This window comes from Labeo rohita, chromosome 10 (genome assembly GCF_022985175.1).
Source record: "Labeo rohita strain BAU-BD-2019 chromosome 10, IGBB_LRoh.1.0, whole genome shotgun sequence".
Taxonomy (NCBI): Eukaryota; Metazoa; Chordata; class Actinopteri; order Cypriniformes; family Cyprinidae; genus Labeo; species Labeo rohita.
The window spans coordinates 17,096,644-17,231,078 of NC_066878.1; the positions used below are offsets into that span (position 1 = coordinate 17,096,644).

A 134,435-nucleotide genomic window follows, 5' to 3' on the forward strand; every position below is an offset into this window, starting at 1 on the left:
TTGTTGGCAATTATATCAATGAAAATTGATGAAATATGCATCTTTCTCTGGACAAAATATGGAGTCATGTGACATGTGCACATGTCCTGAAAGAGGAAACAAAATAGACCCCTATGGGTCATGTGAACACTTTTCTTGCAATTTTATTTGTTAGTATTAGTTAGGCTGTGTTGCCTGGAGGCAACACGGTACCATAGAGGGTTAAGTTAATACAGCCACAAAAACAAAATAACAAAGAGCATTTTCTTCAAAATGCCAAACCGAACACAATTTTCTTCTTTTAACATACAGCATACTGACACAGTGAGTGATGTAGGCTGACAAATACAGTTGAAGTCAAAAGTTTACATACACCTTGCAGAATCTGCAAAATGTTAATTATTTAAAAAAAAGGGGATCATACAAAATGTATGTTATTTTTTATTTAGTACTGACCTGAAAAAGATATTTCACATAAGATATTTAACATATAGTCCACAAAAAAATGACCCTGTTTACATACACTTTGATTCTACTGTTTTTTTTTGTTTTTTTTGTTTTTTTTGTGGTAGTTGTTTATGAGTCCCTTGTTTGTTCATGAGTCCTGAACAGTTAAACTGCCTGTTGTTCTTCAAAAAAAAAAAAAAAAAAAAAAAAAACTTTAGGTTCCACAAATTCTTTGGTTTTTCAGCATTTTTGTGTATTTAAACCCTTTCCAACAATGACTGTGTGATTTTAAGATTCATCTTTTCACACTGAGGACAACTGAGGGACTCATATGCAACTATTACAGAAGGTCAAAACGCTCAATGATGCTTCAGAAGGAAACACAATGCATTAAGAGCCAGGGGTGTAAACTGTTGAATAGAATTAAGATGTGTACATTTTTCTTATTTTGCCTAAATATCATATTTTTTTTGACATTTAGCACTGCCCTTCAGAAGCTACAGAAGATACTTACAAGTTTCCAGAAGACAAAATAAGTTAAATTTACCCTGATCTTTAAATTAAAAATGTTTTCTGCCCCTGGTTCTTAATGCATTGTGTTTCCTTCTGAAGCATTGGTGAGCGTTGACCCTTCTTTAATAGTTGCATACGAGTCCCTCAGTTGTCTTCAGTGTAAAAAATGGATCTCAAAATCACACAAAAATGCTGAAAAAAGAATTTGTGGGACCTGAAGGATTTTTCTGAAGAACAGCAGGCAGTTTAACTGTTCAAGACAAACAGTGGACTCATGAAAAACTATCACTAAACAAATAAAAAAATAAAATAAAATAAAAAAATACAGCTGTGAATCATTCAGGTAAGAATCAAGTGTATGTAAACTTTTGAACCGAGTCATTTTTACAAATTCAGCTATTATTTTCTCTTGTGGACTATTAACATCTTTGTGAAATACCTTATTCAGGTCAGTGCTAAAATAACATACATTTTGTATGACCCCTCCTATTTTGGTCAAATAACTAACATTTTACAGATTCTGCAAGGTGTATGTAAACTTTTGACTTCAGCTGTGTGTGTAAAGAGCGAAGTATGGAAATTTAATAATTAAAATGTATAAATCTCTTTTACAGCATGATACAAGTGTATCCCATCAGATATTCCAAAGTTCTACACACTTGCAGTCTTCACACCAACTTTAAATTTAGCAAAATACAGGAAATATGTATAATATGTAAAAAAAAAAAAAAAAAAAAAGGAAAGAAAAGAAAAGAAAAGAAAAGAAAAGAAAAAAAGATCAAATGTTAAATGATGTTGATTGGATCATTTCCTTTTTATATTTCATATAAAACATTATATATAGGCCAAAGGCAAATTAAATTTATAAATACATTTTTTTTTTTTAAAAGAGTATATGTGGTTGGAAACAGACATTAAAATGTAAATGTAAAATTAATTTGTGCAATCCAGAAAGCAACCATCATAAATGCGATATATGCAAGACTTGCTGGAACTTAATCAAAATTTTTTCCTGTATACTTTTGGGTTACATTTTATTTTACAGTAGTGTACTTACAGTGTACTTACCCAAGAAAGTAGGCCTACTGAGGAGTATAAGGCAACTACATGAGTTAAGGTAAAGTTTAGGGGTAGGTTCAGGGTTAGTACCTAGTTATTATAAGTTATTGTAATTGGTATTATAAAAGAAAGTGCCATCCAGTTTTGTATCACTAGGATCGCAGTTAATCGGTGCACTGTCACATCGTCACCACAAGGTGTCGCTGCAAACTAAGCGACAATCTTTAATCAACAAACATCTAGAGGAGCTAAATGCATACAAAACACTAGTTTAATATCTCTAGACGATATCTGTATTATATTATGTTACATTATATTTAATTTTTTTTTTATAGATAATGAAATTAACAAATATGTATTTATTTATTTATTTTCTTGATTTATTATATCTCAGTATTATATGTCTGGAAAAAGAAGACACCTGCACTTCACTTATGTTTATGGTTTTGCCTTTATTCTCATTCACTGCAAATAAAACATAAACAAAAATACACACTTATCTATATACAAAACAACATCGATGGTCAAAGAAAAAGAAAAGAACCAAAGCTGGCTTTATAAAAGTCGAACTTTTAGGCTGATCGACATTCGACTATAACTTTTTTGTCGGGGAGTGATTATTGTGAAATTAATGTCAAAATAAATTTCTTTTAAATTATATGTCTTGATATATGACTTAAGTTTGTGATATACCTCGGACATGTTCTTGATAGATGTGAATACTAAACATAAAAATGTTTGTTAATCATGCATTGAAGCTTCATGTTGTTACCTGCTTCTTTAGGTCCTTTTCACCTGAGGATCAGAATGAGCGCGCGCCGGGCAGGCACATCTGCAATGACGTCATGTCGAACCTCCCCGTCTCTTTCGTGCGGCCAGTGTTTGAGTTTGAGTGCTGGCTCCAATCCGGCTTCAGTATTAAAGGCTGCAAGTCTGTGATCAGCTCCGCTGTCCCGTATGCGCACCGGTCCAATGTGCGTTACTGTTATTATTCATCTCTGGTGAATCAAAGAGCACGAGACCAAACAATAAGCCATCACACACGCTGGAAACTCAACAGGTTAAACATGAGCTGAGTTACACAAACTTATTCAACAACTTTTTCATATTTTGGAGATGAGTGCATGGAGGTTTTTTTTCTCCCCCTGCCTTTTTCATTGCATTGCTGATGAAGTGAGTTCATGAAGAGAGCTTTTTTGTGCTGTACAAGGACACAACTACATTTGTTGGCATGAGAGGTAGAGAATGGCTTGAAGCGAAACGAGAGATTTGCTGAAGAATGCACTGAAGTGGAATCAAATGAAGATTTCTACTGTCTGCATGTGTTCTACAATAAAAGATGAAGACGGTAACTATCATTTCTTACGGTCTTTCAGACAGGAAGGATAGTCTGGGCATTCCCAGTGGAGTTTGCACAGGCGATATCAATGCATGTCAATATAACGGAGTCTGTTTTTAATAGTAAACCTTTGTGACGGCTTTACCTCAGACGACAGCATTAATGAAAGACACCAGATAAAAAAAGAAAAAGAGCCCCTTGGTGCACATTTGTAGTCTTCTCATTGGTCTTGTGTGTTTTTATTTCAGCGGTCAGTGTAATAGTGTTGGGCAGTTGCCAGCTGTCTGGGTCAGACACGTTTTAGACTCGAGCTGCTGTCTGGAAGAAGCCGTTTTATTAAACTCATGAATGTTCGTCTGCACAGTTGCCGCTTCAGCTTCTGCTGCGATAGTAAGAAACACATGCAAAACGAGCTGACATATAGGATATATCTGTTGGAACTGGACGACTCTAGAGAAAAGCCGGCAATTGATTTGATGTTCATCCGGTGAGTTACTACTGGACGTGCTTTTACTGTCACATAGAGCTGTATGCATTGAGTCTAGCAACTGCTTCATAGAGAAATAGATAGATAGCCTCATGTTGCTCCAAAGCTGTATGACTTTCTTCTGTGGAACGTGATGTTTTGGGAAAATGCCTGATTGTTTTTTTTGCCCATACAGTGGAGTTAGTTGTCACCAAAGCTGTTTGCTTACCAGTTTTCTTGGAGAAATTCATACAGGTGGGTTAGTAAATGATGACAGAAGGGTGTTTTTTGAGTGAACCATCTCTTTAATTCACACGCATTGCAGCGTGCAGTATCAAACCAAGTCTCATTTTGTGTCAGGTGTCATTTTGTACTTTTATTTAACAAGTCAATCGCATATACTACTCAAAAGCATTTTGATTTCAAACGTTAGTGTATTGCATTCTGCACCTGTGGTTACTCTAATAGAACACCTGTGTGAACTTGACGAGAACTGACTTTACACATCCACCAAAAACCATCTTGAGACCAGCTGGTAGTGTTGCAAAACTGCAAATGCAAAACTGTAATGTCTCAGAATGGTTACGCTTGTTCTGAGAGAAGCTGCAGCTGCATTTGAATGCAGGTGACAGTTTATTTCACGCTTTGTACCTGAAACAAATGCTTGTTGACTGCACACCAAGAATCTGGAAGAGTTGTAATTGGCTGGTGAAACTTCAGTCTGATCCGCCACCAGTCGGGTTATTCGCAACAGGTTTTTGCAGCATGGTTTCATGCCTCGAGTCGGAAACAGGCAGGGCAGCTAATAGTCAAGTGCAGGTGTGAAAATGATAACCTGAAGTTACGGCATCCCTCTCAACACCTATGAGCTCACCGTTATGTGTGTGCGTGTGTGATCAAACCTGTTCGAGTCCAGATGTTACAGCCATGGAATTGCAATTTTCTCCCGATGTTTGATAAGACAAAGCGTGCTTAGTGCTTGCGGTTAAAAAGCTGTGTTCAGTCAATATCCATTTTAAGATCACAAACTGGCAATTTTCCACTGACAAGTTTTTTCCCCCTCTACTTTCATTCATTTCCAGGCAAACAAATGGATCGTTTGGGACAAGCTCCTAATATAGATCTGCTGTTTTGGAATAACATGAAGAGAATTCGTATGGATTCTTGCCCTGCTCATGGCTGACAAAGGTGCAGGATCCGGTCACCTTTAGGAAGACTTTTAAACCTTGGATTAAGTGTGGACTGAGATTCAAATGTGTCGAGGATGCTTGTCACGGATATGTTATGGTGCGAAGCTGGATTGATCGTATCGCTTTAATCCACTTGTAGCCTCCCCCAACCCCCCTACCCCCACCCCATGTCAGATCTTCCCTAAATTATGGAAATTTTTTGGAAGACGCTGACTTGGATATTTAGCCTGGTCTTGGCCGCTGCTGAAGCTCAGATCCTTTCATATAACTCTCAAGGTAGGTTTAATAATGTGTGGATAAGAACATATAGTGATGACTAGCTAACAGCTGATGTCATAGCAGCTCTGCAAATTCACCAGCAGCAAGTCATAACTCATTTCTGCTTACAATGATGTCATTAAGACACTTTCAGCTCTACCCAGAGGAAACTTTTTATGGCTCAATTATGTTTCATGTAAGTGTCAAGTTCATCTCAGATGATTCTTCTTAGGAGAAATAAACAAATGAACAAATGAGACAGCTAATGGCATACTGTCAGAGCACAGAGCAATAAAATAACTGTGGGTAGCGTTGAGGAGAAATGATAGCGTTCATTTTGAGATCTCAGGCTTTTGTTTCTGAAAGACCTAAGCACAGTGTGAGACATTTTTGAGATCTCTCCTGAAACTCTGTAGGTGAAAATCAGAGCAGCAGACTTGCTGATGTCTATGCCTATGAGAAGCAATTGAGACATTAAAGATCTCATTGTTTTCTTTACTATATCTCAGCTGTTTCTCCATTAGTTCGACTAGATAGAGAGAAAATTTAGATTTTTCCTTGCATCTTCTGCTTCTGATTTTTCAGAAGTAATCTCATGTGTTTCCATTGGAGTTCCGAAAGAGTTCTCAAGAATGTCTCAAACTGTGCTCAGATTTACCAGTCTAGTGGAAAAATGTATTGCTCTTGCAGGAGATGGAGTTCTCAGTTATGCTTCATTTGGTATCACCATTGTTCCTCCTGAAAAATCTTTGGAAAACTACTGACTTTTAACTAATCAAATCAGTCTATGTTTTGAGACATTGTTGATCTACTTTCAAATGACAAGAGAAGATGTATTTGACATGACCACGAGAGAAATCTGAGAAGTCTAACACAAAAGTCTTAGTTTCCTCCCTTTGAATGACACTTCTCACTGCTGTAAAGGAGAAACAACTGAGGCATTAGAGAGATCCCTGCAATCGAATGTCAGAGATTTACTATGGAAGCCTGTTTCTGCCACTGAAAGTTTATATCTCAAAATTGTGAGTTTATATCTTGCAATTCTGAATTTATAACATGCAATTGCAAGTTGTTAAGTCAGAATTGTGAAACATAAACTTGAAATTCTGAGAACATATCAGTCTTTTTTCCCACCTCAAAACTGGACTTTGTAACTCCCAATTACAAGTTTATATCTCACGACTTTGATGAAATCGTAATTCGAGAAAAATGGCAGCATTGCTAGATAGATATGTCGCAATTTTGACTTTATAACTCGCAATTTTGAATATATAACTCGCAATTGTGAGTTTATATGTCACAATTCTGAGAAAAAAAGTCAGAATTGTGAGTTTATATCATGCAGTCCTGAGAAAAAAAAGTCACAATAACCTTTTTTTGACGGAAACAGGATTCTGTAATTTACTATATGAACATACTAGTTAAAAAAAGATTACAAAATATCTCTTTAATATCTCAATTGTTTCTCGTAGACATTACTGAGACTAAATTAAGAGAAGATTGATTTTTTTTGCTTGCGTCTTTGAATTTTCTCCTGTGGAAACAACAACAGTAAAAGAGCCTTCAACAATGTCTCAAAGTTTCCTCAGATTTGCCAGTCTGGTGGAATATGTTATTGCTCTTGCATAGCATTAGAAGACCAGATTCTCAGTCATGCTTTCTTTGAAGTATCACCTTTGTTGCCCCTGAAAACCTTAAAGGGGTCCTATTATGTTCTTTTTCCAAGTGTTGATTTTGTTTTGGGGGTGTACTCGAACATGCTCTCATGCTTGGCGGTTCGAAAAACGCATTATTTTTAACATAATTTATATTATTACAATACCTTTCTCCCAGCCTGGCACAAATAGCTCGATTAGTTCCAGGTTTAATGAAGGCCCGCCTTCCGACAAACAAAATGTGTTATGATTGGTTAGCTATCCCAGTGCGTTGTGATTGGCGAACAGCTTAGACGGTGTTTCAGTACTGCAACGCGTTACGGCTCCGACGCGGCAACCGGAGTAGATCGCGGCTTCAGCATGTGTTTTGACCCCCTGTACTGCACGTCTGCGGCGCGTTACAGCTCTGAAGCGGCCACTCTAGTCAATGCTTGAGTTTAAACCTGCCGCACTGCGGCTTGTTGAAGTGGTTCTCCGCGCTGCATCGCTAAAGTTAGGCTAATCCCCCACCTCGTCCCTACCCACCCCCCAACAATTCGAATTTCTGTAGGCGGGATTTAATTTAATGATATTCTAATGGACCGCGTTGTGACATCATTGCATGCGAAAAACAAAGGCCGTTTGTTGTAGTTCTTGGAAAGAGATTTTTTAAAACCGAAATATCTCCCTTAGCAATGGACTTTGAGATTTGTAACTCAACTTTAAGAGAAATTTGCTAAAGAGTTCATATTGAGACTTATGAAATCAATTTGCTCGCTTTAAATGTCTCTGCTGTGAATGAGACATCTGCAATCAAATGTCAGAAATGTAAAAATAAACTCAACATTTCTCAAATTCGACCAAGACCAAATTATTTTAGCTCTGCATTCAACAATAATTTGTCTATTTTTATTTTTCAAAGGATTTTTAAGAGAGACGTCAGAAAGAAATGCAACTGAAACTCTTCAAAGCTGTGAAAGAGCAATCTCTGAGTAATTAAACATTCCTCTGAGCACAACTGCCACTTAAAGTGCTGAAATTGCTTGGTGATTTTTGGTTTCCCATGATTACCCTCTCCTTTGTTTTACTCACTGTTATCTGCTTTACTTTATTCCCAAAACACAAAGCGGAATTCCTGTCCACGCTGGAGCACTATCAACTAACAGTACCGGTGCGGGTGAATGAGAGGGGCCAGTTCATGAGTTACACTGTGAAGCATTACAGGCCCGGTCGGCGGCGACGTGGGCTGGACCAGGCTGAGCTGGACCACACTGAGACCAGGCTTTTTTACAAACTCTCAGCCTACGGCAAGCACTTTCACCTGAACCTGACACTCAACCCCAACCTGGTTTCTAAACATTTCACAGTAGAGTACTGGGGTAAAGACGGACTAGACTGGCAGCATTCGGCGGTCGATAACTGCCACTATGTTGGATACCTACTGGATCAATATAGCACTACAAAAGTGGCATTGAGCAACTGCAAAGGCTTGGTAAGTACAACCAATCTTCATGCTTTTGGGTGTATGAGACGGTAAGTAACATTTGCTATCTTCAGATGTAGCAAAAGAGCCTTCTGATTTGTCCGGAATTTGTAATATTTGTAGCAAGCTGTTTTTCTCCAAAATACATCAGGAAAAAGCACACTGTTTTCTGCATAAAAGAACAGATTGGAAATTGCACATTCACGCAGGGATATAAAAGCATGCTGGCCAGTGACATGTGGAATATGCATTGCATTTTATTGCCCACATATCTAAAGATCTTCAGCTGAAGTGTTTACTTCCTCAAAGGGCCACATATTTGCTGACTTAGCCTTCTTGATGTGACTGATACACTGTCCTTACTCTGGATGATTATTTCTAAACCACGTGGATTTTTGAGGAGATGTGCTATTACTTTTAGCAGTCAAACTTATAATCTTCGCCTGGCAAAGAAATAGATGAAGAAGGGACCCGAGCTGTATCTATGAACCAGAATGTCGTGGAGACTTGGGTGGGCTCTTTTGAATTGGGATAGTGAGCTACCATCCAGAATACAGCATTTAGAATACATAGCAAAATACCTCAATAAATGCATAGCAAAAATCTAGTTAAAGCCGAAGTTTGTAACTAGGGCCCTATCAATTTTTTTTTTAAAAAATTCCATTTTTTTGCCAAATTCCATTTTTTTCCATTTAATTTTTTCTGGATTCTGTGTGTTTTAATGGTTCAGTTAAATTTTAATAATCAAAAAGCAAGTCTAATTCATTGAAATCACAAAACATTTAACAGCAATTTAAGTTTAACAAAAATAAACCTTTTTTTCTTAAATTTAGTTTTATTTTGACCAAACTCTGTTTTCCATTATTATTTTTTTGATTCCATTTTAATGGTAGAATTAAATTTAAATCTCTAAATAATTAATTTTATTAAAAATAACTAATTTATTATTATTTTCTTTCTTTTTTTTTCAGAAAAACTTGTGTATTTACATTTTTTTTCTGGTAAATATTCCGTAAAAATATTGTTTTAAGAATTCTAATATTAGTAGTGCTATCATTATATTAAGTAATATATTTCTGTCACAATTTCTTCAAGTTAAACCAAACTTTTATTTTGCTGGGTTGCTGGTAATACCTTTAAGTTTCTGTTTTGTAAATTATATGATGGTAGTTTTGTTTTTTCTCAAAAGAAATGGTAAAATGTGCATAAAGTGACTCTCAAAGCAGTTGTAGAGATTATATCCATGTGTTCAAGTACGTGTGTAGTAAACGAAAAAGCGCATTTGTGCCCTTCATTCACACAGAGACACGCAGAACATGCAGGATTCATATTTATAAAGTATTTTGTAGCTTAATATTCTCAGACACTAGTTCTTATCGCATTTTGATTTAAGTGTGCTGACCTACTTTTGATTTATTCATCGAAAATTTGGCAAATTCCATGATATTCCACGTTAAACAGTAAATTCCATTTTTGGATTCCTCGATTCCGTCCGCATTTTCTGCATCACAGAAATCATAGGGCCCTACACTACCATCACCAAATGGAATACCAAAAGTTCAGGTGTCCTGAACACACTGCCATTGGCTGCTCAAACAGATAGCCCCGCCCCCAACTCAAGTGATTGGTTGAGTCAGTGTTGCTATGCTGGGAAGATCAAACAAGCAGAGCAATGTTTTGATAACGCCACAGTGTTTACGGTGTTTTTGGGGAAATAAACCAACTATTCGCTTAGCGCATGTTAAGCTCAGATAAGTGAAAGGATTTCAACAATGAAAAATCAATGTCTTTCTCAGCAGTATGACTGCAGAGCTTTAGGCCAGCGTCCAGAATGAGTCAGCATGTCTACATCACATTAATAAAGCTTAGGCAGCTTCAAGAAACTTATGCCTAATGTGTGACTAACACGAGAGAGAGAGTTTAAAGCACCTCGTCTGTTTTGCTGCCAGAGTTTCTTATCTATGTCCCTGTCTCTGTGTACACGGCTGCTTTTGCTCACTCTTAAAGTGACTGCTGAGTGACAGCAAAATATTAGCTTAGCTGTCTCTCCGCATTGGGCTCGAATCCCTCCTGCACCTGCAAACCCGTTGCCAGCTGATTCCTATCTCACACTGAGCATTTCATCTGGTGGGGACTTTGATGTTGCTTAACTAAAGCACACTCCACACGGTTGCTGTGAAACGTGGCTTCCTGTGATGCAATGTGATTATCGAAATGTTAGATCACGGCCCTGACTAGTTTAAACTAGTGTGACCCTGCAAATTACCTTGACAACTCACTGCTGTAGCTTTAAATGCTTTTAATGATACACAGTTTGGCATGTTGAGGCAATAATCAAACACTTTTAAACGTCTCTGTCATGTAGAATGTAGAAATTCTGTAATTGTGTATGTATACAATTATAATTACAATTATTATTAAAAAATGTGTTTGTATAGTCAGGTGTGGTCTGAAACAATATTGGACCCCATTGACTTTCATTGTATGGACAGACATAAAAAGCACTAATTCATTTTTCAAAATATCACAAAAGAAACAAACTCATTCAGGTTTGGAACAAAGTGAATGAATTGTGAGCTATTCCTTGAAATAGCTTTAGCGTAGTTACATTTAACTACTTTTCCAAATGCTGTCGTTTAAGTGCTTTAAACTATGAGTAGTTGTATCTTGGCAGGCTTCAGTTTTAAAGCAGCATCCCCATCAGTGGAAGCTAGATTGCAGTCGTGCATGTTGAGTCTTTAACTTGAGACTGAGAGGAAAATTCCCAAGAGATCCAGCCCTGTGCAATTACCTTAAACTGGGGTGTTCATGTGGGAGGACAGGCCTCGATATTGGATTCCACCCTGGTATCAGCAGCACCCTCACATAAATCTATGAGAATTTAGAGTGGCTCTGCTGGTCCTGAGGCATTTCCTGCAGCCACTGTGTCTGCGTGCAAATGCAAAACCTTCCCTCTAAACCGCCATGCAGACCTATAGTTTCAGGAGTTCAGTAAATAGCAAGCATGTAGAGATCTTTACCTGGAGTTCTCAGTTGGATATTGCAAGCGATAACAGAATGATGACTTTTAAAAAGTTTCAATACAACTTAGGTTTGCTCAGCATCATTTGTGACATGGTGTTACCAGAGCGAATCATTTCTTGTTCCTTAATTTGTAAAAACCATATCAATGGCATGTGTTTGGCTGGCGAATGACCTACATGATTAAAATAAGGAATTTAACAGTTGTTGCTCTTGAGAGAAGCTTTTGAGTTTTCCCAGTTCAGAATATAGAGAATGTAGTTCAGTTCAACAAGTTTATTTAAACCGCACTCTCTAGTCTCGCATAATATCTCATTTGGTTGCATAAATCCTTTTAATTAAAAAATTCAGTTGTGATTTGCACTCAAAAATCAGACATTTTTATTTTACTTTACATGTAGGGCTGGGCGATATGGCCAATATATATATATATATTTTTCATATCAGTCGATATTCTTAATTATCATGATAAATGTAAAAAAAAAAAAAAAAAAATTCTTTCAAGTTTAAAGGCAGATTTTTGCTACAGTGTGAAAGTTGTAAAAACCAGACAGTACTCAGAACTCAAAACTCAGGACTCAACCCCGCAACCATTCGGTTACAAGCCTGACTCCCTAACCATTAGACCACGGCTGCCCCCAAAACCTACGACCAACTGAGCTAGCCGGGTGGCGGCACTGTAAATTTGTCTGCCCTTACAAAAATTAACCATGGTTTTATTATATTAAATGTGTTTTTAAAAGTTTTCTTTTGGTGTATTAATTACTATTTGTATAACCACATAGTTAAAGTATGGTTGGTGTAGAAAAGCCATGGTTAATTTGTGGTTACCATGGCTTTTTAGCTTTATTTGTAGTAAACCATGGTTAATTTTCATGATGTCTGATGTCTGATATCATCTAAGTTTGATCTTTCCCAATGGCTGGGCTCAAATGGAAGTAAAAACGATGCTTTTACAAACTTAATGTTCCACCTCTGCCATTAAACCAACCAGATAACCAAACACAAAAGCTTCAGGCAGTAGTCCACAAGACATTTCAAAGAGCTCTGCTTTATCAAGTCTGTAATATCAGGCTTTTCCCCACAATCCTCCTTTAGTCAGAATAAAGAACGAGACAGTTGTAATGATGCTAAAATGTTATATTATGATTGTTGCGGCCAAAAGTACTGGCTCACCATACTTCATAAATTGAGATCTCTGCGTTGCCTCAGTCATTTTATTGAAACCAAAAATGGAAAAACAATCCTTTGAATGCCTCAGCAGTTTTCGCCGTGCATCACGCAGCATACGGCTTATATCAACTGCGCTTTTGTTTTTGCGTGTGCAGCGTTGGCTATTTCTTTGTAAAGATTTAATTGGTCTCATTGTGGAGTTTTACAGACTTGGAGAACATGCCAGAGTTTTTTTTTCTTCTTCTTTTTCTATAAACACATTTCTGAGGCTCTTTTTGAATTTATGTTAAATTGGGGGTGTTCAAGGGCGCAGGTCTGTGTGCTTTGGTTCCTGTCCCAGTAATTACAGTGTTGTTCTTTATGTAATTGGTGGTTTTTGAATGATTTATCTCATTGATTTGTATTGTGGCGTGTTTTCGCATTTGCTCGCAATGCGGAATGATATGAATTACTTGAAATAATATGAGTAATAGTTATCTGCGTTCTGGTATGTATTTTAACATCATGAATATATTTGTAGAGATGATAAGCATGTGATACGGCCTTTAAAATGCATGAATTTACAACCTCGTCCTTGACATTGCAGATGGAATATTTCAAACCTGTACGTTTTTTTTGTGTAACCTATCATTTTCTCTTTTCTTATCAAGCATGGTGTCATAACCACAGAGGACGAGCAATATTTAATAGAGCCATTAAAAAACATATCCAGAAATTTCAGTGATGTCAACCACGAAGGACAACCACATGTTATTTATAAAAAGACTTCCATTCCTTCTCTGCAAAAGCCAAGCGAGGAGTTCAGCTGTGGTGTTTCAGGTTGGTAAACCTCCATTTGGCCACAATGTGACATAAACAGCTATAGATAGCAGTTTAGGAAATGATGGTCAGTGGTTCAGGTTTGGCTGGAAGTTCTTGCAAACAGCCTCGGCATAAACGTTGAGTCAAGATCTACTCTAAAGTTTAGCTGAACCTCAACTGAACTGCTAATATATCGCTTTTTCTTTTCTCCAGACCTCACAATAAACAGGACACCCAGCTACGACACGAATCCTGGAACAAACTCACCTTACCCGGTCCTGGACAGCGACAGCTCGACGAGTGGCCACCGCCAGCGGCGTTCTGTCAGTTCTGAACGCTTTGTGGAGACCCTCGTTGTGGCGGACAAAATGATGGTCGGCTACCACGGTCGCAAAGACATCGAGCACTACATCTTGTCCGTGATGAATATTGTAAGTTTGGTCCTGCTTTTCTCAAGCGTGCGATGTGTTTTTAATTCATTTTTAAAGGTACGACCAGAAGAACCTGAACAGCATTTGGCTGACTTTGTGTCTTTTCTTCTTTTCTGGAGGTCAGGTTGCCAAACTTTACCGGGATGCCAGTCTTGGAAACGTTGTGAACATTATTGTAACCCGACTAATTGTTCTGACAGAAGATCAGGTGAGTGTTTAAATGTGCTAGGTGTTGCAGAAGTTGAACTCTGTATTTGTTTACTCAACCTTCTTCTTTGAGAAGAAGATAGTTTGGAGAACATTCATCTGTGCTCTTTTGGACTCCATTGGCTTTCATTGTATGAACAAAAAACAACGAGACTTTTCATTTATGTGTTCCACAGAAGAAAGAAGGTCATACAGGTTTGGAATGACATGAGGATGAGTAAACAATGACAGTTTTCATTTTTGGGTGAACCATCCATTTAATGGGGTAATTGTTCTGCAAGAATAAACAGTTTATAGTGTACAGCTGCATTTTGTTTTTTCTAAAGGTCGTTGTATTTCAGTAGTACGTCTTAAGATGAGACTAGTGTGGTATTTTTCCCTAGTCTCACGCACATGCACGCTATTCGTCGTTCTTGTCTTTCGTCTGCATTAACATTAAACGAGTGTGAGCTCGGAGTATTTTTAGAAGCTTAGAAACACACCTCGCAGTAGTCTTCTGTTTTATTGCCCTGAAAAAGACAGATGGAATCATGAATCGTCTGACCACTTTTAAAGATAAAAGTTATTCGAACAGATATGCCTAGACATTGTCCCTGAGGGAAACTTTATAAAAGATTTTACGTTAATGTCTTTAATGAGAGAGCCAGGGCGTTTGTCTTTGTTTTTTTTTGTTCTTGGAAGAGTCAAATAACTCTTCTCAGACTGGGAAACCAACCAAAAGATCCAACTAGCTCTAAGATGATGTCATAAGAGCTACAATTCACATTGTACCAGCCAAATAATATATAATATATTAAATAAAATACATAAACTTAACAAGCTAAAGCGCCCTTTATTAAATTGTGACTTTTGCTGTGGATCCGACTTTGTTGCATTGATACGTCGCGTTGGTGTTTTCTGTTGCAGCCCAACTTGGAGATAAACCACCATGCAGACAAATCTCTAGACAGCTTCTGTAAATGGCAGAAATCCATTCTTTCTCATCAGGGAGATGGAAACAGTATCCCAGAGAATGGGATCGCCCATCACGACAATGCTGTTCTCATTACAAGGTTGGTTACTATTATTTCCATCTGATTTTAGGACTGGAGGTTGTGGTTAGGATTGTGTCTGTTTGAAAGGAATGTTGTTTCAGGGCCAAGATGTTGATTCAGGAACACATCCCACTTGGTCACCAACCAACACGTTCTCACTCTCAACTCGTCAAATATTGACGCTTGGTCAGGATCCCTTTATCGTCATTTTTTAACGCACAGGTTACCCCTTTCGTGTCACTTTTCGACATGCAGGGTCTCCCATTGTTTTCAGTTGTTTGCCCTAATTTAATGGTTTGCATGCATAAAAATAGAAATAATTGTATATATGGAGCTAACCCCACCGCTGAAGAAATAAAACATGTAACAGGCAAATATAAGTACAGTCACAGGTATTTATTGCAAAAACTGACCATAAACAAGCAGTACACAAGCATTACAAACAAGTCGTGTTGCATTCCGAGTGTTCTGAAGCCATACAATATCTTTATGCAAAGAAGTATAACACAAGGTTTTAATCACTGAAAATGATCCTGCTCCGTTAACGCGCTCACATTCAAAAAGAATGCATCTCTTTCAAAAGTAATGCATTAAAATATTGTGTTACTCCTAAAAAAGTAACTAATATCTTTATAGAAAGTAATGCGTTACACTACGTTTGCATTACTTTTTAAATCTGGACAGGGCTTCCTTTTGGTTTTTAATATAAAAAGTTCTATTTTTGGCAAATGTAAAATCCCTTTCACACCAAGAGCCTCAGACTGAAGGAAAAGTAAATTTCCGTCTGTACAGTAGAATGCAGAAGAAGAAAGTTCAACACTCTTCAGCAATAACAAATAGAACAAATGTTAGTTTATCCTGAGTAATTGGTACTCTGGTAATTGGAGTATTTGGTTAATAAAATGGAATTAAATACATAAAGGATATTTATATTTTTTTCCATTTAATTATTGCAGGTTTCCGTCATATTCTGAGTTGTGTTTCACTGTTTTTATTCATTTTGACAAATACTGAGTCTGTTTTTTTGTGAGTGAGATGAATTAATGCATGATTCTAGAACTAAAGTAACATCTTACTCCCGATTTCTCTCAACATGGGGACAGGGGAGCTTTCAATCAATGAATGGGAAAAAAGTAACTAGCGTTACTTATTTGGAAAAGTAATGTTTATTGTAATTTAAAAAGTAATGTGTTACTTTACTAGTTACTTGAAAAAAGTAATCTGATTTATGGATGCTCATTTTAACCGTTAACCGACAGAAAGAATTTTGGCTGATTAATACAGTTAAATGGTTTAAAAAGTCATTATATTTTTTTTTTTTTTTCAGTAATTTATCAAAATATTTTAAAACATTTGCTGGATGGTTAAAATAAAATAAATTGCATTTTTGAGAGAAAAAATTATAAATTGCATAGGCCTATAACATTAAGTCGCATTTTATTATTATATTCAGAAATAGACCTGATGCCGACGCGAAATGTTTACAGACACTACAAAAATATGCTAGGCCATTTTAGTTCCCCTCACTCCACAAAAAATCCTTTAAATTTAACAGTATTCAGAAAAGAACAAGAATAAAAAATATAAAAAATTATCATGTAAACCTGGTTTTGTACTTCACTGGCATTCCAATATCCACATAAAACAAATTGTTTGTCATCACGGCAGTACATTGATAACGATTAAGCAGTGTGATTTTTCCATATGTTTGGCTGACTGTATTTTCTTACGATAATGGAAAGTCTGCATTTTGAAGTTAGCAATGCTTAACTGTGTGTGCGCGTGCGCTGCCGGCGCAATCACTTGATTTTTTTTTTCCCTTCTAACAGTGGAAACGACTCCTTCTTGTCATACAGATAATCAAAACTGTAAATGGTTTGCTTTTATTTGTGTAAATTCACAGTAAAAACAAATCTTTGTGCTTTAAAATAGGATGCTGCTTCCAGTCGTCTTCCTTTCGTGCAGCACAAAAGTGAACCAAAACTCTGCATACTAGCTACTTGTTGCACATTTTTTTCTTTCGTTTTGTTAACATATTTTTCGTATATATTTTTCGATATATAAATATCGCATTATTTGCAATGTGTTTCCCCTAACACTGCTCCCAAATATTAGCATGATGCAATCGGTCACGAAACACACAAGAGCCAATGGCATTTCACAACCAAAGCTGATGTAACGCCTCTTCTGGTGGCATTTTTTTTAATTCACACACAGACTGCAGCACACAGGATGAGCTTTATGGCGAACAGAGACAGCAATCACGTCTGTTCCTCTCAGAAATCAATCGTTTTGCCTCTGAAGACTTGAAATACTAATATTTTTTGAATAAATTATGACTGTAGTTGTATTTGCCTGTTATATCCTGTGTTTTATTGACAGATGGCTAGGTTTAGGGGCAGGGGTTGGGTTACATGCTCATAAATATGTAGTAAAATAGTGTAATGTGAATAAAACTGTTGTGACTGTTTACATTGAAACATCACACCCCAACATATATCCAATAATGGCAAAATGATTACCCAATATATAATTTGATCATGACATCAAAATTCCCAGTGCCTTCTGCGTCAGCATATTGACGCCAAGGGTTTCTTATTTAAAGCAAAAATGATGCTAAGGGGGGGTACCCTGTGCATCAAAAAGTGACGCCAAAGGTCCTAACCAAGCACCAATATGTGACGAGTTGGGAGTGAGAATGTGTTGCACCAACGTTGCACCCACACTTAATTTGTTCAAAATCATAGTTGATGACAACTTTTTCAGAACCAATTCTCACTATTAACTAGCATGCACATTGCTAGCAGGTTGAGTCTTTATTAGTACTTATAAAGCACAAATTAATGCCTTCTTCTGCATGACCATATTTTAGAACCCTTAAGAAGCACAAATTAGGAGTTTATTGAGGCAAAAGTTATACTTAATAGTGAGAACCAATACTTAGTTGCCATTCTGTAACCTAATTGTCTGAAAAAGTGCAAATACTTAATTTTCTCACCTCACTTGATAAAATTGCATGTTCTATTCAGTTTGACTTTAGCGTTAGTTAACTAGTTAAGAACCAGAAGTTCTGGAAGTTCACTTCCAGAAAAAAAATTTACTGATAATTTACTCACCCCCCTTGTTATCCAAGATGTTCATGTCTTTCTTTCTTCATTTGTAAAGAAATTATGTTTTTTGAGGAAAACATTTCAGAATTTTTCTCCATGTAGTGTACTTGGTGCCACAATGGTGCCTGTGAGTTTAAACTTTCAAGTTTAAATGCAGCTTCAAATTGCTCTTAACAATTCCAGCCAAGGAAGAAGGGTCTTATCTAGTGAAATGATTGTTTAATTTATATGAAATTTACAATTTTTTTAACCTCAGATGCTGGTCTTGTGTAGCTCTATGTGAACTCTGTGTGTTCCGGGTCAATACAGTTAGGGCGGGGCTGCTCAACCCTGTTCCAGACAGGTGTGTTTGATCTGGGTTGGAACTAAACTCTGCAGGAAGGTAGATCTCCAGGAACAGGGTTGGGCACCCCTGAATTTGGGTATGTTGAAAAACTCCCATCTCATTTTCTCCTCCAACTTTCAATTTTCTCCTCCAACTCCAATTATCTCCTCCATCCTACATCGCTGCAGAAGTACCGACTCAGTGTTTACAAAGTGAATGCGCAAGGAGGGTCAAACACCCTTTACAAAAAAAGGTAAAACAGCAATGTAGAACGATTGTGAAGTTGAAGGAGAAAATGAGATGGGAGTGTTCCGACATACTGTCATGAACCGGAATATACAGTTCATGCAGAGCTAGTCGAGACGAGAGTTTGAGGTTAAAAAGTACATACACTATACATTTTTTTAGAAATTAACCAATAATTTCGCTAGATAAGACCCTTCTTTCTCGACTGGGATCGTTTAGAGCCCTTTGAAGCTGCGTTTAAATGGCATTTTGGATATTTAAAGTCCACTATATGGAGAGAAATCCTGAAATGTTTTCTTTAAAAAACATAATTTCTTTAAGACTGAAGAAAGAAAGATATGAACATCTCGGATGACAAGGGGGTGAGTAAATTCAATCAATTCAATTTTTGTTCTGGAAGTGAACTTCTCCTTTAAATACACACCCTTCTTGCCTTAATTCATTATATTTATCCAGTAGCCAGTAGTTTGTTTCAGTAATTACTTTGTGGGCGATCAGTCAGCTAAATTGCGGACAGCTCTGTGATTTCAACATTTTTTACTAGCTTCCTCAGTTTAGCTTGAATTAGAGAAGAAAGGCTCGTTTTAGGGTTGGTTGACATTTTGGCATTTAAGTTTGACAGTTAGTACTGGAAACGTACTGTACATTGGGTGGGTCATTTACAACTGAGACGAAACTGGTTATTAATGTCATTGTTAATTGGTGTTCACTGTTGCATGACCGTGCGGTTTGGACAGGTGCGAGCCTTGACACTGTCAGCCGATATTGTAGACGTCACTGCTTGAGCGCTATTTCTGTTTATGCACATAAAATTTGTTTAACTTAGTGTTTTTGCTAAACATGTGGAGCCCAAACAACATTTCGAATTGACTGAAACGGGTGGTGCGTCTGCCACTAGCCTACAGAAAGTTTCATTTCAAGTTTATTTCTTCAGGACAGACACAAATCTGCAGAAGTAAGCCAGGCGGTAAACAACTAGCCGTTGTCCTGCTAATTTCTGGCAGACTGGTTTTGAGTCTGGGAAACAAACGCTGCTAGTTTGCGGCTATAAATGGGTTTCATTCTGAATTAAGTGCAGCTTTAAACTTTAGTCAGAGAATTTTCCTTTCAGAAAGAGAGGAAACCTTTGTATAATGCTAAATTTGTTGGAGGAATTGACATTTCATATTTCAGTTAAATATAAATGACTCCAAAGCTCATATTGTATTTTTTGGATCCACAGCTGTTGTTTTAAGAGTTCTGTTCTGATTGTTTGAGGCTTTACTCAAGAAACGAACAATAGTTTAAGTCAAACGGTGGATGGCTATTATATCCAAAGCCAAAAAATGTTCATTAGATCTGAAGTCGGTGTGTGGAACCTGTATATAGAGACAGAAGCAGATTTTTTAGCATCTCCAACTCTATTTATTTTGTAGTCTAAACAGAAAAACCACATATTTACAAACTTTAAAGAAATAAATAATTGAATGTATGTATTTATTTATTTTAACTATTTCTCATCACTCTGGACTCAGTCTTCGTGGAGTTGACTGTTTGACATTTACTTTTGTGACATTTATGTGACATTTACTTACACTATTTACATACTCAGTGAGTCACTTACTTGGACAAAGCAGAATAGTATATTCATAAATATGCTTGTGAGCAAAATGTCATGATGAGCAAAGCTAATATTTCAGTTTTCTGTCCTCTTTCCACATTGTAAGAAACTCATTTGACATACGCTGATATGAAAACACAATATGAAAATCAAATCTGATTCATCTGCAGTATGAACAAAGCCTTATTTACATGAAGGTTGATATGCTGATTAGCATTGTGCATTTAGCGTATTGTTGAGTACTCCAGGAGGAAGGTGCCCCTGCAGCGCTGCGATTTTATGACCATTTATACTAGCAGTGCTTAATTTGGAGACATTTATGTGAGGTGATTTCATATATGACTAATGATAGCCTGAAGGAGAGCTTAACAATCGGAGTGATGTTTCCTTGAAAGCCTGTTCAAGTAAACTCGCCAGCATACCGTGCAACGTAATGTCTTACTCATTAGCTCTCTAGCTGATTATGATTGTTTGCTTATTTTTGGTGAAAGTCAGTGCTAATTAGTCATGCTTTTGACATTGTTTGATGTCATGCATTGACTTTTACTAAATTTGGTAACACTTTATTTTGCAGTGTCACTGTTACACATGTTAAATGTTATGTTATGCACATATGAATAATTTTACATGCAACCTTAATTCTTACTCTAACCCTATAGTAATTGCATGTTATTAATTAATATTACTAATACTTGAACATATAATTACACTGTAACAAGGACACATTAAAATAAAGCATAACCTAAAATTGTCATAGTGACTGAAGTTTGCTGCAAAGTACTTGCACTGTACTGTGTTTACTAGAAATTTCAAAAGCTGCAATATTTTCAGAATCAGAATCAGAAAGGGCTTTTTTGTGAATTGTCTTGGTGAGAGGAGCAGACATACATATAATGCACATAAATGAAATATAACACTAAAAATTAGGGCTGCCCCCTAATAGTCAACTAACCGTTAGTCGAGAAGAAGAGGCTTGGTCGACCAAAATTTTATTGGCATTTAGTCGCTGAAAAAATTAATCTATAGGAAGTGGCACGGTCACAAAGTCTGTGACGGACAGATCGTTAACGGCTGGTCTATGTGGTAATACAATAGATCGAGCAGGACATCCAAATGCTCACCTATCATTCCACGACCTCAAATATTGCTTATCATCTAAAATATGTAAGTAATAGCAAGTTTACATGGGCGCTCAATCTAATGTTAACCTAGAAAATTTTGCGCTATTCAAGTGTCTGTGCGGAGTGAGGAAGCTGAATGACAGATGAAGGTGCCGGTATGGTCACTTGCCCCATCAATTTTGATCATTCAGATAAAAGTAATACATCTTTTGAATCTGTAAAAACTGCATGTTTATTTGTGTGCATTCACAATAACAACGAAACGTTGCGCTTTTGTAAAATAATGAAAGCAAACAGGATGCGACTTCGAAACTCAGTGTATAGGTCTTACAGACATGAAAAATATATCTATAGAGAGTGAAATGTCTACTTTCAAATGAACCACTTCAAATAGAAAAATATTCTCAGATTCTCAGTATCGACGACTTCTCTTTGCCGAAAACAAAGAAAGCACTAGTTTATTAATAGATTATTAAAACGTTAATGCAGTCTCCTTGCTGTTTTTCCCAGACACATTCATAATTATTATATCTGCCGGTGCGCTGTGGGCTTAAGCGCTTATTAGGCAATTAAAGGCTCATTATTATGATTTATATGGTTTATTCATAAAAGTGCGACTAATAGTTGACTAATGCTTAAAATGAACAACTACTAGTCGACCAGAAAAATCTTTAGTCGAGGGCAGCCCTACTAAAAATAAAGAAAATAGACAGAGAAAAGTGCATTGTTGTTGTGCAATATTTAGTTAATTGGAATTAAAACTAAGTTTTGTTGGTGTAATTTAAACTATAACCTATTTACACTTTTGCGTTCTGTGAAAACCACATGACCACTGACGTCACTGAAGTTCAGTTTGGGATTGTTCCCAGCATGCTTTGTTTTGGACTTAATGAGTAGAGTAAAAAATGATAAAATAAGAAGTTATTTTATGTGCTTTTGAGCATTTAGTATCACTTTTACCATTTCTGTAATACCATGTCTTTAATTAACGCAGAAATAATTAATTATAGTAAACTCCATACTCCAACTATTGTTTTTGAAAAATATAAATGATTCCAACTTTTGTAATTGTAATAAAATTTGTAGCTATTTTCGCAAAAATTCTAGTCAAATTTCACTATGTAGTTTTCAAAGTTTTCTAAAATTGTGTCAGTTTCATTAATTTATTATGTTTACTAGTAGTAGTTTACTTAATTTGTCAGAAGTATTCATTTCGATAGTTTATAAAGTTTACTAAAATTGCGGATAAAAATGAGAAGATAATGAAACAGAAACTCGTTTTGATTGACAAAATGATATTTAGTCGACTAAAATTAGACTAAAACTAAAAACAATTCAGATTACTAAAATATGACTAAAACTAAATGGCATTTTAGTCAAAAGACTGTGACTAAGACTAAATCATAATTTGCTGTCAAATTTAACACTGTGTTGTAGTTGGAGTGTTACGTTTACTGAATTGGATACAGCTATGTGATTCTGGTAAATTTAACAGCGTAACAGAAAAAGGACATCACTCATCGATCATTGTTAAAAATTGCTTTCACTTTAGCAGAGGTCACATGGACAGTTTTCTGAGGTCAGCTGTCTCTCTCATTGGGTGACTCAGAGATGTAAACATTTAGACAGAAGCTCTCGAGTGATGGCTTTTGCCACATTTGCTGCAGTACCTCCACTGGTACATGAGGAAGAAACATTAGCAGGATAAAGACTAAAGACATCCTGACGGACGGTCCATCCTGACCTCTTCAGCAATGTTTTTCCAGTCCTAGACTTTTGGCCAGAGCGTGATGGGGGGATGCAATATTGCTTCTTTGGAACACGATCCATTGCGAGAGCTGAGGGAAATTAAAGTAACTAAATCAAAATAAATCGATGTCCAAATGAGGTCAGCTTCTCGACACGAGTTCATGAGACAGTACCTAATGCTGGTGGGTTTGCTCTGCTTGGGGAGTCATGGGACGGGGAGAGAGCGACTGAAATTGAATTTGCATTGTCGTTGGTTTTTTAATACATTAAAAGCCTGTCTTCAAGGCAGAGACATTGTTCATCATTCCGCGTGTATGCCATTCTTTTTTATTATTATTGAATTACAGTACAGTATATACATCAATTAGACATCAAGTGAAACACACACACACATCTTCCATCTAATTTACTCTGATGTTTAATATGTATTTAGTTTGAACTTACAGATTAAACGTAGTAATATATTAGTTTTACATACAGATTTAGCAATTTGATGCCATGGTTAGTTGTGGTTCCTTAAGGGATTTATCAATATTAATATTTTTCGTAACACTAACGATTTGAGAAATATTCTGGGTTCAGTACAAACTCAGTCAACAGAATTTGTGGCGTAAAATTGATTATCCCCTGTTTTCTTTATTTTTGAAAAAAAAAAAAAAATTCTTGCAGTACAATGGAAGTAAAGGAGGTTTAAATTTATGGGTAAATTCACTTACATCAATCTTATATTAATTCTTTTGTTAAAATGTGTGTATTATTTAAGCTGTAACTATTTTATGGTCATTTTAAAGGGATATCCCTTTAAGGTTTTAGGTGTTATATTACAGTTGCAACAAAGTTGGAGAGTTGGATATAATTTGGATATAAAGTGTAAACAGAAAACAGATTTAATATTATGCTGTTTCACTTTTTCGCCTACGTCCTACATCATCCGCTGGAACGCCACTCTCTCATGAATGCATGTACAACAATTAGTGGAAGCTAGAGATTATGGTTTATAAATGTTTAAATATAAATAGATTTCTTACACAAATGCATCGATTCACTTCAGTAGGCCTTTATTAGCCCCCCGAGGCCTTTTATGATGGATGGATGCACTTTATTGGACTTCAAAATCTCAGCAGCCATCCACTGCCATTATAAAGCTTGGAAGAGCCAGGACATTTTTTAATATAACTCTGATTGTATTCGTCTGAAAGGGGAAAGTCATATACACTTAGGATGGCTTGAGGATGAGTAAATCATGAGGCAATTTTCATTATGAATTGTTCCTTTAAGAACTACAACAAATAGCTCTTTCAGACTACAGACGTTCTTTTTCTGGATATTGTAAAGTCATAATGTCACTCATTAAAAAAGGGGATGAGGCCTGGTTGAGGCTGTGGTAGAGACCATAGACTGTAAAAAAAACTGTACTTACAGCTGAGCAGATGAAACTGGTGGTTATGGTAAGGGGCGTGGCCTTTCCAGAACACGCTTTAAGCGGTTCACCAATCACAACTTAGGGGGCCAGCTAACCAATCACAGCACATTTTTTATATTTCAGAAGGAGGGGCTTCGTCGAGACAGGAACTCAACTGGCTGTTTGAGAGACAGGTTGGGAAGAGAGGTGCTGCAATAATGTAAAATGGGTTAAAAAATGTGTGAAATATGAAATTTCCAAAAACAAAAAATTGTAGTATTTGGAGCAAACCTATTACACCCCAAAACCAATCAAGACTTTGTAAAAGGGCATAATAGGACCCCTTTAATAAGAGGTTGTTTTTATTGTGGCTATTCAGTTGAAACAGTGAGTATTTTAACACTTACCAGCTGGTTTCATTGACTTCCTTTGTAAGTGCCTGACAAAAGTGCTTTTTTTTAAAGAAATAAAATAAAATATTTTTATGGTAATCAACATTATGCCACAAGTGCTGTACATTGGGCTTAACAGGTATTGAACCTTGAACATTATTTTAAAATTTAACAAATAGCTTTTGTAAAACAGGCATAATACCTTAATTCACACACCTTGTTAAAGGGAACTCACATCTCATGGCAAAAACGTACCAGTAAGTACATATCACTGCAGTTTCCAAAAGAAATAAACACAAGAGGCAGTAAAGCTCCATTTAGACACCTTTTATCTCTTTTCACACAAAGTATGATTTACAGAGTTTCGATTAATAAAGTGTAATTTTAACACAACTACAGAATTTTGTTATGACTTGATTTGAAGATTTGACAAGATTTGAAAACTTTGCTTTCGAATGTTAGCATCACATATCCAGCTTCAAATCTCCACACAAGGAAGATTCAAATGGCACGTTTGTGTCAACAAATACATTATCAGGTAGGTTTAGGGTTGGGTTTGGTGTAGGGCATATTTCCAACACGATAGAGCATTAACTTTTAGCGACAGTTTACTTTAAAATGTACTTTATTCAGAAATATCCACATTGTTTTATGCATATTTTGGACTATGGGGGATGCCAGTTATTTCAGTGACGTGAAATGGTTGCAGTCTGTGAACTGCTGGTGCTACCTGTTGATGTTTTTACCACAACTCAGAAATTAAAATACTGATATAATACTGGATATGAGCGTAGGCTTAAACTCTTTCAGTAGCTGCAGTCTACTAAAAGCCTCAAAGGCATCAGGGCTAAAGTGGAGAGAACAAAACACATGTCTTTAGGAAGTTTTATTCATCCACAGGCATCTTCCAGTTCTTTTCTCCTCTTCTTATCATTAGGAAAGCAGTGAAGACTTACATCGCTTCTCTTTTTGTCCTTTGACTGAAAATTACAACCAAAAGCCGCACAATGTGGTCATCGTATCAGTATTTTATTGTTGTGTTGTGTTGCAGTCAAAATAGCAACGGGTAGCGCCAATAGCTCGCTGAGTGCAAACATTTCACGTCATCAAAATAATAGCGCCCCCCCATAGTCCAAAATATGTATAACACTATGTGGATTTTTTAAATAACGTAAATGGGTTTTCTACTACATATTTCAGTAAGAGACATAATTTACATTATAATAAGCCATACAAGTCTTAAAGGAGAAGTCCACTTCCAGAACAAAAATTTACAAATAATGTACTCATCCCCTTGTCATCCAAGATGTTCATGTCCTTCTTTCTTCAGTCGTAAAGAAATTGTGTTTTTTAAAGAAAACATTTCAGGATTTTTCTCCATATAATGGACTGCTGTGGTGCCCCGAGTTTGAACTTCCAAAATGCAGTTTAAATGCGGCTTCAAACGATCCCAAATGTGGTTGTAAATGATCCCAGCCGAGGAAGAAGGGTCTTATCTAGCGGAAAAATCTTTATTTTTAATTTAAAAAATACAATTTAAATACTTTTTATTCTCAAACGCTCATCTTATCTTGCTCTCCCTGAAAAATCATTTTAAAATCATCCTACATCGCTGCAGAAGTACCGACCCAGTCTTTGCAAAATGAACATGCAAAGAAGATCAAACACCCTTAACAAAAAAGGTAAAACAGCGATATAGGACAATGAGATGGGAGTTTTTTGACATACCCTAACTGTCATGAACCGGACAAAATGAAGTTGAGTCTGAGTAAGACAAGACGAGTGTTTGAAATTAAAAAGTATATAAATTGTATTATTTTTATGAAAATAACCGATCGTTTCGCTAGTAAAGACCCTTCTACCTCGTCTGGGATTGTTTACAACCGCATTTGGGATCGTTTGAAGCCCCCCATTTGGGATCGTTTGAAGCTGCATTTAAACTATGTTTTGGAAGTTCAAACTCAGTGCATCATAGAAGTCCACTATATGGAGAAAATGCTGAAATGTTTTCCTCAAATAACATAATTTCTTAACAACTGAAAAAAGAAAGACATGAACATCTTGGATGACAAGGGGGTAAGTATGTTATCTGTAAATCTTATGGAAGTGGACTTCTCCTTTAATACCCGGGGTTCCCTTTAAAGAACTTATGATGATAAATTTGTTGAATTCTGAGCCATATCTAGAGACCATAATATCATTAAGACTCGCGGGTGCTGTGTTTTGATTAACCACCTAACAACGCCCTTGCAACATCACAGCTACACAGCAAGAGACACTCGGAACACCTTAGTAATTACATACCAACACATAAAAACACTCATAACCCTGGCATCATGACAAGTTTTGCATAGGCAAGCACCGCTCACATTTTCTTAAGAATGTTTTACATGAGTGCGATCTTACAATGAGTTTACATTTTTTCTCATTTGTATAAATTGTATAAGCAGCAACTTACGTGCTTATAAACTGTGCAAAGCAGCACAAAGAAACCCTTGTTTTGATTATTTATTTTTTAGCTGCAATATTCCAGTATGATTTTCCAGATTCAAAGATCTTTTGGCTCTTTTGACCCTTTTCAGCTGCCACAGTAAACAGAGCGCATGGATATCTTCAGATCGACACCAAAATAGAAGGCCGATAGGAACTTTCCAACTACCAGTCTGACTGAATACGTGCATAACGTCTGCGCCGTTCCCCTCAAGCCCCTGACGCAAAACACAAAGCTTCTGAGATAGTTTAATATGATTCAGATCAGGCACTGTGTCTTTCCTCTGTGCTGTAGACAATGTCAAACAAAGCCTGGCTGCCTGCCTTTGGCCAGACTCAGCAGCCCAAACTGCTTGTGATATTTTTCAGGAGGTGTTAAATGCCCCATTTGGGGAATAAGAAAATATTTGGCATTCTTTCATATAGGCCTGCCGTCGAAAATGTCCGCCGACTGACGACAAGTCCCACTGGGGAAAAAGAAAGAGTTTGGGTTACAAAATAAACAACAACAAAAAAAGAAAGCTGAGGCGAGTAGCACGAACCGACAGTAAGTTATAGTGGATGCTGTCAATAGATTTTGATTATAATCCAGTAGTTTGAAGTATTAAACTTGCTTAAAGGAGGTAAAAGTAGTAGCCTGTAAATATTAGACTCTGAACTTTTCTGTACCTCAAACATAAGAGCATGGCGAAATCAAGAACAGATAAAATGTAATTCTTAATGTTAATGTAAGATTATGTGTTATGGACTTAGTCCACATTAGTATGTGATATTGAGCTGTGCTAATATGTGCGATTTTTTTTTTACATGGTAGATGATAAAATTAGAAAAAAGAGGTAAGATATGAGCCATATCATAATTGGATCATTTTGTTTACCAAACTACGTATCATTTCATTTACATACATGTCATTTAACTCTGATTAGGCTATTAGTAGACTGTTAGGTTAGGGTTCATGGAATAAGATGACATGTACTTGCAAACTTGACAGCTGACTAGTAATACTCTAATGACTGGCAGTTGACATGCAGTTGCAAAGTTACTTGTAGTTGTAGAATGTTTAAAGTGGACTATTAAAATAAAGTGTTACTCTATTCAAACTCACTAGCTAGTGAGTTTTGCACAAGCAAACGCCATTCATGTTTTCTTTAAAAGTTACCGCATGGAGTCCTGATTAATTCCTGTCATATATAAAGACCTCACTTTCGATTTCTTTTCTGTTTTAGGTATGACATCTGTACCTATAAGAACAAACCCTGCGGTACTCTTGGTAAGTACCTGAATTGTATCCTAAGACGAACTATACTTTGATTTAAAGGGGTAGTTCACCCGAAAATGAAAATTCTGTCATCATTTTCTCACCTTTGAAGAAATTTGTTTATCTTCGGAACACAAATTAAGATATTAACCAAAATCTGAGAAATTTCTGTCCCTTCATTGAAAGTCTATTCACCCAAAATGTTGACGCTTCAAAACATTGATAAAGAGATCGTAAAATAAATCTATGTGAAGTGAGTGGTTTAAAGGAGACGTTCACTTCCAGAACAAACATTTACAGGTAATGTACTCACCCCCTTGATGTTCATCTCTTTCTTTCTTCAGTTGTAAAGAAATTATGTTTCTTGAGGAAAACATTTCAGGATTTCTCTCTATATAGTGGACTTCAATGGTGCCCCCCAGTTTGAATATCCAAAATGCCATTTAAATGCAGCTTAAAAGGGCTCTAAACAATCCCAGCCGAAGAAGAAGGATCTTATCTAGCGAAACGATTGGTTATTTTCTAAAAAAAAAAAAAAAAAAAAAAAAAAAAAAAGAGAATTTATATACATTTTAACCTCAAACGCTTACCTTGTCTAGGTCTATCTGAACTTTTTTCTGGTTCAAGTGTTAGGGTATGTCGCAAAACTCCTATCTCATATTCTTCTCCAGCTATAAATCATTGTCCTGAATCATTGCAAAAGGTACCGACCCAGTGTTTAGAAAATAACAAATCGTTTCACTAGATATAACCCTTATTCCTCAGCTGGATCATTTAGAGCCCTTTGAAGCTGCATTTTGGATATTCAAAATCGGGGGCACCATTAAAGTCCACTATAAGGTGAAATGTTTTCCTCCAAAAACATAATTTCTTTACGACTGAAGAAAGAAACACTCTTGGATGACAAGGGGGTAAGTACATTATCTGTAAATTTTTGTTCTGGAAGTGAACTTCTCCTTTAATCCAAGTGTTTTAAAAAGACAAAAGCCTAAATTAAATCTGTTCATTATATAACGTGATTATAACATTTCAGAAGTCTCAAATCAAATAGATAGAATAGTTTTGGGTAAACAGACTTTTAGTGGTGGGACAGATCTTACAGATTAGTTCAAATTCAAAATAAAAATTGCCTGATAATTTACTCAACCCCATGTCATCCAAGATGCTCATGTCTTTCTTTCTTCGGTCAAACAAAAAATGAAGGTTTCTGAAGGAAACATTTCAGGATTTTTCTCCTTATAGTGGACTTCAATGGGGATCAATGGGTTGAAGGTCCAAATTACAGTTTCAAATGACTCTATATGATCCCAGCCGAGGAATAAGGGTCTTATCTAGCGAAACGATCGTTTTTTAACCACAAATGCTCATCTTGCACTAGCTTTGCAATGTATCTGTGACTTCACATGTTGTGTTATCAAGTTGGAAAGGTCACGTGTGGTTTGTTCTTTGTCAAAATCATCCAACATCGTTGTTTTACCTTTTTTTGTAAAATCTGTTTTACTTTATTTGCACATTCGCTTTGTAAACACTGGGTCGGTACTTCCACCTGCATAGTCGAGCTAGATGAGCAGTTGTGGTATATGCAAGTATATACATTTTTTTTTTTTTTTAGAAAATAAACAATCGTTTCACTAGATAAGACCCTTATTCCTCGGCTGGGATTGTGAAGAGTCCTTTAAAGCTGCACTGAAACTGCAATTTGGACCTTCAACCCATTGGCCACCATTGAAGTCCACTATATGGAGAAAAAATCCTGGAACGTTTCCCTCAAAAACCTTAATTTCTTTTCAACTGAAGAAAGAAAGACACGAACATCTGGGATGACATGGGGGTGAGTAAATTATCAGAAAAATTTCATTCTGGAGGTGAACTAATCCTTTAAAAATATCTTCATTTGTGTTTTGAAAATGAACAAGTTTCGTATGGGTTTGCAACGACATGAAGCTGCGTAAATGATGACAGAATTTTCATTTTGGGCTGAACTAATCCTTTAAACGCACGCCACTAAATGGCAAATGCTACATGCTTCGTTTTCCTCTTGTACCAAATAATTTAGTGAGATTATTGAGAAAGACTTTGCTGCCCTGTCTTTATTAGAGCCGCCTGGCTCACGTTGAGCTCAAACATGGCTCAAAGCCTGCCTGCCTCTACAGACGCCGCTGTCTCTTGTTTCATTTCCAAACATTCCCACTCCTGTCTGCTACGGGACGGAGGTGTTTACCCCTCCCCTGGGCTAGCCAAAAAAGTAAAGGAGTGAAGAAAATTAGACTATACAATATATAACAGAGAACAACAGATAAAAGAAGAATTAATATGTTTAAAGAAGTCGGGATAACTGAGGAGAAAGCAAACACTGGGGTTTTTTCCCCCTTAAATGGTCTGCAGGCAGTGTCAAAGCCTCGTCTTATCTCAACCAGCCCCCTCCAGGGCTGAACCGTATATCTTAGAAGTAATATTGTGACTCCAGGGGTGGTTTGACAGATTGACCGCATTCGTCACATTCCCCGGGTCCCTTTAATTGCCCTGGCATCTGCTCTGCTTCCTTGCTGCCCCCCTCCTCTTTCTCCACCTCCATCTCCACTTCAACACCCCCCGCTCACCCAGAGGCATCATCGTGATCTCGGGTCAACGTGTTGCCCTCTGGGGGTCACCGGGTAATCGCAGAGCAGGGATAATACCAACGCGACCCTCGGCTTAGGAAAACAAGCCCCACCAATGAGCTGTCGACTCAGCCTGGGCCCACTCTTCCATCCTGTATCGCTTTCTTTTTTTACCCTTCTTGCCTCCAGTCGGTGTCTTATTAGTCTTTGATTTGCATGTCCGCTCTTGTTTGGGCCTCTGGATAAGGAAGATAAAGAGGCCAGAAGTGCTTTGTTGGAGCAATGGTTCCCAAGCAGACACAAGCTTCTATTCCATATTCTTGTGCAATATCCTTAATATTATTTTGCCCACAGGGAGGTCAGGTTTATACCTTTCCAATACACTTCTGTTATATTATTAACTTTAAAGCAGCAGTTCACCCTCATAACATTCCAAATCTGTATTACTGCCTTTTTTCTGTGGATCATGGGTCAATGACGTGAATTTATTTATTTATTTATTTATTTATGTCTATTAATTTGTTCCGAAATGCAATTAATACATCTCTTTAATAATGAGCATGACTTTAGTTTCAGAATTAAAATTTGTTTTATATTTCAGGAGAGGCATAAAGTCAAAAATGTCAAGGTGATAGTTCTAATATTAAAATGTAAAAGAAAGCCCCATTAAAAGAATTAAATTCTTAGGTAGTCTGAGAGAATCTTTTATTAAAATTACTTTAACGAAAATGCCTATTAATAAATAAAAATGCCATGTGGTGCAACCAGCAATGTCATGCGGTGCAACCTACATGCAGAAAATAATAACATAAACAAATAATGCCTGCAGACTTTTAAAATATCAGACAATTTGACCTTTTTTAAATGTATTATTTAAGGTAATGTTAGTTCAGGTTTTAAAATGTCATGTGGTGCAACTCTCAAAACTTCATGATACTTGTATATTAATTCATTATATTTGTAAAAATACTTTTGCTTTGAAAAACAGTAATTAAAAGCTTTTTTGAAAATGGCACATGCTCACGTATTGTAATGTGTAAGAAAAATGTTATTAATATTTTCTTGATGGTTACACCACATCAAGTTTAAACTTTTTTTTCTTTTTACTAGAAGCGTTTCTAGCGTTCCAATGCAAATACAAAGAATGCATTTCTAAGAAAAGAAATTTTCTATTACCAAATTATTTTTTGGTAGCACTTTACTTAAAGCCTTTATGTATAATGCATTATAAAGGGTTTTTAAAGGGTATAATGCATTCTAATTAAGCTTTAATGCATTCTAATCTTGTCATAAATAATTATAACCGAACTTAAAATGCATAGTATACCAGAGAATTGATTTAACTGTGGTTACAATTATTCATGAGATTTTACAATGCATTATAAGGTGCGTTACAAGACATTGATTTATGCATTTAATGCAGAAAATGCAATTAATGCATTTAAACTGCTTGTATAATGCATTATACATAAAGACTGTAAGTAAAGTTTTAAAAACTAATTAAAAATCAAGTTAAAAAAATTGACAAGTTCTTAGAAATGCACTCTTTGTATTTACGCTTTCAATAAAGTGTTACATATTTTTTACATTTTCTTTATTGTGGGCACCCTAAAATAGCCAAGCTGCTATTTTCCATATACAATGAAAACATGGTCTTTAAATTTATGACACCTTAAAAGGACAAAAAAGCACCAGAAGAGTATCATAAACTCATATGTGTCGTATAAGAAGAAAAGACCAGAATTGGAATGATTCAGTGATAATCTTCCACTGTAGCTCTCAAATCTCCATTGGATCTTACATGTCTTGTAAGTAAATGTGACACAACAGGACATTCTTCAAAATATTTAAATTTACTTGTTCTTTTGTGGTATGTATTTAATAGTATTGACCCCCACATTTAGGGACTTCTAAGCTGATCCAAGACTCAATTAAAAACTGAGGTCTGTGCATTTGTGTTTGCACAGATAAACTACCCACCACATGTCTGATCCAACCAGACCAGAACAGGCTTCTTGGATCTTAGATGGTCCTGCACGCATCTAGCTTTAGGGTTTTGTGTTCTGCTCCCACCAATCACCAACAGATGTAATCTGGTGAGAATTTTTCTGCTCTCCCAGGCTGGATAGAAGGGAAAAAAGAACTAAGAGACACCTGGATTTTGCAAAAGCCCCTTTCCTCACTTCATAGCTTCAAGGGAACCCCCTCCCCTTAACAGAAGCAGCTGGCTTTGAGACTGTGAAGACTCAATCTTTGCTCCATCTTCTTCTTTGTCAGGAAGGAACATCTGATATTTTTGTAATACATATTCAATTACGCCTTTGTTTTTAGGAAATTAAAAGAGTGAAATGTTGGTTTGTTAGCTATCTTATTGCTTCAGAAAACGTGGAATATATAGCACAAGTGGTACAGTACACCGTAAAAAAAAAAACAAAAAAAAAAAACTGCTACAATAGGCAACAAAGTGCTATATTAATAAAGGACATTTCTGTATAGATAACTGTTAAGGTGTTATACCTGTATTTTGAATTTTGCACTTCATTATATTTTAATTTATAGTTAATGCCTATAAAATTATGCACTGGCAGAAAATTACCAGTACATTTTGCATTTTGTTTTGGTACTTTTGTGCTCACTTTTTTGCATTAAAAATAATGCTAAAAAGCCCCATTTATTGTAAATGCAAAAAAAAGAGCAACCATTTTCTCGTTTTATCCAGAAAATCAGAAAAATATTTTTATGCTTTATGAGTGTTGTTTGCTTTACTGTCTATGAAGGGTGTTCAAAGTCAGTCAGTTCTTATCTTACATTTCATTCATCATACTTCCTATGTAGTCAGTGTACAGAAAGATTTGTGAAAGTTTTGTGAGATTCAAAGTGCTCTATGTCAGTGCTGCCACACTGAGGTGGTTTGCAACAAAAGTTGCTACATAAAAAGAGAGAGTAGATTTAATGTTTCCTTCAATCCATACCAATTAAATAACAGGCCTGTTTATTTATGGCAAGGAAAATGACAGTGCAACGTAAGGCTTAAAAAAGTACAAACCTCTCCGAAAGCCTAGTCCCTGTAGGCCGGGGACCAAATCGCTGTCAGCAGTAAATTTTAGCTTATTTGGGTTTTGCATTAATACCCAAAAATTGTCAAGTAAATCTCATTTGGAACAAAACAAACACAACAGGATTAGAAAAACAATGATTTCTTTTGCTCCTTTTGCAACTCTGAAACCTTGAATAATAAAAACATCTATATTTTAGGGGCACAAAGTGATGTGTTTTCTTGAATTCCGAGCTCTGGCTTGAATTACTAGGTGGTCCCTTGTTACCAGATGTAGAAATTTATAAATCTAACCCCCTTGTCTAGACATTTTCCAGCTACAACATCAGTTGTTTTTTTATTTAATCGTCTAGCCGTCAGTGTTGACCCACCCCCTGGTGATTTAAAAAAACTTTCGCATAAACTTTTCACCAGCTCCAAGTTCAGTGGTGTCGAGGTTAATGTGAAGAATCTCATTTTATGGTGGTGACTCAGTGTAGCACTTCTATACCTTGACCTGACCTCGTGTCTGTGTGTTTTTTGTGTGTGTGTGTGTGTGCGGTCAGGTTTGGCGTCCGTAGCTGGAATGTGTGAGCCAGAGAGGAGCTGTAGTATTAATGAAGATATAGGCCTTGGTTCAGCCTTCACTATTGCACATGAGATCGGACACAAGTGAGTACATTTTCTCTTTTCTGTTTATCTCTCTGTTCCTGTCTGGTCTTTTGGATGAATGTGAACATTCATGTTATAGACATGTATGATAATATATTTGAATTGTTTTTAATTAGTGGTGTCTGCTAAGTCCGGGATCACTATAACAATTGCTTACTAAGTAATTGAACCTTAAATTGAACCCCATTTGCGAATAAGCACTGTTTCCATTCAATGAGTCAAAGAGAACAAAATTTTCACTTCCTGATAAACTGGCACTAAATATCACTAAGAAAAGTCAGAGATTCCACTGAATATAATCTTTTTCATAGATAATAAATGACTGTGCCTCAGAGTGAGCAGATGAAACAAAAATGTGGTCATTTGTTTTTGAAGGTGGATGCCTGCTGTTTGATAGCACAGTCATGTAAGGCAGTTCTGGGAGATGATTATAGCGAGCGTAAAAACTTATGTGCAATTTTTACTTTTTCAGTTTGGCGTTTCCATCACTCGTTTTTGATGCGATACTTTAAAATGCGCATTAAAACAGGGTGATGGAAGCATAGCTATTGTTTACTCACCCTCATGTTATTTTAAACCTGATGAGATTCTTTCTTCTGCTAAATACAAAAGAAGATATTTTTAAGAATGTGAGTAACCAAACACCTGATGGTAGCCATTAATGTCCATAGCATGGAGGAAAAAAAAAAATTATGGAAGTCAATGACTGTATATTCAGTGACCAAGCGATGACAGAATTGTCATTTTTGACTAAACTATCCATTTAAATTGTCTTCTTACAGTGAGTTTATATACATTTTTGGCACTTATATTCAGAATCAAATACCTAGGACAGGAAAAAAGTGAGAAAAAGATGTTGCAAGCCTGATTCAAACTCACTTTTCCTGTATGAGCACCATGACTCAATGTTTTAATATCATAATGAAGAAAAAGCCTCTTTAAAAAATGAAATTTTTATTGCTCAAGAAAATCTTCTTTTAATAAAATTGTTTATTTGATTTTTTTTTTGCCAAATAAAGGTCATGTGGTGCAGCCAACATGCAGATACATGGAGACCCCTCATGACCAAGTGTCAAAGTCAAATCTCTTAAAATATCAGAAACTTACAAGTTTAAATAAGTACAATTTGTAATGAAATTTTTATGAAAATGTTAATATATATATATATATATATATATACATATATATATATATATATATATATTGTGTGGTGTGTCTTACCATATTATTTTAATGTATTATCTTAATTATGAACACACTGGTTTGTAGTGCAAACAGTTTTACCGTTTACTGCACTTTGATATTCTTCTCGTTATTTCCCTATGGCGGATTATGAACCGGATGTCTAACACATTACCAGAAAACAGCTTACTTCCTCCCTGAAAAATAAGGTGGATACAATTGAGGTCAAAAGTTTACATTAGAACTTCAGAATCAGCAAAATGTTTAAAAAAAAAAAAAAAACATAAAATAAAATAAGAGGGATCAGTTAAACTGTCCGCTGTTCTTCAGAAAAGTCCTTCAGGTCCTACAAATTCTTTGATTTTCCAGCATTTTTGTGTATTTGAACCCTTTCCAACAATGACTGTGTAATTTGAGATCCATGTTTTCACACTGAGGACAACTGATATGTAACTATTACAGAAGATTTAAACAATCACTGATGCTGCAGAAGGAAACACAATGCATTAAAAGCCAGGGGTGAAAACTTTTGAACAGAATGGAGATGTGTACATTTTTCTTATTTTGCCTAAATATCTTTTTTTTTTTCATGTAGTACTGCCCTTCAGAGGCTACAGAATATAGTTACATGTTTACCAGAAGACCAAAAAAGTGAAATTTACCTTGATCTTCAAATTCAAGAAAGTTTTTACCCCCCCCAGCTCTTAATGCACTTCTGAAGCACTGTTTGAAAGTTCTGTAATAGCTGCATATGAGTCCCTAAGTTGTCCTCAGTGTGAAAAGATGGATCTCAAAATCATACAATTTTCTCTTGTGAAAATCTCTTTTATGTGAAATATCCTATTCAAGTCAGTACTACATAAACAATAACATGCATTTTGTACGATCCCTCATAATTTTGGTAAAATAATTAACATTTGCCATATTCTGAAAGCTTTTGAACTCAACTGTGTGTTTATATATTTTTTTCTTGATCTTATTTGACACCTGTTTTAGAGAATTTAGTGGCTAAATTGGATTGCGGGTAGCAAGTCAAATACATCATGCAAAAGTGGTGCAACTGTTCAGTGAATTCACCCCTGAATGTTTAATGAGATGGTCAGGACTCTATTAAAGCCCTTGTGGTTGAAAAATTGCTCAGTATTCTACATGTGACGCTTTCACATCTCATAGTGTATGTGTGTCTGGATTGGTTTTATTGTGGCCATTACTACGTATATTCCTCCAGCCAAAATGCAAAGCGTGAACCGCATACACACACATCTTTATGCAAATGACAGTCTGGACAAATGAACCCTATCCTGAAAGCTTAGAAAAATAACCATGATCTATTGGTCTATGTAGCTTTTCGGCTAAGTTCAGCGAGATGGCAATTTCCTCTATTATGTCTTGCGTCTGCTTCTGTTGTGGAGCAGTTGTAAAAATAGCCCCGGCTTCTTGTGGGGAAGGTTTCTCCCGTGCTGATTTATATTGAGAGTAGAGTTGAAATGTCATAAATGTGCGCCTTAGAAAAACACAGAGGAATTGTGTGATGTGGTGGGGGGTATGTTATATGCATTAGGCGCTGATTTTGGATAGACCCCGGCCGACAACGAAAGCTTCGAGGTCTCGCCGTAAGGTGATCTGACTTTTTCATACAATATCCAGACAGATATGTAAGGGAACAAAATTTGCACGGCTCAAATGATGTATTTGTGGAGTTGCCGGCAAGGAATGTGGCTGAATGCTTCAGCAGTCTTGTACGCCGATGGCCCGTGAGCAGATGAAAGCAGTTTGGAGGAAGGGGGAAAGGCAGGCCAGGTTCATTAAGAGATGACTGCCTGATTGAGGTCTGCTCAAACGTGTAATTATTGATTGACAGGCCTGGATCAGGGTGGTGATTACAACTTTCACGTTCCTTCGGAGCTCCAGACTGCCTCTGGCCTTTGACCCATCTGTCCTCTTCTCACAGCTGTTACCGAGCCAGAGAGAGCCTTTCTTTACAGCTTAGCTGAAGGAGACGTCCTCCGCTCCTGATCTTTCAGCGCTGCCCGAGCTTGTTTGCTTGTGTGCGGGGTGGGCGATGTGATTGACATGATCCATCAAAGCTCATGATCTGACGCTTGTCTCACAGTTTCGGCATGAACCACGATGGGATCGGGAACTCCTGCGGGACCAAAGGTCACGAGACAGCCAAGCTGATGGCCGCCCATATCACAGCCAACACCAACCCCTTCTCCTGGTCGGCCTGCAGCAAGGACTATATCACCAGCTTTTTGGAGTAAGTGAAAAGAGCATTTAAATGTAATCATATATATTCAATTATTCAATCTCATTTGTTGGTCTAATTAACAGTGAGGAAGTCCTACAAAAACCAGAGTCCAGAATCACTACTTATCAACCAGACAACTTTTAACCAGCCTGAAAACATCATGTAACAGTGTGAAAAGCACAGTGAATCCCATTTGTAACATTGGTAGAATCAAATGCAAAATTTAATTTAAATTTAAATCTATTCACTTAAGTTTTGGAGAACAAGGTTTAAAGGAGAAGTCCACTTCCAGAACAAAAATGTACATATAATGTACTCACCCCCTTGTCATCAAAGATGTTCATGTCTTTCTTTCTTCAGTCGTAAAGAAATTATGTTTTTTGAGGAAAACATTTCAGGATTTTTCTCCATATAATGGACTGATGTGGTGCCCCAATTTTGAACTTCCAAAATGCAGTTTAAATGTAACTTCAAATGATCCTAAATGTGGTTGTAAACAACATTGCTTATCTAGCGAAACGATCGGTTATTTTCATAAAAATAATACAATTTATATACTTTTTAATGTCAAACGCTCGTCTTGTATTACTCTGCCTGAACTCTGTTTTTTTCCGGTTCATAACAGTTGTTGAAATGCTGAATGCTGGAAAAACTCTCATATTATGTTGTCCCTCAACTTCAAAATCGTCCTAGATCGCTGTTTTACCATTTTTGTTAAGGGTGTTTGATCTTCTTTGCATGTTCACGTTGCAAAGACTGGGTCAGAGCTTCTGCAGTGATGTAGGATGATTTTGAAATGATTTTTGAAGTTTAAAAAGAAAATGCGATTAGAGTTTTTCGACATATCCTAACTGTCTTGAGTCAGAATACACAGAGTTCAGGCAGAGCGAGACAAGACAAGCATTTGAGATTAAAAAGTATTAAATTGTATTTTTTAAATAAAAATAACTGATTGTTTCGCTAGATAAGACCCTTCTTCCTCGGCTGGGATCATTTACAACCGCATTTGGGATTGTTTGAAGCCACATTTAAACTGCATTTTGGAAGTTCAAACTCGGGGCACCATATCAGTCCATTATATGGAGAAAAATCCTGAAATGTTTTCCTCAAAAAGCATAATTTCTTTACAACTGAAGAAAGAAAGACATGAACATCTTGGATGACAAGGGGGTGAGAACATTATCTGTACATTTTTGTTCTGTTTCTTGATTGGAAACAGTATTACTCATTAAAACATGCAGAACTTAAAAAATATTTTTTTCTATTAAGATATTTATATTGTTAAGGAAAAATGACTGGAAAAAGTGTGAAGAATTCAAAAAACATGAAGTGTTTGTCATGTTCTGACCATGAAGAATAGTTTAAAGCCACAATTAACCGTCTGGTTTTTACTTTCAAGTTGTAGCAAAAATCTGCCTTTAAACTTGAAAGGAGTTAAAATTTGACATTTATGGTGATAATTATCAATATCGACTGATATGAAAACAAATTATCGTGATATTTTTTTGCCCATATCACCCAGCCCTATTTGAAAGTGACTTCTGTGAGAGCATTGCTTCATAAATCATTATACTGAAAAAGGGCTTATCTTATTTAGTATTTGTTTATTGTTTCTAGTCAAAATATCTAAAAAAATTCAGAAATCAAGATGCGTTTACTAGATAAGCAAAATTACAGATATTTATAAAGATATTTAGTCTTGTTTCCTGGGGTGAAAAAAAAAAAAAAACTAAATTAAGTGAAGGTAAGGAAATTACTCTTGAGGCAAGATTATTTTTCTTATCCCACTTTACTTGTTTTAAGCAAAATTCACTTAAATTAAATTCTTTCTTCCTAAAAGAATTTCTAACGTTTAACTATCTTTCAAAAATTTAAAGATTATCTCAACACTGGCAAATGTAGAGGCTAATATCTCCTAAAAAGTGCTCATTATAGCGTCCTGGTGTATTGTAAATATGACTTTTCTTCCAAAAGGATTGATAAAAACCTGCGCACCATGACTTCAGAATCTTGTGTAGCAGCAGTCCAGGCTGATTGGCCTTGTCCCAAATGAGGCCCTTAGTACTTTGAGAAAGGGGGCGTCTGTGAGCACCCTTCTGAAATTTAAATTGCCAAACGGAAAATTTTAACTAACTTGATTAAATCTGGAGTGTGCAGTTAGAGGATTACTTTTATGATTTTACTCTCTATTTTACTACCGATGCGTAATGCCCCTTAACAATTCACTACATTTTTTCAAAACCACACAAACATGCTGGGTTTAAAAAAGACTCTGTTCATGGCTAGATGAGAATGTGGAAGTTGATCTGTAGTAGGCAGTCATAGGCCTAGTCTGTGAATTGTTAGCCTAACGTAAGACGAAAGAAAATAATAGCGGTTGCCATGGCTGTCAAAAAGTTTTCCTGTTGAATGACCTCATGGAAGAAGATTAACATCACAGCCATCGCTGGCATCAGAAGCTTTATCATCGTGTGCCAACTTCCCACACAAACACAAAGAAACGCTGCTCTGTTGGTTTGGGATGAACTCCCTGTTGTATAATCACACCGTGTCATCTGTGACCATTTCGGATTGAGGTTGAATACTAACCTTCCTTTTTTGGATTTGCTTAGCGCCGAGCAATTCATCAATAATGGACCTTCTCTGAAATCTCAGGTTGATGTAATCTTTGGCAGTAAAACAGCTCTGCTATGATAATGCTAGTCTATTACCGCAACATCCCCATCTAGCAGATTCTGGATGTGTGGACGAATCTGTCCTCGCCAGAAACCGGTGTTTGGCTGTAGATTTAGACTTATTTTAGTGCGCTTGTTTGTACGTGTACAGTAGGAACTTTCCGTAAAGAATGCAGCTTTTGGAAAAAAGCCTTGTGTTTACAGCAGTCATTATTACTGTGAATCTCATGTATGGGACAGGCAAATTCATTGGCAGGTAAGCTCATTTTTTTTGCATTGAGGAGTCAGTTACAAAATCTACAATAACCATAAACATAGCAAGTGATAAACATTTCTCAAACATTAGTAAAAAAATACGGAGTTTTGTGTATGTATTTCAAAACAACATGCATTTGTTATTATGTCAAGCATCGGCTACCTTGTTTTCAGAAAGTTAAAGTGGGTCATGGGATGCAAAACTCAGTTTTACATGTTGTTTGAACATAAATGCGTGTGTACACAACTACCCTATAAGAAATATACCCTTTTTCAAATCAAGCCATTCTCAGTTTCTTGACAAACGCCGCTCCCACGTTAGTTGATTGACATGACCATCTTACCTTAGACCCGCCCTGATTGAGCTGTGAACAGTTCGACTCCAACCGCCATTGTTTTGACTCCGGTGCAGGGGAAGACAACGTCTCCGATTGAGGTGTTCTGTTGTTGGATGTAATAATGATCAACATCTGAGCCGCTGAAGACGCGGAAGATTAACGATTAACGAAGATTAACGTACTTTCATTTTAGAAGGAAATGTGCCCGGCCATCTACATAAATGCGTCTATGTTTGCGTGAATCATTCATGATGCAGCTTCACCTACAGCAGAAGTGAGTATAAGGGTTTTTTATGCATCTTTGCAAATCGCCTTTCTTAATAATGTGCTAGTTAGCAAGTTTTGCGGCTAAAGTAAACAGGTCATCTCGTCACCCCACAGAAGAGAGGGGCAGGGTGAGCAGAGCTCATTAGCATTTAAAAGAACATACAATGGAATAGCTCGCTCTGAACAGGGCTGATTTTGACAAGGAAAAAAGGGTGTTTTTTACACGACCACTATGAAATTTTAACTAAGGTATGTTGTAGACTTCTCATTAAGACCCTAAAGAATCATATCAGCTTGTGGAAAATGGGCATCCGATGACCCCTTTAAGTAAGGGATAATCAACGGTTTGCCGTGCATTAAAGGATTTTAAATGCCCTCCGCGAAGTACGTTTAAAATGTATTATTATTTGTCATGTGTTGAATTTAACTTTTTAAAAAGACGCTGCATCACGACTGTTGCGGCATCCAAATGAATTTTGCATGCTAAAAGTCTAGTGTGACCGTGTCTTTATTCCATGGTCTGTCAGAACACTGGATTCTGATTGGCTGACAGGTATGCAGTAAAACTGCACAGGTAGTTACAAGTCAGTTTAATCACTGTTCTATATCAATCCGCTGCTTTAATTGATGCACACTAACCAACGCACATCACACACACACAGACACACACACACACACACACAGAGAGGTCGAAGATCGCATTATGCTGCACGCATACATAAACTTGTTGTCATCGCTTCCCCGTGATTTTGATTAATAAAATAGCCTATATACTAGATCGTTACTTTATATTTCTCAGAAACGAGGTGGTAAAATCACTGTTTCTGAATTATTCTTAATTTGTTGTTTGCAGAGAGAGACGCGCAGCAGGCAGGTAACACGCACACACAATTGTCATCTCTCTCTGTCTTCTCTCTCTCTCTCTCTGTCTCTCTCTCTCGATTGATAATTAGTTGAAATAAATGCTAAAATTCATTCAAATAAATGATCTTACCGCACTATTTCGTCTGTATGTCAGATTTTAACTGGGCAGAATGCTAGAGCTGCATGCCGTAACTGAAGAAAATAACCGTCATTTTTACACATTCGGTCAAATATTATGCTTCAAAGAGCAATACTAGTTTTAACTTGTCTAAAACTTGGCAAATGACCGAGCTGGATAATCAACAGCTTGTCGTGCATTAAAGGATTTTAAATGCGCTTCTGCGGGCAGTTCTATGCACGTCGGGCAGTTCTGTGTCGTATAAGTTCATGTTGTGCGTTTAAGATCCTTTAATGCATGGCAAACCATTGATTATCCCTTTCTTACTGCATACCTGCCAGCCAATCAGAATACAGTATTCAGACAGACCATGGAATAATATCACTTAACTTACATTTTAGACACACGGATGGTTATTTTGTCCATTTTTACTCCGCCAAAAAAAATTATTCCAAATAAAGCAAAAGCAGCATCAGTTGTTGTTGTTGAACCAGAAAAACTGGCACAAACTGAAGACACAAATTGTGAAGCATCTCTGTGCTTTACACTGAATACCAGCACTCTTGGAACATTGCTTGTCTAATTACATTTGAAAAACAGAACTAAATGTTCTAAAATAATTGTTATCAATACCAGGTTAGACCTTGGACAAACTGTCATTTTTTGTCATTTCCTGTTCAGCATTTGTTTTTGTGCTAAAATATTGTAAATAGTTACTCACTAAGTTTCCTTTCATTGCTGGCATATCTGCTCACTGTAATGAGTTTACCCAAGGAAGTTTTGTTGACATGTTAAATAAACATGTCCATTTTTAAAGTGACCATTTTTGTCTCTCTAAAGAAATAAACAGTCTTTGTTTGTGTATTCCAATACAAGGGCACATATTCAGACTCGTCTTTCTCCCCGGCGAGGGGATTATTCTACCAAAACACATGGGAAAAAATAGAAAACTAAATGGATGAAACCAAATACAACATTGGTTACCCCCCAGGCTAGAGCTTATGTGTTTCTTTCCTTTCCAATGTATTTGGTTTAGTTTTTAATTAGATTAGACTTCCAGTATTGTGGTGGGAAGCCAGAGATCCTTGTTTCACCTAATGCTTCCTCTTGAATGCACTACAGAAACCAGATCCATAGGATGTTTTTTTCAGACATCTAAATATATTTTCCGAATACCTTATCAACCACATTTAGCTAATTTATTATATTTAGCTAATAATAAGGTAGAAAAAAACGAGGCTATTTGTTAAACTGTTTAATCTAGTGAATATACATATATATATATATATATATATATATATATATATAGTATATAAAATAATTTAATAACTATGTGACTTCATGACAACTAGCTCCGGCCTCCAACATATGAAAACAAATAGTTGTAATTTAAGTTTTAAAGATGCGCCTTCCCATTTTTCCGTCTTCAGACCAATAAATATGTGAGTTAGACACATATTCGTTGTAGAAAGTGTCTGAAAATGTAATGGCATCCCGTCAGAGGGTTAGTGTGTCTTGGCTGATGCAATGTAAACTCACTCTCTTTAGAGGCAATGTTGCTTTTAGCAGCACGCGGTGGGGTGGTTGGTTAACATGCTTTAGGTTGCGCGTTCAGTTGCAGCAATCATGCGAATGCCAGACAGAACCTAGAATAGAGCTGCCTGCTCTCCAGCAGTATGAAATGTTAGCGTTTATGTTGTTAGCGAGCCCACTATTCCCTCAGAGAGAAGGAGAGCGTATTCCGCGGCATGCTGCTGGAAAAGCCAGCGGGATAATAATTGGCTGTTTTATTCCGGCGGACAGCAGCGGCGTGGGGCGGACACGTCTCTCAGCCGCTTGCGCACGCCAGGGAGGGGGGAAAAGCATCCGTAACGGGGACGCCGAGAATAAAACAAGATCCACTTCTGAACCCAGAATAAACACAGTCCAACAAAACATGCACCGCCTGGCCTCTGCTTTGGCTCTATTTTTTCACTTTGTTCGCTGCAGATGGAGCAATGGCCCTTTTTTGAGGGTTTCTTGGGAGCGTTCATATTTCTAGCTGACTAAACAGACTAAACACAACTTTGACTGGACGCGTGACCTCCGGTACCTCCGAGTTTTTTTTTCGCTTGTTCAGTCTCTTTCGTCATTTTATTGGCTCTTCAAAGGATTCCATAGGAGCACCGCAGTACCATATAAGTCCAAATCTCAACGTTTTATGGCCACTGTTTGTCATTCACGCTTCCCTCATTTTGCTGTTCTGTATTTTTCAGCTTTCTCGCTTGCTAATTCCCATTAACAATATGCCTTTCCTTTCCCTTTCATGTGAGATTTTGTCACAAGACTTTTTTTTTCCTCTTGTTGGACACAAATGAAACCTCTGTAGAGGAGCCAATCCCATTGAAGGTTTGTTTTTTTGACAGCTCAGGTCGGGGAACGTGTCTGGACAATGAGCCTCAGAAACGAGACTTCCTGTACCCCACTGTGGCTCCAGGGCAGGTGTACGATGCAGATGAGCAGTGTCGTTTCCAGTACGGTGCCTCCTCCCGTCAGTGCAAATATGGGGTAAGAAGGCTGCAACACACTATCATGCTCTGGGAATGTCATGCTCACATAGTGACATTTGCTGGCTCAGACACCAAGAATTTTTGGCATTTTTTTGTCTGAGAACAGGGTTCTGCTTTGAACACGATTTCTTAAAAAAAAAAAAACAGTAAACCTTCAGTGTTCAATGAAAGTAAAAATTACAAGCTTTTAAAAATTGTGTAATATCTTTGCAAATGGTATAATGCCTGTTTTCAAACAGGTTTCCTGATTTCATGCCATTGTTCGAGCCAGTCTAACGCAGAAACCTCACACAAATCAAGAAACAAAATGAACTACCATTGCGACAAGCACAACTATTCTGTGGTTGTTTAAAGGGATAGTTCACCCAAAAATGAAAATTTGATGTTTATCTGTTTACCCCCAGGGAATCCAGGATGTAGGTGACTTTGTTTCTTCAGTAGAACACAAACAAAGATTTTTAACTCAAACTGTTGCAGTCTGTCAGTCATATAATGAAAGTTAATGGGATCCATGGCTTTGAGAGTCAAAAAAACATACACAGACAAAACCAAATTAAACCCTGTGGCTCATGACGATACATTGAGGTGTTAAGACATGAAACGTTCAGTCTGTGGAAGAAACTTAACAGTATTTATATCATTTTTTAGGGTTTAATTTGGTTTTGTCTGTGTGTGTGTGTTTTTTTTTGACTCTCAAAACTGTGGATCTTGTTGACTGCCATTATCTGACAGACTGAAATGTTTTGAGTTAAAAATCTTCGTTTGTGTTTTACTGAAGAAACAAAGTCACCTACATCTTGGATGCCCTGGGGGTAAGCAGATAAAAATAAAATTTCCTTTTTTGGATAAACTATCCCTTTAAAGTCATAAAAATGTTAATAACATAATACATAACAACGGTAGATGTTGGATTTCTAAACATTGCAAGTTGTTACAAACCGCTGTTGACAAATACTTGGGGAACCCTGGGTATTAAGACTTGCATGGCTTAATATAACATAAATAATGTCTTTTACTGAAATATGTTATAGACAACCCATGAAAGATTTACATTATTTAACCCCTTGGCATTCCTGTAAAATTTAACTTAATGCAAAGTGTACCACGGATGGTACATTGGAATGCTAACTGGTTAAAAAATCCACATTGTCCAATAAATATTTTGGACTTCGGGGGTGCCATTGTATAGATGATATAAATGGTTGCACTGTGTGAGATATTAGTACCTGTTGCTATTTTTACTGCAACACAATTCGGAATACACAACTTGGAAAATAAAGTACTGATATGATGCCACATTGTGCGGCTTTTAATTGTAAATTTCAATCGGAGGGGAACAAGAGAAGCGTCTTCACTGCTTTCCCATCGATAAGAAGAGAAAAAAATGGGAACATGCCTGTGGACGAATAAAACTTTCTAAAGACCCACATCTTTGTTCTCTTGATGTATTTGAGGCTTTTAGTACCACAGCTACTAAAAGAGCTTACAAATGGCAGAGACAAGAAACGCTAGATGCCATCCTGGCAGGATGTAAACATGCCGACGCTTGTCATGAGGCTGCAGCCATTGAAGGAGTTTCTCAGCATGGATTTCACTCGATATCCGGGGGCGTTTAGACTCCTTGTGGGGAAAATTGATGGTACAGCATTTGATTTAAGCCTACGTTGACATCCATCGCCACCTGTAAGCTTTTTCAGTAGCTGTGGTCATCGTATCAGTATTTTATTTTCCGAGATGTGCTGTGGTAAAAATAGCAACAGGTAGCACCAGTGCCTCACCAAGTGCAACCATTTCACGTCATCAAAATAATAGCACCCCCCGTAGTCCAAAGTATGTATAAAACTATGTGGATTTTTTAAAATACCGTAAATATTTCATGGCTTTTCCACTACATATTTTGGTAAGAGACATCATTTACATTACGTTAAGCCATACAAGTCTTAACACCAGGGGTTCCCTTTAAATGGAAAGTAGCCAAGGCCTCGCTAAATGTCACTAGATGGCAATATAAATTTTTATTGGTATATATATTGTAAAGACTATTTTCACATTTGGTCCTAGCCAAGCATGCTTTGCAAGAAAATGCCAGAAACTTGAAACATGAACACATCAGGTGTAATCAGATGTTTGCTACATTCTTGATACCTGTGCTGCCAAAACCTGCTGTATATATACTAAAATCCAAGAGCTGATTTTGAATCAGAAGGCGGTTTGGACATAGAGAGCAAGACCGCTGCTTAAAGAACTCTAAGGAGACATGATGCCGGAGGTCAAGCAGTTATTTTTACCACTGACCCAGAGGAGACTAGCCAAAGGACATGATTTGTTCAGCAGGCAACATTACAAGAAGAGCTCTCCGATGTACAGAGCAGTGAGGGGGGAGTACTGTGAGTGAGTGCTGTGGTGTCTCATTTGGACTTGTAAAGAATAGATCGAGTTTAAGTTTTTGTAACACTTGCCCTGATTGTGGAGAACTTTTGGAAGCTTTGAGAAACACAGGTGATAGCAATCAGCTGAGATTATTTTCGCTTCATTTGAGGGCCAGAAGTGAGGCTGCCAAGTCGATACTCTCTTGTAGCAGGTCACATGATGCCGTGAATGTTGTCGAAATTAAAGGTCGTTGTTTTATCAGCACCTGAAACGAGCTTCTCCGAGCAGCGTTTGAAGTCGGGCCACATATCTTTCAGAGAAAGCCCATACTTGAGGTTTGTTTCTTTTCCTGCCGAATCCCCAGACTTTTGGAAATGATAATGATTTTACCCAAAGAATAACAAACTTAAGCAAATAAACTGACACGTGGAGGAAAAAAAGGCTTGAATGAAGCCAGGAAAATTAATGATCAATAAGAGATGGTGCTCTGCTTAGTACAAATATGCGGCTTTGCTTTCTACACCAGAAAAGAATTAAATTACCCGAGATTACAGAGTTCTTTTGTTTCATTGAGAGATATATCCGACAGTGGATGAATGCATGCCAAAAAGAGAACCCTGTAATTTCTCTCTTAAGCTCATAACTGTGGTATAGATCAGCATGGAAGACGGTCATGTAAAGAAAAAAAAGTCTTGCATTCCCTTGGCTCAAGTTTAATACAGCGTGTAGTGTTAGTGGATTCTGACAATCTTATTTTTTTCTGCCAACCATCTGTTTAATACATGCCTTTGGAGAATTATAACCACACCAGCAGACCAGAGGTTTGAATTTGGTTTGGAAAAACTGTTACGGAGAGATAAACACACACCCAGGGGGGTGCACGAAAAATTCGAAACCTAAAAATATATTAATATCAAAGACCTAATAAGGAGTATGACCACCTTTTGCCTTCGATTCTTCCTGGAATGCTGTCATACACATCCTGAATGGTGTGGGGTGGAATTTACCCCATTCTTCAAGAAAACCTTGAGCCTGGGGGTCCTTAGGACAAAGGCAGTGGAAATCTATTTCCATATATATTCTGCTTCAGATCAGTGGTGTTTAGGTCTTAGGGACTACGGAGGATGTGGGAGCCATTAGATTTTATCCTGCTGTTTATTAAACCACCAATTAATTAGCAGTGTGTATGGGGAGATTATCACCATGGAACATGGGAACATCATAAAAAAATATTTAGTGGCAGTGGAGAGCACCTAGTATGGTAAAGTGGTCTTAATGATTTCAGTGTGAGTCATGTTGAAGCTGGACATTTCTGATATTTAGGTATTGTTCTGTGTGTGGTTATCTGTACGAGTGAACTTTTGACAGAATCTATGCTGTCTTCAAAATGACAGCACGTGACATTGTACTCGGAGCTGCCAAAGTAGCACCTAAATTAGTTTTAGTTTAATTTTCTTATATAGTACATTTCTACTGCCACAAGAGCAGCCCAAAGTGCTGTACAATGCATGTAAGAAAACCAAATAAAGACAATAACAAACACAGCATCTTAAAAGAAAAAATATATATATTACGTCTTTCCTAAATCAGACTGAAATGCCATGATATAAAAGTGTTTCTTCAAAGCTGTTTTAAAAGAGAAGAGAGTACCACCATAATTGAATCTGGCAGAGATCAGGTGGTACTTGGACGTGGTCGAAGTCGTAGCTCTCAGAACATTCCGAGTTTACAAGAACATGGCATGAAGGCAGCTTAAGGATGGACAAGGGGCAGATGAAAAACAAAAAATGAAAGAGTGGACTAAGACCTGGTGACACTGAAGGACCAGGAAGCCAATGCAGAGTCCCAGCAACAGGGCACCGAGAAGAAGCCAGGGTGCTGGAAACTGTGACCCACAGCGGAGCCTGGGTGAAAAAGGAACCTGACGGAGCTGTAGGGGTGCAGGGATAGATTGTAGCGGAGATCCCAGAAGTCTGTGGCGTTGGTAGAGTGATGGCTGACCAGGGCGGAGCCGGTGAAGCTGAAGGAGCGAAGAGCCAGGGCGATGTGGAACTAGGGTCTCAGAGGGACAAGGCAGAAGCCCGGGCTTAACTGGTGACCAGAAACCCCAAGGCAGATCAGGGCTACATGGCAGGGCTGATGATGGAGCTGAGGGGCTGAAGAGTGCCAGAAGAGGCGGAGCTAATGGAATGGCTTGTTTCAGGGGAGAATGCAGGAGTGGAAAGACTGGGTGAGTCAGCTCGTTATTGCTGGCTCACACACCTGGTCAGCCGAGACCTTGGGCTCTTCCTCTGGGACGGATGTACTCTAGCTGCTGGTTCCAGCTCCTTAGTGGGCATCAGCTAAGGCTTGGTCTCTGAGGTGGGGATGAGCTGGGTTACTCCGTCTGCGGTGGGCTCTGATTCTTTGTCCACTGTGGACATAGACTTTTGGGAGATGACGAATGGCAACCTACTGGTTTCTGGTGGGAAGCGTGCAGTCTGCAATTGCATGCAGTTTCTGACGCTCCAAAAAAGTGTGGAATCACTTTAGTATGCACGTTGTTTTTTTGTCCACTTTTACTTTTGTTTTCGAATTTCAATCATGATTAGCAGGGAGGGGAGAGGAGGGGAAGGGGGGGGCACAGTAACTCGTTTTGGGGAGGGGACCAAAATCCCTCTATAAGCCAATAGATGTTGCAGACGACAAGGTGGCTGGTGACGATGAATCTTTCACATATGCCTCCAGGTTCCTTCCTCCTTGGAAAATAAATGTTATTGCCCTGTTGGGCTCAAAGGGGTTCCCCTTTGGGGCAATGTTAATCAAGGCAAACTTCCCCTTTATTAGTGGGCCCGGTATTCAGTCACTTTTAGTGCCAAGCATGACGAAAGCAGACAAAGTAATTAAAAAGAAAGTGACCCAGGTAATCCAATAGAGGAAAAAAAAAAAACACAAATGAAACAGCATGTAAAACACAACAATACCGGACGAAGGACTTAAATACACTGGAGCTAATGTGATAATTAACTAAGCGACAGGTGAACAGAATGAGTAATTAAACAGACAGAGAAACTAGGTCAAATGACAAAACAAGGAAGACAGAATTAAAACACAATGAAAATATGATAAAAACTGAACGTAAGTGTTACATAGAAAGAAATATTGACTATATTTAAAGTATATTTCCATCAGAACTAATTCTGAAATTAACACAGAATGTCTTTATATGCTTATTCCATATTGAAATGATTATTCCAGCCCCTTAGTGCTCCATAAGTTGTAAAATGTTAAAACTGTTCGATAGCTGTAATTACTTTGGTCTTAGTGCATTCGGCCCATTTTTATCGCTAACCTGCACTCCCAGCTTAAAGCCGTCAGTGCCGGGGTCTTGCTGGTCAAGCCTACCCCTCTGACCTTCTCAGCATGGGCATCTTGAATGGGCCAGCAGGAAACCTTATTAAAACCAGCCGTAGAGGTGGAGCTTTTGCAACCTGAGAGTGGCAGTTTGCCGCTTTATTTAATCTGGATGGGCTGGGCAGCTGAGTCTTATTTACTGACCTGGGGTCAGTGGAGGTGCTCCCAGTCATAAGTCTTTTTCATGGGGGCACTTCTCTGTCCTGTAAATCCTGTGAAGTTCAGGCTTTAAAGGGACCTGGTGCCCTTTAATGGGAAATCTAATGCAGGCTTCTACAAAGCTACACTTGTAATGTACAGAAAGCCTTATGTCTTCTTATGTTCAAACTTCAGACCCCAGCATGGTTCCCTCAGAGCACATGGAAGTTTGTTCTTTGGTGCATTCGTCAGCTACTTATAAGGCAGTTGTATTTAAACTGACAATTTCAACTTCTATACTGATACATAGAACAAAAATTTGTCCAATTTCCAGATGAGCTAAGGTGTGGTCACACTAGCGAAACTTTGGCTAAATTTTGCGAGATCACTTCCATACCAAGCAGCTTCATATTGGTAAACACAGCTAATTTGTGTGTTAGAAGTTCAACAAACTTTAATCCCTGTGAAATCTGTGTACCTCATGCAAAATTCCTGATTCCTGTTGAGATGACTGCATTTCACTTGTGTAATTTTGCAGTACAAAGGTAAATCTGACCTTAACATAGTGGTCTCAAACTCAATTCTTGGAGGACCACGGCTCTGCACAGTTTTTCCCCAACCCTAATCAAACACATCTGATCCAGCTAATCCAAGTCTTCAGGATTAGTAGAAATATCCAAGCAGGTGTGAGTTGGAGCTGGTTGAAGCTAAACTCTGCAGAGCTGTGGCCCTCCAGGAATTGAGTTTGAGACCGCTGCCTTATCACATATTTTATTTTACCAGATAGCCTATTGTTCTATAACCACTTTTTAATCAAATGAAGCAATAGTCATATGCTGTGAATTGTGTGTAAAAGAAAGTAATTTCTGACTGTATAGTACACATTCAGTAGTCATCTGCGTAGCATATTAGTACAGCAATTTTGCTGAGTTGGTGAAGGTTTTAAGGAGTTTGAGATGATTAGCATGCTAGTCCAAAAAAAACTACCCTGCTGAAAGACTAGCTTTATTTTTTTCAGGCTGTTACTGCTGTTTTGGAGCTGGTGAACCAGTATTGCAACCAAATACAGAAACATGCTACAAATACTCACAACACAACCAAATACAGAAACACGCTGCAAATATTTACAATGCAACCAAATACAGAAACATGCTACAGATACTCACAATGCAACCAAATACAGAAACGTGCTGCAAATAGTCACAACACAACCAAATACAGAAACACGCTGCAAATATTCACAGTGCAACCTCATACAGAAACCTGATGCAAATAGTCACAATGCAACCAAATACAAAAATGTGCTCCAAATACTTACAATGCTGCAACCAAATACAGAAATGCACTGCAAATGGTCACAATGCAACCAAATACAGATATGCAATGCAAATACTCACAACTCAACCAAATACAGAAACACACTGCAAATATTCACAATGCAACCTCATACAGAAACCTGATGCAAATAGTCACAACGCAACCAAATACAAAAACGTGCTGCAAGTACTCACAATGCCGCAACAAAATACAGAAACACACTGCAAATAGTCACAATGCAACCCAATACAGAAACACACTGCAAATAATCACAACGCAGCAACAAAACACAGAAACACACTGCAAATAGTCACAATGCAACCCAATACAGAAACGCACTGCAAATACTCATGATGCAACCAAATACAGGAACATGCTGCAAATACAATGGCGCAAACAAATACAGAACTGCATTTCAAATACTCACAATGCAGCCAAATACAGAAACGCACTACAAATACTTACATTGCAGCCAAATACAAAAACGTGCAGTAAATACTCATAACGCAATCAAATCAAACAAGCTGCCAATACTCACAATGCAACCAAATACAGAAACGTGATCCAAACACGCACAGCACAACCAGATACAGAAAAGTGTAGCAAAGACCACAACAGAAATGGTTCAAGGGGACCCCAATAACCCTTAAAAAGAACCACTGCAAAAACTCTCAACGCAACCAAATACAGAAACGCACTGCAAATACTCACAAAGCAATCAAATAAAGAAACATGCTACAAATATTCACAATGCAACCAAATACAGAAACGCACTGCAAATACTCACAATGCAAATACACGAACATAGCACAATGGCACAACCAAAGCTGCTAGCACAACGGCACAACCAAATACAGAAATGCTAATCAAATACTCACAACGTAACCAAATACAGAAACGTGCTCCAAATACTCACAACGCAACCAAACACAGAAACGCGCTCCAAATGCACAATGCAACCGAATACAGAAAAGTGAGCACAGACCACAACGGAAAGGTTTCAAGGGGACCCCAACAACCCTTATGAAAATTAACCATGATTTTATTATAGTAGAAGTATAGTAACCATGTTTTTTTTGGCGTATTGATCACCATTTGTATAACCACACTGAGTATTTGCAGTGAGTTTCTGCATTTGGTCACATGTTGTCAATCTGATGAAGACGTTTTCTTTGTTTGCTAGTGCTTTTTTTTATTTGCATGTGTTGAGCTCTCTCAGCCACGTACGACTGTCTATTAAAAACTGAAAATTCTTTCAATATGGCCCACCCAAACTTCTTGTTTCAGTGCAGAAATTAAGCAATGTCCTGTGGTGTGCTTTTAAAAAGTTGGGGAAACCAGTCCACCACACTGGTCATATGTCCATTTTTTTGGTCCCTCATGAGAATTGATATATTCTGACCAACTTGCTTTTGCCTTCTTTCCTAGGAAGTGTGTAGAGAGCTCTGGTGCCTTAGCAAAAGTAACCGCTGTGTCACCAACAGTATCCCCGCCGCAGAAGGAACCCTGTGCCAGACCAACACCATTGAAAAGGGGGTAAGTCAGTGTGCCATGACAGAAAGCTTTAAGCAATGGGAATGGTTATGAAATGGCAGGTAGTGGGAAACGGGTGTGGCATTTGCCCCTGCTTTCATTGTACCAGATATGGGAATAAGAAAGCCTATTCCCAGTGTTCACTCATGCACACAGCGTTTGGGTCATCAGTTCACATTTCTGCCGGTCCAGGTTAGAGAGACAGTTTTAACAAAGATTAGGGTGGCCATTGTCCTCATTCGTAGGATGGCTCAAGAGAAAGAATGGACGAGGACCACGAGCTGTCGGCCTTTGTTACCATTCGCTCACTGGATCTATTTACTGCCAAGCTCTTGTGCGTTGTCTTGGACAAGCAGCGAACCCCAGGTTGAGCCGCTGTTTTTTTTTAGCGGGTGGCGTACTTATGTCTGCCCCTGGCTGGGTCCGCATCAAAGGAATACGAATGTCAGCCATTTCTCACCCAGCGTGTAATGGAGTGGAGGCCCTGCCAGCTCCAGAAAGACGAGAAATGGAAAGACAGAGAAAACGGGGTGACCACACATGCTACTGAATGTGCTTTCCACCAACGGCACTGATAATGAATTTGTCACGTCGTAAAGAATGACTGTCGAACTCTCTGGGAAGCACAGTGACAGAAAGCCACCCATTTCAAGGCAGAGTTCATTTTTAATCTGTCACTGAAACCTCTCTTCCACTCTCTGATGAAATGTGATGTGACAACATGAAATCGAAATAGACTCTATTTACGTTAGTTAGTTCACCCAAAAATTACAGTTCTGTCATTGATTACTCAACCTCATGTCATTCCAAACCCGTGAGAGATTTCGTTCATCACACAAATTAAGACATTTTTGATGAAACTCGAGAACTCGAACACATGCATTGTGATACTTTTGTGAATGTGTAGATGACATGAAAGACAAGAAATTGTAGAATAAAGTTATTTTTGTTTTCTTTGCACGCAAAAAGTATTCTCGTAACTTTATAAAATTATGGTTTAACCATTGATGGACAACTTTAACAATGTTCTTTACTACTTTCCTGGGCCTTGAACATGATAGTCATGTTGTTGTCTATGCAGGGTCAGAAAGTTCATGGATTTCATCAAAAATCTCTTAAATTGAAAAAAAATGTAATAATCTTTAAAATACAATTAATTATTAGATTATATATTTGTAACTTATGTTACTTTTGTCTGTACAATTTATTAATATTGTAAAAAAAAAAAAAAAAGTTTTGCTACATTTCAATGTAATGTTTTGTTTTTCTTTTTAAACAGCCTTCAAAGCATGCATATTATACACTACCTTAAAATGATGCTAACAGAGGCCACTCACAGGCTTTACAACTGAGCATCTGTTAGATAAGACATTCTTTAAGAGGTTATTTTGGACCTGCCTGCTAGTGTCTTAGCACACTACCCTGATTTCAGACACTGGTAGCTGAGGACACAGCCTTTCTCTTGCCAAGTTCTCTGTCTGTGGATGAGAGAAAGAAACAAAGTCTGAGAACAAGAACAAACCATCCAGATCCCTACAGACAGAGAGAGAGAGTGAGAAAGAGCCAGAACTTAACCTACTGACACAGTTGCACGGTGACGACAGTTTCCAGTGTCATCAATCCCTGTCCTCGTGTCCCCTGGGCTGGATGGATTATAAGATCGTGCGTCGAGATTCCATGTGGTCCTGAAGCATTACAAAGCCTTGAGTCTGTTTTTATTCTGGAGTGGATTCAGATTAGGGACAGCAGGTGAAGACACTGTTTACACAAAACAAGATTTAGCCTAGAGACATCTCTTAAATGAGAGCTGCGTTTTACTTTGGAGGACATACCTATTGCAAGAAGGTTCAGCAAAAAACGATCAAGTAGTTCACTCAAAAATGAAAATTCTTTTGTTAATTACTCAACCTCATGTTGTTCCAAACCCATTAGACCTTTCTTCATTCTCAAAAAAAAACAAATTGAGTTCTGAAAAGAGTCCATAACGTGTCGTAACATTAACAATGTGCCAGTCTGAATATAGAATGTGAATGAAATTCTACAGCAGAAAAGTTGATTTTTCTATTAATTTCTCTATTTTTGTATATCAGTGGTGCTATCAGGGTGAATGTGTGGCATTTGGGACATGGCCGCAAAGTGTGGACGGAAGCTGGGGACCCTGGACCACCTGGGGCGAGTGCAGTCGTACCTGCGGTGGCGGCGTCTCCTCATCCATGCGACACTGTGACAGCCCAGCGTAAGTAGGCAAAGTAAGCCAGAACAAAACTGAACAGGTCCCCATTTAGTCCATCTCACTACAGCTCACACTAGTCTCATAGATGTGCACAAATCAAAAAATGAATTGATGACACAACATCGGTTGGGACATACTATTGTGGTGTGGTCACATTTACTGGTGTTCAATTTTGCTTGTTTGTTTTTGTGGGCAAAATCCAGTCATTTCAATAGGAATTCACACAGTCTGGAATTTGGTGTGAGGGTGAAATATTTCCCAAAGAAATATTTCCCAATTTAGCAATGGGTTCAAGTAAGTCATGTGAATTCTCTGGGTTGGCCAACAGAAACCTGCTTGGTTTGAAAGCCAATTCTGTGTGAGTTGCTTCCTACACTATTCTACATATTGACATAGACAGTGGAATTTTTTTACCCACAAAACTTTGCAAATGTGTCCACATCATTGTGGTTCACTGCAACTGTTGCAGTTTCAGATACACTACCAGTCAAAGTTGTAATAGAAATAATTATGATTTTTATTGTTTCTGAAAGAAGTCTCTTATGCTTACCAAAGCTGTATGTCTGATGAAAATTACAGAAAAAAACATTCTTGTGAAATAGTATTACAATTTAAAAGAAATGTTTTCTATTTGAATATATTTAAAAATAATACCATTAATAATAATTGAGCATCAACAATAATTGATAAAATTAAGCACTAAATCAGCATATTATTTTTCAGGAGAAAAAGAGAAAATGGAGGAGACATTTTTTTACTGTATTTTTGAACAAATAAACACAGTCTTGGTGAGACTTCTTTCAAAACATTTTTAAAATATACCTGCAAGTAGTGATTACTGAGGTTCATGCACTTTATTATTGGCCTAGAGAGTCCAGAAAATTATACTGCAGTGTTTTTTTCCAGATTGAGTGAAAATCTAGGACTGGTTTGCATAAGTAGGGTTTTTACATCTTCTTGATCATTTAACAAACGAATTGATTGACAGCAGTGGTTCTAGAGGCGAGGTTGTCTGGAATGAGGAGTTCTATCGTATGATATGAATATCGTGTGTATGTGCGAAAAACCGTGTGGCGTACAATCCTTCACACCCTTGAAAAATGCGATCCCCCCCCAGTGGCCAATTTCTTTCAAATTTCTCTCATACCTTTGGGGCTGTAAGTTGAACAGGCCCACTGAGTTTCGTTCTGATCGGCCTCCATTAACTTAGTCTAACAGGTGCTAAAAATTTGTCGGCCAATGGCAGTCATGTTTTCTGAGATATGCAAATGTCCTTGTAGACACTTGTGGCACTTCGGACCAAGACTGTGCACACAGATTTTCATGTTGATAGGACAAAATGGTTGCGCAGTTGTAGCCATCTCATTCCATTGAGGAGTTATAGGCATTTTACTAAAAGTGGCCCTGCCCCTTTCGAACGTTTTGGCGTCCCTTTGCGACGGTGAGTCGAAAGTTAAACTTTTTTGATAATTATTGATATTCACTCTACAGAGAATCTTTCTGCACTGGTTTGGCTCAGATCGGGGGAAAAACCTAGGACTAGTTTGCAAAAGTAGGTTTTTCAAAAAATGAGAAATACCCCAAAATTTCGCCAGGCTCATGATCTGATCCAACAACATAAGACACTTGAGCCTGCGACTGATGGTTTAGGAAATATGAGCGATTTCGTACTTTTGATCGCTGTAGCGACCCCATCAGGTCGATTGGGGCGAGCCTTGGTCACATTGTAGGTGGTGTGAGTACTACCATCCCTCCAAGTCTCTACGACTTATGGTTTGGTCTGCACGATCAGTTTTATGTGGAGATCCCTGATCTGTGACCATTCTAACAATTACAATAGGGTTTCAGTGCTACGTGCAGAGTGTTTTAACTGCAGTACTTTCTCCAAAGATTTCATAGGTAGCCGTAGGAGCTCAAAATAGGTTGGGATGTAGATGGAGTTTAGGTTTCATTCCCGGTGGTTGGGGAAATTTCTATCCGTGCTCGCTCACTGCAGACAGTGGCGGGAGTGTGGCCGGTGTAATATGTAACACCTGTGTAAGATGATCGGCCCTTAAAACCTGGCTACCCGAGAGAAAGGAAACCCAAGCACTTCAAGCCAAGCTGCCCTGGAAAGGATTCATTAAGAACGAGCCCTGAGAAAACAGCACAACCAGCCGTTCTCGGTGCCAGACGGCATGGGGGGGAGGCGGAGGAAGACGGCCAGATTCACCTAAGCCTTGGCAAACCTCATTACACTGCCCTCTTGGGTCAGAATAACCTGCAGAGAAATGGCCAAACAGCTTAGCCGTTCACTAAAAGTCCTGGATGCATACATCAAGTCTTTATAAGACAAAGAGAAAAAGTGCATACTGCCCTGCTGGTCATAACAACCTGAACAGACACTGGAGATCTGGAGCTCTCTGTCAAACAAACACAAATGGAAACGGCTTTTCATATTTGCTTGTGGCGTGAGGAGTTTTCTGAATGCCCATTTATGGAACTGAAGTCAATCTTGATAGAACACGTGGATACTCAAGGGGCTTATTAGGGGCCCGGTTATTAATTATGGGGATTATTGTTTATAGAATTGGAAATCACTGGCCTAAGGGGCATCTTGCTCTCAAACAATGGAACTCCATGTAAGGCTGAAATGAACTACACCTTAGTTTTAGCCTGATATATCAGTGATTTTGGCTGAAAGATCTTCTTAGTACATCCTTGCGTTCCTACTGGCTTAGAGTGGAATTGCATATATAAATATAGCTGCAAGTGAGATTAACAAGCTCTGGAAAAACAACTGACTGTGGGAGCAAGCATTTAAGTGAGTAAATATAATAGGACTAATTCAAAGTCTGCTTTGAGTGCCACACTTCCACCTACCAGCTAGTGGCGCTATGACCATGAGCTGAACAAACTGACATGGGATGAACAAACTTACAACCCCAGTGTCACCTAAATCAGAAAGTCCACTTACAAGATAAAGAAATTATGTTTTTTGAGGAAAACATTTCAGGATTTCTCTCAATATAATGAACTTCTATGGTGCCCCCGAGTTTGAACTTCCAAAATGCATTTTAAATGCAGCTTCAAAGGGCTCTAAATGATCCCAGCCGAGGAAGAAGTGTCTGATCTAGTGAAACGATTGGTTATTTTATAAAAAAAAATACAATTTATGTACTTTTTAACCTCAAACGCTTGTCTTGTCTAGCTCTGCGTGAACTTTGTGTTCCGGTTCAGTACAGTTCGGGTACGTCGAAAAAACTCCCAACTTCAAACTTTTCTCCTCCAACTTCAAAATCATCCTACATCACTGTTTTACCTTTTTTTGCATGTTCACTTTGTAAACACTGGGTCAGTACTTCTGTGGCGATGTAGGACAATTTTGAAGTTGGAGGAGAAAATGAGATGGGAGTTCACACAGAGCTAGACAAGACGAGCGTTGGAGGTTAAAAAGTATATGAATTGTACATTTTTTAAAGAAAATAACCGATCACTAGATCTCCGGCTGGGATCGTTTAGAGCCCTTTGAAGCTGCATTTAAACTGCATTTTGGAAGTTCAAACTCGGGGGCACTATAGAATTCCATTATATGGAGAAAAATCCTGAAATGTTTTTCTCAAAAAACATAATTTCTTTAATCAATTTAATTTATTTATTGTCAAACAAATGTATCAATGTACTGCTAAAGTGTGATTTTAATTTGTTCAAATCAGCTTATTTCCCTGGAAACTTATTTTCACCACAGAAGTTAATTATGACTTTTTATTTATTTATTAGAATTGCACAATATTCAGAAAAAAAAAGTTCTGTTAAAAAGTAAGAATTGCAAGATATTATTCATTAGTTGCACAATGCTCACAATTTTTTTACCTCAGTTTTTTTTAATTAAAAACTTTTTTTAGTAATTACAAGAGGTAAAAAGATCATGAAAAAACCATTAAAGTTTTTACACATGAGCCAATTCAGTCAGAATGTCTTTCATTTATTTTAATTATTAATTTACTTTTATTACTCATTCCCTAGTATTTTTTTTATTTTTATGTAAATATATATTTGGTGAGCACAGTTGGTTTCTTTTATCACAAAGAGTAAACTACATCAAAAAATTCTGAAACAGCCATAAAAATATTGTAGAATTGCAAGATTTTGCAAATGCGAGTTAATATATCACGGCTTTTATCTCGCCATTCCAACTTTTTTCTTAGAATTGCTAGAAAAATGTGAGATTTAAATTTAGAGTTGCATGAAAAATTTCAGAATTGTGAGAACTGGCACATAAAGAAGAATTTTAATGTTGAAAAAATGGACACACATGACCTTTAAGATGATCAGTCCAGATCTCAAACTTGGCTATAGTTGTGTGATCCGATGACCTGATCTGATCTTTTACACACTAAGCTTCTGCCTACGACCTGGAAGTATGTGTTTGCGTGTATGTCAGGCATGTTGTGATTGAGCTTACTAGACCATTTTCCCTCCTCTGCTAAAGCAAATGCGGTACAGATGCTGTCTAGTGTTGACTGGAGTGGCGTGTTGATGCATTTTTACTTAGATTCTCTGTCTCTCATGATGGTACCTCATGAGTCTTTTTTATTCTTTCTCTTTCAGGCCGACAGGTGGAGGGAAGTACTGTCTCGGAGAGAGGAAGCGCTACAGATCGTGTAACACTGACGTGAGTTACATCTCTTAGTTTTGCTTTGTCAGGCCGCAGAATCATTATGATTGATTGTTGACTTTAACATTTAAAAGCACCCAGTGTTGTTTATATTTTTTGTACCGTTTTCTATACAATATCTATAAAACAGTTATTTTAAATGTATTTTAAAATAATTTACTCCAGTCTTCAGTGTCACATGTCTTCCTTTTCGAAGAAAATACGTCACCACAGGACATTATGGGGTCTTTAAGGTGAAAACTGAGCTTGTTAGGCAGCCTTTCTACCACAAATATTAAAAATAACAGTTAAGCACAAGCAGCAAATGTGTACTTTGGAAAACAAACAGCACTCCCAAGCACTGAAAATGAATGTGTGCTGTCCAACACAAACGTGTTGTGGATATGGACTATTGGTGACATCCGATCAGATTCTGGGGGCTTTCGACAGCAGCTCAGCGATGGTTCGGCGCTTATAAAACAATGAGCCCATTACAGATATAATGTAATTAGTTCTTTGACCTCCTAAAATCCAAATGAAGCTTTTGAAGGGGACAACCACTTTCTAGCATGTTTATGTGCAGCATTCCATTGTCTGGATTTATTATGGCTGTGGTTTTGAAATTATTAAGTCACTGAGGATACGGCCCCCCTGTGGCTCTGGTTCCAGCCACGGCCATTGTTCAGTACCAAGCAAAGGTCTGCTATCATTTGTTCTACTTCTCAAAACAATGAGCTAATCCGCACGCCTTCGCTCACTGCTGACTCCATGATCCGCCAGTTTACATGGTGACTAGGGTTAATAACAATGCTGTGATGGAAAGAGGCCAAGTCGAGTCGCATATTAAATTTAATTTGATTTAGAGGAATAATGTTTAAATAACATTGAGAGTTCATTACACAATGCACATCATTTTTTACGTCAATTTTTCAGAGAAGAGATTTTTTTTTAATTATAAGAGGCAAAAAGACATGAAAAATAATCATTTGTATTCACAAATGAGCCAATTCAGTCAGATTATTATTCTTTTACTTTTATTACCTATTCTCTAGCAAGTTTTTCTAGGTTCTTTAAAGAACCTTGTCATCCAAGATGTTTGTGTCTTTCTTTCTTCGGTTTCTCTATAAGAAATTATGTTTCTTGAGGAAAAAAAAAATCAGGAATCTCCATATAGTGGACTTCAATGGTGCCCCTGAGTTTGAACGTCCAAAATGCAGTTTAAATGCAGTTTAAAATGGCTCTAAATAATCCCAGCCGAGGAAGAAGGGTCTTATCTAGCAAAACGATCAGTCATTTTCAAAACAAATTGACAATTTATATACTTCTTAACCTCAAACACTCGTCTTGTCTAAGCCTGCATGAACTCCGGTTCAATACCGTCAATACAGTTAGGGTATGTCGAAAAACTCCCATCTCGTTTTCTTCCTAAACTTCAAAATCATCCTACATCACTGCAGAAGTACCGACCCAGTGTTTATAAAGTGAACATGCAAAGAAGATCAAAGGCCCTTTACAAAAAAAATGTAAAACAACGATGTAGGATGATTTTGATGTTGAAGAAGAAAATGAGACGGGAGTTTTTTAACATACCCTAACTGTACTGACCCGGATTACACAGACTACGCATGCGCATCACAGAGCTAGACAAGACGAGCTTTTGAGGTTAAAAAGTATATAAATTGTCAATATTTTTTGAAAATGACAGATCGTTTCACTAGATAAGACCCTTCTTCCTCGGCTGGGATCGTTTAGAGTCATTTGAAGCTGCATTTAAACTACATTTTGGAAGTTCAAACTTGGGGGCACCATTGAAGTCCACTATATGAAGAAAGATCCTGAAATGTTTTCCTCAAGAAACATAATTTCTTATCGACTGAAAAAAGAAAGAATTAAACATCTTAGTTGATAAGGGGGTATATAAATTATCTGTTAATTTTTGTTCTGGAAGTGGACTTTTCCTTTAGATAAAATGTAAATATAGATTTTGATTTATAATTTTACAAGTTTTTACAGATTTAACCTTTAAAGAAAGAAAAAAAATGAAATAAAAAATAATATACTTTATTTAATAAAATAAATAAATATGTATTTTATTTTCTTACATTTTATTTACTAAAATATTATATATAATATAAAATTTTGTTAAAGTAAAAAAATATATATTATACGTCTGCCATGAAAATATTGTTCATTAAAACCTGTGAGAGACGTCATGCAGAAGACAATGAGAGGTTCGAAGGAGTTGAGTAGTTGAGAATGGAGTAGAGGTACAGCGGTCAACCATATCAAGAGCTCTGCACAATATCGACCTGTGGGACTGTGGTACAAAACTAGCCATTACTAAAAATGAACCTTGTGCAACCTTGTCTGGAGTTTGCCAGAGAGTGTTGTATCAACCAGTGGAGAAAAAGATCATGTGGTGAAATGAGACCAGCAGAGCTTTTTAGCCAAAATTAAATGGAAAATGTCTGGCTCTGGTGCCCAAATAACACTGGCCACCTCAAAAAACCTCTACACTCTTAAAAAAAGTCTCTTAATTGGCATCTATTGTTCTACGAAGAACATCCATGGAATCTTTGAATTCTACATGAAGTTCTTTATAGTGGAGAAGGTTCTTTAGAGTATTAAAAAATGGTTATTTTTTAAAGAACTGTTCACTCACAAGTTCTTTGGGGAACCCAAAATGATTCCTCTACTGCATTGCTTTGAAAACACCCTTTATTTTTAAAAGTGTGTATAGTGAGGTCATGCTATGGGAGTTTTCATTAAAAAGTGGCAGTAGGAAACGTGTGACACTATTTAAAGGATTAGTTCACTTCTTAATTCACATTTCTTTATGATTCTTTATAACTTACTCACCCCTGTGTCATCCAAGATGTTAATGTCCTTCTTTCTTCAGTCAAAAAGAAATTAAGGTTTTTGAGGAAAATATTCCAGGATTTTTCTCCAATGGGACTTCAGTTGGGATCAACAGGTTGAAGGTCCAATTTGCAGTTTTAATACAGCTTCAAAAGACTCTACATGATCCCAGCCGAGGAATAAGGGTCTTATCTAGCAAAACAGTTGGTTGTTTTCTAAAAAAAAACAAAAAAACAAATGCTCATCTTGCACTAGCTCTGTGATGCACATGCGTGTCTTAACACATTATGTAATCACGTTGGAAAGGTCATGCTTGGTTAGTTCTTCATCTGTTTTTTGGTTCAAACAGGTAGAGTAGGGCAAAAAAAACCCATCTCATTTTCTCCTCCAACTTTAAAATCATCCGACATCATTGTTTTACCTTTTTTGTAAAAGGCATTTGACTTTCTGTGCATGTTCACTTTGTAAACACTGGGTTGGTACTTCCACCTACAGCACGTGTGACCTTTCCAACATGTGAATTCAAGCTAGTGCAAGACGAGCATTTGTGGTTAAAAAGTATGCTGCTGAAGAAAGAAAGACATGAACATCTTGGATGACATTGATCAGTGAGGGGTAAAATGAAAGTTTTATAAATACTCCATAAGATATAGTAAAAATGAGAGTAGCATCTGAATGCATTTTTAACGGTTCATTCACCGCCAGTTATTTTATTGTTCGATCGCAGGCTTGTCCAGCAGGATCATGTGACTTTAGGGAGAAGCAGTGTGCCGATTTCGACAGCATGCCTTTCCGTGGGAAGTACTACAACTGGAAGCCGTACACTGGAGGTAGGTTCCCATCCCAAAAGCAGAGCAATGGGCTACAGAGGGAGCCGCTCTCTCCCATAGCCCTCCCAAAGTCTGGGCTTCAGTGACAGTATACATACTGGCTTGCTTTGTGTACCCTGCTAACACCAACACTGTGGAAGTCTCTTTGATGGGCTGAAAATTCTTCAGATTCCAGCTAGAACACCATGTAGTGCTAGTGCTAGTGTGTGTGTGTGTGTGTGTGTGTTTGACTGTGTATGTACACAGGTTTCTCAGAGAGGTCAGATCTGCAAATTAAAGTGTGACAATTAGGCCTGTCAATATAATGCAATAGTCCACCCAAAAATGACAATTCTGTCATCATTTGCTCACTGGCATGTCATTCCAAACCTGACTTTCTTCTGTGGAGCATAAAATCAGTTATTTAGAAAAAATGTTTCCTTTTTTTTTTTTTTTGGCAAAATATAACACGAATATTCAGTGGAGTCTAATGATGTTTTGGACACCACTGACTTGACTGTATGGGACAAAAACAGAAAAGAAGAAAGAAAGAAACTCAAAAGGAAAAAAGAACATCATACAGGTTTGTGTGTATGATCGCTTAGATTTATTGCAACTAATTACTAGTAAAATAGTAAATAAAAATAAATATAAAAAATAATTTCACACAAGCAAGATTGTCTTTTTTTTATAAAATGTAATATTATATGTGACTCTGGACCTCAAGACGAGTCATAAGTGTCAGTTTTTCGAAATTGAGATTTATACATCATCTGAAAGCTGAATAAATAAGATGTATGGTTTGTTAGAATAAGACAATATTTGGCTGAGATACAGCTATTTGAAAATCAGGAATCTGAGGGTGCAAAAAAATCCAAATACTGAGAAAATCGCCTTTAAAGTTGTCCAAATGAAGTTCTTAGTAATGCATATTACCAATAAACGTTTTGATTATTTACCTGTATATTTATATGTATATAATAATACTATATGTGTGTGTGTACTTTAAGGTACTAATATGTACCTATTAGGGGTAAAAAAAGGTACAAAGATGTCCTTGTGTGAACGATCACCTACATTTATTGCAACTAATTATTAGTTAAATAGTAAATAATAGTAAATATAAAAAACGCAAGCTAGCAACAGCATGATTAATTATTGAAATATTTACTTGTGTATTTATATGTATATACTTGGATGTAGGCGTATGTATAATATTTATAATAACAATAATAATACTATATATTCATATACATAGTAATAGTAAGTAAAAAATAAATAAAACACGCAATAAATGGACAACTTTTTTTGCAAACTGTTCATTTAATGCTTTTTCGTCTTGTAACATTTACAAATGATCTTCTTTAGGGAGCTTTTCTCAGAAAATAATTGTGATTTGTTTAATTTATCGGCATATAATTTAATTAAATTAATATTAGAGCAAATCAAACACTACCACCACCTTTGACCCCTTTGTGGTTTCATTGAGTCTTTCTCTGATGCATTTTCAGAGTGCAGCAGGAAACCCTGAGGGAAGGGTGCATTTCTTGTTTACAACAGAATGGCCCGAACCCAATAAACAAAGAAAAACTGCAAGAGATCGAGAGGCATTTCCAAAACATTCTGACAGGAAGTTCACAGTCGACTCAATCGTCTCCTTATCTCGCTGCCCTGTAATAAGCATTATCATTACCAATTGTTTGGCTCTTAAAACTCATTTTGGAGGTGAACTCCGCTTGTAAAGTCTGCGATAACCTTTGTCGATGTCTCCATGATTTTTGTTGGCAGCTCTGTTAATCTCTCCCCGTGTCTTTGCAGTAATGATGTCAGGCAAAACGTTCAGATTCCACTATGAGTAATGCCTCTCTTGTGCTCGAGTGCTTTGACTGGATTGTTAATATCAACAAAGGCATAAAAGAAAACCGTGGGCCCCGTCTGAGAGCCCTGGCTCGAGACAGTTGCAAGGAAAGCAGTCTGCGAATCACTTATCAATGCACTGGTGAGGCGAGAGATTGACTCTGTTATTCCGTATAGATTTTCAGTTTATCGTATGACATAAATCGTGGCCGCCTCTTTGACACTGCTGGGCCGTGAAGGAGTTCTTGAGGACCTTGGGACCCATCAATAACCTGATAAAAGGTCCCACTGGTGTTCGAGAGAGTGACATCAGCTGTTTGACGATAAACTCACTGTGTTTCTCAGGTGGAGTGAAACCGTGTGCGTTGAACTGTCTGGCTGAGGGTTACAACTTCTACACCGAGCGTTCGCCCGCTGTCATCGACGGCACGCGCTGCCAGGCCGACTCGCTGGACATATGCATCAACGGAGAGTGCAAGGTCAGTCTACATCCCTAATCCCAAAACCATTTTTTACAGAGAATTTACTGTATGAGAAGCACCATGTCATGGGATCATAAAATCCCAAATGCATCCTAGTACTTCAACCCACTAAAAAGACAAGTGAGGTAGGGCCTTCAATAGTATTGGGACATGAATTACATCTTGGTATCTTACACACCCTTGTTATTTGCTGTTTGGCATGTTAGCATTAGTATCTAGCTGAAGTTCTTGTGGCAAGAGTGGTGGCAATCTCTTCTCTCATGCAGGGATTGTGGGTAAAACATGCAAGAATGCATGCTTCTAAAATCTGCCACATTATCCAGGCCTCCATTTGTATACTTTTTTCAACACCCTAATGTTGAGTTCATAATGGAGTACCAGCATACTCCATAATGTGTAGTATATACTACTGTAAATATTACTATTTAAAGGGGTCATCGGATGCTAAGTTCACTTTTACATGCTGTTTGAACATTAATGTGTGTTGGCAGTGTATGTACAAATCTACCCTATAATGATAAAAATCCATGCAGTGGTTTTTAATTAATCTGTAAAAATAATATCCCCTTTTTCAAATCGAGCCATTCTCAGATGCCTGTCGTTGTGGCGTCACACCCACAGAGGCCGCTCGCACGATAGTTGATTGACATGAGTGTCTTACCTCAGATCAGTTGTAACAGTCCAACCTCCATGTTTTGATGCCGGAGCAGGGATGTAAGTTGGAAAATAATTGAGTGATTGAGGTGTTGTGTTGCTGGATGTAATAATGAAAGTAGTGGTCGTCATTTACTCGCAACATCTGAGCTGCTGAAGATGCAGTGGATTATGTTTGTTTGTGATCTACATATATCCATCTATGTTCGTGTGTATCATTCATGATCCAGCTTCACTTACAGCAGAAGTGAGTATAAGGGTTTTTTTTTATAAATCTTTGCGATCACCTTTCCTAATAATGTGCTAGATAGCAAGTTTAGCGGCTAAATGCAGCTAAATGTGGCTAAAGTATACAGGCTCGTCACTCCACAGAGAGAAAAGAGGGGTGGGACGAGCAGAGCTCATTTCCATTTAAAGCATCCCCGACCAGAATGAGATGATTTTTGCAGAGCTGATTTTGACAAGGTAAAAAGGGTGTTGTTTTACACTACCATTGAGAATTTTTAACCGAAGTATATTATAGACTTTTCATTAAGACCTTAAAGAATCATATCAACTTGTGGAAAATGGGCATCCGATGACCCCTGTAAAAGGTCCAGTATGTAATATTCACACCTAGTGGCTGAAATAGGAACGCTCACACGGTTTGTCAGATTGAGGACATGCAACAGGAACGAGCGTAGCTAATAATGGAAGTTATGAGTTATCAAGTCGTCTGGTTTAAAACATCTGCCAAATGCATAAATGTAAAATTGTGTGGTTTGTTTGTACTATATTTCATAGATTTCTGTTTTTATGTGGCCCTTGTGGTCTAAAATGTTGAATTATCTTTGTTTATCAGACACTAATGGCCTCAGACGGACAGTCTACAAAATGTAGCCAATCACAAACACAGAACAATGAAATCTAAATAAAGGCTGGTGTCGAAGGGGCTGAACCTCTTATCAGGACAGTACAGTTTGGAATCGAATTGTGTTTTCCCAAGTTAGTTAGAAAAGCGGGTGAGCCGCTGGAGTGTGATATTTAATTCACTTACAATATCATTTGTATAACAAACCAAATTGACGTAATAGTGCAACACATTGTTTATTTTAGGGTTAAAATGGATTTTGAAATCTGTAGAAAAGATTTTGTCTGTAGTTTGGTATTTGTTAGTCTCACACATTGTTGTCCACATCCTTGATTTATGCGGTTTAAGATACTATTTTAATTGATCCCCAAGGTTTCCTCTTTGATCTGATTTGGAGCGATGAAATGCACACAATGTTCTTTTATACTCAGCGGAATCAATCTGTGCTGCGCCCAACAACCTCTCATTGCATTTTGGATGAGACCCTTATGGTTTAATAATAATGTAAGTAAAGGCATGCACAAGAGTTGCACAGGGAATATCCAAAACAAAATAAAACTGTAATCAATCTTATGTCTAGTCCAGTGATTTGCAGCTGGTCAGTCAAAACCCAAAAATGGGTCACCTGTCTTTTCTGAGCAGGGATAAAACAATGTTAAATTCAATTCATAAAATGCAGCTAACCATATAATCGTGCATGAATGGGGAAAAAATTATGTAGGATTTACTGTACTTTGTCCCAGAAATTGCTACTAAATTTCACAAATAATTACCAAAAAAACTAATATTTAAGCAACTAATGCAACAAATGAATTAAGGCCTAACAACATTATAAGGTGCAATGTGAAAAATGTGAAAAATGTATTTAATTCATAGTTTAAAAAGACATATTGATATTGCTGACATTTAATGGTCTTAAATGACCATTTTTTAAATTCACTTTATATATATATATATATATATATATATACATATATAATATTGGCAGTTAACCAATATGGTAGGAATTTAGCGTGTATTGCCATTTTTGTACATCAAAGGTTGTGTGCCCAGTCAGACTCAATGGTATTTTGGCACAAATTCACCTGTAATTTGGTAGAAGCCAGTCAAGTTAGACAAATGCCAACATGGACAGGTTGCGTGACATGCCCTCATGAACAAAACCATGCAAGATGAAAGAAAATTTGACACAACATGAATAAACCTGGTTTGTGCTGACCACAATGTGTTTTGTGTGGTGAATTATTGGCTGCCAAGAGCATAAAACCAACAAAATTCAATTGACATTTAGAAACAAAACACTAGAAATATAAATAGTGTTACTCATGCTTCTGCTATTGTTTATGCACTTACAAAAATGTCAATTTTCATAATCAGCCTGTCATATCAACGAATTTCACTGTTTGATTTAAAGGACATTTTTATTTAATTTTGTAGAATGCTGTAAATAATTTTGTTACTATGTTGGTGTCCAGTGTAAAATCACGCCCCTGAAGCAAAACCAGAGCCATTCATCTTTTCATGTCACATTCTGACTTAATACAGCTGTGTGAATGATCTGAGAATGCCTAGACCGTGTTCCCCTGCACTGAAACACTCTGCCTCTGTGTCTTTCCAGCATGTTGGCTGTGATAACATCCTGGGCTCGGATGCCAAAGAGGACAGATGCCGTGTGTGTGGTGGGGACGGCAGTACGTGTGAGGTCACTGAAGGACTGTTCAACGATTCGCTGCCCAGAGGAGGTCAGGAGGTCACTGATTATACACTCATCGTAAATAACACATATTCAATATCTTACCATTTCACCATCTTGTATGAACTATTACGCATTGCCATGGGAATGTGTTGGAAAATCTACTAGGTGTATCGAGTTGGTGTAGCACAAATATTGAAAGGTTTAATCAAAGGTTGCATTGAACCATGAACTGGAGAGTTACTAAAGGCCCCCATATACTTAATGTGAAAGCGAAGAACAAAACGGTGTGACAAAACACAACAGACATTCTGACACATTCATTTGGAGTTTGTTTTGAGACTTCAAAAAAGCTTGCCAAAGCAAACTTTCTGGAGGATTCACTCCGGCTGGTAAACATGTTTGAACTACCGTTGGTGCATAGCGATTACGCAATAGCTGGTTGTGATCCGCCTTGATGTGGAACTCTACTCAGGATTTCTAAATTGCCTAAAATGTCCAGATTTTTGGCTTTATTTTCCTATTGACATTGCTATGACCATTTTCTATAGATCCTACTTTCTTGCATGCCACAATTGGTCGATTATGTGCAGTGCCTGCACGCTTTTGGTCAGATTGCTTTTTTTAAGCAAGCATGAAAACAATTGAAAAACAAAACCGTAATTTCCAAATCACGACCAATTCGTGTCTGGACAAAAAGGAGCTATGCTCACCCTACTCTAAAGCAATTTATTGTATAAAGTGTTATATTGATAAATGTGTTGTGACTTGGTGCAAACATCCACATTGCTACGATCGAATGCTTTCTTAACAGCTGTTTTCTCACCATTGTGTTTTTTGTTGTTTATTTTGTTACTGAGAACAAAGTGCACAGCACCTAGATGGCAGATAGCACATCCTGTTTGCAAAACATAACTTTTGGGTTTTTTTGTTATTAAAGCAAGCCCGGTCCAGGTGTCAAAAAGGAACACAAAAGTAATGTAATGCATTATTTGTCAGAAAGAGCAACTGAGTAATGCCATTTGTTAATTTTTTATGGAGTAACACAATACTGTAATGCATTACTTACTTAGTAACTTTCCCCAATTCTGGCGGCGCATATTTACATATTTTGGCATCGGTGTATTCACTAGGGCTGCCCTCGACTAAAGATTTTTCTGTTCGACTAGCAGTAGTTCATTTTAAGCATTAGTCGATTAATAGTCGCATGTTTATTAATAAACCATATAAGTCATAATAATGGACCTTTAATAGCCTACATAGCCTAATAAGCACTCAAGCCCCAGCAGATATAATATTTACGAAAGTGTCAGGGAAAAAAACCAAGGAGACTGCAATAACATTTTGAAAATTTGATAAATTAGCGCTTGCTTTGTTTTCGGCTTAAGAGATGAAGTCGGCAACACTGACTCATCATCACGGTAGTGATGACCTGTATGCATGTTTCATACGAATTACATAATTTGAGAATATTTATTTTCTGTTTGAATTGGTTCATTTAAAAGTACACATTTTACTCTCTATAGGTATTTTTCATGTCTGTAAGGCATATACATAGATTTTCTCTTAATTTTACAGAGACCTAGATGGCAGAAAGCACATCCTGTTTGCTTTAATTATTTTACAAAAGCGCAACATTTTGTTGTTATTCCGAGTGCACACAAATAAACGTAGAGCCTTTACAAATTCAAAGATGTACTACTTTTATCTGTATGACCAAAAATGACGGAGTATTTTAAGAGCAAGTGACTGCACTGGCACCTCCATCTGTCATGCAGTAAGTGCACCGCTGTACATCTTCCACACTCCACAGACACTTCAATAGCGCACATATTTCTAGGTTTTCTAGGTTATATATATATACGGAAAAAGAACTGTCGTAGGTATATCCAGGCCTTAAGATGTCCTGTCACCAATGGGTTTGAGCGTATGTCTGGGGCAGTTGTCCCTACTGTTAGTGCCCATATTGCTTTGAATATTTGACATTTCTGAAGCCGTTGAAAAACATAAAATACATTGTGGTGAAATCCACAAGCCACTGCTGAGTTGTATGAAAGAAGAGGAGCACCACGACCAATCTCTCCCTTCAGAATCCCATTCCAGAGAGCGCGCCGCACACTTGCCAAACGCGACAAGTTTTTAATCGCTTTCCACTAGAGAAATCCCACTTGAAGAAAGCACAGTGCAAGCAAGCGGAGGAACGCATTGTCTTTTTGGCAGTGGCTCCTGTCAGGGGGCCAACGGGGTGCTTTGGCCAAACTCGACATTTTTCATGGAAATGCTGTGGTTTTTTTTTTTCATCAGACAACCAATGATAAAGCTTTTGTTTTTGGGTCAAGAAACAAGTTGTCAAAATAGAAGCGGTAACACAATATATGAGTATTAATTGCATCATCCAGTGAGAGAATCAATAAAACTTGTAATATTGCACACGTTGTCGGGCTGCATCCAAAAGTATTCTCTGTGGTAAGGGACTGTTTTCTCCTTTTAAGGTATAGCTGGTAAATCATCTGTAACTTTAAGGGGGAGTGAAGGGTACAGTGTAGATTCTTCTCTTGTAATGATTTTGCTGTTGCCTAGTTAGTTAGGGTTTCTTTGAACACGCTGGGATTCTAATCAAAATCTCCTTGTCGGAATAGTTTACAAAAAACACTAGATGGAACTAATAAGAATTAGCCATAAAGATAAAGCCAATAAGATGGGGTTACAAATTAATTCTTGGAAATGAAAATGCATGAAAAAGTAAAAAAAAACATTTGATTTTCTTTCTGGAGTTACAGAGTGATTTGAAATCTGGGAAACTACTCAACTTTCATTAAAAAATGACAGTGGCTAAAGCAGTCAATGATGTAAATGAAGTACACTGTTGAGTACTTAAATATACTTAAAATAATTTGTTACCTGGCTGCCTTAATTTTTTTTAGTCAACTCAAAAAAGATTAGTCAACATGAAATGTTAAGTTGTACTAAGTGACAATTTAGATATCTGAGTTGATTCAACTTAAAATTTGAAGGCAGCTGGGTAACTTACCCAGCAGTGTAACAAATTATTTTTGTCGACTCAACAAATTGTGTGTTTTTTTAGTGTATTAGTGCTTTAAAGGGGATAAATTCAAAGATAAAACTTGCTAATTTAAGTAGCACTAAAAATATAAAAACTAAATGCACATGTTGGGTGGACTAGTTGATTAGGCAACCATCATGACCTAAATATAATGCCATTGTGGTTTGTGGCACTCGTGTTGCTAAAAACATGCTGCTAAAACAAGACGTACATGTATGTACATTTACAGACAGCTGCAAAATAGTGCTGTTATATGAGTGAAATTCAGTTTTGCTTTATTTTCTATATCAAATTGTGCATTTTGCAGGTTACATGGAGGTCGTCCAGATACCAAAAGGATCGGTTCATATTGAAATCAGGGAAGTGGCCGTGTCAAAGAACTACATCGGTGAGTGTTTGTATTTATCTTCTAGAAGCTTTTTTCGTGAAGCCATACTGGGTACAAAAGTGCTGAAATGGTTTGTTTTAGGCTTTGTTGTGGGTGTAAATCTGGACCAATCTGACAGCCATCCTCACTCTGATGTCTTATATTTGTTCATTGTCTTGATTTTGCCTTTTGTCTTTCACAACCGCAAGCTGAGTAAAACCATCATGGTTCTCAGCCATGTAACTAATTAAAACAATCAAACAAGCGGGTCCAATTAAGTTGTTTTGAGTGCAAACATAAATATAGCTAGTGTGTATGACAGCTTGTTGGGTTTTGTTGTCTATCATGCTGATTTAGAGGTTTTTCTCGCGGTTTGAAAGGAAGATAAGTTGTCTGATGTTCTAGCACAGCGGTGGCCAACGTCAGCGCCAAAGGGCTTGCGAGAAATGCATTTAAGGAAATTGTAAAACACATTTTGTCTCCTTCAGACTTTCACATGCATGCCACATTTGTCAAATATAAACACATGGCCATGTTTAACGTGAGAATCTTTTGAAATGACCTTGTGATCCTTAATGTTTGACAAATATTTTGCTAATAATAAAAGCATGCTTGCAGAATTGGTTCATTTGATGTTTAACATCAGTCAGTTCTTTTCATTTCTACCTGAAACGTTTCATTTCTCTCCTTATTTTTTCTGGTTGGTTTTACCCAAAGTGTTATATAACTGATAGTTGGAGGGGAATTCTGTTTTTTTTTTATTATCATTATTATTATTTTGTTTCAAACAAAGTTTTGAAGAACATTTATGCAGCTCTTTCACATATGGCGTTATTGCCATGTCAACTTGCCACTTTCAATTACGAGAATTGCAAGAACCAGCTGGCCTTTTAGTATTATCAATAAATAACCTGTCGTGTCCTTTTTGGAGCAACTCACTACTTTAATGTATGGAAAAGATAAGGTTGAACATTCTGCTAAATTTCTCCTTTATTGTTCCATGTGGCAAAAAAAGAAAAAGAAAAGAAATTAATAGTTGCATTTTCATTTTATGCAATTCACAACTTCTAGTTCTTCAACTTCTAATAATTTGCTTATTTAGGCCAGTTTAAGCCATTTAGTTAATATTTGGCCTAATTTTTTGGATAAAGTTTCATTCCACCTTGATGGAGTGACCTGCCCAATGTGTAATAAAACATCATCTTCAATGTAAGTGTTACCATTTGAAAGATTTATTAAAAGTACCATTCATTTCTTTGTTTGAAAAATACTTGGTGTACCTTTAAGAAAAATAAATGGTGTCTTTTTGAGCTGGAGTGAGTAAAAAAAAAATAAACATCTGGATTGTTCTTCTACAATTCGGTCCTACTGGATTCAAGACAAGAGTGACTATTTTAAGGTGTGTTATGCTTTGAGATGAGATCTTTGTTTTGACAACTAAGCAGTTATGGTATTTATAAGGCAAGCAGACTTTCACCTGAACTTGGTAAGCTAGATCTACAAGCTGCACAGCATCTGAAAGCGAGAGTGAAAATTGCCCATGACATCAGGAAGCCTGAGCTCCTCTGTAAGATGATGCTCATCATGTTGATGAATGACAGCGATGACATCACTCTCTCTGCTTGGCAGCATCTCGCTCGTGTCGGGTTATTAACCGGAGCTCTCGCTTGTCACAGCTTTGAAATCGGAGGGGGATGACTATTACATCAACGGAGCCTGGACCATCGACTGGCCCCGCAAATTTGACATTGCAGGAACAGCCTTCCACTACAAGAGGCCGACTGATGAACCCGAGTCGCTAGAAGCTCTAGGGGCCACCACTGAAAATTTAGTGGTTATGGTGAGTAGATCTTTATTTAATATAAGGAACACAGTAGTGTTAGTAGCACTAGCGGTTTAGAAGTATATGTTGGATATTCTCAACTTTCCTTTCAGTAAAAATGATGAAAATAATTACCAGACTTTTTTATGTGTCATGGTTAGGTTTTAAAAATAAGTTAATTGCGCAGTTATTTGTGAAACAAAGAATTATCAAATTTGATGCTTTGCAAAACATTTTATGGCTAGTGTTTTAAAACATGTAAAGTTGTTTGAAGAACGTAATTATATAAACATTTTTCATTCAGTTATTAGTTGTTAAAATGTAAAGTTTTGTTAAAAGTACATAGCAATTATTTGACAATGTTTAGGTAGTTAATAGTTATCTAAAGTTTTAGTAAAACATTTTTTACATTATGACTGGTGTTTTGCAACAGTTATTTGAAAGCATTGTTGGGCATGTTACTTTAAAAAAGTAATTTAATGAATTTTTTAGTTTACACACCAAATATCGGATATACTATTATAGTAGTCAAGATTTGAAGTGAATCAAAAAAGTTTATCTAAGTTGCTCTAAGAATGGGTATTGTTTTGGTTTTAGCACAACTTTGATGGAAGGTTTTGTTCCACTTTAAATATTGACTACTATACATATAAAGCTTAATGGTACAGTTTTTTAAATATCTGAAAGTACACTTAGCATCAGTCAGTCAAGCATTATAATATGATATCATGATAATTTAGATAAAACTACTACGAATTCTACTACTAATAACAAGATTAAACACACTAAGGATTAATGAGCTGCTGGGTTCATGAATATTAATCATGAACCTGTGTTCACTTGAACTGATTTGCTGAAATCAAAACAGGGACGATAATAGGTGAGCGCCAGCCAATGACATTGCAGTTTGCGCATTAGTTCCGCCTACTACCGGAGAAACTGGTGTTATGCCCAATTCTGAACCCCACCAGATTACCACCCCCCTAGTATTGGTAGGTTTAGGGTTATGTGTGGGGGAGGGGTTAGGATTAGGGGTGGGGTTAGGATTAGGCAATCAGGTAGCGATTTCAACGAGAGGGGGTAATAATTTGGAGGGGGTCAAAATGTGGCACAAAAATGGCAGTTCTTAAAAGCTGAAAAATTCCAAAAGAGTTCCGTTATTTTGACAGAAAAATACAGCAAAGAATATCGTTTACATGTAGCACGTCAAGTCTGCATGGTATGCAGATCCTTCTCGCTCTGTATCTTTCTTTGCGTGTGTGAGACAAAATTACGGTTCATCAAATACAGGTATGCTGCGCATTCATTCAGATGAACTAAAAAATAAAATTATTCTAATCTTTATAATGAATTATAGTAACGCTGCATTTTATTGTCAGTAACGGTAATGGCGCTGTAATGGGGGAAACAGTAATTCGTTTGATTACTCGTTACTGAAAAAAATAACGCCGTTAATAACGCCATTTACGCCATGACTGTACGGAAGTACGGAATGCAATTTACTGTAGCTATTTAAAGTGTCTTGAAGTTTTACATGAAGCATATTTCATGCTATGAAAAAATGTAAATACTTAACATATTTTAAAAGTACAGAATGCAATGATATATGTGACTAATGATATAAGGACACAATTTACATTCTAGCTACAACATTAAAAATGTCGAAGTTAAATCTACAGTTAAATATTATTACCAACTGGAATGGGTTTTTGCACAACAATTCAGGCCTTTCCTTTGAATTACTGTCAGACTATAAAATCTCATATAGTCAAGTTGTCTTATAGTAAAGTCACAGTCGTGATACCATAGAGCAGGCTTGTGTTTTGAATGCACAGTTTGAAATTATTTGGCTCATGCTAAATAAAGTCCACATCTGTGTACAAACCTCACATGAACTCTGGCTAGCGGTTTCAGAGTTAACCGTTATATATGTTTGCACTAAAAAACCTCTGTCTGGCCAAATGAGAGTGCTCATGTGCACATGTTTTAGCACGCGTGTGTGTGTTCATTCTGAAAAGCCCCGTCTCGGCAACCACAATCGCTTTCGCCTGGACAAAAGTGCTGGAAATACCAGGCCTGGTCGCAGCACCGCTGGAAAACATACAAGTGGCCAGTGCACCGCAAGCCATTCCATTGTGGCCCACACTGGTTAACATGGCTTTCCAATTTATAACACACACACAATTACAGCTCTCTGACTAAGTAATTCAGGAGTAAAGCTGATGTGATATGCTAAATATGTGCTCGTTCAAGCTGAACCGAGGTTGGGCTCATCCAAAAAACCTCCCATTCTTAATGATTTGATTGCTCTATTCCTTGCATTTTTAAGACCTCAGTATTTGTCTTTCTGTCACCGATCCAAGACCAACTTCCTTTGCCAAAATCCTTGGTGCAAAAGACCATGGAGGTCTGTAATACCTGGAGAAATTCCCATTCATCTCAATGACAGTTGCTTGGTCGGCGCATCCAGCCACGGACCTTTGCAACCTGCATCCATCTTTACTCGTGGACACATTACATTTTTCTTCCTTGAGCCAAGAAAATGACATCATGACAACACTGTTTGGCTGATGACACCAAAGAATCCACACCGTCCCACTATGAACTACTCTAAAAGCCCGTCTACTGAAATACTGAAATATTTGTGTCCCTCAATGTGCTATTTGCCACAATTTGGGAACAAAACTAACCAGGTAGACCCTGAACTCTTCGTTAAGCAAGAGAAAAGTAACCCGCCATCCATTTTTAATGTTTCAGGTGCTATTACAGGAACAGAACCTGGGCATCAACTACAAGTTCAATGTTCCAATCCAGCGTACAGGAAGTGGAGACAATGAAGTGGGCTTCTCTTGGCACCATCTGCCCTGGTCTGAGTGCTCTGCAACTTGCGCAGGAGGTAAACCAATCAATCATTCACATCCTTACTAAGGGGCCACTGACACTTTGAAAATGCTAGACATGGGCAGTAAAATAGGGAAAAGGTCTCAAGATGTGAGTTTAACTTATTTTAACTTGAGCTCCATTTTTAGAACACTGTTATGTGTGAGACACTGCAAACACATCCATCTAACATCCATCTTTTCCATAAAAACAATGGAAAAGTAGCTTTTAAAGGGAACCCCGGGTATTATAACTTGTATGGCTTAATATAACGTAAATTATGTCTCTTACTTAAATATGTAGAAAACCCATGAAAGATTTACATTATTTTAAAAAATCCATATAATTTTCCACATATTTTAGACTATGGGGGATGATGACCTGAAATAGTCGCATTCAGTGAGCTACTGCTACTACCAGTTGCTATATTTACCGCAATACAACTCGGAAAATAAAATACTGATACGATGCCACATTGTGCAGCTTTGGTTGGAATTTTTCAACTGAAGGGCAACAAGAGAAGCGATGTAAGAAAAGGAGTAAAGAATGGGAAGATGCCTGTGGACGAATAAAACTTACTAAAGACCTGCGTCTTTGTTTTCTCCACTTTAGTCCTGATGCCTTTGAAGCTTTTAGTAGACCACAGCTACTGAAAGAGCTCACAAATGGCAGAGACAAGAAACGCTAGATGCCATCCTGGCAATATGTAAACATGCCAACACTTGTCATGATGGTGCAAAAAAACAATGGTACGGCATTTGGTTTAAGCCTATGCTTATATCCATCGGCACCCGTAAGTTCTTTAAGTAGCTATGGCATCATATCAGTATTTTATTTTCTGAGTTGTTTTGCAGTAAAAATAGCAACAGGTAGTGCGAGTAGCTCACTGAGTGCAACCAGGGCACACCCCATAGTCCAAAATATGTATAAAACATATGTATATCCACATATATATGTGGATGTTTTAAACTAATGTAAATCTTTCATGGGTTTTCTACTTCAGTAAATTACATCATTTATGTCATATTAAGCCATACAAGTATTAAAGGGTTACTCCACCCCAAAATAAAAATTTTGTAATTAATCACTTACCCCCATGTCATTCCAAACCCATAAAAGCTTCGTTTGTCTTTGGAAGACAAATGAAGTTAATTTTGATGTGTTCTGACAGTTTTTGGGGTGAAGTAACCCTTTAATACCCAGGGTTCCCTTTAAGCTTTAAAAATGAGAGTTCATAAGAGAAGTAGCAAAGTCTGATTCTTGAATAACTGATCTTATAAATGAATCCGTTCATCCAGTTCACAAAACCGGTTTGAATGAATCTATATGAATTGAACTGATCTGCTTCATAATACCAACTTAAATTTTGGTTTGGCATACTTTTATGGTACTTTTTAGCTCTGTTTTGCTTTGCTATGTCTTCTTTGTGAACCGTATTTGACTGGAAATCCATTCTGCTGTTTTCAGCCGAGTCATCTTTTTTTATTAGTAATAAAATCCAACAGTATGATAAAATGCGTATTTTATCTGACATATTACTATATGGTCCATCAATTTGTACTGCTAATGTACAAGTTATGCAGTAAGCAGAAAGGCTCCTCTTATTTCAACATCTGAATGTCGTAACCACATGTAAATGTGAGCCCTCGCCTCAAATATGACCAGACTGTTCGGGCTGCCCCGAAATAAATGGCTTTCTTACAACAATAAATAGTTTTCCTCTCTGCTTTTTTAAAGTGTGGCCATTGAAAACATTCAAAATACTTGTTATATTTCACCAAAAAATGCAAACATCGCAGGCTAGTCCACGGAGGGTTTTCTCTGGGCTCAGTGAACTCGACCTCATTTGTTGCTCAATTCATTTGAACACATTTTAGTTTATATGGAAATACCCCAGAGCAACACTTATGTCATTTGTGAAATTTTGTATTATTAATACAACTCACGGCTGTTCTGTTGGCAAGCCACATGGGGAGTGCTTAAACACAGAGTGAACTGCCATAAAAATTCTGCAATATTCTTTTAAAGATGATTCGTGATTCACACCGCTACAGATGCTTGGACTCGATTCCTGCTTTTCTACAAACTCCCATTAAATTTCAATGTTGCCGTCTTATTATTTTGATCGTTATGTGCAACAACACTGATAACGGCCTTACATCATGAACTGATGTCATGAGATTTTACATTTACCCCCTAGTTTAGTTTCTGCGAATCAAATCTCTTTTCTCGAAAGTGGTCATCGCGCTCCCACCGGAGTATTTCATTATTTCGGTTACCCAGTCAAGAATGCCGTATTGGCAGCTATTAGATCCACCTCACAAGGTGGCCTTGCGCATTAGCCAAGCTTGGCATAAACCGGCTTAACTGGAGGCTAATGTCTTTCCTTATGGGCCCCAAAGAGCCCCTGCACCAATGGCTCCTAGCGCTGAGTATATAGCGCAGCGCACTACTCTGCCATTACTGTGGTAATGCTCACTTTTCACAACCAAGAGCCAAAGAAAAGATTGGCTTCTCTGTAAAAGTCATTCTCTAAGACACTCACTTCAACCGAGGCATTTACACACCTAGATATAATACTGAGGGAAAAATAATATCGCCTCTGTGCCTCTGTCCACACAGAGTGCTCTGTCAGCAAGTGGACCCCTAGAGAAGAGACAGAGAAGTAGTTTTACCTCAGGGATCGACGCCGACCACACAGCGCTTTGCGCACGAGCTGCTGAAGTGTCGAAAACGATCTCCCAGCTGAAAGCGTGAGGCAGATGAATGAAGTGATGTTTTATTGTCTTTTTGCAGGCTCGCAGAAGCAGGAGGTGGTGTGTAAAAGACTGGATGACGGTTCGGTGGTTCAAAACAGCTACTGTGACCCGGATGGCAAACCGCCAGGAAACCAGCGACCTTGCAACACCGAGCCTTGCCCTCCAGAGTGAGTATAGCAAATTTGAGGTGTATTCCCATGTGAAAAAAAGTGCACTAAAATACACTTTATTTCAGTATGCTTAGTATTTATTAGTATGTATTTATAATGTATTGCCCACATATTTTTATACATTAAATAACTCTTTTCAAATGTATTGTAACTGTTAATATTCTCTTTATATGATATACTTAACTATATGTTAATGGTGTCTTTAAATAGTACAATCAACTATTAGTATGTCATTAGTAGCACTTAAAAATATAGCACTTTAAGTACTTTATGCTAAAAGTATACTTATTGTTATTGTGAATTTTAGTACACGTTTAACCTGTGAGTTTGCCACCTAAAAAGTTTAAAACCTATAGGGTTTTACTTGTAATTAATACAATGTGGAGTGTCTTAAAACCCATCTCTTCTTGTTGTTGTTTTGGTTTATTATAACGTTAATCTGGGAACGCAATGTGCGCTATTTCATTAAATTTGTAAGGTAAATAATTTATAAACCTAGGCAAACACAGGAGAATACATCAATATCTTTCTCAATATGCTAACTGTTCATCGCGATTTTAAAATAAAAGTTTAAACCCTCACTCTGAGTTTACACAATTTGATGTCCACATATTCAAGATATTACAGTGGCTGTAACTTTTCTATAATAAATAAATGGCCAAATATTAAAGATTAAGTGGACATTTTAGTTAAATGTTGTTTAGTCAATATTAAACAGATTAGATCTCGCAGTGAATTGTAAAAATAATCATCAGACCGTCAGCACCCTCTGTAGGCAATTGATATAATGCATGATGTACATTTGCTCTATTGTTTATAATACATTATGTATTTTAACAGTTTTGTTCAATAAAACCATATGATTACTTGATTTTGACAATTAAAATTTTATATTATTATTATTATGTATTTTAAGTAATTTTAAAGGCTGTTGTATTCTTATTACTGCAATATATATATATATTGCATATAGATTACTCGATTAATCATCAGAATAATCGACAGATTGCTCGATTACCAAAATAATCGTTAGTGTCAGCCCTAGCACACTTTTAAGTAATGCACTTGTAAAACACTTCTGTATATTTGGTGTACTATAAATAGTACATTAGTAATATATTTTTAATAAAATCAATTTAATTTAAATGTTGGATTACTATATAAAAGTCTACTAAGATTGAACAAATTTTTAAAGCATTTAAAGCACACTTTTAATTTTAATGAAACTCCTCTGTATATTTTTGCAGTAGTATACTTTATTTTATGCACTAAAAATCTATTTAAATATTAGTGGTATTTAGTATACTTTTGGCATTGCACTGAAGTACTACTGAAGTAAAAATGTACTTTTAATTAGTATATTTATAGTGTATAACTTTTACTATTTTATTTAGCACAAATTAAAATAAGAATGTACTACAAATGTACTTGCTTGTATTTAAGTATTTTATTTTTAAAGCATTCAAATATACTTTATTTCAGTCTAGGTTAGGGGGGAAAACACATGAATCTTAAACTGAAAAAGGCAAAAATTATATATTGGATAATTATAGCCTATTTATAACAATTACCACTACTGGAAAACAAGGCGATATATGAACAGAATTAGAAAATATTATTTTATTTTTTTGCAGTGTGTTTTCACAACAGTTTTCACATTTTCTTCTAAATTTTCCTTCTAAATTACTGTTATTAAAAAAAAATAAATCATTCTTAATACTGGAATGAAGTAGGAACAAATAGCTGGACGATTATCTTTTTTTTTATTATAATACTAGTATCAATTAAATTCAGTGTAATGAAAACTATCATCATACATAATTAAAATTAAACTTTAATATGTTTTTACTTTTTGAAATATGGGAATAACAATATGGAAGATGTTTTTACTTGACCTAAAGGGGTAAGATGTGACAATTTTCCAGCAACAAATAAACTCTTTCCACATTGACAACAAAAATGCTGCACAACATGATACAATTTCAACCAATCAGACAATGTTTGATGTGCAGTTGTGAATAGCAAAATTATGAACAAATGATATTTCACAATAAGCAGGGCTACCCAGCATGACACCAAAATAAAAAAAACAAATGTTCTGTCTCTTGTCACTTGTCATGGTCACAGCTGGTTATGAGACATTGATTTTCATGGAAAAGATTGATTGCATAACATCACAGGAAACTGTGTTACAGTGTGCTACTAAGAGATAAGGTTTAACTGTTATGAAATTAATATCATTAATATGTAGAAAAATTCCTAACTGTTATAAAAACAGGTTTCAATTATTTATATCATACAAATTTTATTTTATATATATAATTTTCCTTGAGTTCTAACGTAAAATATATTTAATTTCCTACACATGTGGCTTATATTCAAGGTTTTGCTCTCTTTGCCAGTCTAGGATGAAAAAACACAGATTTTTTTTTCTGTTTTGATGAGCCTTATCAAAATAGCACATAGCTGCCCGGCAATAAAAAGCGCAAAGGGCCACAACCCGTAATGTTTAATTTGTCTTCATAGCACCCCGGCCATAAAGAGGCTCTTTGAAGACAACTTAAAAACTAAGCAACATGATTTATTCCTTCATATGTTGCCTATTTTCATTTAGACTTTGGTGCCAAAATCCTAAACGCGTCCAAAAGAAGTATGAGTGATCACCTGCGTTTAATTGTATTGGCTAGCAGAGTTTATGAACCCTCAAGGGACAATATCCATAAACGTGTGGAGTATGCGTGTGTGCGGCAGCCAGACGCACTTAGCGCTCATTTTCAATGGGGCGAGCAGCTGAGCAAAGTTCACTTGTGTCTGCAAATTTTAAATTGGAAGGAGGAATTAAATGGTTTTGGCCTCTGCGCTCTTGCGTCTTGCCAGTGGAGGGTTTAGTGAACCTGAACCCCAAGATGGGCATCGCTAATAACATCATCTAAAATCTATTTCCATCTCCACCTGATGTCAGAGGAATGCAGTCTCTGGCCCAGAGAGGGTCATAATGGTCATTCGAGAACACCCTGTTGTTTTTGGGGAGGTAATTTCTCTCTAATGATCTTGCAGATAATGACAGATTTTATTTCATTAATAATTTACATCCAACTTTAATTTTATTTTACTTGTATTGTTTCATAAGACACATCGTCCGTTGCTTTATCAGAGCATCGCCAAGAGAATGCAAACAAACCGCACAAAACTTAATTCAGCCGTAACAAATGATAAAAAGTCAGACATTTATTTAAAAATCCCTGTATTCCACAGCGCAGCTAAAAGTGTAGAACTCATTTTGCCAAAAATGAAGACAAATTGAACGCAAATTTGGAATTGTTGTTGCCATTGTGTGGAGTTCACAACCCGTTAAACGTTAACAGTGTGTATTTGCAGGGTCCAAAAAACAAAACGAGTGTACAAATATTGTTTTGGTGTGTTAATAAAATGGCGTTTCAGACCATTTATGCCAGAAGTTTCGTTTCCCAGTAATCTCAGACTGCCATGTGGCGAGACTTATTTGCGTTAAGCGCCTGAAAATAATACATAAAAAAAATAAAAATTAAGATCTTGATGATTTTATTCAAGGTTTGTAAATGATGCTGGGAGTGACACAAGTCACTGCAAAGGAAAATGAATTAATTTATTACTATTTGTAATAAAGGCAACAAATATATTTTAATGAAATAAAGCAAAAACAGTTCAGTGGTTGGTAATAAATATTTATGGATAGTAAGGCTGCACAATTAATCGAATTTCTAATCGTGATTACAATTACAGATGCCACAATTATGTAATTGTGCAAAGGCGCAATTACTAAAATGTCAATTATGATAATCGTAATTAATAATCGCAATTGCAATTTCAAGGGAATAATCGACAATAATGATTTTGTCATAATCGTGCAGCCCTAATGGATAGAGAATTTTCTTTTTTTGTGCAAAAATTAATGTTTTTGACTCTCATGCTCATCAAAGCCTAATTTATTTGATTAAAAAAACTGTAAAATCGTGAAATGTTACTACAATTTACAACTGTTTTCTATTGTGAAATATAAAAAAAAAAAACTGTATTTAATGTTGATGAAAAGAAATATCAATTTACTTGAAATTTTAAAGCCTAAAATCTTACTGACCCTGAATCTTTTTTATATGCTATGCAGATTTCACCAAAATATATTTTATGATGCAGAATAATGTTCTGTGGTTGTTTTTTTTTGTGAAAGATTAATGGACTCTCACGCTCATCAAGGCCTAATTTATTTGATCAAAAATTCAGTAAAATTGTAATACTGTGAAATGTTATTCCAATTTAAAATAACAGTTTTCTATGTGAATTTATTTTAAAAATGTAATTTATTTTATGTAAAGCAAAGCGGAAAGATATTTCTGGTCAACTAGTAGTCGTTCATTTTAATCATTAGTTGACTATTATTGACTATGTTTATTAATAAACCATATAAATAATAATAATGAGCCTTTAATTGCCTAAATAGCCTAATAAGCGCTCAAGCGCACCGGCAGATAGAATTATGAATATGTCAGGGAAAAAAACTGCAAGGAGACTGCAGTAACATTTTAATAATTTGTAATTAAACTAGTGCTTTCTTTGTTTTCGGTTTAAGAGATGATGTTGGCGACATCATTATTTTACAAAAGCATAACGTTTTGTTGTTATTGTGAGTGGACAAATATAAACGTAGAGTCTTTACAGATTCGAAAGATGTATTACTTTTATCTGTATGACCATTTGCTCTTAAAGTATTTTAAGAGCAAGTGAGCACACCGGCACCTCCATCTGTCATGCAGTGGGCATGTTACTATTCAGCTTCCACACAGACACTTGGATAGTGCTCATTTTTCTAGGTTAACATTAGATTGAGTGACCTTGTAAAGTTACTACTACATACATCTTTCAGATGAAAAGCCATATTTGAGGTCGTTGAATGATAGGTGAGCGCTTGGATGTCCTGCCTGATGTACTATATTACCACATATTTATAAAATATATTTTGATGAAATAATGCAAAACACAGTTCTATGGTTGTTAGGAATATTTATGGATGGAGAATTTCCATTTTCCGTTTATTTGTGTTCTAGGTGGTTTATTGGTGACTGGTCAGAATGTGGAAAAACCTGTGACGGAGGCATCCGAACACGTACTGTTTTGTGTATCCGTAAAATCGGACCCGCTGAAGAGGAGACCCTGGAGGACAGCCACTGCCTGACCCATCGGCCAATAGAACAAGAGTCCTGTAACAATCAGTCCTGTCCACCACAGTGGGTGACGCTGGACTGGTCTGAGGTGACTCGACGTCTTCCTAACGTATCTGTATTTTCTCTAAAATCCCCGGCAATCTTCTTGTTTTAATATCGTTGTGTTTTTGTCTATAGTGTACCCCAAAGTGTGGCCCTGGCTTCAAGCACCGCATTGTTCTATGTAAAAGTAGCGACCTGACCAAAACCTTCCCGCCAGCCCTCTGTTCCGACCACAACAAACCTCCAGTCCGTATTCGCTGCAGCCTTGGTCGCTGTCCGCCGCCACGCTGGATCCCTGGAGAATGGGGACAGGTAATGCAAGTTTACATCTTATCTACAGTTGTATTTATATTGATGACGACCGTTTAATTGAACCAGAAGTTATAAACCTCCTAAAAGGTCCCCTTTTTCTATATTTATATGCTATGAATCTATCTAGACACAGGCTTTCTTTTCTGGGAAAGTTACCCCAAAATATTGATGAGTCATCTTTCTATTATGAACATATACATTGTGTGCAATCCTTTGCAAGAATGAGACTTTGGTTTGTGGCTGAAACAAATGGATATCTGAGACATTTCTATCCCTTCCACCATAAGTTCCAGGCTTCAGACAGTTCATAAGAAGATTGTAAAAGAAATCCATATGAAACAATCGGTTTATTTTAAGTCTTCTAAAGAGATAGGATCATTTTATATGATTTGACAAAAGCATATATTGCTTAACAACTTCTGAGCTCACAGTCAAAAAAAAAAATTCCCTATGGAGAAAATATATGCCGTTTTTACTTCCAGAACCTGAATGTTGCGCTCCTTAGAATCAAGTACCATCCTACTTTTTGCTCTTATTGAATACTGCCTCAGTTAAAATTGGTTGTGAATACAGCTCAAATTGACTGTAAAACACAATCAAATTTAGCCTTAAAAACAAGTATTTCAGGTGTCATTATGATTTAGAATAAATAAAGAAAACAGTTGTCTTTACAGCAATTCCTGGTCCAAAGGCTGAGTAAAGACTGTTTTAATACAGCATGAAAAAGACCATGTGTTGAGTTGACGTCAACAGAATTTACACTCGCATGATAAACTAGGGTCTCTGGAAAGCCAGTGACGTGTGTTTCCGTGAGTGACAGTGAGTATAACAGCCCAAGAGTGTGTAAGTGGTAGTAATATCATCCAGATTTTTTGAAGTTTATCTCTGCAGTAGACAAGGTTTTCTGTCAATGCCAAGAATATGTTTTAAAAAAGACAAAACACATCACTCTCAGACAGATCCTGTGGTTTCTCTCATTAAAATAATGTTACGATCAAAATAACTGTGGTGGCTTATAGCAAATCTTTTCAAAAATGCCACAAACAAAAAAAAAGGACAGGTAGCACTCAATAAGAAAAAAGAATGTAGGGCAGAATATCATCTTATCCATCAGGAATTCATTTCTTGAAAATTAAAAGTTGAAAAATACAGTCCTGTGGTATATTTTTGTAAGCCAACCCAGAAGTTTGAATTTTTGATCGGTTCCCTTGACAAAAACCCAACAGGATTTTTCTGTTGGCTTTCACAAGGGGGTTACTGAGGTATGAAAATATTAAAATATCTTGAGATTGTGTTCACCTCAGACCTTATTTCAGGCATTTAACCCAAAACCCATTCAATAAACACATGAACTTAAGGACGATGATACCAGAACTGCTAGAACTCATTTTTGGGTTTTGGCTAATAAGACAAGAAATATTGCATACATATATATTAATATAATCTAATATGTGACCCTGGACCACAAAACCATAAGGGTCATAAGGGTCCATTTTTTTTTTAAATAAGAGATATACATCATTTGAAATCTAAATGAATAAGCCTTCCATTGATATATGGTTTGTTAGGATAGGACAATATTTGTCTGAGATACAACCATTCTGAAGGTGCATAAAAATTCAAATATTAATAAAATCGCCTTTGAAATCCAAATGAAGTTCTTAGCACTACACGTTACTAATCAAAAATTACGATTGATATATTTACGGTAGGAAATTTACAAAATATCTTCATGAAACATGATCTTTGCTTAATATCCAAAATATTTTTGGCATAAAAGAAAAATTGAAAATTTTGACCCATATAATGTATTGTTAGCTATTGCTACAAATATACCTGTGCTACTTATGACTGGTTTTGTGGTCCAGGGTCACATATATCAACAATATCACACAAGTAGCTGTGTGATATCACTCTGTATCTACATGGCTGTGATTTGGCCGTTGGTAATCACAGCCATGCTGATATAGAGTGATATCATATGGTTACTCGTGTGATATTGCCTTTATACAACGTGTGTTAATAAATAAGAAACAACCCTTTTGTATGCAAAAGTACTTCCTTCCACCACAGATTGAAATCTCAGTTGACAGTTTAACAGCTGAACCCAAGCCTCCATTACTAATTTGTAAACGTCACTTTAGAACTAGTAATTAAGGAACATTGAGATGCTTTATTGAAAGCTCATTGTATTACTGTATTAAAAGCTCACTGTATTCTGTAGAGTATAATGAGAGAGAGAGATGAACTGGGCGAATTTGATTACCTGCATCTGATACAGCATTCATTCTTCATGTCAATCTCATATTCACAATAAAACATTAGTTTGAATGTCAGCTGTGGAAAGCGATATCTTTGTCGTACTATCCTTTAATCTGTTAAGGATGAATTCTGATGACAGTGCTGCTCAGTGCATTTGTTGGCTGCGTCTTAAAAAGTGTTGTTGAAAGTAAAAATAACTTTATTTACAACCGCTTCTGTCTCTTTCAAAATAAAAATATTTATTGCTGACTCACTCATAAAAACAGTCTCGTCGCTGTTTAATGGTGGAATAGTTTAAGTAAAATGACCATCACAAACACATGGGCATAATTCCATAGGCATAATCAGGGGCGTTTCTAGGATTTTAAAACATCCGGGGCTGGTGCCGAAACATCAGGGGCTAGTGGTCGTGGGTGGGAGCTCACATCATGCTCACATAAGATTTTGTTAGACACAGGTGGTTGAACCTGGATCCTTCTAGGTGGGTCCGGGGGCATTAAACTGGGTGTTAAAGACCTTGTCAGACTATTAACAATAGTAAATAGTAATCACTGCAAATAGCAAACATATCAAAGTATTATAACAAAATTATAACATTACAAAAATATGTTAGACAAATAAAATAAATAAAAATAAATAAATAAATAAATAAAAATAATAATAATAATAATAATACATTTGAAAATGTATTTATAACTGTAACAAATATATAGTTGCATGCAAAAATAGGGCCCTATTTTTTTTTCCCCAAATTCTGTTTTATTTTATTTTATTTTATTTTTTTTTTTTTTCTCAAAATCTGTTTTCATTTTTATGGTCTTCTTTTTAATGGTTAAATTTAATTTTATTACTCAAAATGTATTTAATCATGTGTAATTAATTAAAACCATGAATCTTATACAATTTACTGTCAATTTATCAAAAGTTAAGAAAAATTACATGTTTAGGACCCTATGAAATGTTTAATTTTTTTTTCTCTGTTTATTTGAATGCATAAAAACAAATTTTATTTATTTTTTACAATAGCTTCATGGAATTCTGTGTTGTGCATTTTTCTGGTTATCAGATGAAGGTATAAAATATTTATTTTATTGATCTTTTAATGAAAATTATATTTTATTTTTGGCAAATAAAGGGGATTTACTATTAAAATGTGAGAACATGGAAGAAATATTGTGTGAAAAAAATGTAAACATTTTTATTAATTAATAGTAGTAGTAGTAGTCGTAGTAGGCACGTACATTATACTGAAAGATTAATAAAGTTAAACCGAACTTTTATTTTGACAGGTTGCCGACTTGCCGTGAATACCTTTAAATTTCTGTGTATATTTTTGACGCTTGTTTCACTCAAATGAAACAGTGAAATGCTCATGCAGTAACTCTCAGAGCAGTTCTGGAGATGTTGTTAACGTATTTATGCCCTCATTTAGTGAAACGCAAACGCTGAAATCACTGCGCGTGTCAGTATTATAGAAAACGAAACCGCGCATCCGCGCCGTTCATTCATAAAAAGACACGCAGAACACGCAGGATTCATATTTAAATAGTCTTTTGCGGCATAATATTTACAGATACCAGTCCATATCGCGACCTGATTTAAGTTTAATGACCAACTTTTGATAAAAATCATCAAACTTTGTCAAATTCCGTGCAAATCATAGGGTCATACAAAAAAACATTCGGGGCTGGAGTACAAACTTTCGGGGCTCGAGCCCCGAATGATTAGCCCTAGCGACGCCCCTGGGCATAATAGTTTTTATACTGTAAAAACTATATTTTATATCCCTTTACCCTACCCCTAACCCTCTGGAACAAATAATAGAATAATGAGACCAAATATTGCCCATTTTATACAAATTATATTATTTACAAATTATTATAACATATTATAGCTCATTTTTAACCACTATAGAAACATCAGAGCCAATGGCAAATTCCAGAAGATTTGGCTGAGGTAAGGCTGCTCTCTGCGGGTTCATGAGTACTGAACGGCCACTGACGCCCTGGAGCTCACATCTCCGAAAATGTCAAAGCTATTTTTCAAATAGACGTTATCCTAATTAACAAACCACATATTTTAAGTCTAAACAACTACATTCTAACCTAAAAAAAATCTTAAAACTACATTCCGTGACACACAGACAAAAAAAAACAGTATTATTTATACAGTTACAACCGGTTTGGTCATCCGCCATGACGCTCGCTGTGAGAAGTACTGCAAGCGGAGTAATACAAACTGTGAAGCAGTTCTCATGGTTATATTACTTAATTATCTCATGCTTGGAAAGACCTCTCAGCCAATTAGCTTTGAGAACCAGAAAGAACTGTAATATAATATAATATAAACATCAAAAGACATCAATATTGGCTTCAAGCACACACACACACAAAATTCAATATCACTTATAAGCAACAATTAAGGTTACAAGATCAACAACAATTTCTGAAAAATATGTCAAAGTAACAAAAGTCCAGATTTATCCATCTACCTGAATGAAGCTACAAGTACTGTGGTACGAGTTTCGCCATCCCATGATTCCTGCAGTGAACTGGGACTCTCATAATGGAGTGGCTGTTGAAGGGAGGTCAAAAGGTCACTGGTTCAAATCCCACTTAAGGCCCTCACTGACATATCCCGTCTGTCAGGGGCTTGCGCTCTAATAAAGTATGTTTAATTTAAAGGGGATGAAATGGGAAGGCTGCTGGAAACTCATCTGAGATGTCCGCACTCCGAGTCCCATGAGGGGTCCTTCACTGTGGGTCTTACACGTGTTTATGACTAAATCCACATCAGATCCTTGTCTTGGCATGCGACATCAGCGTTTCTGTGGCATTCACACTAGGCGCTACAGCCGAGTGACTAATGAGCGAAATTTGTGTATTGTATTGGGTTGCTAGGCAACTCGTTGGTTTTTCCATTGAATCACTGGGCTACATCATGGTAGGAGACTACTGGAATACATCTCAGTTTCACCTCAGACAGTCGCAATTTACTCCCTCCAGCAATGTCGAGACCTCTAATGTAGAACAGCTGACAGTAGTCAGAGATTCAATTAAACTATTACAATGACATTCCGCAAGTAGCTCTCGCTCCTTAGTTTTGGAGCACTGCATTCACAAGCGTGCCACAGACTAATACACACTGAACACAAACATGCCAGGAGCTGAGTAAAATCACTTATACCAGTCTGATTGGTTGGCTTCTACACAACAAACTCTAAGCACATTAAATCTCAGCACCAAATGAGTTTCCGGTATAGTATTTTCCCATAGCAAACTCCAATAGTGGTAGTAGCAAACTCTTTTCATACTGTATACCTTGTTGTGTAACTACCTCAAGATTTAATTTTGTGCTTATTTTTCTCACAATTTCCATACACTGCACTGCACCACACCGGAAGTTGCAGCGACCGCTGAGTGCCGCTAAATGCGGAAGCAATCATGTATAGCGTGCATTTATAGAAGGCAACATGTTTTTGTGATTAGAAGAAATAACCAGTTGCTAAATTTCCCTGCGGTTCTGGCACTGAGAGTTCAAGAGAGAGAGTTTTGTTCGCGATACTTGGTAGAAAGTAAAACAGATATCCACACGTAAATATTCCACTTTGTTTCAGAATTGCATTTTATTTCAGATTTGCTTGCTCCTAAATGCTACATAAATCAAACTAACCATTTTTAGTCGTGTTACATATTATTCAGATTAACTTGTTCCTGTATAAGGCATTGGTCCTTGGCTAGAATAATTTGCAAAGTGGACAAGACTTCATGCCTGTAGAGAAACAGGTTGATTATATATACAGTATGTGACCCTGGACCACAAAACGAGTCTAAAGTAGCACGGGTGTATTTGTAGTAATAGCCAACAAAACATTGTATGGGTCAAAATGATTTTTTCTTTTACGCCAAATATCATTAGGATATTAAGTAAAGATCATGTTCCATGAAGATATTTTATAAATTTCCTACTGTAAATATATCCAAACTTAATTTTTGATTAGTAATATACATTGCTAAGAACTTCATTTGGACAACTTTAAAGGTGATTTTCTTTTGTTTTTGTTTTTTTTTTTTTGGCCCTCAGATTCCATACTTCAAAATAGTTGCATCTCAGCCAAATATTGTCCTATCCTAAACCATACATCAATGGAAAGCTTATTTATTCAGCTTTCAGATGATGTATAAATCTCAATTTCCAAAAATTGACCCTTATGACTGGTTTTGTGGTGAAGGGTCACATATAATTTTGGCCTAGTTACTGAAGTCTAACTTAATTGACTCATGTGGCAAAGTGGCTTAAAATAACCTTGGTTTTGCTTTTTATTCATACAGTATGTGTTGTTTCATATTTAGTCTCAACCATGCTCTTTACTAAGACCGTTGACTTTAAGATAACCTAATACACTAACTTTTGGGGTTGGAAACTGTTGTGGTGGAAGTAACACCACTGCTGTGTAATTTGATAATTTTTGAAAAATATGAACTATTTTCATAAAATAATAATTAAAATGATTTATTTCAGTCTTTGTTTGCATTGTCATGGTTTTAACCATGTAATAATTGATATTCTTCTAATAGATTTTCATGGTTTATCATTTAAAGGGCTGGGTAAAACAATCAAATCTATAGTTAAAGGGATAGTTCAGACAGTAATGAAAATTATGTTATTAATTACTCATCATCGTGTCGTTCCAAAACCTTCATTCATCTTCAGAACACAAATTAAGATATTTTTGATGAAACCTGAGCGCTTTCTGACCCTGCATAGACAGCAATGCAATTGACATGTTCAAGGCCCAGAAAGGTAACAAGGACATTGTTAAAATAGTCCATGTGACATCAGTGTTTCAACCGTAATGTTATGAAGCTATGAGAATACTTTCTGTGCGCAAAGAAAACAAAAATAACTTTATTCAACAATTTCTTCTCTTCCCTGTCAGTCTTCGGGGGTATGATAACGAATGCATGTGGTGCTGCTCAGCATAGAACCCAGATGCGCTGCAACTTGTTTACAAGCAGAAGTGATTTGCAATTTTTGCTAAGCCTTACTTATTTGAACCAGAATATACAAAGAATGAGCTAAGAGGGATGGAAGTTCTGTCAGAATACCAGCTCCTGCATCAGCAGCACGACATGCATACATAATGATCCTTTTGATCAAAGACTGACACGGAAGACACGAAATTGCTGAATAAAGTTTTTTGTTTTTTTTCTCGTAGCGTCATTAAATTAAACCACTGATGTCAGTTGGACAATTTTAATGATGTCCTTACTACCTTTCTGGGCCTTGAAAGTGGTGGTTACATTGCTGTCTATGCAGGGTCAGAAAATGCTCAGATTTCATCAGAAATATCTTAATTTGTGTTCTGAAGATGAACAAAGATCTTACGGATTATCATTTTTTAGATTTTATTTAAAAACACTAATAATTTAGCATTTATTTAAAAAAAAAGATTTTATTATTGGATACATTATTTAAACAATAATATATAATGTTAATATCAGTATCAGTTGTAATATCTCTGCATCCCCAGTTATGACGTATGTATTAGAGGCTGTACTAAAGGCTCGCTGTGTGTTGTTTTTTTTACAGTGCTCTGCTCAGTGTGGACTAGGGCAGCAGATGCGGATGGTTCAGTGTCTGTCGTATACGGGACAGCCCTCCACCGAATGTCCAGAGTCACTACGGCCCAACACCATGCAGCAGTGTGAAAGCAAGTGTGACGCTACACCCATCTCCGGTGGCGACGGTAAGTCAATCACCCTTCCGCTAATCCCATGAAAGAGCGGCGATTTGAGCGCTTCGTATGAGCTGCATCTGGCTTTGATCACAATGTTGACATTTAAAAAAGTTTGTGCCCTCTGCGTTCAATTTTGAATTAACAAAGGATTATATTGTTCTGTTCTTACCCGTGATTAACTACCTCAGTTTGGAATCGAGACGGGACACTGTTTAGGCGATCCTGGATTCAATAAAAGTTCTGTGACCCTTGCGAGATGGATCCCTATTCAGATTTCTTTACCGGGGAAGCAGCGTTAGATTATCTCTCCTAATGGACCCTAATAGGATTAGCTGTATCCTAATCAACAGCAGTGACAGAATGTCTACTTTCATTGTCTTCAGCCATGGCAGTTTAAAGACTCTAATAAGGAAGATGTATTAATTGAGGTAGGGCCAGTTAGCACTGTCAGCACACTGCCATACTAATGCAGATGGCCGTCTGCCCGCGCCGTGAATCAGGTCGCTCTCTTTTTACGCTTAGATGCTGTAATTACCATAAGAGGCTTGTGTCCAGGCCCTGAGTCATGGCCTCTTTTGAAGGAGGACTTGGAGTTTTGGCCTTGACACAAAGGAAGTCTATTAGCTTTCCAGTGCTGCAAGGTCATGCAAGATTCTTTTAATTGGTTCTCTATTCAGTGCCTGTTTATAAATCCCACGCAATTGCTTTTTGATGTTTTTTGTGTAAATTTAATATCCTTTGATTTCCACCATAGAGTCACATTTGTGATTTTAGAACAATTAGTGGCGCTACCATCAAGCTGCTAGATTCAGTTCGGATTTCGCATCTACCCACAGGTCCTTTATATTCACACAAATGATGTTCTTAAACATAATGTTTATTTAATGTTACAGACACAACCACACAAAATCACAGACATACTACGATAAAAGTTTACTGTTCACGAGCACACCCCTAATGTCAACAAAATGATTCAATGTGTGCAGCTATGGTCCGTTTACAATTTGTGTGCTATTTTGTGCTTTATGTGCTATAAAAACTAAGTACTGGGGAACATTCAGGGTAAACAGAACAAGTTATGAGTTATATTTTAAGTATCATATAATCAAAATTCTAAATGGTCAAATTAAACTTTTGTCAGTCTGTTTTTTACCGGTTAGCCTACTAGCTTTGGATAGTGTGGGCTGTTGTACCCTAAATGTTTAGCTTGCTAGCTTACTATACTGCTATTAGTCTAGTAGCTTAGTATTTAGTTTTTAATTTAGCCATGTTTTTTTTTTTTTTTTTACAGTAAAATTGTAGTAACTTTTTTCGGTTTGGAGTGATTTGGGCAACATGGGGTGGAAAGTGACATCACACGGTCAAAAAAAATAATGATTAATATCTCAAACACCAAACTAGCAGTTTGTTTTTGCGCCACAAATCAGCACAAACGTAGCACAAACGAATGGTATAGTTTTGGTGATTATTTCTTTTTATGGGGTGCCAACTTCACGGAGGTATCTGACCGACGTCTATAAGACATCAGTTTTACATACATTCTAAATCATTAACATCTTAAAGATATCTAAAAGACGTCTATTTGACATCTGATAGGAAACATCCTATAGACGTATTGCAGATGAGCAAACACTCAAAAAAAAAACCCTCTTACAGATGTAAATGTAGATGTCAAATAGATGTCTCCGTGATGTACGTGTGCTATCAGGGAGTTGACGTTAATATTTTATTGTTTTTAGGTTGTGTGGTAAAGTAACCGAAATTCAATGTTAAGCCAGTGTTAAGCTGATTTTTTTCATTCTCAACTGTGTCTGTCCAACATTGGAGTCCAACATCAACCTGATGTACTGACATCTGCTAGGACTGTGTTAACCATGTGTTTTTTATTGATTTATTTTTAACCATGTTTAATTTTATTCTAAATATCCTTCTAGCTTAGCATGTATGCAGTTTACTACACTACCACTACATATTTGTAGCTATCTCTGCTATAAAAAAAGACATCATTCTATTAGGGCTGTCAGTTGATATAAATTTTTAATCTAATTAATTACATGATGTGTCGATTAATTAATCGCAAAATAAATTTGACTGTGAAAATATCCACAAAAGATTATTTAAAGCTATTTTTGTGTTAAATGAGAAAGTATCAAGTAGACATTACAAATTGTAGCTTTAGAAAGAAATATTTTATTTGATTCAACATAAAATTTATTACACAAACATTTAGGCTGCAACGGCCTAACGTAAACTATGGAACATAAAAGATGATTTGAGAAACATCTCAGTATTTTTTGTTCATATACAAAAAATATGAACAGCTTTGTTACCAACAGTCTTCAAAGTACTTTCTTTTATGTTCCACAAAAACGACATGAGGGTAAGTAAATGATGATAGAATTAAAAATGTTTGGGTAAACTTTCCCTTTAATGTTTTTATTATTATTATTAATATTATTATTATTATTATTTTAATGAAAAGATTCTCTAAATAAGAAACTAAATCTGCCAGCAGATGGTCGAAATGTCTTTATGAGTCATTCACTTTGATTCGATTCGTTCAAACGTCTGATTTAGCAAAAACACATAATATAATTAAAATATAACACAATATCAACTTCTTATTTACTGAACTGTTGTATAAAAATCACATTTAAGCTTGTGATAGATAGGAACAAAATCAGCAATCGTGTAGGCCTATTGCTCTTGCTGCTCATGTGATATGGTGTGTTATGTGAGATATATATATATATATAAATATGAGACAAAACACATACAGGAGTATTTTTGTTTGCACCAGTTATTTTGAATTTTAGGGCATAACTGCATTTATGGAGTTGTTGCTCTGCATTATATTTGTCAACAGTCAACTATATGAAATATAAGACGATGTGAGGCCAGTGCATTAACTGCGTTACTTAAAATATTTTAATTTTGTTTTTTTTATATAACTAATTAAGTTAATGCGTTAAACTGACAGCCCTAAATTCTATATATTTTTGTACCTAATCCTAGGCAACCTGTTGGGGTCCTATAGACAGAAAAATTTACACAACAGAAATTATTAGTGGAAATTTGTCATGTTGCATCTGATTAGGACAATGTGTAACAAGGTCAGAACAGAGAGGAAATAATTATAAGCTCAGGCCAAGTTGTAAAACATTCACCAGACAGTGTACCAGCATTCGGTGACATTACAAGTGTGACAGTACAGTGAGATTTATATAGGTGCTAATTATCATCCATGCGATGAAGATGACAAATTCTATGTTTTCACTGGCGCTCCCTTTCACTAACATATGAAAACTCTAAGACACTCACCCTTGCACTGATTACCACCTAGATTCTCACAGACATCTGAAATATGAGTCACATTCTAAGAACCCAAAAGTTTGTCCTGCAAACATGCTTTTCATTAAAAACATTGAGGGATATGAAGTGAAAAGAAAACTGAAATAAAACGTTCATCAGTGCAGTCAATATAGAAGCTCAAAAGGCTACTTTCAAAAGGATAGCTTAATTACTTTAAGCTTTTTCGGTTTCAGAGTTGGTGTTTATTCCAATGACGAGCTCATCAGAGATTCGAGAGAGTGAGTTGGGCCCAGTTGTATATCCAGCAGCCTCTGGGTTCTGATCAAAGTCCTGAGTCATTGTTCCACACAGACTTGCCTATCATATAATTGGATAGTTCAAGCAAAACTAAAAGTCTGTCATTATTTACTTGCCTTCATGTCATTCTAAACTCATTTGACTCATTTTTGGTTAATGATTAATGATAAATGCCTTTATTCTGATTTGGAACTTAACAGCTCCAACTCAATTAATCTTGTGTGTTACACTAAAGCAAATAAGTCATACAGGTTTGGAATAACATGAGGGTGAGTAACTGATAACAGACTTTTCATTTTAGGGTTAACTATCTCTTTACCAAGCCTCCAAGTTTTCCCTTTGAGGCTCCCCAGCATCAACCACTTACTCCTTCATGTATCCTTTCTTATTCCACCTTTTTTCTCTTCCCTTAGAGTGCAAAGACGTAAATAAGGTGGCATATTGCCCATTGGTGCTGAAGTTCAAGTTCTGCAGCCGTGCGTACTTCAGGCAGATGTGCTGCAAGACGTGCCAAGGACACTGACCCCGTGGAGAGAAGCAGAGACAGATGCTGCAAACAAGGAAAGAGAGAGAAAACTGGCAGAGAGAAAAGTCAATGCTGGGCACAGAGAAGGAAACCTCTCTCTCGCAAATCAACACACACACACACACACACAACTGCTTTTAGCCCTGTGGAACCCAAACCACTGCTCAGCACTGTGCTGACACCCGTTTTATTTTCACTTCTGTGAAGTGGGAATGTATAAAATGATCATTATTGTTGTTATTTTTATAATAATAATAATAATTGCTATTGGTTATTATTATTATCAATGTCTTTCTGTTGTTATAATCCAAAGTGCTGGCCACAACACTCACAGAAGTAGCATGACAGAGGTTTACTTCAAGGCGCCCACTTCGGTATATCTATACATTGGTATATCCCTGGGGCTTGCATACACACTTCTAACATGTTTTTTATCTTGGCAACGCTGCATTCAGGGGCATTCAAACGGACAATGATTGCTCACACTGGCAGCATCGGATCAATTGGAAGTCAATTGGAAGTCATGGCGATTTGAGGCAACGTAAGTGTCAGAGACTGTTGATGGTGCAACAAAGTACCGTAACCAACAACCGGAGTGCAGACACCGTCATTCACATGATCTGGCATCTGATACAGCAATCAGATAGGAATGTTTCCAAGCATGGATAAACATGGACAATGTGAATGCCCTTTTAAGCAAAAAAAAACATCATAATTCAAATTCTGGTATTTTAACTAAACTCTATAGGACAGTATCCTCCATGACCAGGGTTGGTGTAGGTGCAAATTGACTTGACCAGGAGTGTCCAATCCTACTTCTGTAAGGGTCAATATCCTATAGAGCTGGGGTGTCCAAACTCGGTCCTGAAGGTCCGGTGTCCTGCAGTTTAGATCCAACCCTAATTAAACGGGAAACGGGAAGGACGGGAAGGACGGAAAGGACGTGGTTTGTGGCCAAGTATGGTGACCCGAACTTGGAATTTGTGCTCTGCATTTCACCTATCCAAGTGCACAAGAGTGAACAAACACATGCACACTGTGAACACACCCGGAGCAGTGGGGGTTCAGTGCCATGCTCAAGGGTCTCACCTCAGTCGTGGTATTGAGGATGGAGAGAGCGCTGGACATTCCCCACCTACAATCCCTGCCGGATCTGGCACTCGAACATGTGACCTTTGGGTTACAAGTCTGACTCTAGCCATTTGGCCACGACTTCCCCGTAAAACACACCTGAACCAGCTAAACAAGGTCTTATTAGGCACGCTAGAAACTTCCAGGCAGGTGTGTTGAGGCAAGTTTGAGGTAAATTTTGCAGGACACCAGCCCTCCAGGACTGTGCTTGGAGACCCATGCTATAGAGTTTAATGGCAACCTGCCCCAACACACGTCTGGAAGTTTCTAGTCATCCTGAAGATCCTGATTAGCTGGTTCTGAACTCTGGCTGTGCTCCACTTTCACTCACAAACCTCCCTAAGCACTTCCACTCGGGGGAATCACAACTGCCGTTTTGAAGTGCGCTTAAAGTCGACGAAGGGAGTTTATATAGACCGGAGTAGGCAAGTTCGGTCCTGCACAGTTCAGCTCCAACCCTGGAAACTAAGTCTAGGCCCTGCCCCAAATGGAACATGTGCACTTGCGGTCTTACGGACTTACAACGGCCGCCGCGTGGGCATGTCCGTTAAGTCCACAAGACCGTAGGGTGTCCCATTCGCCATTCCAGCGTTCAGAAGAGTACTCGTGAGCACCCCCTTTGCAGCCGTTATGCGCCCTTGATATGAACATCTGCCGAGCCTGCACTGATGCAAGCTCCGCAGCAGACTTTTACCCGACAGTCAAATCGGCATTACTCACGAAAGTGCAGACTCAGAGGAAGACCACAAGTGTTTAGCGTGCCATTTGGGACAGGGCCTTAGTAATCCTAAAGACACTGATTACCACAGTGCAACACAATACTGATGTCACAGCAGATCAAAACAACTCCATAGTGGATTCCAGGTGATCTAGGGTTTAGGACGTTCCAATTCACCCCATTGCAAGTGTTCCACTAGTAGTGGGCTGTGCACTCGTGCAAAATAGTCTCAGCCTCAGATGTCACGCCCACGGACCACTGGCTGAATGTCTGATGCATACAGCACACTTAGCTGGAAACACTTTAGGAATTTCAAAGTCGTAATCGGATTGGTTGAATTATACAGGATTTCCGAGAGACGTGTGTGTCGTGTTCTTTAACGTTCTGCCTGGAAACAAAAAATGCTGTGGTGCCAAACCTCTTCACGAAAGAAGAAAGCCGTCATGTTACAACTATAATGACAAGAGGGAGCAGGATTGGACACCCCTAGATGGCTGTTCAGCTTGAACTGTTTTTGCGGTTAGTGGAAGATCATACATGTACATTTATTCACTTGACCTTGGTGTGGCTACAGCCAGGCTCTACCAGTTAAAGAACTGCTAGACGTGACAGCCCTAGTTGTTTTGACAATAACTAAAGATAGCAACCCAAGGGCCAGAGACAAACAGGGTAGTGCGACTGGGTGCTTTGGTGCTGAATTTGTGCAGAAGAAATCTCAATTAGAGCTTCACAGTCCAGATGTTCAGTTGAGTTAGCCACCTGTTTTACTAAGCTGAATCACATGACCACAGGCCAAAGAATTCCACCATTGTCTGACACTCGAACAAGGCCTGAAAATCAGATCAGTTCCAAAGGGACGTTTCTACTATTGTGTCTCTAGAATTATTGTGGACACCAGAGAGACATTAATAGCGATTCTGACGTGATTCTGCTTTATGGATCCGTATTCTGCTTTAAATTCTGGGGTTCTGACATCTATGCGTCTGTTTCGGGGACCGGCGTGTTCCAGACGCAATAATTTTCGCATAAAATGCGTGCTGCAGCCACACTCCGCCACATTATCAGCAGAATACACAGACAATTCATCAGTACAGGGATGACTTGCTTGGAGATCTCCAGGTCTGTGATGCTGATGCATTAGTAAAGTTAAGTGAAGGGCCAGTGCCTCGGTAACCTGCCAGACCCCGCAGATCCGGTCTGCCATCGACTACCTCCAAAACACCCCCTCTTCCTTCTTCCCTGAGAACACAGTGCTTCCAGCCCACACTCTTAAACCCTCCACACTCAATGGTGCTTTTCTTCCCTCAGTGGAGGACTGTTTGTTCCACTGCCCTTCTTCCGTTCATCTTTTGAGTGGGTGGCTCTTCTGGCCCCATGGTGCTATAAGACCTTGATGCATTCTGGGTATGCGGTCTGACAGAAAACCAAGAATACGTCAACTCTGTTCCAAATCCTAGTGAGCTCCCTACCTAGACCTGCTTTTTAAGGCATCATATGTGCATTTCTGGTGCGAAGGTTGTTCCAAAAAGTAGGCTGTTTCTTTTTTTAACAAATTCAAGGCGGAATCACATATGGTGGACAAAAATGTGCATTAGCTTAGCCACATGCTACTGGAATCAATTGTGAGTCATGTTTACTGTGCACTTTACGAATGCTATTTGTGTGGCATGTGGGGTTGTTGCCTACATAGTGTTTCAGTCAATAGGTCCTATTCCCGTTACGATGCTGCTTGAGGCCTGAAATATACCACACAAATGCAAACTTCTAGCTAAGCTCGATTTTACATGTCGCGTTACGAAACGTGTTGGAACACGCTACATTATTGGCATTGCCGCAAGTGGTGCTATATTGCACATTAATGTAAAATATTGTCTTTTAGAGTCAGTCTCTTCAGGTCAACCTTGCTTAAAGTCGAAAAATACATAATTGAGGTTTGCTACTCCTAGAACAACTCAAGACCACATGCTAAGCATGCTCAACAGAGCCGCATGTTAGCATACTTGCTTAAACCATGTTTCTTGACATGGAAAGCAGCCGACTAAGCCACACAAAGGAAAGCTTACTAGGTTTTGGAACAGAGCTTTTTGTCTTTCTGTCCTTTTACTTCACATTGGTTTAAGTTTGTAAACATTCCATGAACTACATGTTGCATTTTGTCATCATCCATGACTGAGTGACTTTAACCTGCTCTCTCTTAGCCAAGGGAACATCAAATACTAAAGCGTCAATTTCATCTTGTTACGGGACACAAAACATTAATGCAATTGAGGATTTATGGGACATTTTTATGTTTTTAACCATACAACCATTCTACTTTTGCTGCTGCTACTCTTTTGTAGCCACAAACACAATATTAATCGATTATGTATTATGAAATGTTTATACTGGGATTATTCAACAGTGAACATTGAACAGCGGAACTGTAGGCCCAACATGCTGAGCATCCTGATAATTGTGCTTTGTAAAATCCTAAGGCTTGAAGTACAAGTTTACTGGCTTTGGGACACGGACTCTCAATAAGACACTCAATGAAACTGGTACTGATCGCTGTGAACTTGTGTCTTTGAATGTCACATTGTTTAACCTGTACCTATAGAAGAGAGTTTTTCTTTTTTTTTTTGTGAATAGTTGCTTACATTTTATATTCAGTATTATTAATGTTGGTACACTGTTACTAATTTTTTTTTTTTTTTTCATTTGTAAATTATATGCTAATTTATTGCCATGTGTCACCTGTCTTATGTATGTTTCACTGCATGCAAACTGAAATCTAGTCTAGTGAAATCGATGCAGTGGAATAACACCCTTCACGATCTTGTTTTAGTCTTGGTAAAATGTGAGTTTGAATGTGTCTTATTTGCTACTAGAGCTCTCTTAAAACTACGTCAGAATGCATTTGTGTGAGTCGGTGCGTTTGAGTGTGCGTATGTTGGTATGGTATTACTGCACTGTTTCTCGAGGGCCAGTGCTCACAAAAATAATAATAATAAATAATGGTAAATGGTGTCAAAGGGTAAGGAAAAAAATATTCCCATAGTAACTTTAACATTCTCAGTCCTTTGGCTTGTACCCTTGGTGAATCCAACAATATGTAATGGATCCTGAATAAAATGACTTTAAAAGGGTTGTGTTTGCTTAGATGTTCTTTCCTGTGGTCTCCCACAAATGGCTTGAGTATATCTAAATGAGTTTACTGCCTGAGAACAGCAAGCTTTTTCATTAAAGGGACAGTTCACCCAAAAAAGGAAAATTCTGTCATCGTTTACTCACCCTTGTGTTGTTCCAAACCCGAAAGACTTTCTTTCTTTCATCAAGCACGCAAGAAGATATTGCTGAATGTCCAGAGTGTTCTGAAACTTTAAAGAGAGAATCAAAAGAAAAAAGTCAAGACACAGGTCTATTTTTGAATGGCTGTAAGTGGATAAAGATGCTTTTTGGCCACAAAGTGTGTAATTACGACAACTCTTGACTAGCAGGGCCATGCTAACAAGCCAAACCTTGACCTTCTGACAGAGATGGACTTGATTATATTTGTAATGCTTCATGGAATTTGGCTTTTACTGCTGAACTATTTTGTTACAATTTCTGCTCTTAGCGATTTCTCTAACTGGTATTATTCAGTGGTGGACAAAGTACACAAATCAAGTATACTTGAGTAAAAGTACAGATATGTATAATAAAATATTACTCCAGTAAAAGTAAAAGTATTCCTTTTTTCAATTTTACCCAGTGAAAGTACAAAAGTACTTGATTTTTTACATACTTAAAAAAAAGTACTGATAGATTTTATATAGGCTACTAATTTTATATTAGCATATATTTTTTATAATCCTCCTGTTCAAAGTTGCCTTGGATTTTCCCAAAAAAACACTATATGGAGTCAAGATAATGTAATGTTCACTATGAAGCTTAAACTGCGATGTATGTAAGAGAAAACAGATTTGACCATCTACCATTCACCAGTAAAAAAATTTAAGTTTTAAAGCTTGTTTTGCAGAACGCCACAGTTATATATGACATTAGAATAAGGCCTGAAGTTAGAAAGAACATTTTAAGGAAAAAATAATTTCATTTTCATAATGTTTTTTTTCTTCTCAAACCTTGTCTGTGTCAAATCTTGTCACCCCTGGCCAAATGCCCCCAAAAGGCATCACTTCCCACTTTGATAATTACTGTAGTTACCATGTTCTGAACATTGCATCCTTACTTTTTCCCTCAGATGTAATCTATCTAGGTGGTTGAATAAAAATATTTGGACTTCATATCTAAAAAATACCTCAACTTAGCACCAGCAAGCTTGTTAGCTAGACAGTTAGCATCAGCTAACAATATTTACTTATTTTTAGTATGGCTATGAATAAACATTCATATATGTCTACTTGGCTAGTTGATCCAAACAATATAAAAAATGTATACTGTTGATAAACAATATAAAAACAAACATCACAAAGGGCTAAATGTGTAGCATTTTAATAAAACTGCTAATGTTACAGCAGTGGGAAATATGAACGTGCATAAGTTATTTAGCCCTTGTGCAACTTTTTGGACATTTTTGTCCTTCTCAGTCTTGTTTTTTGTGATCATTTTGCCCATGTTATTGCCAGCTGCATACATTTTGGCACAGGTGTGTATTTTTATTGGAATTTTACTATTTCACCTCCATTTCCTTTAATAAATCTATTTTGCACTAGATACAAAAAAGTGTAACACTCAGCACCATTTGGACAAAAATGTCCCCATTGAAACCCAGCTTTCATTCTGTTAGCAAGGCTTCAAAATTATTATTTTTTTTACCATTTTAATACCAATATTAAATAATGCAGCTATAATTGTGTTGGCATGTTGGTATGGATGTCAGAGTATGGTTTGTATGTGTGTCATAAAAAAAATAGTGTGTGTGTGTGTGTGTGCGCATGTGTGTTCTTCTAATATTAGAGAAAAACTCTACTGAAAATCACAAATCCAACCACTGTGTGCACCAATGGAGTTTTTATATGCACTAGGTACAAAAAATTGTTATAAAAAAAAAATTGTCATAAAAAAATAGTGTGTGTGTGTGTGTGTGTACTTGTTTTTGCTACATTGTGGGGACCAAATGTCCCCACAAGGATAGTAAAAACTGAAATTTTTGACATTGTGGGGACCAGCCTGCATGGGTACAAAAGCTTATAAATCATACAGAATGAGATTTTTTGAGAAAGTGAAAATGCAGAAAGTTTTCTATAAGGGTTAGGTTTAGGGGTAGGGTTAGGGTAAGGGGATAGAAAATACACTGTGGACAGTATACAAACCATTGCGCCTATGGAGAGTCCCCACAAAGATAATAAACCAGACTGTGTGTGTGTGTGTGCATGTGTGTTCTTCTAATATTTGAGTGAGAAAAACTCTACTGAAAATCCCAAATCCAACCACTGTGTCCACCAATGGAGTTTTGCTGGCATCTTATGGGGAAAATTTGGTACTGCGTCCAAACAAAATATTCCTGAAAGCTCATTTTTTGTGATATCAACCTCAAATTTGGAACACAGTTTGTTTAGATTTATGGCTTTTATTTTGTAGCAGGTTTAGAGTTAAACATATTTCATATAATATATATTTTATATAAAATATTATTCATGAAGCATTTTCATAAACTTAAACCTCTATAACTTTTTTTGGGGTTTCAATTTGTAAACTTTTTTTACTTCAACAATAATCTGCCATGGGTCTTCTTTAAAATGAGACCAAACTTAACTCTGTACTCCCAAGCTAAAAATTTATATGCACTAGGTACAAAAAATTGTTACTCTCAGCACTTTTTGGACAAAAATGTCCCCATTAAAACTGCTATTTTTATTCGCAGTGCATTTTAACTCTAAAATGATGCAATTTTTTGTTAGGAGGCTTTCATTCTGTTGGCAAAGCATTAAAATTATTTTTTTTACTATTCTTTCCTAGAGTGTGCCTTTTTTCAGGTTTGGCCTATAAAGCAAATACTCGCTTTATTCCTGTTTTTTGCTTCTGCATATTATAAAGCCAATTGGAAAATTAATGCAGCTATAATTGTGTGGGTGTGTTGGTATGGATGTCAGAGTGTGGTTTGTATGTGTGTCATAAAAAAAAAAATAATAATAAATTGTGTGTGTGTTCTTGTCATATTTGAGAGAGAAAAACAAATCCAACCACTGTGTGCACCAGTGGACTTTTGCTGGCATCTTATGGGGGAAATTTGGTACTGCGCCCAAACAAAATCTTACTGAAAGCTCATTTTTTGAGATATCAACCTCAAATTTGGAACACAACTTGTTTAGATTTATGGCTTTGATTTTCTAGCAGGTTTAGAGTTCAACATATTTCATAAAATATATATTTTATATAAAATATGCTTTATATAAAAGCATTTTAATAAACTTAAACCTCTAACTTTTTTTTTATTTCACTTTTTTTTTCACCTTTTCTACTTCATCAGTAATCTGCCATTGGTCTTATTTAAAATGAGACCAAGTCTGTGCTCCCACGCTTCAAATTTTTATGACACTTTTTTTGACATGGACATTTTTGTCCACTATGGACCTATGTGTAATTTTTTTTTATCAGTACACAAGGGTTAATCTGCGTAGACAAGTTCTTCCAGTTTTTACTTGCGAATTCAGTTTACTGGAGACTCGCTCTAAATGGATCATTGAATCCATGAGATGTTGACTCAAGAACAGCTGCAATCGGATCATTCCAATTCGTGAATGAATCATTTGGTGCGATTTGCGAACAGACCGAACAGGTTCATTGAAAAGAATTAGTTTGTTAATGAATCAGACACCGCTTCTGTGTCTCAGAGCACGTGATATAAAGATTAACGATGTTTTACAAAATGTAGTGGAGTAAAAAGTATGATCTTATGATTTGGAATATAATGAATTAAAAGTAAAAGTTATTTGAAATAAAACTATTCCAGTAAAGTAAAGATACTTAAAAAATGTGCTTTACAGTACAGTAACAAAGTAAAATTGGTATTATTGGTGGTGCAGTCCTCACTGGGAATTCGTCTATCAAAGAGGACACTCTAAAAACACTTAGAACACAACTTTCTGGAATACTTGTTTCTGATTGGTCAGTTGCAGCATCCAGTGGTCAGATACTGTTGTCCATGGCAGCGCTGTATATCAACCAATCATTTTGTCTCTCATATCACTCTGCAGAATTGCCATCACTTGTTTTGAACAGTGCAAACCTAACTGCTGCAATTTGCAACACCAATATTACAGTATTACAGCGACACAAGCTGGTAAAATTACAGTGGGAATCCCTTTCACCTCCCCTGAGCCCACTAAGTTTTAACTGACTCCCTAAAGCGTGCTTTGGGTTTGGTGTTAATGGGAAGAATTAAAAAAAGTACGTAAACAAAACACACTTTTAATCATTTTGTTACGTCAAAATAAAATGGCATGAAAACATGATCTGTGGGAGTTTTGATCAGTCTGAATGAGTAATATCACTCTGTGACCAATATTTACTGAGCTTTAAAGACCGATGATCCAAAAAAATTAAAAATAGTTCAAAGCTAACTATTAAAAAGAATAGCTGACCATAAGTTCACAAATAAAATAAATATTTATAAATAAAAATATAAAATATAATAGTTTTTTCTTCTTTTTATAATAGTGTAAGTATTGTTTATTAATGTTTATTTATAAGTAACATTTATTTACATTTGATAATAAAAAAAAAAAACTTTTTTTTGACTCCTCATTTTAGAACACTACCGCACACCAATAAGTGATATTTTTTTTATTGTAGTTTTGCAATACTGACCATCTGGCTGTACATTATTCCTTAAATACTATCTGATGTCATAAACGTTTATGTAACTTTATACATAGCCATATTGAATTTAAACCCAAAAAATAAAATTAGACTATAATTTACTCACCCTCCAGGCATCCTACGTGTATATGAATTCCTTCTTTCAGATGAATGCAATCAGAGTTATATTAAACATTATACTGGCTCTCCCAAGCTCTATCATGGCAATGGGTGGGTGTTTTTACTTTGACAGTCTAAAACAAGTCCAATAAAGTGCATCCATCCATAATAAAAAGTGCCTAATTTTAATCAATGCGTTTTTGTAAAAAAAATATCCACATTTAAATTGTAATAATCTAGCTTGTGCCAACTAGTCGTACACCGAAGCAGTTCCTGACGGATGACGTCGGCGTTGTGCATGCGCCTGTGAGTCTCGTGAAAACCACTGTTTGTTTACAGGAGCAAAGGAAGCAGTTTCCTTACTTTAGCAAAGGAAAACCAGTCCCCTCTTGGTTTTTATTGAAAGCCTCCAGCATTTTTCTTTACAAATCCTTGTTTTGTACTTCTAATTCGTGACTGTTGTTTTGTTTTGGTTTCGCCCCAGCATGATCGCGTTCGTCACTTCTCACAACGCCAATGTCATATGTTATCCACCCAGAGCTGCTTCCATGTATGACCAGTTGGCGCAAGCTAGATTACAGTGATTATTTTGTTTTAAAAAATATTTGTTTTACAAAAATGCATCGATTCGCTTACAGGAGGTCTTTATTCACCCCCCGGAGCCATGTGAGGCACTTTTTTTTAATGGTTGGATGCACTTTATTGGACTTGTTTTGAACTGTTGAAGAGAAACACTCTCCGATTGCCATGATAGAGCTTGGGAGAGCCAGAATAATTTTTAATACAACTCCGATTGGATCCGTCTGAAAGAAGGAAATCATATACACCTAGGATGCCTGGAGGGTGAGTAAATTATGGGCTATTTTTCATTTTAGGTGAACTAATACTTTAATAAAAATGAAAACAAGGCTGTGAGCAACAAAATTTACAGTCTTCACAGTAGCACACACTGTGTAAAGGTCCTAGATCATGTAATTTCACAACTTTCAAAACTGTTTTATGGATTTTTCTATTCCTTCTAGCCTTGTTTTCATTCTTGTCAAAATGTAAATACGGCGCTACCCCCACTAAGGCCTATGAACAAAATAAATGGTATTTTACTTCTCAATAACCCACCATTTGAACACTATTTGAACACCTATGCCCTAGTTGACGTGATGCTAATGCTAATGAATTACAGAGTACAGATACTAGCAGCTCCGTTTTGTCTAAAGCAGCTGCTTTGGAATACCTGAAAGCCTGCTTGGGCTTCTGTCTCGTTTACTTGGAAAAAGAGAGAGAGCGATTGAAACAGAGACCAAGAGAAGATTAAGAACGTCTTAGCAGCTGGCTGCAACTGTCAGCTACAATTCGGCTGTTTACATGTCGACTCTCAGCATAGCCACAACAAAGACGAAGCAAGACAGCGGAGACACTTGCCAAGAAACAATTCCATTCTTTATCTCTTTGTAAACTAAAGAGACAGACTGAGATGTCAAACGAAATAATGATATAGCATAACAAGGCAGCCCTATGTATGCATGGAAGCCAAAAAATGGCTAGTTTGAAGCCGCTATGTTACATCTGCGTAAATGAATGTCAACACATTTCTGTCGATGGCAACATGTTGTGAGTAGCATTTGGTTTTGCGCCCCCAAGAGCCGAGCGTTCTCATTGTTAGCGTAAGGGGGATGTGCATAAGGCAAGGGTGATCAAAGACATGCTGATGGCAAGATTGCACTTGCATTTTGTACTTACCCAAAACAGATGTTTATCTTTGAAGGTTCTCAGAGAGGAACAAAGGCTTTGTTTACTTGGGAGTATGTGGCTGAGCATTTGCCTGCCCTGAAAGTGCCTGACCTGAGGGGTTCTGGTTTAACGCTGTCCCTATGTGGTCGTACCCTCATGTAGACTAGCCAGTGATGCGGTTTTCTTCACTAAAGAGTGCTAAGGATGACACACTTTCGAGCTCAAAGACCAAACCGGTCTTCTGTATCACACTTATAATATTTGCACATTGGGATTATAACAGATTAGACAAAATAAACAAGCTTTCGAAACAAACTTCAGTCCTGGCACATGTGCAGAAGACTATAACAATGACAAATAACAATAGCTCTGTTCTAAAACCTAGTGAGCTGTCTAACTAAACAGCATTTATGTTCATGGTTGGTCCAAAAGTAAAGATAAGAAAAAGAGAATGCATTCCCTAGTGAAATATACCCTAGTAAAAATACCCTGCAATTGTACTTTTGTGCTATACTAACATGGTATACTTAAAGTCTGCTAAGTTGGAACAAATCTTTTTTTGCTTAATGCACTTTAATTGCACTTAAGTAGTGCAGAAGTAGATCTGATTGTGCTAAACTATTGCAAGTATACTTAATATATAATAATAATACTAATAATACTTCTTCCGTGTCAGACTTCAATGCATTCTTGTTTTGTGTTCTGTCTTAATTTGTGTTCTGAAGGCGAACGAAGGTCTTATGGGTTTGTAACGCCATGAGACTGATTAATTAATGACAGTTGATCTTTTTTGGGTGAACTATCCCTTTAAATTCTGCGATTTTACTGATCCAGTTTAGCTTTGTAACCCATTAAAGGCAGAGGGAAAAAATATCACCACAAGAGCTTTCCAAGAACAAGGGGCTTCACTGAGGTGGGAACTCATTGGCACATCAGAGGTGGTTTTGATAAAAAGGTGTGAAAGGGATGAGAACCAGAATGTACCAACTCAATGAGGATTCTTCTTTAAATAGACAGTTAATTATAGAGCCTGATAACAGACATTATAACGAGGACATAAAATGCAAGACTGCAAGAATAAAGTTATACACTCTTAAAAATAAAGGTGCTTCACAATGCCATAGAAGAACCTTTTTGTTTAAATGGTTCTATAAAGAATTTTGTTTCACAAAAGGTTCTTTGTGGTAAAAAAGGTTTTTCAAACCTTCTGGTTTCAAACCTTTTCAATGGTTCTTCTATGGCATCGCTGTGAAGAACCTTTTAGAGCATCTTTATTTTTACAAGTGTAGTTTAGCCAAAATCAAAAAGAGTTTCAGCGTTTACTCATCATTTACTCACCATCAAGTCATTTCAAATCTGTATGACTTTCCCCTGCAGAACGCAAGAGAAGACATTTTAAAATCTGTTCTTTTGTCTATACCATCAATGAAAGTCAATGGGGACCAAATATTTCATTTTGGATCCCATTCAATGTATGGACAAAAATGGTTCAAACGGTCTTTTGTGTTCTATCTCTGGTATAATTTGACTTCAGCTCGACTGACGCCATCTGCGTCATGCTGGTACTGCATCCTGGTGATGCCAATCAAGAAAGATAAATCTCTTCAAACAGTACCGTAACTTCCACAAATCCAGATCCACATGGGGTCACGTGCATTTGTAAGTACTAAATGGCACACAGGAACATGTCTGGGACCCTTTTAGAGAATTCATGATGTGCTTCAAAGAATTTTGGCTCTACTTGAGCAACTGTTTTCCAGATAAATCACACAGGGCTGGTTTTGATCTGTGGCAACTGAAAAGCCCCGAGCTCCCGTAGTCTGCTTCTGTAAAGATACAGGGGCAGATATGCAGCAAGAAAATCCCAGACCACAGCTTCATGATCTACAAGGCTTCAGCTGCTAATGAATCAGATGCACTAGAAGCTGATATGATGAGGTGTCAGAAATAACGGCCAAATGAAAAACAGCACTTCGCCAGGAACACAAATCACCACCCAGTTTTCCCAGCCCCGCTGAGAGCATCTGAAGTGTTCCGACAGAATTTGGTTTGAACAAACAAGCTTCCGCCAACAGCCCAGATGGTGTTGCTGGAGACACTGCACCCATGCTGGAGGAATGACACGGAGGAATGTTGCCTTGAGGTTGGAGAGTCATGTCATCATCTACTGCTATCTGCTGAGCTCCTTCCAGAGGCTCTCCCGGGTTCGGATCCCAGCTTCTTTCCCACAGCTGACTGCCATATTGCAGCACTTTAAAGAAGATCAAAGTCAAATGGCTACTGGGCCGACAAGCTGGACAACATCAGTCTTGCTTCACATTAACAGAGTATGCTTTTACCTTCAGAACAAGTGAGAGGGTAGAGCGTTCTCAAAATATACTGGGAAACGTCATTTCGTATGTGGGACAAAAAGCTCAAATTAAAGGAGAAGTCCACTTCCAGAACAACAATTTACAAATAATGTACTCACCCCCTTGTCATCCAAGATGTTCATGTCTTTCTTTCTTCAGTCGTAAAGAAATTATGTTTTTTGAGGAAAACATTTCAGCATTTTTCTCCATATAATGGATGGATATGGTGCCCCGATTTTGAACTTCCAAAAAGCAGTTTAAATGTGGCTTCAAACGATCCCAAATGCAGTTGTAAATGATCCCAACCAAGAAAGAAGGGTCTTATCTAGCGAAACGATCTGTAATTTTAACAAAAAGAATACAATTTATATACATTTTAATGTCAAACGCTTGTCTTGTCTTACTCTGCTTGGACTGTTTTTGTTCTGGTTCATGACAGTTAGGGTATGTCTCCCTCAACTTCAAAAACATCCTATATGGCTGTTTTACCGTTTTTGTTAAGGGTGTTTGATCTTCTTTGCATGTTCACGTTGCAAAGACTGGGTCGGTACTGGTGCAGCGATGTAGGATGATTTTGAAATTGTTTTTTGAAGTTGAAGGGAGAAAATACAATTGGAGTTTTTCGACATACCCTAACTGTCTTGAGTAAGAATACACAGAGTTCATGGAGAGCAAGGCAAGACGAGCGTTTGAGATTAAAAAGTATTTAACTGATCGTTTCGCTAGATAAGACCCTTCTTCCTCGGCTGGGATCGTTTACAACTCTATTTGGGATCGTTTGAAGCTACATTTAAACTGCATTTTGGAAGTCGGAGCACCATATCAATCCATTATATGGAGAAAAATGAAATGTTTTCCTTAAAAAAAAACACACAATTTCTTTACAACTGAAGATAGAAAAACATGAACATCTTGGATGACAAGGGGTTGAGTACATTATCTGTAAAATGTTGTTCTGGAAGTGGACTTCTCCTTAAAGCACCACCACCAGTCCTAAATTCTGTCAACATGACAAATATGTTTTCATACGTGGTTATTCTAATTACTAAAGTTTAATGCTAATATAATAATATTTGACTGACTGATGCTAAGTGTACTTTCAGATATTTAAAAAACTCTGCCATTAAGCTTTAAATATATACATATTACTAGGCAATGGTGGTTTTATTATATTTGATAATATTTACAATAATTTATTGAATTTGATAGGTGTCTCTCACATTGTCTCACAGCAACATTAAAATAGTGTAGATTAGTGTACAATGTTTTTTTTATACATAATAATTTATACTATTTAGTGTCCATTTCCATTCATTTCACATTTAATATTGGGGGCATCCAAGTTATTTGACATATTTGGAATTTTTTTTAAGTAACACAGTAGTTACTTTCCCTGGTAATTAGCTACTTTTATAATGATGTAACTCAGTTACCATTTGTGAGAAGTAACTAGTAACTAGTGCTAATTTCATTTGATTGGTAATAGGTAATATTTGGCAACATTTTGTGATGGCATGAGGATGAGATGGTGACACAGCTATTCATTTAATATGCAAGATCAAAAATAACACTGTTGTACAAGCAGAGTACAAGTCCAAGTACAAAGTCACCTTGATGTCTCATTTTTGATGATATGTTTTACTGACATTGAGAAGAGTGCAGGTAAGTAGATTAACTGTACTGCAAATCAATAACCAATCACTTAGGCCGAAAGACAGCGGTAAAAAAGGACCAGAGAGGGTGAGGGAGTCTAATGTCTTTCACTCTAAGCACATGCTGCTAATGGAACAGACAGGGGCGGTATGAAATGAAGAGGACCTGCTGTCCTACACCCTCTAAATGCCTTTGCACTATTATCCTGACTGTCCAAAAGCAGACTCAGGTTTTCTGAGAAACATTTAGGCTATGCTATTCTATATGTCTTATTGTAGAGAGAGAAAAGTAAAACAGATCTGCCACTATGGGAGCTAAAGCATGTTGGCAGCTATGGATTCTGGACAACACATGTCTGTTGACAATGTCTGCTTTCCACTATTGTATCGATCTCCTCTCAATATGACTTTTGTGGCTTGAAGTAACTTTCCTTTTGCAAAACTGTCATGTGTGACTCTTTATTTCCTGTAGCAATGAAAAGAAGCATTGCCACTCATTTCCTAACTCCAACCCTACAGCCAGAAACAACCATGCACGACATTATGCAAATGCAGATGGTCAGTGTTTTGCTGCTGCAAAGTACTCATTGCATTACTGTGATAGTAACACACTCCAGTACTCATATCTGTGCCATTAAACCCAGTGTTACAGAGTGCAACAGTGAGTCCTAAATTCTAGAAATGAGTTTTGGTTCCATCATCCTGACGTCAACGTTTTTTTTTTTTTTTTGTTTGTTTGTTTGTTTTTAATTGGTTTGTGGTTAAATGGTTGAAATAAAGTCTCGGTTAACATAAGCTCAAAATATTTGCATTTTATCCTACAATCTACAACATAAAATACATCTGTAGTACACCACTGATTTTTTAAGCTTTTACTTGTCTTGAAAAGGCAGTGGTTAACAAGTAGCTAAATGGGACTACAGAGGTTGTCAGGGACATTAAACATCACAACGAACTGGTAAACTCATCTACTCACTAGTCACTTTCACAGCCTTGTGTTTATAATTGTGCTCTTGCAAACTGTTCTAACTCAAACTGTAAAACTTGTAGATTTTAATAAAGACTGAAAGAGCAGTCGAAAGCAAAATTGTAGTGGCAATTAAGTCATGCAACCATGGTGTAGTTAGTATTTTTTTTAGTGCTGTCAAATCGATTAATCACGATTAATTGCATCCAAAATAAAAGTCTGTGTACACATAACGTGCATGTGCTGTGTATATTTATATGTATATATAAATACACAAACATACATGCATATATTTAATAAATATTTACATGTATATATGTATTTAGAATTATATACAATTTATATATATATATATATGTATATGTATATATATATATATATATAACATCTATTTCTTAAATATATACATGTGTATGTGTATGTATATTTACACACAGCACATGCACATGTGTTATTTTTTGGATGTGATTAATCTCGATTAATCGATTTGACTAGTACTTCTGCAGATTGTACGATTTATAGTTTTGTTTTTTTGTTGAGATTATCTTGTATATTGTTTTTTTTTTTTTTTTTTTTTTTTTTTTTTTTGGTATATTTACCAAACTTAGGTGTGATTTTTTTGTGTGTATGTTTATGTATCTTTTTTTATTGCAAAATAATTACCATATACAGTAAAAATTCTTTTTTTGTAACTACATGCACTGGGCACCGTTTTCTCCATTTTTGATGTAGTGTCTAATGAGTGATCTGTAGTGCGTATAGTATTGACTAATCTGTGTATGATCTGAAAGCTTTGTTTGATTTTGCCAGACGAGTCAGGGGTTTTGTGAATTTAGTTTGAACATTTGTATTTGTGTTTAAGGTTTTGAGAAAATGAGTGATGGTTTCAAAAAATGTGTTTTAGCATTTTAGAAAAACTGTAATCCAAAAGCCAATGGAAAAATCGTCTCGGATTTTTATTGCAGGAACCAGGGTAAGCACTCTATTTTCAGGTCTCCAAACATATTTGCATTTTTAACTATGGTGGAGAATCACCATAGCTTACTAAAAATATATTATTCAGTTCTGTTTTTAAAATAACACCAGAACTAAAAGATGTCATATTAAAACAAAGAATGGAACTGCACAGGGATGTGCCCGAATCCAAATACCATGTTCTGAAAGTAAATGACGTACTGAACCGCTAAAGGAAATAAATACGAGAAGGGTTTCAGTGCTTTCTCTCGCAATTATATTGTTGGGTAATTATACTGTATATAAATTGCAAGCATCAGGGAGCTGCTATTATTGTTTTTGAATGCGCACTCGCTTTTTACTCTCACTTTCAAGATTTGCGATCACACATACACACACATGCCTTTTCTATGGAGTGAAAGTACTTGCCACATATTTTACAAAATGAAATGTTTGTCAGCAAACGCCTAACCATGTCTCTGTAGTGACAGAACATGTTATTCGTTTTCCGTGCTTTTTTAAATATGGATTCACTAACTGCAAAACTGCAACAACTGCAAACATCCCTAATAATTCAGTTCTTTTTACTGAATCCAACATTAAAAGCTTACAGCTAACTGCAAGAGTTGAACCAGTGTCAATAGCTGCCTCTAAAAATACTGTGAAAATCATTAAAGTCTGAACAAAACAAGACACCCTAACACCAACCTTGGTAACACATTTGACAAATCACACTATATACCAACACCAATATATAGTGTGTTAGTTAGCAAAACAACTACAACTAATTGATTTTTTTTTTTTTTTTTTTAACTAATTAAAGTCGCTGAGGAACTGAAGTGACATTGACCGATGGTGCCCACCCCTAGTGTGAACAATAAGGACATACCGGAGAAGACACTGCAGGGGTCTGGATGTGCCTGAGTGAACGTGAACAAAAATGTGTGTAGAGAAGTTGGAAGTGTACAAATTAAGGTGTTTCCGTGACAGCCAATAGCAGATAAGCAGCCAGTTGTTTTCTGGCCATCAGACTTTCTTATCCTTTGACCCGGGACTTGGTCCACTGCACACAGGCCATCCAGGTTACACACAGCTGGGGCTAATCTGCCTTAAAGATCCAAAGAGAAAAATGGTTCAGAAAGGGGCTTGAAAACCTCTGAAGGAGACCCTCATGTGAAGTTTCAGAAGTCAAATCCCAGTAAAATTCAGTCAGAGTGATTTCAAATGTACTTATTTTAATCCGAAAGCTGAATAAATAAGCTTTCCATTGATGTATGGTTTGTTAGGATAGCACAATATGTGGCCGGGATACAACTATTTGAAAATCTAGAATCTGAGGGTGCAAAAAAAAAAAAAATCAAAATATTGAGAAAATCGCCTTTAAAGTTGTCCAAATGAAGTTCTTAGCGATGCACATTACTAATCAAATCATAATTTCCATAAGCATAAATACTTTAGCTAAAGTAATGTTTTTTTATATAACATGTAAGCTAATACTTGTTCAAAACAACCACTTTAGTAAAGTTTATACTACTTTCTGCTTATTCTGATAAATAAAAGAATTAATTTTTGTTCAATAAATATATTGTCATTAAAATGTTAATATAAATAAAATATGTTTTAAAGTATAGAAACAAAATCATTTTAAAAAGTAAAGATTCTGAGAGGACTGAAGGAGATCCCATAATAATTTAATATAGATTTACAGTAGTAACAACAAATGATATCTTATTATATGATATGATTAATATCATGTTTTTAAATATGATGGTTTCTTTCTAAACATGGTGATTTTCTCTAAGACTCCCAATATAATATATCACATTTTTACCCCAAATACAATACTTTTACATATTCTTTTATTTAAAAACTGTTGCTTTAATTATCTTAAACAAAACTGAAAATCATTAAGAAGACATTTGTCTCAAAATATATGCATAGATAAAGAATATTTTGCAATAGACTTATATAAACTAATATCCAATAGTTTGCAAAACAGTTTGTGATTCGCAATGCTATAGGATCAGTGTTAGTATAAGGTCATTCAAATGCAAGAACTAAAATAAATTAATCAATTTAAATTAAACTGAAATAAATTTAAAACTTACATTCTTAAACTTACATTTTGGCGGGAAAAAATACTATAGAGGTACTAAAATTACTTTAACACTGAAACAAAAATAAATCAAAGTGAGATAGAAATAAAAATAAATTCCAAAAGCATGTAAAATTACTAAAACTAAAATGAGAATATAGTAAATACTATTATAGTATATAAATAACACTGGATATGATACAAAGCTTTAGTAGTGACATTCAGTCACGTTTTTAAATACTTTCAAATATATGATTCATGTAACATGATTCATCTCAAAGCTGGTTATTTTGGTTAGGACTGAAGTCTTAATTGAAGATATTTTTGAAATCTCTACGGAGAAAACGGATGGAAAAATACTGTACTTTTACTCTTAAAATACACTGTTATGCTCTATATAAAATGAAAACCATGACATTAAGATACAAGACACGAGAAGGTATTTTACTGAAATTTGATTTCAATAAAGGCTGCACACCTTTCAGCAGCATCTGATCCAGAAATAGCATTAGCAGTTTTGAGCTATGTGTCCATGGTATCCTAGTGAAACATTTGTGTTGACCTCATCTCAACCTGATGACAATAACACAGCAAGAGAACAGCTGAAAAACAGCTCACAGTATTACACAAAGGTAGTTATTTCCGAAAAAATATGTTCCATTGCTACCCAACTGCAGTTTGGTGCAAGCTTGCTGATAACAGACCAAAACAAAGAGGTTACAGCCCTATAAGAGGTATAGCTGTTTTTAATGATTGACCCCTAGTGCTCAAGGGAAAGATGGCTTATGGAGACATCTAGAGTCCAGTACTTATACAAGCATCAGTAAGGGTGCACTTGTCCATCTTAAGCAACAGATTCAGTGTCAAGATACTGTAAATCTACAGCAAAACTAGATATGAAGAATGCTTCAGCTGTTTCAATGAATGTCGACAGGGTCGGTCTAAAACAACACTGACTGAACCTCTTTAAGCCCTGTGCTCAAATCCTTCAGCATATTTGGTGGTCCTAGTAAAAAATGACCCGCCTTTAAAAAATTGCTTGTAAATGTCTCATTATGTTATATTATCACCAAATCTTGGTTTCAATCTTCTAACCAGCCTGTTCTCTTTCAATTAACACACAAGTTTTTAGAAGTTTATTTTGGTTGTAGGCCTCATTAATCAGAGCTTATGTACCTGAAATAAATAAATAAAAGAAACAAAAAACACCATTTGTAGACAATTTCGGCAAAACACTCAAAAACCGAGGTGCATCATCTTAGATTGATGAGGCTTATGATCAATCAGTTCCAAAATAAATACGCATCCTGCGCTAATTTAAAGTTGATTAAAAAACTGAATCCAATAATAGGGAACAATAACAGGGAATTTCAAAGTAATTGTATAGCATAAGTATAACAAGGTTCCTTCTGAAAATTAACTGTCTTTATTATAGTAATCATGTTTTTTTTTTTGTTTTTTTTTGTTTGTTTGTTTGATTTATTACCAATTTATATAACCACAGTTTTACTACAAATATCATGGTTATAATATGGTTAATGTAGCAAAACCGTGGTTAATATGTGCTTACCATGATCTAATTGTATTTTTGGTTTTATTTGTAGTAAAACCATGGCTAATTTTCATAATGGGTACAAGGAAAATCCCAGAAAATTATACAGATTATCCAAGACATGTGGAAAGTTGTTCCCTATGTGAGCAAAGGCAGTACATTTTAGTCCAATGCGATCATTTTTGGAAAAAAGAAAATTCTCTCCTAACCAGAACACAATGTGAGAGTTCATTTCATTGTATGAAAAGAAAAATCATCTTTTGTGTTCTGTAGTCATGCAGATTTGGAATGACATGAGCGTAAGTAAACAATGACAAAACATAGATTTTTAGGTGAACTATCCCTTTAAACCAGCAAATTTTGCATTAAGGCACGTCCGAATCCAAATTTTGCTTCACTTCCTGTCTCCAGAGGTACCACCTTCTTTTAGGAAAAGGAAAGGACGTGACGTGTGGCCAAATATGGTGACCCATACTCGGAATTTGTGCTCTGCATTTCACCCATCCACACACACAGCAGTGAACAAACACACACACACCGTGAACACACTCCCAGAGCAGTGGGCAGCCAATGCTGGGCATTGCTGCCCACTGCCCAGGGAGCAGTTGGGGGTTCAGTGCCTTGTGGTATTGAGGGTGGAGAGAGTGCTGGATATTTACTACTGGACCTGAGGCTCTACCTTTGGGTTACAAGTCTGACTCTCTAACCACTAGGCCATGACTGCCCCAAGTTGTTTGCAGGCATTTTGAAGGCAGCATCGTTGTATCCTTCTTTGCCTTTGATATCCCACAAACCTGTGCGTTCCATTCGGATGGTTGAGCTAAAAAATAAAGATGCCGTCTGAAAGTTGCGTTTGGTAGACAGTTTGTGTGTAAATGTTTATTTCTGACTAGTGTTGCTTTCGTCAAAGAAAATTATGACTAAATATCGTCATCAACGAACCTTTATCACATGACGAAAACGAGACGAGACGCAACGTAAATGCTGGTCATGTAACCATGACTATAGGTGTGTTCGACTTAACGCAGCGCAGCTCGATCAAATTCTGACTTGAAGCAGTGCATGCCGGTTAGAAATTTTGTCCAACTTGAGGCGGCACCGACGCCTCGTGACTGTCACGTGTGGCATCAAAATCCCATGATAGCGATTCGGGAGCAGCCGACTGACTCAGCCGGCACAGTTTCTTCAGAGCGGCTGCAGGAGCTCTGATGACCACATGACTGTTTCACGATTGGCCAGATTCACCGCATGACAATGATCACGTGTGTTTTGGGTTTATTCTAACATCCTGAAGTCCGATAATGCTGACAAATCTGTGTTTTTAGAACAATAAAAGTGTTTTTACTGTAGTCGCAATGTTATATTGAGTCTGATTTATCATAAAACACTGATAAAAGCATATATAACCCCACTTTATTAGTATTTAAATAGTATATGTTTATGTTGCTCATTATTCTTGTTCAGATGGCGTTGTATTAAGCAGTATATGAAACGTAGAGCTGGGCGATATGGGCAAAAAAATTATCACGATAATTTTTTTCATATCAGTCGATATCGATAATTATCACGATAAATGTCAAATCTTAATTTCTTTCCAGTTTAAAGTCTGATTTTTGCTCCAAAGTGGAAGTTGTAGAAGCCAGACCATTAATTTTCCTTAACAAAATAAATATCTAAATAAAAAAATTAATTTCTGGATGTTCTAATGAGTTATATTGTTTCAAATCAAGAAACAGGTTTGGGTTGTCTGATAATAATAATAATAATAATAATAATAATAATAATAATAATAATATCACTTTTTTGTCTCTTAGAAATGCACATTTGATAGTAGCTTGAGGATGCAGAGGTAATTTTTTGTTCATTATCAATCAGTAACAAAATTGTAAAAATTGTAACAATCTCAGTTTTATATGGTTAAATTTATTCTGACAGTTTTTTTTTTTTAATTAAGCATTGGTCTCCCATAGTAGCAAGCATACATTTTAAATCATGATAAACACAGTTAAAACCACACATAATGGTTCCTCAATACCATGGTAAAAATATAACTACATGGTTTTATAGGTAGCCTATTTGTATGAAAAACGGTAGTCTAAAAACATTCAGAATAAATACACACATGCTATAGCTTAATCATAAATACATACATACTATAATTATATACCATTACTCCTGTAATAAAATAATATCCCACATTGCTTCCACAATACCATGGTGCAATGAGTTTTACTACAGTAAATCCATGGCCTTCTGACTGTCTCGTTGCACACAGCTTTAAACTAGTTTAAATCACAGAGTCATTTGTGTTCATCGCTGAATTCAAGTGTTTCACACTGGATCTTACAGCGCTGTTTAGTGCTCGCGTGACGGAGCCGTTCACATATCGCATCTTTTGCGCGTTCAAGTTCGTTATTTCAAATGTCGGCGCGCGGCAGCTGCGCTCATAACGGAAGGGACGCGCATGCAGTGCAACGCGCTCGGTTTTTCCAGACGCGTACGCGCCGCATCGAGAATGCATCTTCTCTAGTGAGCTCGCGCCGGGAGTTTGAACTTTGGTCCGAGCGGATAAACGGTCCGTGTGGCGCGATTCAAATGAGTCGCGCTGTTTTGTTCCGCTTTTGGCACATAAAAATTATAATTGATATAATTGATAAAAATTATAATTATTTGGCACATTTATCGAACTCTTCATATCGTTTTATCGAGAAAAATTATATCGCGAAAATTATCGTTATCGAATTATCGCCCAGCCCTAAACGTGTTTCAGTTGCTCATGAAAACGCTTTTGAAAAGTCTGTGTATTTGATAAATTTAATGCATTTAATGCGTCACTAACGAGATTTAATGCGTCAATAACGAGAGTAAAAAGTGTCCGACTTGACGCCTCCGTTTTCGTCTCCGCCCGCGACTGCTCTCGGCTACTCTCGTTGATCGCGGTCTGTAGCCGTAGATGAAGTCGAACACACCTTATAATTAAATGTATAATGCAATATTGTTGACGAATAAAAACGAGACTAAATGTGGTTTACAACATAAAAACTATGCTAAAATGTCTCTTCATTTTCGTTGACCAAAACGAGACGAAACGAAATGATATAACGTTATTTCCTTTTGTTTAGTCGCGTTATTATTATTATTTTGCATTATTTCTGAGTGGGCTGCATCAGGTCGCACTGCGCAGACGCAGGCGACTTCACTTCCTCAAGCCCCTCTCGCGGCATTATTTAGAAGACGACAAACAAAGTTAGGTCTGACACAGAGACAGAAACTGATGGCCGGCCAGCCGGGGTTCGTCTTTGGGAGAAAAAGAATGAGGCGGTGTTTGCGACGCGGTCTCGGAGCGGATGTTGCCATAGTTACAACTGTCAAGGTCATAATTGTATTTATTAAAAACTAAATAAAACGTAACAGAAATTTGTGTTTGTGTCATCCTGTCATTAATTATTGTCATTATTATTATTTATTTATTTTTTTTCCAGTTTGGCACCGTTTTTTGAAGAATTGCGGTAAGAGCGTAACAAACAATCTTCTCCTCCACTTTCAACTGTCCGTTACAAGTTCAGTTAAATGTCCTATAATTGGTTGTTAATAATCTGTTCACTGATTGGTTAAATCCGACGCAGCTACCGCTGCCGCTCACAAAAAGATAAAACATTTTTATATTTGGCGGCGCCTGCCGCGAAGCGCTGTCGTCGTGGAAACGGCGGGATTTTGGGTGCACGAGCACCGCTTGCGCTCCGCCTCCGTGCCGCCAGCGAAACCGCACGCGGTTTGCCGCTTTCCGTACATCTCCCATTGAAAATGAACTGGACACTCGCGACTGTGTGAAAGGGTTTTAAGAGACATCTCAAGGCATTCGTAATGAAATTGAGGCAAGTCAAGACATTAACGTAACCTTACTTTCTATTTTAGAATGCTCATGCCAACTCATGCCAACTCATGAAAACAAGAACATTGTCTTTCTCATTAATCTTTAACGTTATAAATTTTCTGTCTTACTTTTGTTGTTATTAACTTCCAGAACAACAATTTCAGATAATGGTCTTCCAAAATGTTCATGCGTAAAGAAATTATATGGAAAACATTTGATTTTTCTTCATATAATGGACTGCTATGGTGCCCCGAGTTTGAACTTCCAAAATGCAGTTTAAATGCAGCTTCAAACAATCCTAAATGCGGTTGTAAACAATCCCTGCCAAGAAGAAGGGTCTTATCTAGCAAAAAGATTGGTTATTTTCAGAAAATAATACAATTTCTATGCTTTTTTAATGTCAAACGCTCATCTTGTCTTACTCTCCCTGAACTCTGTGTATTCTAGCTCAAGACAGTTAGGGTATGTCGAAAAACACTGACTGTATTTTCTCCCTCAACTTCAAAAATGCAAGTAATGATTCAGTCTATGCAAAGAGAACATGCAAAGAAGATCAAACACTTTTAACAAGGGTAAAACAGTGATATAGGACGATTTTGAAGTTGAGGGAGAAAATATGGTCGGAGCTTTTCATATTAGATTACAAGAGGGTGAGTACATTATTTGTAAATTGTTGTTCTTGAAGTGGACTTCTCCTTTAACATCAATGACTGGGACAATAGCAACTAAATTAGGCTGCTTTCCCTTTAAAACCGAATGCACGGATACAATGTACTGATACACGTCAGATATTGTCCCATCTGTTTACTTTCACATGAGACGTAACCCAGTGTGTTTACGTGAATACTCATCAAAACGGACAATTCTACATAATTTTGTGTGTGATTCTCTGTTCATGAGACGTAAACGGAAATAACTCCATTCACGCGCTGTCTGTGCTCACAAAACCAGAACAATTTAGTTCTCTTTTGCATTGTCAAATTCATATGTCTGCTCTTCTCTTACTCCCAGATATTGACATTTTTGAACGTTTTATGAGACGTGCAGTAAATGTATGCTCGTTTATGTCCCGCCGGATAGATCAATAGGCTATGATACAGTTCAGACATACCCATGTGAACTACTAACCACGCAGAAGAGTTGTTCTGATTAATCTCTTGCCAAATCGCTCCTCCCTAACATTTTCGTCTCGTTTTTATTCAACGAAATTATTTGTCAATGAAATTGACACTGCTTTAAACTAGCATCTTTAGAAGCTCTCACTAGAAACTGGACAGTTAAACTAATTGTTCGTTGGGTTTGGGTGAGAATCCAATGTCCCGCTGATGACACCGTCCCTCCAAACAACACCATCTCTATCTTTGGCGAAGCTATGAAGAAAATGTCAGTGTTTAAGATGTGGATTAATGTGACTGTACTTCAAACATCTCCTCTGAGGCAGCACACAGACATGTTTTTCAAAAAGGTATGAAAATAAGAAGCAGACCAGCCCGTTTCCTCCCCGGCAGTCTCGCACGCCGCCCGAACGAGGCCTCTTGAATGGTCTCAGACACGAGGAGCTTCATCATAACTCCAGAATATCCAGCATTTAGGAGGTTTAATAATAGTAACTAATGAATGATCCATGAAAGCGACTCTGATGTTTATAATTATGTGTCAGGTGAGACGATGACAAAGTTCAGCCCATGTTGAAGAGTTAAGATTGCTTCATTGGTTAATAATTTGTTCAGGGTTTTTCCTTGCCCCCAAGTTTCGCTGGTCTCCCATAGTATACATTCAGGCAGGCCTTAAATGGAAATATTATTACAGTCGCAGACTGCAAGGTTAGATAACAACCATCCAGGGTGTAATTCAATGCAAAATGTCGTTCAGTCCGAGGTAAAATATTTTTGAGGTTTCCTTTTTAGAGTTTAACCTTGGTCTTGGTTGAAGACTTGGGCTTAATTTATTGTTTTGACTGGTTCCTTTCTATGCTTTAAAATTTTCGGGAAATAATATTCATTCCAGATCGGTCTCGTCAAATTCCTTCAGTACCAAGGTCTTCGTGAGCAGTGCACCATGGATCCAGAAGTCTGGCGAGTACGGGAGGGAAAATATGTTTTTGTTGATGGTTCAATCATTACACACTATCAGATTTCAGTTGCTGACGCTGTGGTTGGCACTACTGCTGCTACTGACAGATTTCATTCCAGTGACAGATTCTTAATTAGATGCCCACTGGATGCTTTTACCAGCGGCTATCTGAAGGTATTTCTAAAGTTTTGTCCATTCTGTGAAAGTCAGTGGGGTACAAATATGTATATATATTGGGCTCCAATGATTTTTATTGTATGGGCATAAAAAACAGTGAGAACATTTTCATTTTTGGGTGCACCGCATATTTAAAAGTCTTCTCTGTCTGATAAAAGTGTATTGAGCTGCAGAAGAGATGGTGTTCTCCAGGTGGATTTCTGTGCACACAATCCGAGATGAAGCAAAACACGATAAAGTACAGGCAGAGTTAGGTAGTAACTGATTACACGTAATCTGGATTACATAATCAGATTACAAAAATTAAGTACTTGTAATTACATTAAAATACATTTTACCTTATTATCTCAGTTTGGGAAACCCTGACATAATGTAATGTTTAATATACTTCATTAAACAACAAATGGAACAAAAGGAATATATTTTCTTATTCTTTGTATTTTTATATCAATATTGTACAAGATTACCCTATTTAAATCAATGTGATACATGAGTAAGGTCTAAAAGATATAACAGTAACCAAAAACTAGTCTGATCTTATTACCTAAAATGTGTAATGTAATGGATTATGGTACTAACTACAGTCTTTGTCATGTAATCTGAAATCAGTACAGCATGCTTGCGATTGGGTCTGCTGGTATTTGGGCAGGAATTTGATACCATGGCCCCACCTCTTGGTCACGACTGCGCAGACTCAGGCTCAGCTCCAAATGAAGCTCCAAATAAAATACTACTGCGCAGACTCAGGTTCCAAATGAATCGCTACTGCGCAGACTCAAGCTTCAAATGAATCACTATTTCCCACACTCAAGCTCTAAATGAATCACTACTGCACAGACTCAAGCTCCAAATGAGTCGCTACTGCACAAACTCTGTCTCCAAATGGATCACCACTGTACAGACTCAAGCTCTAAATGAATCACTACTGCACAGACTCAAGCTCCAAATTAATCGCTACTGCGCAGACTCTGGCTCCAAATGAATCGCTACTGTGCAGACTCAAGCTCAGCTCCAAATGAATCGCTACTGTGGAGACTCTGGCTCTAAATAAAGCACTCCTGCACAGACTCAAACTTTAAATGAATCACCACTGTACAGACTCAGGCTCCAAGTGAATCGCTACTGCGCAGACTCAAGCTTCAAATGAATCACCACTGTACAGACTCAAGCACCAAATGAATCGTGACGGCACAGACTGAATCTCCAAATTAATTGCTACTGGGCAGACACTGGCTCAAAATTAATCACTACTGTGCATACTCAAGCTTCAAATGAATCACCATTGTACAGACTCAAGCTCCAAAAGATATGCTACGATGCAGACTCTGGCTCCAAATGAATCGTTACTGCACAGAGACTCAAGCTCGGCTCAATCACTATTGCACAGACTCAGGATCCAAATGAATCACCACTGCTCAGAATTAGGCTTCAAATGAATCACTAATGCACAGACTCAATCTCCGAATGAATTACTACTGCACAGACACAAGCTCCAAATAAATCACTACTGTGCAGACTCAGGCTCCAAATGACATCATTCTCACAAGATGACAATGGCTATACTGATTTCATTTGTAGTTTTTTTCTGTTGTATTTACCCTATAGTTTGTAAGTTTCTTCTTCTATTATGAATGTTTCAGCTCACTGTTGTTTGTTGACAGTGAAAGTGCTCTGAAATAACAGATTAAGGTAATTTTAGGGTTTTTATGAACATACTGACAGGGCCGCGAAGGGATTGCGAAAATCATGCTGAAATGGGAGTGAAAAATTCACATAGACCTCTACCAGTGGAATTTTGCAGGCAGATACAGGAAAAAAAAAAAACTTAAAGTTGAGGCAAGAGTGGGAAGAAATATACCTTTTTTTTTGGCAGAAAAGGGACAGAATTGCTTTGGAGCAGGACTGAAAATCAATCCAGCGCAGAACTCTGCAGTGATGCAGGTAATAGAATAAACTTTAATACAGTTTGCCAGTATGTTGCAATCACGATATCATTTCGTTTTTTATAGAAATATAAAAATAAGGTATTAGGAATCCAGAGAAAACTACAGTTTTACTTTGATAATGTGTAGTACTGTAAATTGCATCGAGTGTGCTAAATAAGCATGCTAAGCAAAAGCTAGTTGAATACCAGAGATGATGTACATCTAAAAACATAAATTTTGCTGGTTAAGACTACGACATTTCTCATATCCTCACATTCATGAGTGAAACAGGCTATATACAGAGGGAAAATAGGACAGGATTTTATCAATCAGCAATTGATTGGATTGTGAAAAGCAGATGCTATGTACCAGAACAGAGTCAGATGGTTAGAGGGAATGGTTGAAACTTAAGAGGTCTTGGCAATGTCAGTCAAAAAGTAAAAAGAACAAGATATTATATTCTGATAAAAGATGAGAAAGACAAACTCAATGAATCATGCATAACAACACCAGGAACACATTAAGACAGCAAACAATGTCTGACTTTATGCTGGACAGCTCTGTTGTACAATTGTACATTGTTTTTTTGCTACAAACACTGAATCTAAAAGGAACAAAACATGAATTTAGCTAGGACAGAATAAACTTAATTACATTAAATTTTAATGTGGATTGTGGACTGAAAACACACCGCATTTGCCAAGTTAATGCTAAATGGTACATGACGGTTTACTTCACACTGTCTGAGGTTTATTCAAAAAAGCAGACCACCTGACATCTACCTCTAGGGCTTGTCAAATGAAATCATCTCTCTGAAGTCTCGGTTATGCTCTATAACACAGTTAGCGGTCCTTCTGTTGATTGTTATCAGACCATGTTGGATGGAGAGACACAGACTAGACTGTAGTCCCGCTTAGGAGCAAATGAATCATGGGTAATTTCACTCAGGCTCCCACAAGTGAATCTCTTCAGTGGTATGAGGCTGCTCAGTTAAAACTGTCCTAAAAAACCCTAGTCTTTACTTTAACAAGTTAAAGGCCTTTTAGTAAATTGTAAAAACGTCTATGTTCAGGTCGTTTGCACACGTGTCTTTTTGCTGTTAAATCTTATAAAGTAAACGTAAGAATTTTTGAGGAACATTTATTCGTTCATCTCTGTCATCATTGTATTTCATTGCATTATAAAGATTAAGAAACTATAATATATAATATTAAATATTTTATATAAAAACTATAAAGGTTTGATCACTTAATTATAAGACATTATAGTTGTCACTCAATACATTGACATATTGAGTGACAACTGATATTTGCACCATGAAAACCTGATGTATCAAACGTGATGCTCAAGAAAAAAATTACAGTTCTTAACATCAAGCAATGGATATGTTTAGTAAGGAGGAAAAAAAGTGTATATATTTTAAATTAGTATAACATGGGCACGATTTGCCTAAAACAAGGGAATAAAATAACGTGGCCATGATTTCATGAATTAAGTTATGAAAATGATTTACGAAAAATAAAATTAGAACAAATTTACAATAATAAAATTAGCACACAGCCCCATTTTCCAAAACCCCGTCATGCAATCAGCAAGAAAATGACCAGGCTACCTAAAATAATTGTACCAAATGTTTTAAATGAAACCAAACATGTAATAGGATCACCTGACAAGTCATTTTCCTGCAGTGGAGAAGCCAAAGAAAAAAAGGAGAAAGAACAGAAAGATCTTGGCTTTTACAGAGCTGAAAAGCAGTGAGGATTCGTCTTGTTCTGGTACTGGGGAAAATGGATTAAGTCATCTATTTATAGTGCTCATTCACAAGGGCAGAGGCAGATAGTGAGCAAGATAATGACATTACTGCTCCATTTAATCTCCCACAGTCATGTGACCACCAGTAATGATGGGTATTTTGTATCTTGGCCAGCGACGAGTAAGAATGTTAAGTGTTCTTTAGTGTTGCGGTGCAAGAGTGACATTGTCTTGTCTTCTCTCACCTCAAAGTCCACCGTAGGAGCTAATATTCATACTTATTTCGCTACAAAAACTCGTAAATTCATCACATTTTAAAAAGCCTCTGGGTAAACACTGAGTTAACCATATATCTATACAGCTTCTTGCTAGCTTTTGTTCCCATGACTATGAAATTCATTTAAAGAGCTCTTAAAATCAAAACATTGTTACTTTTAACCCATGTTAATCTGACGTAACACAATCTATGTGTAAAACCAGAGTATAGATGGCATCCCTCTAGTATTGCTCAGTTGTGTCACTTCTGGGTTCTTCAGGTACCTGGAAAAGATCTGATGTGAAGTTAAGCTGAAAAGGACAAGTATTAAATTTAAACATAAATTCAAATGCATGAACAGGACCCAATCTCAGCACCAACACAGCATATCCAGGTTCTTTGTAAAAGGATATGCCAACAAAAAAAGCACGAAATGTTGTAGAATACTTCTTTTTTTTAATCGTACATTTTAGAACTTTTAAGTCGTTTAGTTAAACATGATCAAAAAACAAAAGAAAACAAAAAAAAAAAAAACATGAAATAATTTACTTACAGTTTGTGATGCAGCTGCAGTCAGATCTAGTACCGCTTCATCTTTAAACAAATGTTTCGTTGTGAACTCTCCATGACACTGCGCCTCGATTACAAAACAAAATACTCTAAACAATCCTCTGACACGTTCCGGGATGCCATTAAAAATAAACTATCCACTTGTTCCTTATGCTGGGATCCTACTGATATCTATACAAAGATGCAAACGAGCAGTTTAAACTTAACGCATCAAAGCGAACGTTCTTTCGTATCACTTGTCTGCCGACAGACTCAAGTGTGTGGACTGTGTCAGAAAGCGAATGCCCATCTGTATACTGTATCCAGTGTAAAAATATTACCAAACGTTAGAATTAGACACTTTGACAATATGCCAATGATAACAGAATAATCCAACCGCATGTCAACACACATGATGACATATAATGGACTGCTATGGTGCCCCCAGTTTGAACTTCCAAAGTGTAGTTTAAATGCGGCTTCAAACGATCCCAGCCCAGGAAGAAGGGTCTTATCTAGTGAAATTATTGGTTATTTTCATAAAAATAAAAATTATTTTTAATAAACTTTTTAATGTCAAACGCTCGTCTTGTCTTACTCTGCCTGAACTCTGTTTTTTTCCGGTTCAAGAGAGTTAGGGTATATTGAAAAACTCCCATTTCATGTTCTTCCTCCCTTTTACCTTTTTTGTTAAGGGTGTTTGATCTTCTTTGCATATTCACTTTGCAAGTACTTCTGCAGTGATTTTAAAATGATTTTTGAAGTTGAAGCCGCATTTAAACTGCATTTTGGAAGTGGGCACTACAGCAGCCCATTATATGGAGAAAAATACTGAAATGTTTTCTTCAAAAAACATAATTTCTTTAAGATTGAAGAAAGTAAGACATGAACATCTTGGACTTTTCCTTTAATACATTAGCTCATCCATGGACATGATTTGTGCCCGAGTCCCAACAGACTGCATCAGCTTTGGGGATAAAGACTACACCTCCCATGATTCCACACTTAAACACTGCGTCATCAAGCTACGCCTTTGGTTCTTTGTTTGTTTTGAATATGTGCCCTCTAGCCACGAAAACGTACATATTGTGCCATTAATGAATTGTTGTGGAAACAAATCAATTTGTGTCCACACTATCATTTGTTTTTTCCTCAGTTTATGTGCAGTGCTCTGCATAAATTAAAATTTTAAATAAAATAATTAAAATAAATGGCTCTTCTGTTTTTCCAAAATTGCTCTTTCAATTTGAAATATCAACCAATAAAATAATTTGTCACCCATGGAACTTGGTCAGAGTACAAACTTATTTTTAATAGTCACATTAAATGTTTTTATATACTGTATACTATACAAAATGACTTTTTGAAGTGTAAATAAAATAAAGACTACTGGAGTATGTTCAGCTTCATTCACTTGTTTGAAAATGTTTTGTTTCTAAATGTTTACACTTAATTTAATGTGTTACTTGCTGTTACTTTGTAATTATTTGTGAAACGCACTAGCAATTTCTGAGTAAAAATCATTTCAAAGCTATTTTGTTCTGTTTAAAAGGATAGTTCACCAAAAAATGGAAATTCTGACATTACTCACCCTCATGTCGTTCCAAACCTACAAGACCTTCGTTCATCTTCAGAACACAAATTAAGATATTTTTCATGAAATCCGAGAGCTTTCTGACCTTGTATAAACAGCAACGCAATTATCACATTTAAGACCCAGAAAGGTAGTAAGAACATTGTTAAAATAGTCCATGTGACATCAATGGTTCAACCGTATATTGTGAAGCTACGAGAATACTTTTTGTGTGCAAAGAAAACAAAAATAGCAACTTTATTCAGCAATTTAAACAGTCTCTAGAGTACCACAGCACACAGGTTTGGAGTGACATGAGGGTGAATAATTAATGCAAGAATTTTCATTGTTGGGTAAACACAAATTATAAAACGCTGCTCATTCAGTCTTATGATTGTTTAATTCGTTTGACTATAACATTTATGGACATCATTACAGTTGATCTTAAGCACTGAAAATGTTCATTTTTTAATTCTAAATGAATATTTATTTATTATTATTATTACAAAAACATCCACCATAACTCATCAGATCGGTCCCCGTTATGTTTAGGAACTGCCCTGAACGTGTACGTCGTGTAATGATGTGTTGAAATCGCAGACCCAGCGGTTTTATAAAAGTCTCCCTGTGACAGAGGTACAGCAGAGCGAGTCAGAGCGCTAGTAGCTGCACTGGCTTTGGTGCGTCTCACCTGGTTTAAATTTGCAGCGGCTTTGGCCACGCGGCTCTTATGGTGTAACATTAACTCTCCTTCCTGTTCCATATGAAAATTTAAGCGTGATCCCAGAGGAGCAGTAAAAGGTTGCACGCTGGCCAAACTGCGCTGCTGGTCGCGCACACTCGTGGTAGATCATTTAGACCAAACCACAGTCAGCCGGCATCATCAGGAGCGCCAATGGACCCGGCTCTTTGGTACAGTAACAAAATTTGAAACCGATAGGAACGATAGGAAAAAAACGATAGGCAGTGTTTATTATCTTGCCACAGTTTTAAACAAATGGGACGTTTTGGTTGGAGAATCAAAAATGGCTGAGCAAACTGATTCAGACTGTATGTTTTTTTCTGAAGTACGGCTGCAGGATGAGTCAAGCGTGACTCTGGTTTACTTCACGATGGACATGTGTGTCTTGCATTACTGCTGTTATTTAATGGACAGGTTGAACTCTGAGGTTCGGACTTGCACAATTCAGGGCAGATGTGGAGTGGATCCAGCTTTCGCACATTTTCACGGCTTCTCTTTTACGATGGCAGTCATGGCTGATAATATGAAGTAGAGATACAAGATGTTGCCATTGCATTGAAATTATTATTAAATCAATTATATACATCTGTTTTTAAAGGTCAGGAAATAACAAAAACAAATGTTACTTTATACCTTTTTACAATAATCCAAATATAACTGTCTTTTTGAAGGGGCACAAACTATTAGTGATTATATGATTCAAAGATTAATTCACTTCCAGGATAAAAATTTACTCACCCACATGTCATCCAAATTGTTCATGTCTTTCTATCTTCAGTTGCAAAGAAATTAAAGTTTTTTAGGAAAACATTCCAGGGTTTTTCTCAATATAGTGGACTTCATTGGGAGCTGACAGGTTGAAGGTCCAAACTGCAGTTTCAATGCAACTTCAAAGGGCTCTACATGATCTCAGCTGAGGAATAAGGGTCTTATCTAGCAAAACAATTGGTCATTTTCTAAAATTTATATACTTTTTAACCACAAATGCTCATCTTGCACTACGTGATCACGCTGGAAAGCACATGTAGTTTTTCGTCTGTGTACTTCGTTTCAAATATGTAGGGTAGGGCGAAAAACTCATCTGATATTCTCCTCCAACTTCAAAATCGCCTGACATCGTAGTTTTACTTTTTTGTAAAGGGCGTTTGCCTTTCTTTGCACATTTGCTTTGTAAACACTGGGTTGGTACTTCTGCCTGTCACGTGTGACCTTTACAACGTGACTACATAATGCGTGAAGTCAAGCTACACTGTTTAAAAAAAAAACAAAAAAAAAAACATTTTTTGAGTCAGCTTAAAATAATTTGTTACCCTGCTGCCTTAAAATTTTAAGTTCAGTCAACTAAAGTTTAGTCAAGTT

The 134,435-nt window shown here is 36.9% G+C and overlaps 1 protein-coding gene across 2 annotated transcripts; it reads left to right on the top strand.

Annotated features, from left to right (window-relative positions):
- The first annotated feature begins 2,864 nt into the window (after positions 1-2,864).
- adamts6 (ADAM metallopeptidase with thrombospondin type 1 motif, 6) lies at positions 2,865-104,037 on the top strand. Of its 2 annotated transcripts, none has more exons than XM_051120275.1 (25): positions 2,865-3,346; positions 4,886-5,269; positions 8,013-8,377; positions 13,213-13,381; positions 13,577-13,794; positions 13,919-14,002; positions 14,908-15,053; positions 28,697-28,740; positions 34,929-35,034; positions 38,330-38,476; positions 45,390-45,531; positions 54,180-54,287; positions 56,375-56,520; positions 61,108-61,171; positions 64,740-64,842; positions 67,024-67,157; positions 70,283-70,406; positions 73,729-73,809; positions 75,465-75,628; positions 78,368-78,506; positions 81,287-81,416; positions 86,501-86,705; positions 86,795-86,971; positions 94,826-94,982; positions 98,996-104,037. In XM_051120275.1, exons 2-25 carry the CDS (start codon positions 5,182-5,184, stop codon positions 99,103-99,105), a joined length of 3,351 nt encoding a protein of 1,116 aa, XP_050976232.1. In that variant the 5' UTR covers positions 2,865-3,346; positions 4,886-5,181; the 3' UTR covers positions 99,106-104,037. The 2 variants fall into 2 exon arrangements, with proteins under 2 accessions (XP_050976232.1, XP_050976233.1); XM_051120276.1 differs by lacking the exon at positions 2,865-3,346 and adding an exon at positions 4,004-4,058.
- The last annotated feature ends 30,398 nt before the right edge of the window (positions 104,038-134,435 follow it).

What these genes read in the sequence shown, in the direction of transcription:
- adamts6 (XM_051120275.1), top strand. Translation starts at nt 5,182, where the DNA reads ATGGAAATTTTTTGGAAGACGCTGACTTGGATATTTAGCCTGGTCTTG. An exon ending in ACAGATCGTGTAACACTGAC is followed by an intron (nt 61,172 to 64,739) that starts GTGAGTTACATC and finishes GTTCGATCGCAG; the next exon opens with GCTTGTCCAGCAGGATCATG. An exon ending in CTCTGCAACTTGCGCAGGAG is followed by an intron (nt 78,507 to 81,286) that starts GTAAACCAATCA and finishes GTCTTTTTGCAG; the next exon opens with GCTCGCAGAAGCAGGAGGTG.